This window comes from Phoenix dactylifera, chromosome 7 (assembly GCF_009389715.1).
Source record: "Phoenix dactylifera cultivar Barhee BC4 chromosome 7, palm_55x_up_171113_PBpolish2nd_filt_p, whole genome shotgun sequence".
NCBI lineage: Eukaryota > Viridiplantae > Streptophyta > Magnoliopsida > Arecales > Arecaceae > Phoenix > Phoenix dactylifera.
In genome coordinates, this window is record NC_052398.1 from 9,715,303 (window position 1) to 9,844,774 (window position 129,472).

General features: G+C 40.6%; 7 protein-coding genes and 1 long non-coding RNA gene across 29 annotated transcripts; 3 read left to right on the top strand and 5 right to left on the bottom strand.

The window, feature by feature from the left end:
• Nucleotides 1-8,605: 8,605 nt before the first annotated feature.
• LOC113460908 (RHOMBOID-like protein 13) lies at nucleotides 8,606-11,229 on the bottom strand. 2 transcript variants are annotated; one of them, XM_008792371.3, is made up of 3 exons: nucleotides 10,949-11,229; nucleotides 10,561-10,613; nucleotides 8,606-10,437 (listed from the first exon to the last, which is right to left on the bottom strand). In XM_008792371.3, exon 3 carries the CDS (start codon nucleotides 10,019-10,021, stop codon nucleotides 9,215-9,217), a length of 807 nt encoding a protein of 268 aa, XP_008790593.2. In that variant the 5' UTR covers nucleotides 10,022-10,437; nucleotides 10,561-10,613; nucleotides 10,949-11,229; the 3' UTR covers nucleotides 8,606-9,214. The 2 variants fall into 2 exon arrangements, with proteins under 2 accessions (XP_008790593.2, XP_026660690.2); XM_026804889.2 differs by lacking the exon at nucleotides 10,949-11,229 and adding an exon at nucleotides 10,722-10,918.
• A 13,227-nt stretch (nucleotides 11,230-24,456) lies between these two features.
• LOC120111349 lies at nucleotides 24,457-25,551 on the top strand. The gene is made up of 2 exons (XR_005512543.1): nucleotides 24,457-24,810; nucleotides 25,406-25,551. It is a non-coding gene; the product is annotated as an uncharacterized LOC120111349 (long non-coding RNA).
• Nucleotides 25,552-37,239: 11,688 nt separating this feature from the next.
• On the bottom strand, nucleotides 37,240-49,488 carry LOC103707756 (ribosomal RNA-processing protein 7 homolog A-like). Of its 4 annotated transcripts, none has more exons than XM_039128232.1 (6): nucleotides 49,336-49,488; nucleotides 43,820-43,982; nucleotides 40,750-40,837; nucleotides 38,994-39,091; nucleotides 38,521-38,728; nucleotides 37,240-37,716 (listed from the first exon to the last, which is right to left on the bottom strand). In XM_039128232.1, exons 3-6 carry the CDS (start codon nucleotides 40,754-40,756, stop codon nucleotides 37,631-37,633), a joined length of 399 nt encoding a protein of 132 aa, XP_038984160.1. In that variant the 5' UTR covers nucleotides 40,757-40,837; nucleotides 43,820-43,982; nucleotides 49,336-49,488; the 3' UTR covers nucleotides 37,240-37,630. The 4 variants fall into 4 exon arrangements, with proteins under 4 accessions (XP_038984160.1, XP_038984158.1, XP_038984157.1 ...); XM_039128230.1 differs by having other exon boundaries at nucleotides 40,759-40,842; XM_039128229.1 differs by having other exon boundaries at nucleotides 40,750-40,842.
• A 15,656-nt stretch (nucleotides 49,489-65,144) lies between these two features.
• LOC103707758 (signal recognition particle 14 kDa protein-like) lies at nucleotides 65,145-77,783 on the bottom strand. 3 transcript variants are annotated; one of them, XM_008792376.3, is made up of 5 exons: nucleotides 77,658-77,783; nucleotides 76,517-76,610; nucleotides 76,289-76,398; nucleotides 65,505-65,691; nucleotides 65,145-65,366 (listed from the first exon to the last, which is right to left on the bottom strand). In XM_008792376.3, the coding sequence occupies exons 1-4, from the start codon at nucleotides 77,658-77,660 to the stop codon at nucleotides 65,506-65,508; spliced, it is 393 nt and encodes a 130-aa protein (XP_008790598.1). In that variant the 5' UTR covers nucleotides 77,661-77,783; the 3' UTR covers nucleotides 65,145-65,366; nucleotide 65,505. The 3 variants fall into 3 exon arrangements, with proteins under 3 accessions (XP_008790598.1, XP_038984161.1, XP_038984162.1); XM_039128233.1 differs by having other exon boundaries at nucleotides 65,145-65,691; XM_039128234.1 differs by lacking the exon at nucleotides 77,658-77,783 and adding an exon at nucleotides 77,109-77,127 and having other exon boundaries at nucleotides 65,145-65,691.
• A 2,053-nt stretch (nucleotides 77,784-79,836) lies between these two features.
• On the bottom strand, nucleotides 79,837-84,886 carry LOC103707759. Of its 2 annotated transcripts, XM_008792380.3 has the most exons (8): nucleotides 84,750-84,886; nucleotides 83,516-83,622; nucleotides 82,840-82,883; nucleotides 82,664-82,746; nucleotides 82,350-82,458; nucleotides 81,838-81,851; nucleotides 80,697-80,798; nucleotides 79,928-80,237 (listed from the first exon to the last, which is right to left on the bottom strand). In XM_008792380.3, exons 1-8 carry the CDS (start codon nucleotides 84,840-84,842, stop codon nucleotides 80,103-80,105), a joined length of 687 nt encoding a protein of 228 aa, XP_008790602.1. In that variant the 5' UTR covers nucleotides 84,843-84,886; the 3' UTR covers nucleotides 79,928-80,102. The 2 variants fall into 2 exon arrangements, with proteins under 2 accessions (XP_008790603.1, XP_008790602.1); XM_008792381.2 differs by lacking the exon at nucleotides 80,697-80,798 and having other exon boundaries at nucleotides 79,837-80,237.
• Nucleotides 84,887-85,112: 226 nt separating this feature from the next.
• On the top strand, nucleotides 85,113-89,424 carry LOC113462762. Of its 14 annotated transcripts, none has more exons than XM_039128238.1 (4): nucleotides 85,113-85,292; nucleotides 87,087-87,209; nucleotides 87,870-87,945; nucleotides 88,025-89,424. In XM_039128238.1, exons 1-4 carry the CDS (start codon nucleotides 85,221-85,223, stop codon nucleotides 88,045-88,047), a joined length of 294 nt encoding a protein of 97 aa, XP_038984166.1. In that variant the 5' UTR covers nucleotides 85,113-85,220; the 3' UTR covers nucleotides 88,048-89,424. The 14 variants fall into 14 exon arrangements, 7 of the variants coding, with proteins under 7 accessions (XP_038984166.1, XP_038984167.1, XP_038984164.1 ...); XM_039128239.1 differs by lacking the exon at nucleotides 87,870-87,945 and having other exon boundaries at nucleotides 88,871-88,946; nucleotides 89,026-89,424; XR_005512548.1 differs by having other exon boundaries at nucleotides 85,113-85,416; nucleotides 87,087-88,146; nucleotides 88,847-89,424.
• A 19,835-nt stretch (nucleotides 89,425-109,259) lies between these two features.
• Nucleotides 109,260-120,143, top strand: LOC103707761. Its single transcript, XM_008792382.4, has 7 exons — nucleotides 109,260-109,719; nucleotides 112,170-112,241; nucleotides 113,012-113,079; nucleotides 116,954-117,101; nucleotides 117,189-117,272; nucleotides 118,039-118,125; nucleotides 119,561-120,143. Exons 1-7 carry the CDS (start codon nucleotides 109,465-109,467, stop codon nucleotides 119,564-119,566), a joined length of 720 nt encoding a protein of 239 aa, XP_008790604.2. The 5' UTR covers nucleotides 109,260-109,464; the 3' UTR covers nucleotides 119,567-120,143.
• Nucleotides 120,144-123,744: 3,601 nt separating this feature from the next.
• LOC103707762 (fructokinase-1-like) lies at nucleotides 123,745-126,080 on the bottom strand. Of its 2 annotated transcripts, none has more exons than XM_039128245.1 (4): nucleotides 125,492-126,080; nucleotides 124,754-125,086; nucleotides 124,286-124,438; nucleotides 123,745-124,202 (listed from the first exon to the last, which is right to left on the bottom strand). In XM_039128245.1, the coding sequence occupies exons 1-4, from the start codon at nucleotides 125,891-125,893 to the stop codon at nucleotides 124,074-124,076; spliced, it is 1,017 nt and encodes a 338-aa protein (XP_038984173.1). In that variant the 5' UTR covers nucleotides 125,894-126,080; the 3' UTR covers nucleotides 123,745-124,073. The 2 variants fall into 2 exon arrangements, with proteins under 2 accessions (XP_038984173.1, XP_008790605.2); XM_008792383.4 differs by having other exon boundaries at nucleotides 124,322-124,438; nucleotides 125,492-126,075.
• Between the last annotated feature and the right edge of the window lie 3,392 nt (nucleotides 126,081-129,472).

Here is a 129,472-nt window from a genome sequence, read left to right on the forward strand (position 1 = left end):
TTGATCTGCTTCCTGGATCATTTAGATGTTGATGATCTTCCAAGATAACATCTGCCAGTTTCTTCTCGTCGTAGCTCACCATTTTGGTAAATGTGATGTTTCACACGATAATTTGTTGGTTTATGAATTCAGAAGTCGATTAAGGATGTTTATGAATTCACTTTGCTAAGCACCTGAGTGACATTGGAAGTTGGTGATTCAATTTGGAGCTCGTCTTATAAATGATTGTGTTACTTCTTCTCTTGTTTGATATGCTGCAGTGATTTTTTTTTTCTTTTTTGAAAAGCCAGTTGTTTGTGCTCTATCTTAGAGGTGCTTGAGGCTGTTTCAATTTAATGGAGTAGATGCTGAAACAAGTCCCTTCTGACTAACAATTGCAGCCCTCATCATTGTTTCTGATAAAAATACAGGGGAGAGCTGGACATGTTCTAGGGCTTGTTCAGCGGCAGAGTTGACATAAATTTCAGTGGCACTTGCTGTGAATCAGATGCCCAACAACATATCCCCTCAAGCTTCCTTCTCTTCATGTCTCAACAAGGTTAGAACGCCCTGCGTGATATGCGGCGACTCCGCATACTGCTGAGTTAACAAGTATAGGTTGGATAGAAATGTTTCTAGCAATCTGTTTAACATCTTGTACTCTGAGATACTAGAAGGATGCATTGAACAAGACTTGAAACCAGTATCTCTGTTTAGGTGGAGTGTGCCTAGTGTTATCCACTTATTATTCCAAATCTTGAATATTTTGACATACTAGATACTTGATGCTTGGGACCATCCATAACACTCAACAGTACACATGGTTAATTTATTGCATCATTGTCATCATATGTCTACTGTTGATATTTCTAGAGGAATAAAATTATTAAACTAACAAATAAATTAGGAAACCTTTTATTGATTTTGTGAACTAAAAAAGCAATATATCCATTTCATTATTAATGGACACATAAATGGACTGTATTTAGACAAATATATGTAAGATATAAATGTGTCCCATGTCTGATTTTTGAAAGACTCTTGGATTCTTCTGAACATTCTGATACTTGACACTTGTGTTACTTATCTTAGTAATGTTGTGTATGGCAATTGTAGCAAAATCTAGTTTAAACCTTTCTATATTTTTCACTGCAGCCCTTTAGCCAATCCAGAAACACTTCCAACTTTCCAAGTCAGATTCGATTCAAATGCTTCGACATCCTTCTGTTTAAAGAGCTATGTAAGGACTTTAGGATAGCAAACAAACTGATTAGTGTGATCGATTGCGATCCACTTACCAACTGCCAATGGATGTATCTCACTACATCCCTAAAAAACATTGCAATCGGATCCTCACCTTTCTGCTTTTACACTTTAGATCCACTTATTTTGATCCTGATGAAACCAAAGGGACAGAAATATAGCCCATATTTCGTTAATCCATTTCCATGGAAGTCAAATTTTACGGGTGCGAACAAAGGTTTGTTCTTATAGTTCCATCTGTTTGATCGGCAGGCAACCGTAGGCTGCGGTCCTCGGAGGTTCATTCCAAGTATTTACACCCAAGTGATTATAGTACAAGTGGAACACCCTCTCATTTTCTTAAAACAAGAGGTGCAAACATATTGGAATTGGATTCTTATTAGATCCAAGCAACATCCAAATCCAAACCTAATAACATAATTGAGTTTGGATTTTTCTCATCATTCGAATTCAGATCCATAATTGAATAGCCAATAAATATGATAAATTTCAAAAAATCACTGTTTCGGTAGGACAAGAAGAGAGAAACAAGTAGAATCTCTATCCAGAATGGGAATAAAACGAGAAAAGAAAAGCAATGGACTCTTGATCCTTGATACAGTTAAAAAGGTGGATATATATATATATATATATATATATATATATATATATATATATATATATATATATATAATTGTTCTTTCTAAGTTTCCCCCTTATGAAAGAGGAGGAAAAGATTGGAGCCGAAAGAATGTCAAGCCCAATCGGAGTGGAACTAGAGGACAGAGGTGCATCATACCGTAGCTTAGATAAATATCCTTAACCAATGATCATAGACTTCATGAATTATAGATTCTAATTATCTTTAAATCTATAGTTTGTATATGAAGCCAAGATATGACTAAAAAGTTCACATGCAAATTGCAAATACGAGTTTTTCCTGAGAAATGAAGTGCATATGTTTGATATATATTAGATATTCGTTAATATGTAATACATATCTAGACATACAAGAATACATTGCCAGATAATTTATATGCTATCAGTTAGATGTAGGTCGCATCCAACCCAAGTACCTGATCCAATAAACTGTTAATTATTGGACTATCAGAAATATTTGATCCAATTTGGTGATCGAATTATTGGGTATTACCGCCCCCCTCAATTTTGAACTAATCCATAGAGATCACAAAGGTCGGAAGGGCAAAGATAGATGTCACAGATTGACATTGAGGAAGGAGATCATAATTAATTGTGCAATAAGTTTTTAAAGAGCTCTCTTTTCCGATTTTAAGAAATTCTGGAGGACAATATGATGGAAATAACCTCAGTTTTCCATCAACCTTCTTAGCCCATGAAATATTGTTGTAGCCCCACCTTATTGTGCCTCTAAACAGCTTTGAGACTGATGGTTTGGTGCTCAAATACCTTGCTTGGAAAAAACCTCATGCTACTCCATCTCAGGCTTCTCTGATAAAAATCCTTGCATAATTATCTAGCCTTTATAGAACAGGAGGTTCCAAATAGTGCAAAGGATGGGGGTTGAATAAAGAAATGGCAAACAGAAGCATGAGGAAACACACAATAAGCATCCAATTTCTGATACCCTGTAAGTCATCCCCCTTGCTGCTGCTTTCCATTAGATTGAGTTAGGTTTCTCACTGTGCGCCAAATTACGAGGATAAAAAGAAATTTATAGGATCCCCAGATACCTCTATTCAAAGAACTAATGCCACACACTCCAATGGGGAACTCCATATTGTTTGATTGGCTTGTGATCAACTAGGAAAGAATGAAAGTGACTCGTCGACGAGCAAAACTTCTGATCACCTAAACTATAGATTCACTGAATTTGCCAGAAAATAATTATAATTTTATGATTATAGATCATCTATTACAACCATGAGTATGTAATACTGAGTTAGACTAATAAATGACCAATAATTGGAAAATGTTTGCTTGTTCATAGCTACATATTTACCAAACCAGAAACCAGGGATACCATGGAGCCACTTAACTGTAAGTATGCATCTTATTATATTTAATAGTATCATCATGACAGCCACAGCAGTGTGTTGAATTGGTGCTATCTCATTGCTTGAGTCTAGATTGTCTTTTGGATCTATATATGTTGAAAATCATGTTTGCCTGTTCGTTTACAATATATCATGGAATTTCATACTCGAAAACAAGTGGTATAGTTGGTTGGAGAAAATTAGGGAGAAAAATGACAATAGGGAAAAATCATGAGACGAGAGAACGTTTAGTCTGGAGTAGAACTTTATAATTTCATAATTCTAGGACTACTTGAATTCTCAAAGCATCAAAAGAGTACGTATGTGGAATCAAAACTCTTTTCCAAAAACCTAAGGATCACAGTTCAATCTAAAGTTATAATAGCAACTTGGTAGTGGTGTATCCAAATGAAGAAATAATGTGACCCCGGCAATATTGATCTAGTGGCCAAAAAAGAAGTTTGCTCAAGCAATAAAAATGTAGACCCATACATCTGCTTAATAATGCCAATAAGATCATCAACAATATTCTTAATGAAGCAAAATTGAGGTCTTTCAGTTCCCCTATCCCATAAGCTTTCAGTAGAAAGAGGTTTACCTAAGACAGCAAATGGATGCAGCAGCGCTTACCACAAAAAGCAGAAGGCAACCTTGACAAAGTTTATGGGAATGTTAAAATGACACTGTTCTGTCATACCTTCAGAAGGATGGGACTAGGCTTAAATTAAATACACGGATGTCATATGGTGTCAGCATTTGGTAAATCATACCCCCATGGGTATCTTCAGTTATTATAAAGGTTTATACCCAAGATTCTTAGGTCACAGACTCATTCAAAAAATAATTATGAAGGCATTTATACAAAGTGTCTTAAGGCAGAGACGGACAGACTTAAATGCTTTTACTCAAATTTATTAGTAGCTACTTCAACATGCTAAGAATAATCTTTTCATTTTTCCCATTAGAATGATATGGGTAAGAAGTCCTATCTTAAGACTTAGTACTTAATATAAGTGAATATTTGGTTCCAGGTTAAACTATCATAATTTTTTTTAAGTAGAGATGCATCTCAATGGAGGAAAGCTAGGACATGGCTACAGATTTTCACCAGCGAAACTGATGCCCCTGTGAGTGAGGCAAACCAAGGAAGAATGACAAAAATGCTGTCCCTAAAAATATGGAGAAGACTAGTAAGCTACAACAAGGACAAGATCAATTAAACTAATGCTTTCAAAACTGTATTTTATCCGTCCTTCAAGTTTGTACTGCCATACAGCTTAAGTTGCCGCGCATTTAGATATTAAAATTGAGGAGTAGATGCAATAACAATAGAAGGATTTTATTTGATGGCCGCTAAAGGCTCTTTTGAGCAATTGGCTACGGAAAACAATGAGTAAAGATTCTAGGTAACTGCGAGTTATAAGCAACAATGAAGGTACTGATGGGTTGGTTAATGGAATGCAAATACCCCAACCTTTGGTGGGATATGCCTCGAGTGCATGCTGTTTTTTCTATACAGTTAGATTTAAGGTTGGTGTTTATGACCACAATGGATTTCAGAAGAATAAGTTAGCTGCAGAGGGTGAGCTATTCCTGATAAGGGATAGTCTCCTTCCTTTAAAGAACTACATGATGGGGAAATGAAAAGGATAATGGATTAATCTGAAGAAGCGCTCCAAAATCCCTTAATTATTCTAGCTACCTGCTTGCAAGGAGTGAGACTAAACACAATTGGATAAGAAAGTTCAATCTTCAAAAGCTGCTACTGGAGTTCAAAATTTTACCTGGCTATAAAATTGAATCTTATTTGAGAAAACCTTTTAACAGGGGAGAGGGGGTTGACTCAGTATGTATCGTGAGATGAAGGGAAACTATTGCGCAACTTCATTTTTTTCTTTTAAGATACATCTTCCAGTACATATTGTCCTATCCTGTGAAATATTTTGGGAGAATGCCCATTCAATGTTAGCCTTCCATAACTTTCATGCAGGGCCTTGAAGAGTTATTCATGGCTTAGCATAACAAGTATTTTGGTAGAAGATGAGTGAAGATTTTCAGAGGTTCTGTTTTATATAATATCATTGTTCAAGAGTCCTAGTCCCTTAGAAAAAGGCTATTTAAGCTTGTTTTAAGATGCAAGAGGAGCCTCAAGCCCTGAATTTTCACTCGCTGTATTTGATATTCCTTCAGCCAACAAGAGTGTAGGAGATGGCAGAACTTCAACGCATGATGAAAATTTCGGTTCATTCTATATAAGATAAGAAAGCTTTCTTCTTACTATGTTTTCATGCATTGAAGTTATGAACACTTCAAACTCGATATTTAAGTGGTAAACTCCGCCTTACTTTTATTTTTTTATTCCCTACTTCCGAACACTTCAAACCAAGGACTGTTGTGCTGATACCGGGCCTTGGATCGGTTGCCCGCGGCATGGGTCGGTACGTCCCAATGCCATGCCGGGCCTAACCTGTATCGACACGGTAGAGGAGACGAGAGAGAGGGAGAACGGGAGAGAGAAAAAGAGAGAGAAAAGGGAGGCCAAAGGAGGCCGGCGGAGAGTCGGAGAGCCACCGCACGAAGGAGGTGGAGACTGGGCAGCCGCTGTGCGAAGGAGGTGGAAGAGAGGTTCCGCCTCCGGTCCCCTGTTTCGTTCGAAACAGGGGCCCGAAGGAGGCCTCTTTTATTTTGAAAATCTTTTAGTGAAAGTCGACAAACCCATTGCCGACTTCATTAATTTTTTTTAAAATTCTAAAAATAAAAAAGGCCTCCTTCGGGCTCCTGTTTCGAACGAAATTGGGGACCAAAGGCGAAGCCTCTCTTCCGCCTCTTCTGCGCGGCAACTCTCTGGCCTTCGCCTCCTCCACATGGCGGCTCCCCAGCCAGTCTCCGCCAGCTGACCTCTCTTTTCCTTCCTCTCTCTCTCTCCCTCTCTCCCCCGCTCTTTCTTTCTCTCTCTCTCTTTTCCTCTTTTTTCTTCTCCTTCTCCTTCTCCTCCTCTGTCGCCGAGTCTCGTTTTCGTTGCCGGAACCGTTCCGGTCCGCCATTGGTACAGCTCGGGACGCTCCGAACTGAGCGATTCGAGACGATTCTGCCGACCATGCTTCAAACTCATTATTCGAAGTTTCAGACACTTCAAATATACGACATTAGTCCTTTCAAAATCTATAAAATCATAAGCCCATGCATTCCAGCCTCAAATGCACTTTCCTACATATTGCCTTCTTTTCAACCTCAATATGCCGTCCCCAAGCAACATTTAGGTTTGCCATGAAATTTCAGCCTACAAAACATCTGATTGCTCCTTCATAACAGCACAATTGCAATCTAAGTACACAATTCAAATCTACCACTTACACTTAGTTCTAATCATCAATCACTTAAGTTTCCATATGGCAACATTCTGTCTAGTTCACTTTTATTCCATATTCACATCTAGTTCTCAACACTAAGCAATATTTTGCAGCTGTTCTTATCCTATACCGGTCAATATTTGAAGATATTTACATCCATAAATTCCTAAACCAATCAAAGTAATGCTGCAATGACATCTTTCCGCAACAAGTTGCATACCATTTAAGTTGCTTCTCAAAGATCAGTAGAAGCTGGTGCTCGTAACTTGTTAAGTACCCTATTTGCACAGATTCTATAAACCTTATGTGCATGGTGATTACCAACCCTCAAATAAGCTAGAGTCAATAAGTACAAATTTTTGTTAAAGAGCTTATAGAGTACTCTGAGTATCATTTTGCTGGTGCTCAATGTCCTTAAACTAGTTTCTAGAATAGTAACTTGACTCTAAAACATTGCATGTAATTATGATTCAGCTTTTTCTTTTGGTACCCTATAAGCAAACCAGCAACATCCAGATGAGTCATCAAACAATGGCCTTTGATCTCTCACAACAGGTTGTCCAGCAAATCAAAACATTTGGTCGGTGAAGCTCACCCATTTTAATTGACATTCAGAAAGGAAAAGGAGCATCCTTCAGCATTTATTATATATCTGTCATGTTGATTACAACCTAGAGTTGGAATGTCATTGGAATTTGAAGCCCGTTAACAAAATTATCCATAAAAGGCTTTATCAGCATATTTCACAAAAGCAATTTGATCAAATAGTTGAACTTTAGATAACACCACCAGCGGATGTAGTCCACATAGGGACAAAATGAAGGCTCATTCTCTACGTCCTATTAGTTCTTTTGTTTCTTTCTTCTCTTTGTTTTTATGCTTGATTCAATATGAAAACTTTAGTTATCACAAGAATAGATGTCTTCATAACTCAGTTAGAAAGTAGCTGGCCAATATTAAGTGATATTTCTAGAAACTCTTAATTAGTTATCTCAATGCTCTTTCCACATCAAATTTTCAATCGCACCTGCATGATACACTTAGTCAAGAGAATTGATGATCCCGGATTCCAGCTATGGAGAAAGAGTCAGTATATATACTATTTGTGCAGATTCTAATATATATGTTGATTCAAGTGTACCATCCACATCAAATCTTCAATCTAGCCTACAATAAAGTGGTCAACACAATCTATTGGGCTAACCTGGGAACACTAATACCTAGCATTTCCCTCTTTTAGGAAATGTAATAAACACAATATCTTCAATCTAGCCTTAAATAAAGTGATCAACATAATCTAATGGGTTGACCTGGAAACTCCTATACCTAGAATTTCCCTCTTTTTGGAAATGAAATATAAGCAGCAGTAACAAGGTGCTCCAGTAACTTTACATACAACAATTAAGGCTCCAAGACTCAGCAGTTAATGTAATGATATATATCACCAAGTGGCAAACACTAAGTGAGATTTTTAGCAACTCTTAACTAGGTGTCATCTCAGTGCTATTTCCACATCAAATTTTCAATCCCACCTGCATGATTCGCTTTTGGCAATAGACCGCATGATTCCAGATTCCAACTATGGAGTATGCATAATATTTGTGCAGATTCTAAAGTATGTGTTGGTTAAGTGTACTATCTACATCAAATTTTGAATCTAGCCTGCAATAAAGTGATTGACACAATCTAATGAGCTGACCTGGAAACTCTTACGCCTCACATTGCCCTCTTTTAGGAAATGAAAAAAGCAGTGTCAAGATGCTCCAGGAACTCAAGATACAATAATTAAGGCTAATAGACTCAGCAGTTAAGGGGGAATAGTTACACCATAATTAGCTAAAGCTTATGTTAGTTCTTCTGAAACTCTTTAAGTATCAGCTAAAAGATGATAATGTGCATGCACAAGAAATATCATTTGAATGTTGGATGCAGCAAAAGAAACTCTATGATGTCGCTTTGACCATCCCATACATGATCAAATCATGGTATTTGGAAACAGATAAAAGTACTGAATAATCATGTCAACAAAGTATAGAATGGAAATTTTTATTGATGATGGCTGCTGAAGAAACTCTCTTTAACTAATTTTCCTCAAACTTTTACACAAGAATATTGCATAGGCATGGTTACTGGAGTTTAACAACATGCATGCATTCTACCTGAAGAAGTTGTCTATCGGATGGAGGGGGTAAATATAAAACAACTTCCAGCATGCAAGTATATGACCTATATGTAAATTATAAATCTATAAAAAAGGCATGTTTCATGATGAGTGCAACACCAAGAACAAGATATTTTAGTTCAATTAAAAATGTGACTCGATAAACTATACTCTACACTTCAGAGTAACCCTAGGCTCCAAAATAATTTTTCACCTGGAACACAAACCAACTGAAAGATGCAGAATGCCTGTCTTTTAGAGCCCATGTTCTGACCAAGCATGGTGCTTACAATCTTAAGGCCCTCGTGGAACTTCGACAGAGAACGAGCTTGTGTAATAATTTCGGATCCAGAAAAGAATTATATGGGGTGATTACCAATTCTAGCATATGCATGAGCAGACAATGTTGTATGACAGACCAATCACCTACGGAGCAACCACATGGTGTCATCTGTAGGCTACACAAGTTAAGCAACTCTGCCAGGAAGAATATCCATCTGCAGAGTTCTACCATTTCCAAAACCAAGAAAGCCAACAGTAGGTAGTGAAGAATCTGTAACCAGCTCAATCTCAATAAAATTCAAGTCAGAAGCTCCACTACGCTTAAGGCTCAAGAAAAACACAAGAATAATCCATCCAAGCATCGAAATGGCCCAGTAATTACTCATTCCATGGATCAGACCCCAAGCTATGGAATAACCGACAACAATTCCAGACAAGTGGCCAATAAAACTTGCTTGTGGAATAATTATGGACGTGAAAATTAATGATTCAAATGGTGCAAAGCTGATTGGCAGAGAAAGAAACCCAAATAGATTCAGCTTTGAAGATGGTTGTTTCGCGGCAAGGATTGTCATCCACCCGAACACAACACATGAGTAACCAACCGCTGTCACTCTCCTGAAATACTCCAGCTTAAACTTCTGAATCAGAATATGATACACCCCCAGGACCAGCAATCCTGATAAAACTACCAGAACTAGAGTATAATGGAGATAAAACTCGACACCAAGACCCATGTAGCCCAACTGCTCAACCACGCCAAGGCTCCAAAGAGCACTCATGTTAAAAACCAGATGAACCACACTGACATGGGAGAATGCAGACGTAATTATTCTCCAGTAATGCCCTTCAATTGCTGTTTCATAACTCAAGCCAACATTGGCATAGCCGATGTTTTTCTTCTGAATATAGAACCAAATCGCACTGCATATTCCTATGATACAGCTACTTGCAGGTTTTTGCCAAATCTCGTACAAGAGTGGCTTCCCCATCTCTTTCTATCAATAAAATAATTGCGCACAAGGGCTCCACAGATCTTCAGTCTTTTCAAAGCCACAATCTACACCTTACAGAAGGAGAAATGAAATCTTTGCACCCTTCCCAACCATTACAACAAAATAATACTTATGAAGTTGCTGACTTCTGCTCCATCCCACTAACCAATATAATTCGAACTTGGATCACTTGATATCTTGCCAATTAGTCAGTCTGGGTTACAGCTCCCAGTTTACCTCAATTAATGTAGCACCCCACAATTCTCAAAGATGTTATCGATAAGGAAATAAAAAATCTCCAAGGTTCAAATCTTCAACATGAACAGAACCAGACCGAAGGTTAACATCCAACGATTCAAATCGATAACCACACTCCAGATTAATAAACAAAGCTCCAAGGCAGGCTCAGAATCCTAGAATTTCAGAATTCAAAATTGTGATCAGCAGTCACAAAAACATGACATCCAACCCCAGCATAAAACATTAGTATTCATGCTCTATATTCTATGTTTCCATGGCTCAAAGAATCTCTTTACCTGAAAATTTTTAAAACCAAGGCAACGTAGAAGCAACAGAACAGGTTGCTGACCTGGCAAAAAAAAAAAAAAAAACAGCTTTCACATTCTTGTCTTCCAGATAACAAACTGAATTGTCTGATAAGGGAATTAAACAGTTCAATTTTGTGACATATTTATACAAGTAAGCTGCAGAGAGAGCGTAGCTTTCATTGGATGGATGGATCACAAGAACTGAAGGCAGATCGCATCGCCTACCGTAGGTTTCTAGTGATACAAGTCTACGGAGCGTGCAAAGAGAGAAATAGGGAACGGAGACAAGGCATCGGGGAAGGGGATTACAGAATCTAGGGTTTCTGGACTTGAGAGATGGATTAAAGGAAGAGGAGGGATTTGATCTTTGCCGTACCTTGGGTCGGACGTCCGCTGCTCGAGAACTGCGCTGCCCTAGATCTCTGGCTCCTTTTTCTCCTGTATTTTTTTTTCTTCTTCTCGAATTTTTCGATGGAGCACCTTTCCCGTTTGATCATGATCATTCGGTCCACCGCCGGTCCACCATCTAGCCAGTCAGGGTTCGAGCTAAAAAAACCTTCATTCAAACCTGTGAACTCATGCTACAGTAATTTCGAATCCATATTGGCTATGGGCTATATGCTATAGACCGAATCTATCTGGATACTATTTTATAACCATACAAATACTTAAGATCTATCTAGTGCATAAGTGTTGGGACTTAATAAGAGAAATATTGGATGCCTCGACTTTGGACCGGATCGACCTCCTTGACCTCGGTATAAACCAAGGTGAGTGACTTCGGCGAAAGCTGAGTAACCAATCAACCGAGGAGTCAACCGGCACATGTTGATAAAGACTGTTGTTCTAACAATCGACAGTTGTGGCAGTCCATATAACGCACGTCGCATCAACTCATGTAACGATAAAATAGACTACACTATATAAAGAGGCAGTTCGAGGGTCCTCAGGTATGTGATATTATGTTATGTTCATTAAAAAAGAACTCTGCTCTGCTAAAACTTTTTCCTTCCATATTATTGTCTCTCTACTTAACGTAGGCATTGGAAGGTCCCTGTTTATGACAAGCGGACTTCTTACAGGCCATCTCTAGAGGAGATCCACTCCCATGCACCTCGGACGCCTCGTGCAACTCGATTTCCGCCGACCACAAGATCAGCCGAGCTGCTCGGTCTGGAATTCTGTGGCAACAATTTGGTGCTAGAGAAAGGGCCCCAGCTACACCGGTATCAAGCGAAGGGAGAAATCGCCAATATGAGGTTGCGAGGAGCTTGCGGTGCATCTCATGCCTCGCAACACCGCATTCCAACCTCACGAGGGTCATTGCAAAGCCCAGAACAAGTTCTGCCAGGACAACCCACTGAGCCTATGGATAATAAACAGTTCAACCTGCTCATTCAATAGGTGTTGGCTTTGACCACGGCGGTCAAGGCTTGCAGCAAGCAGTAGTACGGACGGAACTAGTCTGGCTAGAATTTGTTCAGCCCATTTATCACTCTAAGCCTCCATTCTGACAAGGACTCTACTCCGAACCTCTTACCTCCTCGCCATGCAAAGCCCTCACCTCAGTGGGATGCTGACCTCAATAGAAAAATAGAGTAGATGAGCCAACAGATTTAGGCCCTTAGGGGACAGGCTCCAAAGAAAAACAATGAACTCAATTTTTCCTTAGAATCTCCCTTCTTTCGAGAGATCATGAAGGAACTCATCCCACTTTAGTTCAAAATGCCCCAAGTAGAGTCGTCTGACGGCACATCGGATCCTCTGAAGAGCTTCAAAGTTCTCATGATGCTGCATAGAGCTACCGACGTCGTGCTTTGTAAGGCCTTTCCTGCAACTCTTTGCAAAGTAGCTTGATTTTGGTTCTCAAGGCTTCGGCCCGAATTCGTCTACTCCTTCGAGCAGCTCGAACGTCTCTTCGCAGCACACTTCATCTCCAGTCGAAGATGGTGTCATGGTTCCGATGCATTGCTCGACATCAAATAGAGGAAAAAAGAGTCCTTCGGAGATTATGTCAACCTCTTCAATGCGACAATGCCGAGAATATGATCGATGCGTTCGCGAAGGGCTTTGAGGAATGTCAAACTTAGGCCCAGCGACTCTTTCTGGGGGTGGACTTCTCCAGCCTTCAACCCGACCTCGATAAGGGCGACGACGATGACGAAGACGGCGAAGGCGGTGACGACGAAGAATAGAGTTTTTTCTTTTTTCCTTTTGCTTTTTGCTCAAATAGACCGAGCTTGATGTCTTTGGCTTTTTGCTCGGCTTTTTTCTGATGTCATTGTACAAACTTGAAAGTATGAATTTTTCAAAGTACCTATCTTCAGTTCTTGCTTGCATCATTTTTTTTTGTATTTGAGTTCGACTCATTGCACCAAAACTTCCTTTGACGCCTCTTCTTAGGTTTAATTTCAACTAGAGGATCAGCAAGGATATCCAACCAATCTTGGGCTCCTTGGTTGATTTTCTGATGATTCTGACAAAGGATTAGCAAGGATATCCAACCAATCTTGAGCTCCTCGGTTAATTTTTTGATAAAATCGATCAGAGGATCGACGAGGATTTCCAGCCAATATTGGGCTCCTCGGTTGATTTTTTGAAGTTCGTCTCTAGATTTGCTTCAAATTCCGAGCTTAAGGAGGCCCTGGACGGGTCCAAGGTGTCTCCATGAGAATAGTCGATTTTGTTACCAAATAGTTGTTGACCTTGGAGGTCTTAGGTCGGGACCTAGGCAATTCTAGAGTGTCCCTTAGGTCGGGGCCTAGGCATTTCTAGGGTGTTTCTTATTTTGTCTGAGTCGAATATGCTTGTCATAATTGTCTGATCTGAAAGACAAAAACACGATGAGAAGAGTTTTATTAGAAATAAGTTCAAAATACAACGAACCCTATTGGTAATAGATACGATGGTTGTCAAAATTTCAAGTCCGTGGGATCAGAGCGTTGTTGAGATGCTCTAGCCTATACGTTTTTGGTCGTATTGCTTCGGCTATTTGGTATGGGCCTTCCTAATTTAGGTCAGCTTTCTGAGTTTTTCTCGTTGTGATGCTTCAGTCTTTCTCAAGATGAGGTCACCAGGTCGGAAGAGCTTACTCTTGACCCTTGAATTATAGTACTGAGCCGCTTTCTGTTGATATATCACCATACGGATTTTAGCTCGTTCTCTATTTTCTTCTAGTAGATCAAGGTTAGTTCGGAGCTAATCTGAGGATGTCCAGAAAATCAGGAAATTGGGCTTCCACCGCGTCGGGTAGAAAGCTTCGACAATCAAATAATCTCAGATCAGCTACGAACTAACCTTGATCTACTAGAAAAAACCAGAGAATGAGCTTAAATCTGCATGGTGATTATCAATAAAAAGCGGCTCGGTACTACAATTCAAGTGTCAAGGGAAAGCTCTTCCAACCTAGTGACCTCGTCTTGAGAAAGACCAAAGTATCACAACTAGGGAAACTCGAGAAGTTGAACAAAAATTGGGAAGGTCCATACTGAGTAGCCAAAGCAATACAACCAGGAATGTATAGGGTGGATGTGGAGTGATTGATTAAAACCCTATTTGATTTTGATGAGCTCAAACAATTGAGTATATCTTTTGTTTACTAATGAATTCAATTGAGTGTTTCAGTGAAAATCTTGTCTAAGTATTTCTAGACTTGGTTCAAGATATTTTGGATAAGCTAAGAAGTCAGTTTGAACCAAAGTCTGAGACTCGAGTCGACTCCGGGATATTACGAGTCGACTCCAAGCGTATCAGAATCACTGGCACGGGCTCGAGTCGACTCCGGATCATTACGAGTCGACTCCGACTGAGAACTGATAGACGAACAGAAAGACTCAACTCAAAATCTGTCAGCAAGTCGACTCCTGAAGTGCGCGAGTCGACTCCGATGATTACCGAGTCGACTCCGGAGTAGTATGAGTCGACTCCAAGGAGTTACAGACAGAAAAGTCAGAGAGCGATTTTCGACCCTGAGATTCGAGTCGACTCCTGTGGAACGCGAGTCGACTCCGATGGTTGGCAGGTCGACTCCAAAGAAAGCGAGAGTCGACTCTCAGTGGTACACAAGGCAAAAGTCAGAGAGCAGTTTTCGGACTCTGAGATCCGAGTCGACTCCCGCAATGCGCGAGTCGACTCCGAGACAGCGCGACCCCAAAAAGACAGAAGACCGAATTATTGTCTCTGAGAGCCGAGTCGACTCCCAGACAGCTCGAGTCGACTCCAAGGCAGCGCTACATCAAAAAGGCAGAAGGCTGTGTTTCGGAAACTGAGAGCCGAGTCGACTCCGGAACAGTTCGAGTCGACTCCAAGACTGGACGAGCCAAAAGACAGAAGATCGGGAGTTCGGGCTCTGAGCGCCGAGTCGACTCCCAGGATTGTCGAGTCGACTCGAGTGGGCCAAGTTGAAAAATTAGCTCCATGGACTTCATGGGATGAGCCGACTCCGAAAATGGCAAGTCAGCTCCAGAAGTTGGCGAGTCGACTCCGAGTTAAGTCGAGTCGACTCCCAGTCGCGGAGGTCACTTTAATTCAAATCCGGAACAGTTGCCGAGCCGACTCCAGAAAAGCATGAGTCAACTCCCGCTATAGCCGAGTCGACTCCAGATCGCACGAGTCGACTCCGACCCCAACGGACATATTGTCAGGATGTGCAGAGTGTGCAGAACGGGCAGAAAAAGGTGTCTAACGGCTAGTTTCCGTGGGGGATGGCTTAAATAGCCACAGAGGACTGTAGCAAGGCAGAGAAGCACTATTCCACTCAAAGAAATCAAGCATCCTATCTCTGCCAACTGGTTTTCAACAGAAAAGAAGGAAGAGCGCCATTAACTCCATCCAGCTACCTCTTCCCAGCATTTAAAGAAGTCTCCTCCTGCCTTCAAGTCGACCAGACATTCAAGAGGAGACTCACAGTTCAAGAAGCCCTACTCTACTCCAACTCAAACGTGTTTGAGGACTCTTAACTTCTCTCTAGTTTATATTGCTGTATATCTGTTTTTTAGAAACTCTGTTTTTCTGTTTGTCCTTGTTCTTTCCATCTTGTCTTTGCTTGATTCAATCAGGGGATTGAATCAAGAGTGTAGAGGTTGGTTGGTGAGCCGAGGGTAAAACCAACGTGTAAGGGTTCGATTGTGATCCCGGAAAAACAATCGGGGTGGTTCTAGTCGGTGAGCCTAGGAAAACCGACCGAGTTCGTTGTGAGCTCGTAAAACAACAAGTTGGGTTGTGAGCTTGTAAAACAACCGGCTATAATCCAAGGGGTTATAGTGAATTCCCAAGTGAGACTTAGGGAGTGGACGTAGGAGCAAGGGTTAGCTCCGAACCACTATAAACATTGTGTTTGTGATTGCTTGTGTCTCTCTCTCTCACTCTCATTTCACTCACAGCACATAGCAACTAATTAATCATCTTGCAAAAGTATTAATTAGTCATCCTCAAACGTTTTAATTGCAAAATTATTTTAAAACCCAATTCACCCCTCCTCTTGGGTTGTCTATCTGGGCAACAGTGGAGCATCTTGATAGTGCTCCAATCCTACAAACTTGAAATTCTGACAACCTTCGTATCCATTACCAATAAGGTTCATTGTATTTTGAGTTTATTTCTAATTAAAATCTTCTCATTGTGTTTCTATCTTTCAGATCGGATAATTATGACAAACATATTTGACTCGGACAAAATAACAAACACCCCAGAAATGCCTAGGCCGCGACCTAAGGGACACTCTAGAATTGCCTAGGTCTCGACCTAAGACCTCCGAGAGCAACAACTATTCGGTAACAAACCGACTATTCTTGTGGAGACACTTTGGACCCATTTGGGACCTCCTTAAGCTGAGTTCACTCAAAATTCGAAGCAAATCTAGAGATGAAGTACAGAAAATCAATCGAGGATCCCAAGATCGACTGGAAATCCTTGCCGATCCTCTAATCAAAATTATTAGAAAATTAACTGAGGAGCCCAAGATTGGCTGGACATCCTCGCCGATCCTTTGGTTGGAATCATCTAAAAATCAACTGAGGAGCCCAAGATTGCCTAGAAATCCTCGCCAATCCTCTAATTGAAATTAAACCTAAGAAGAGGCATCAAATGAAGATTTGGCGCAATGAGCCAATCTCAAACACAAAAGTAAATGATGCAAGCAAGAACTAAAGATGAGTATTTTGATAAATTCTTGCTTTCCTTGCTTTCAAGTTTGTACAATGACCTCAGAAAAAAGCCAAGCAAAAAGCAAAAGATATCAAGCTCAGTCTATCCTAGCAAAAAGCAGAAAGAAAAAAGGAAAAAACTCTATTTTTCGCCCCCACTCCCTTCGCCATCTTTATCATCGTCATCATCGCCCTTGCCGAAGTCAGGTTGAATGCTGGAGAAGTCCACCCCCGGAAAGAGTCATTGGGCCTAAACTCGGCATTCATCAAAGCTCTTCATAAATGATCGGTCGCGTTCTCGGCAAACTCGTCCTTGAACTAGTCCTAGGAGAGGTATTCCTTGACCGCTTTGGCGGCCTTCTCCTTGACACAGGTGACCTGCTCCTTGGCCCCAACAGCCTCCTCCTCCACCTTGGCAGCTAGCACCTTGGCCCTAGTGGTCTCTTGCTCGGCTTAAGCAAGATTTGCGAAAAGCTCCTGACCTTCTGCTCGGCAGCCAGGAAGGCCTCCCAGGCCGTAGATAGACAATTGTCCGAGATTGTCTTCTGGGTCCGCATGGTCGAGGCTTCAGCTTTCGCCAACTTGATTTTGTCTTGGGCCACCTTTGCCCTCTCCTTGGCAGCCTCCGGCTTCGCCTCAAGCTTCGAGCCATGCATCCTAAGCACCGAGATCGACTCGTAGATATAGATGACCTCGTAAGCATGCTGAAAAGAAGAAAAGGGATTAGTAACTAAAGTGAATGACTTGGCAAAAATTCGCAATGAAATAGAATCTTACTCGGATGACCGAAGAGAAGGCCCCATCGATCAGCTCGTGCACATTGAAGGAGCGCATGAGCTTCTTGTCAGCTTTGAGCTACATAGCTTGGACCACCTCCCTCGCCACCCCGAGGGTCGTTAAGGCCGAGTCAGACTCCTTGACCGACCATCTTGGAGGGTAGACCTTGGAGGCACGGGCCGAGGCTGAAAGGTTGTCCTCGGCAAGGATGGACGAACTCGAACCGATCCGGGCCGAGGCCGAAAGGTTGTCCTCAGCTGGGATGGACGAACTCGAACCAGTTCGGGCCGAGGTGTGAATCACCGACGATGATGGGTGCAAAGGCATAGCAGCAGATGGCTGAACCAAGTCTATCCCCTCTAGAAGGGCCGACTTGATTGGTGATATGATCTCGACCTCGGGGTCGAGATCCACATTCTCTACCTGATTTATCGACACCTTGGGGAGACCTCGAGAACCAAGGCATCGAAGGAAGCTTCAACAACAGGGGCCGAGGAGGACTCTCCCCTCGACTTCTTCTTCCTTTAGGGGGTTTCACTCCCGGACACCGCGGTTAACCTCTTCCGTATCTTCTTGCGTATTAGCGCTAGGTCGGTCTTCATTGTTGCAACAACTGCAAGGCCGAAGATAAGGTTAAAGAAGAATATGATGAAGTGAAAAGATAGAGAAAATTCAGAAGAAGGTTACCTTGAGGGTTGGCCAGGCTCATACCAATGTTGATCGGCATCTCCTCGGACAACAATTCTTGCAATACAAAAATTTTGGATCAATATTTAAGAAGTGTGTCTAAGGATCCTTGATCATCGCCAAACAACCTCGGGGAGATTCAAAGATCTTCGAGGTGTCCTCCACAAGATTTAAAACCACCATGGCTACTCAGAGGAATGAAGAAGAATCTCTCTTTCCATCCATAGATAGAAGTGAGAGTACCTAAGTCAACTGGTGGCCTTTTCAAGGAGAAAAGTACTGCCAGTTGTTGTCCCGAGAATGCCTCTTCAGAGTGAATCATCCCCGAAGAGAAAATTCGAGGCTTGGATGTTCCATAGAAGCTAAAGAGAAAGAAAATCGACGAGGACCTGCCAGGAGTTTAAGACCATCTAGGTTGGGACGAGGCTGTAAATCCTCCTCAGCTGAACAAAGAAGGGGTGAAGGGGGTTCCAAAGTACCAAGGAGCATTGCAAATGGGGCCAGCCTGGACGAGACCAGCTAGGTTGGGATGAGGCTATAAATCCTCATCAGCTGAACAAAGAAGAGGTGGAGGGGGTTCCAAAGTACCGAGGAGCATTGCAAATGGGGCCAGCCTGGACATGCATCCCGTGCGCACAGATCGTGTGTCCTGTACCGCGTGGAAGGCCGCCCAACGAGCTCAGGACTTGCATCCTGGCCTACACGGGTCGCGCATCTCGGGAGGGCGGATAGAGCCCACTGAAGTGTCGCGCACGGCCACCGCAAGGGTCCGACGATGCCTGAGCGGTGCAGCAGCATGGGGCACCGGCTGGCTTCGTCGAGGCAGAAGAGCGTGGCACGTCTGCCGCAAGCAAAGGGCGTCCTACATCCCATGTGCGGAGCCTGCAGTCCGGGCCGACGCGTAGGGCCAGCCTGCGCTCTTGGGACTCGTATCCCTATCCGCCATCCTCGCGTACCATGCCGGCGGGCCAAGGCCATCGACGCGTTGCCCCTGACCTCTGCTTGGGTCCGACGGGGCACTTGCTGATCCGAACGAGGGAGGTAACCTTATCCGAACAAGAGCCTTCATCGTGATCGTGAAACAAGAGAAAGGAGATTGAAGGACAGTGGGATTTAATGGGAAGAACCCTCTAAAAATCTGGTGGACTCTCTATTACAGAAACTATTTCTTTGCCATAGAAGCTAACATTCCCCTCTAAAACTCCAAAACTCCCCCCTCCCTTTATCCCTCCAGACTCCAGCCTTTATTTGTCTTCCCCTCTTACATGGGACTCTGGCACGGCGTTCTTCCTCTCACATGGGACTTGGGCACGGCGCCCTCTAACTATCCAAGACTCTCTCTTGAGTGTTGGAGATTGTCTCAGATCACTTGCGGAACAACAACACACGCCGAAGGCTCGCGCTGTAGCAACCCCCCTACCACCCCAGCGGGGCATCTGCACAAAACCCACCCCAAAGGTTTTGAAGTACTAAGGAGCATTGCAAATGTGGCTGGCGGAGCGCGCGCTCCGGGCGCACGGTCGCGCATCTTGCACTGCACGGAAGGTCATCCGGCGTGCCCAGGACTCACGTCCCTGCCCACATGGGATACGCGTCCCTGCTCGCACGGGATGCGTGTCCCAGGCGGGCGGATAGAGCAGGCCGAAGTGCCGGACATGGCCGCCGTGAGGGGCCGACGGCGGCACCCGAGCGCCATGCCTTTAAAGTCTCCTCGTACAAGTCGAGCCGAGAAGGAGGGGGATTAGTTACCCAATCATCGAGATCGGTGAGCTCAAAGGTGAACTCAAGACGTATAAAATGTTAGGCTCAGACGAGGTCCATTTTCTCTTGGGTGAGAACGGATACCTCGTACTCTGGCCCAATCAGACCTCGGGCTCAACCGAGCGCCACCTGGGAGCCTGAGCACTTGGGCAACTTTGCAAATAAAGCAAGAGTACAAATTGAGGGGGGTTACCCTTATATAGAGACACGGACAACCCTAATCAAAGTAATGGTCCGGCTACCCAAGCAGATTCAGCCATGTATCAGCTCGGAATATGATGGAAGTGATTTACTAGGATCGCTGCATTAATAGTACCTCAAAATAACCCCATAGTAATGATGCCTCGGGATAGCCCGGATATAGTGACGATTCAAGAAGATCAACCGACACATTTAATACTCCCTGACAACAGCCTTATTTTCGATCGTGATGACGACATAACTTCCGTCGCCTGAACTGGATGCAGCTTAGCCTCAAAAATGGGGGGTAAGTGATGGAGAAAATGTGGGACGCCTCGACCTCGGACCAGATAAACCTCCTTGACCTCGGTGTAAATCGAGGTGAGTGACTTCAGCAAAAGGCGAGTAGCCAATCAGCTGAGGAGCCAACTGGCATGTGTTGATAAAGACTATTATTTTGGCAATCGACAGTTGTGGCGGTACTATTGTTGGCATAGGATCAGCATCGTATGCCACCCATGCAGAATGATGCCCACACCGTAAATGTACGACTAGCGATTAACACATGTCGCATCAGCTCAGGTAACGACAAAATAGACTGTCCTTTATAAAGGGGCAGTCCAGGGGTCCTCATGTATGTGATATTATGTTATATTCATCCAGAGAGAACTCAATTTTACTCAAATTTCTCCCTTCTATACTATTGCCCCTCTCTCTCTCCTAACTTAGACATCGAAGAATCTCCCATCAGAAACTTTCCGGCAAGCAGACTTCTTGTAGGCCATCTCCGGAGGAGATCCACTTCCCCGCACCTCGGATGCCTCATGCAGCTCAGTTTCCACTGATCTCAGGGTCAACTGAGCTGCGCTTCGACCTCGATCCAAAATTCTGCGGCAATAGGACTAAATATAAACCAGCACGGATCCTCATAATTATGGATTCATATAATCAATTTATCGTTTAGATTCAAGGTTGTATCTTAAATTCCACATTAACTGTGCTGATTAACAACCGACCAGTTTTTCTCCTCAATTGAACTAAGACGAGGGTATTCCCCGTCTCCATTCGTCTTCACTTTCCATATTAATATCTTATCTAGATCCGTATATACAAGCTATAGTTATTGATGGAGCTTTGAACGATCTGCTCTTTGTGGTGAATTCTATATTACGTAACGCTAAAGCTGTAAAATATTATGATTGCTTATTGCCAACAATCTGGGCGAAGTATGATCTTGGAGAAGTCAATATGCTTCAGCCCAAAGACTCATGACAAGCTTGACAATCAAATTATTTATCTGCTAGGAATACAACAAAAGAGTAGCATTTGGAATTGTCTCTGATCTTCTCTATCTGGTTTACGACTCGATGTCTGATCTTAATCCCTCGTCTGATAAGCTTAATGCCCGGTTGGAAGGTTGGAAGTGGAAGTCTTTATCACGGGCCAGAAGGTTAACTTTGATTGAATCAGTACCATCACCCACTCTTATCTACTTAATGTCTAATTGTTCAATTCCTGTGGCTGCAGTTGTACTATAAATCCACTGTAGACTCCAAACTTGTTATACTGTGCGACCTGTGCGTCGACAAAGAGGATCAGGATGTGCAACACGTAACGGTAGATTGCAAATTAGCAGCAGACGTTTGGAATCTATTTGCTATTAAGCTTCCCATTCTACTTGACTTTAGTTCTCCAAAGGACCTTGGAATACAGGAATTTAAATCAGGAGACCAGGAGTCATATATTTTGCTAGATTGCTCCTCTGGAATGCAAGAAATGAAAGAGTGTTCCAACCAGCAATCTTAAATGAGAATTAATGACGACTTCAGCACACACAGTGGAAACTCTTCAACATGAAGTCTCCGGCGACTTCAAGGCAGCAGCACAAGATGTGTCCCTCCTGATTTGTTCTGCGGGTTCCATCTCATCCGCCAATCAGTGCATGACATGTCAGCCACTTCACCCGAGTATCCCAGTGACAGGTCTAAAACTAATTCATGCTAGGTTTGATATAAATAGTAGCCAGTAGTTGGAATATATATGTATATAGCAACGGATGGAGTTCTACTAGAGTGGGTGCAGCTTGGGTGCAACGGTGGGCACCAACCGCTTTATTTTTATCAAATATGGTTCAACCACTGACCCTATCTTTCTACAATGATCTCTCTTGTGGTTATATATGATGAATGCAGACACTCATCGTTCTCACCATGCTCTCTCTTTTCTCGCCATGCCGGCAACAAGAAGAAGAGTTCGTCCAATGATGGAGTTCAGTTTGGCAGACTCCACCTTCGACGCCATCCATCTACTTCCTCGATCACCAATTCTGGCTACGAATGCTGTCTACTTGCCCAGAGCACGCCAAGATTACACAATGAGGCAAGCTTTTCTTCGCAGCTACCAATTTACTGTCAGAGAGAGCTTCGGCGAAAGGCTCTGGCGGAGTCTGAAGGAGGTTGGTCGGACGGGGAAGACGGTTCTTTCGGAGGTTTTTGATGGGGTGTTCCACGGAAGGTTTGGAGTGAGGGTGTTTCGAGCTTTTCGTTTGAGACTGCCTCGCTCAGCAGTGGATCCACTAAGATGCTTCAAGCCAAGGAAGCATGGCTACTTGGAGGATCTTGTTTGATCTTAGGTATCTAATGTACAAATTTGATGTTTTAAGGGCAGTGCTTGCAATTTTTTTCGTAGTATGCATGTATTTTATATGTTGGTATGGAAATGGGCACCCTGTTTCACTTGTGTATAAAATATGTGTATACATATACATGCATTACATACATATGTATGTATGTATAAACAAATCAGGAGAAAACTAAACAAAGATTAGCAGAGAGGTGTTCTAGAGAGAGAGCTCTTAATGCGTGAGGGGATCTAATAGGTTATTTATAGCCCTCTCTAGGATCAAACGTTGCGGGTAGTTACACCCGTGAAGAGTCACCCTCCATTAAGATAACCTTTCACTACTACGAAATTACCTTAATGCCCTTAAGATCATGTGAACTTACGAAATTTAAGGGATACTTGTCAAATGTGGATTCTAATTAAATGAGATCAGGGTTTAATTAAAGGGGATCCAACACATAATAGGCTACATCCGGGGAAAACAAGTAGAAGACAACCTTCTGCTTGAACTTATTATCAAACATCTTAAAGCCAGCATTAGCTATTCGTGGCTCAATTATTGTTGATGAGAATTGGAGGCTTGGTTATGAGCAAGCTAAGGTGCCTCCTTTTTTTTTTGGGGGGGGGGGGGGGGGGGGGGGGGGGGGGGGGGTCGGGGTCTTATAGATGACAACTCAAAACCTCATCTAAAAAGACTGACTGAAAAATATTATTTAAATTTCTTAGTCCAATATAAGTACCTAATATCTATCTAATACATCATATTTAAGCTCTAGAAAATGTACCCATGCTATAATATCTTCCAATCTATATAGACCATGGAGTGGGCTTGCTCTAATATCATTTATAACAACCTAGAGCTAAAAGATATTATTTGAGTTTTTTAGTCCTATATAAATACCTAAGATCTATCTAGTACATCGCAAATGTGAAACTAAATACATGCCCACGAGTCCTCGCATATTGTAAGCCTGATTAACCAAATATAATATGATAGCTTCTGTTGGTGGTTGAGCCCAAACAGAATGAGTGCATTTTCTTGGGGTAACTAAATAATGGACTAGTTAAGCCGGTAGAAAAGGTGACGATAGTAACAGTTAAAACAAGTCTACCATTTCCCGTTCCCCCACTCTCAATGGAAGAAGTGTGGCATAGTTTTTCAGAAAAATGGATATAAATAAAAGAAGCGCGAGCTATTAGGCTTACAATTGTTTAAGGATACATTATGTACTCAAAAAAAAAAAAAGTATAAAGATAGACTGATTGACTGGCAGCTGAGGAATGAAAGTTGGAGATCGCACACCAGATTTCTTTTGACGTCGGATAAATGATGGACCCCGTGATTATGATTGCATTCCCCATTAACCCTCAATTTCTTGGACTTTGGAATTAGCTAATAAATAATACCTAAATGGAACTTAGAAATTGATACATGATTTATATGATCTTTAATTCACTCCAACAAAATGTTGCAAATAACTGGTAGCTTAGATGGATAGCTTACTACAACAAATAATACACCATAATGCTATACCTAAATTGCAATATCCTTTCTAGGTATAAGAGATCGAGTTCAAGGCTAGTCATGTTACTTTAAGATTTGAAAGTTGGTTGGGGCGCATGAGCCACCACTCACTACTGACCGTTTGGACTGACCGTTAGCTAAACCTAGAAATACGAAACTGGCGCGGGGAATTTTGAAGTAAAGAAATGAGCAACGAAAGGAAGAAAAACCATTCAGTCTTAGAAGGAGAAAACCCAACAAGATGAAGGTTGAGTGCCCTCTCCAACTAATGAACCCTGAATTGGCCTCCTCATCTTCCTCTTCTCCTCCAACGCCACCATCTCCTCTCCCTGTAAGTGTCGGACCAGGCAATCGCAAGTATCCATTCTCTCCTTCGTCGACGCCATCGCCGCCATTCTCACCACCCGATCGCTCATCACCGGAGACCTCACCTCTCTTGCACGAGCAATCAGCAGAGCAGCACCAAGAACCTTCCGCTTTCTCTTTGGACAAACTCCTTGAAGAATCTGGTCCTTCAAGAAGCTGGTGCCATTTTAGAAATTTGTAAGTTGGAGAAATTTTCGATTTTTTTTGAGCTTATAAATGAAAACCATGATCATGGAGTATGAATATTTTGGTGTCATACCAATGAAATGTAGATATGGTCTAATGTAGTTAGCTTGAGCAATTTGATCTTTAGCATTTGCATTAATATTTTATGCTATGTAACACAAGTCATAAATTTCAATTATCAAATAAAATCACAAAAGGCTGCTTAATTTGGTTTGTGCATTACCAACTAAATCATTGAATTGTCATAAAAGATTAGCATAACCACTGGCCCACTGCCACTAGATTAGCCTATAAAACTCGCGTTATGATTTTTGCTTCCTTTTATGACTTGCTGCCAAATGGTGCTAAGCCTTGGGACCCTTTTTTTTTTTAGGCTTATTTTGAGGTCGACATCAAACATTTGAGATGCAATTTTAGAATCTCTAATCTCTCTTTCTTTCATCTTCTGATTAATCTACTCAACCCAGAGCTCCGAGTTTGACCCAAAAACTTGAACAAGTTATTGCAATACCGCACTTTGGATCTCCGTTTAGTACTACGGAAATAGGAAATAAAGCCAGAGCTAATGGGACGTATCTACTTGCAGTTTGGAATGGCTGATGCTGAGATGTTGCTGCTGCTGCTGCTCCTCATTGTGATAGGCAGTAAATTCTTCAACTCCAATTCTAGAAAGATTTGGTGTCAAGCTGACCTGCAACTGTTGGGAGATTAATAAAAGGGAAGGTTCATGTTTGATCATGCTGTTATGGATGCTAGCCTACCAGAATTTTTTCTCTCCAGTTAATTGTTTATGACGATGGAAGCTTGATGAATGGCTGTGACCATGAAATTTCATTTTCCGTACGGATGATTGAGCTAACCGGAGCCATCAGTGGTTTAAGATGGTGGATGGTTTATAAATGGCTGTGACTATGATCATGTTCGTCCTGAAACATTCAGAAGTGGAGGGTTTTTGAGGTTCCAAGATTTCCATATAATTGCATTGTATAAAATAATTGATAGTTTACAATAACCTTAAGTAACATAATTTTCATAAAGATTGTTTTGCCACCTTGCTAAAATAATTGAGATCCGTGTAACAATTTTTTTTTAAGCTAAAATCAGATTTATTATAAATACGTTGATGAAAATCAGAAAATAAAATATACAAAAAAATCAAAAGAAATATCCGTTACAGCAGTAACAAATTCTTTTCTAATACTGAATGTTAATCTCGAGTTTTAAGAAGTGACCCAATTTCTACAAACAAAATGAATATCAAGCTTGCTTATGCAAAGAAATAGCAAAGTGTCCCCCGGTTTCAAAGCAATCTCCTTATATGTGTGAGACCCTGGAACTGGGCCCGGTCCATTTGACCGGCCCAGTCCCAAACCTTGGCCTCACGTGCAACGCACGTGAGGCAACGGGATGGAATTCTTTCCATCCCGAAGAAGAAGGAAGCCCTGTTTTTAGGGCATCCTCTCCTTCTCCTTGAGGCCACCGAGGAGAGCCGCCACACCAAGAAGAGGAAAAAGGGGGGGATCCTTCTTCCTTGGGCTGCCGGCCGAGAGAGAGGGAGAGAGAGAGAGAGAGAGAGAGTCGAGCAGCCACAGCACGGACGACCCTTTCCTCCTCCGTTTGCCGCCGGAGAAGAAGAAAGCCACCGGATCTTCGCCGGGGCTGAGGTAAGGTTCTTAACTTCATCTCTCTGTTAAACCATTTGAAAAGAAAGAAAGAAAGAAGAAGAGAGGGAAGAGGGGACTTACCCGTGTGCGGCCGCGAGCACCGCCGACGCTGCGGGTCCCCGCCGCGAGCTCTTCCTCTCTTGAGCTCTCTCTCTCCTCCATGGGAAGAAGAGAGGGTCAGTCGCCGCCCTTCCGAGCCCTCTCTTCTCCACGGGACGGAGAGAAGGCCGACCACCGCAAGTCGCGGGCACCGCCGACCAGCCGCAGGCGCCACCGGCGCCGCCGGCACCGCCGGCCTCTGGCCGCCACCCCTTTCGAGCCTCGGCATGGGGTCGCGTCTTCCCCTCCATGGTCGCGGGAGAAGAGGGGAAGAGAAAAAGAAGAAGAAGAAAAAAAAAAGGAAGGAGAGGAAGCTTCGGGAGGAGAAGGAAAAAGAAAAGGAAAGGAAAGAAAAGAAAAGAGAAGAAAAAAGAAAAGAAAGAAAGAAAGAAAATAATAATAATAAAATAAAAGGAGGAGGGTGGTTTACGGGTATGAACCCGAATTCGAACCCGAACCCAGGGTGCTAGACACTTCTGCAAGGTCGGCCCTGGAAGAATGTTAAAATTTAAGTTTTATATATATTGTGATTAATTTTAAAAGAAAATATAATCTTTGGATATTAGGTTCTGCGAGGAATTTGTGAGATTAATTGGATTTGTTGTAGATCGCGTACAATTTAAGTAATGAACTGCCTTCTCTAGACTCTTCATTTATATAATATTATTTTTGCATCGAATAAATTGTTAATGAATTTATATGTGATTTATGAATTTTACGAGATGATGCTTTGAATGAAAAATGGATATGTAAATTGGAATAATATTTTTCGGACTATTGTTATATTACTGTTTTTGCATCGTATATGCATATTTAGATCGGATTATGATATATCTATTATGTTACAAAAGAATTTTGATGTGCATCAGATTTAGAACTCTCAGCCTGGCTATGTTCTGGACCCTGCTAATAGGGGGTTATGCATTGGCAATTCTGGCCCCACCACAGGGTATAAGTGTGGTATTCTGGCCCACTCCGTAGGGTATAAGTGCGGTATTTTGGCTCACTCCGCAGGATATAAGTGCGGTTCTGTTTCTGGCCTAGCCACAGGGTATAAGTGTGGTCGTAGCTAAAGGCTGATGAGATGAATATGATTTGTTTCGAATCAGATTTATGATTATGTATATAGATATTTGAAAAATACGAATTTTAATGAATTTGTGCTTGAAAAGGAATTGATTATGTTATTATGTTGATTCATCGTAATTTGTATTTATATTTTATGTTATTATATGAATTAACTAGTTAAGGTGTTTATTACTTACTGGGCTGTTTAGCTCATTATACAATTTCTTGTTGTTTTACAGATTCTGAGAACTAACCTATCGGGGATTTAAAATGGGAGAGCGACTAGAAGAACTGAAGCACAAGTTATCCTAGATTAGGCTTATTTAAATTGATGTTTTATCTTTATTGTTCCGCTACGTATTTAGAACTGTGAGACTATATAATTTGGATCAGTCAATGGAGTAAGATTGCATTTATTTCAGTTGAATTATTTTAGATATATATATATATATATATATATAATTGAGATGTTTGGTTAAGATGCCTTGCATGCTCGTGGGGAGAGTTTCCTACGGGTGTGCGGCGGTTGGCGCGGACCCCCGGCTCGCGATCTCGGGCCGGGGGCGTGACAACTTTTATGGTATCATAGCATAATTGGATAAATTATGAGATAAGAAAATCTGACATGACATGAGTGTAGGTGGGTAGACACTAGGGACATTGGGATGTTAGTTTATGATGATTGTAGCAACCATTCTATGTACTTGTAATGAACTGGTAAGCTTATTATTGGCATGTTGCTATCTGATAGACATAGATCAGGATGCCTCCATGTCGGACGAGAAAGACTACTCGCAGAGCTACTAATAAGGCACCCAACCCGCAAAATGACAGCACGCCCCAACAAGTTGGTAACACCCCTCAACAGGAGAGAGTCGTCAATCCTGCTAGTGATACTCAGACAGGACAACAAGAATCGGGCCTAGGCCAGGTTATGCAGACCATAGTGGGCCTTATGCAGATGCAATAGCAGGTGCAACAGCAGTTGCTCCAACAACAAGCGCAGTTGCCCCAGACACAACCACAGCAAGGACGAGAGGAACAGTGTGAACAGCGTAGCAGTATAGCTGAATTTAAGAGGCTGGCTCCTCCAGCTTTCAAGGGGACTACAGAACTGTTGGAAGCAGACAATTAGCTTACAGAGATGGAAAAAGCATTTGCTGTCTTGAGATGCCAGGATGATGAAAAGATTTTGTTTGCATCATACATGATGCAAGGTGAGGCATTCAACTGGTGGCTGATGTTGGAACATAAATATGAGCAGGATAGGGAGCCACTCACTTGGAAAAGATTTTGAGGAGCATTTATGATAAATATTTTTCTCGGAGTGTAAGAACGCAGAAAGAGCAGGAGTTTATTCACCTAAAGCAAAGAAATATGACTGTTGCAAAATATGAAGCCAAATTTACCGAGCTAGCCAAATTTGTTCCAAAGTTAGTCGAAGATGAACTAGATCGAACGCATAAATTTGAGATGGGACTAAAGACTGAAATTAGAAAATAAGTGGTACCTTATGAATTGACTACCTATGCAGCTGTGGTAAATAAGGCTTTAATAATTGAAAGGGAAGTTATTGATGAACGGTTGGAAAGGGAAAGGAATCAAAAGAAGAGAAATAGGTCAAATGAATTTCAGGGGCAGAGCAATAAAAACGCCGAAAGTTCAAACAAGAAATCCACGAGTGACAACCTTAAGCAGATGAATATCAAATGTTCCAGATGTGGTAAGGCTCATGCTGACAAGGATTGCCATTGGAACACCGGTGCCTGTTTTAGATGTGGTAAGATAGGTCATAAAATTGCAGACTGCCCACAAAGAAACGAGAATAGATCTACTCAGGCAATGGAAGGAAGCCAGGGGCCAAAGACTCAAGGAAGAGTATTTGCACTTACACAGCAAGATGCATAGGCTTCTGATGTGTTGACGACAGGTATTAATCTAGTTCCAATATTTATTTCTATTTATTGTCTAACCATACCCACTGTTCTTTGTTAGACAACTCATTATGCTGCTAGAAAAGATTAAATAGTTACATAACATTTTTTTTGATTTATTGTCAAAAGAAGAATATAAACTTTTAAATTTCGAAAGTGTTCACACGGATTAAGACATAATAATGAATGTACCAATAAATAAGTAATTCAAAAAAAAAATCTAGACTTGACATGGGTATGTTGAGGTTTAAATCAGTGTGTGCAGAGGAAGTGTGGTGAATGGAATTATTTGACATTGGTCAGACAAGATGACTTTGATTTGAAAAGTGTTATGACTTGATTTGAAAGAAGTATTTCCTACTCTTGAATTGCATGTACAAAAATTTCGTGGACGAAATTTTTTTTAGGAGGGAAGAATGTGAGACCTTGGAACTGGGCCCGGTCCATTTGACCGGCCCAGTCCCAAACCTTGGCCTCACGTGCAACGCACGTGAGGCAATGGGATGGAATTCCTTCCATCCCGAAGAAGAAGGAAGCCCTGTTTTTAGGGCTTCCTCTCCTTCTCCTTGAGGCCACCGAGGAGAGCCGCCCCACCAAGAAGAGGGAGAAGGGGGGATCCTTCTTCCTTGGGCTGTCAATTGAGAGAGAGGGAGAGAGGGAGAGAGAGAGAGAGAGAGAGAGAGAGAGCCGAGCAGCCACAGCACGGACGACCCTTTCCTCCTCTGTTTGCCGCCGGAGAAGAAGAAAGCCGCCGGATCTTCGCCGGGGCTGAGGTAAGGTTCCTAACTTCATCTCTCTGTTAAACCATTTGAAAAAAAAGAAAGAAAGAAAGAAAGAAGAAGAGAGGAAAGAGGGGACTTACCCGTGTGCGGCCGCGAGCACCGCCGACGCTGCAGGTCCCCGCCGCGAGCTCTTCCTCTCTTGAGCTCTCTCTCTCCTCCATGGGAAGAAGAGAGGGTCAGTCGCCGCCCTTCCGAGCCCTCTCTTCTCCACGGGACGGAGAGAAGGCCGACCACCGCAAGTTGCGAGCACCGCCGACCGGCCGCAGGCGCGGCCGGCACCGCCGGCCTCTGGCCGCCACCCCTTCCGAGCCTCGGCATGGGGTCGCGTCTTCCCCTCCATGGTCGCGGGAGAAGAGGGGAAGAGAAAAAGAAGAAGAAGAAAAAAAAGGAAGGAGAGGAAGCTTCGGGAGGAGAAGGAAAAAGAAAAGGAAAGGAAAGAAAAGAAAAGAGAAGGAAAAAGAAAAGAAAGAAAGAAAGAAAATAATAATAATAAAATAAAAGGAGGAGGGTGGTTTACGGGTATGAACCCGAACCCGGGGTGCTAGACACTTCTGCAGGGTCGGCCCTGGAAGAATGTTAAAATTTAAGTTTTATATATATTGTGATTAATTTTAACAGAAAATATAATTTTTGCATATTAGGTTCTGCGAGAAATTTGTTAGATTAATTGGATTTGTTGTGGATCGCGTACAATGTAAGTAATGAACTGCCTTCTCTAGACTCTTCATTTATATAATATTATTTTTGCATCGAATAAATTGTTAATAAATTTATATATGATTTATGAATTTTACGAGATGATGCTTTGAATGAAAAATGGATATGTGAATTAGAATAATATTTTTCGGACTATTGTTATATTACTGTTTTTGCATCGTATATGCATATTTAGATCGGATTATGATATATCTATTATATTACAAAAGAATTTTGATGTACATCAGATTTAGAACTCTCAGCCTGGCTATGTTCTGGACCCTGCCAATAGGGGGTTATGCATTGGCAATTCTGGCCCCACCACTGGGTATAAGTGTGGTATTCTGGCCCACTCCGCAGGGTATAAGTGCGGTTCTGTTTCTGGCCTAGCCACAAGGTATAAGTGTGGTCGTAGCTAAAGGCTGATGAGATGAATATGATTTGTTTCGAATTAGATTTATGATTATGTATATAGATATTTGAAAAATACGAATTTTAATGAATTTGTGCTTGAAAAGGAATTGATTATGTTATTATGTTGATTCATTGTAATTTGTATTTATATTTTATGTTATTATATGAATTGACTAGTTAAGGTGTTTATTACTTACTGGGCTGTCTAGCTCATTATATAATTTCTTGTTGTTTTACAGATTCTGAGAACTAACCTATCAGAGATTTAAAATGGAAGAGCGACTAGAAGAACTGAAGCACAAGTTATCCTAGATTAGGCTTTATTTAAATTAATGTTTTATCTTTATTGTTCCGCTGCGTATTTAGAACTGTAAAACTATATAATTTGGGTCAGTCAATAGAGTAAGATTGCATTTATTTCAGTTGAATTATTTTAGATATATATATATATATATATAATTGAGATGTTTGGTTAAGATGCCTTGCATGCTCGTGGGGAGAGTTTTCTATGGGTGTGCGGCGGTTGGTGCGGACCCCCGGCTCGCGATCTCGGGCCGGGGGCGTGACAATATGTCTAATTTATGTAGAAGAGTCAGCCCTTCCGATATGTTTCACCTCACCAAAAACTCTCTCTCTCTCTCTCTCTCTCTCTCTCTCTCTCTAACCAAAAGGAATTCTCTCCAACTCTTCGTACATGTGTCTTTCCCCTTATTTATAAAGCCACATTCTCTCCTAAAAAGGCAAAAACATCAACATCTTATACTAAAAGGCAAAAACATCTTATACTGATGTATTCCGCTCTAACTAAAAAATAAACTTAAATATATTAAGCCTAAGGGTCAACCTGACACTAGAATAAGCTAGCACAAAAAGAACAAACTATTCTAACTATGTTAGACCCTAGGTTACTAATATCCAACATCCAATGACTTGTTTTCATCTACTTCTTGACATCAGTCTTGACCATTAGATATCCTCAGTCCGGCTGAAATAGACCTCCAAGAGAAGATGCTGGAGAAGCATATGCTGAGCCGGGCCCACGGGTGGGGAGGGTATGAGTAAAACCGGTCGGGGTGCCCAACACACGGCCATTTCTGCCCGCATCGAACATTCTCCTGGCGGGGCGGGGGCCCAGTTGGGGGCTGCTACGCGGGGGTGGGCTTGTCCCTTCCTCCCCCCTATCCCTTTTTCTTTAGCGAAAAAAAAAAAAAAAAAAAAAAGCATATGAGAGTTGGGGGAGGCAATGGTTGTCCATGGTTCTTGCAATTCCAATGTTTTCAGGGTCTGAAAAGTTTGGGGTCGGGGTACCGACTGGCATTCATAGTCCTAGTCTCCCAATAAACATCTTTGCTCTGCAACTGGCAAATTAATGGAGAACGAAATGGAATAGCCAATGGCTTCAGAAATCCAAAAACCCTTAGAACATAATTAAGCAGCAGATTTGCCCTTCATGTTTGTGTTTAATTCATGTTGGCATCGCACATAGGCATTACATTAACTTGGGTACAGGTGTAGAATGATTTCACCTTGGTATGCCTTGGCTGGATAATTGCATGCTATCTTCACTGCAGAAAATATTCAAGAAAATAAGGTTAAGAAAGCACAAGAAAACATCCTTCAGACGGCAACCACATGCTCAACATCCTTCAGACGGCAACCACATGCTCAACACCTTTGATAGCTCGGGACATCTGGGGATCCCATAGTGCTTCGGCAGCTCCACACAGGGTATTCTTTACCTGGGAGCCCCCACCCCCGAGTTTCCTTAAGGTCAATTTTGATGGTTCAGTCTTGGACGGTGGTAGGAGGGGAGGGGCCGGTTTTGTTGTTAGGGGCCCGAGGTCGGATGTGGTGGCAGCAGGGGGCCGTCAGATTTTTGATATCTCTGTCCCAGGGGCAGAGTTGCGAGCGGCTTGGATGGGCTTGTCCTATGTGCGGCGAGTTCTTCGGGCGAGTTCGGTCCTTCTGGAGGGCGACTCGGCTACGGTGATTAGCTGGATTCGTAGGGGCCCGGTCGGTCACGGAGATGCTCATCCTTTGCTTCGTGACATTTGGATGATGGTGAGGGAGGGTGTTACGCTACAGGCTATGCATGTATATCGTGAGGCCAATGGGGCGGCCGATTGGGTGGCCGCGTTTGTTGCGAGCCACTCTGGAGGCACCCTATGGGCTGGGGAGAGAGAGATGCCCGGAGTTCTTCGGGACATTTTGTATTCTGACTCTTTAGGGTGTATTCGTACCCGTGATGTATGAAAAGCCCGCTTAAGCAAAAAAAAAAAAAAAAAACATCTTCCATCTAATGCACAGACACCAGTGTGTCCTTTAGGAATTCAAACTTGATTCATAACTGGTAACATCAAACTGAAACCCAGTTATAACATGTCAGAAGCTCTGCAGATCTTTTTCCATTATATTTAAAATGTCTATGAAGATAGGATGAAGCTAAAAAAGTTAAAACGGCTTTTTCAGAGGATCATCAACTTCTCAAGAATCCACACTACTATGGTAATTGGACTGTTTTGCTATGAGGCAGTTTTCTTTCTTTTTTGCCCTTTTTTTAGAAGAATACTATGATGCAGTCTTTTAAGTGCTTTTCTATGCCTGAATGATTGTTGAATACAGAACAGCTTTAAAGCCCTCATATACTATGATGGAAATAATATGGTAAACAAGGTGGCACCCCTCATGAATCGTAGTGTTTTCGCATGAACAACAATGTCTAGCACATGGTTTTTATATATAATTTGCTAAAATCTGACCTGACAAAGCACCAAAATCTGACTTAAAGAGCTGGATGAATTGGTTGAAATGATGAGCGGCGGTTGGTAGATTTTTGGTTTGCTCGAACTGAATGGTCGGCTCAGGGTAGAAAATTCGATTTGCGAACTGAAGGTTGCTGAACTTGATCCAATGAGGGATTCTCCGATGACTAAGTCAAACTAAGCTCTAATAGAACAATGCAGATCTCAGAGTACGAATTGTACAATGTGGAGCGGAGTGTAGAATAAGTATACTCGGAGATTCTCCAGGTTATGTATATATAGAAGCGAGGGCAAGGAGCCATTGCCCGAAAAGAGCGGAGGAGTTGAAACGGATGGATGTGTTGTAACTATCCAAATATGCGAGACGAGCTATAACCATCCTGCAACGTGCCTCTTAAGTGTGCGCAGCTATAATCGCCCTCCTTAAGGGAGCTTTAACTGCTTTTAACATCCTTTGATTTAGGGATATATGTCAAGGTCGGCTGGCAACGGATATAAGCGACAAATCCAGACGACATTAGTGATCCAAGCTAACACAGACACCTTCCACGTAGGGATGCCAACTTTAATTTCTAGCCCTTAAAAGGAGTAGATTTCTATGTTGAGAACAGTACCCATGAATCGTAATATGTTGCGAAAAAGCAACAAATCTTTGCCCTCCGGAAAACCATTTTCAGACAGAAGCAGGGATCGGCAACAAAGACACAACCAAACACAAAGCACTATCGAGTAGTAATTGATCCCTGGCCAAGAATTGATGACAAGGAAAAGCGCCCATAAGCTTTACAATGAGGAGCACGCAACAAGAAATATGGCATGTCAGACAAGGAAAGACATGCAAGAGTATGGCTCACTGTCAGCCATTTGTGGATAGATTTTGTTGTGAAACAAAAGCACGATAGATATTAGAAAAATGCCAGTTTATCAGATTATTAAAGTTTATTTTTGGGTGATTATATAAGAGATCGAGGTTCAAGTTCTACCTTTATTACAAGTAACCAGGGAAAGCCTCTATTAATGGTCTATCTCCTTTTGTCTAGTCTATTATTTATGAACCTCTCTTTGAGCAACCCCAAAAAAAACTGTAACTTAAAATAAAAATAATAAAATCAGAGTTATATCGCTCTAAAATATGGTATTTGATTTTAATATACTGATATTTTTTGGGGAATTATGCAAACTGAATATTGGGATGATCAGAAAGCATGTTTGTATGTCATATCCTGTTATAGAAGCTAAAAACCATTATTATCATATGAAGCAGAAATTATTTTATTTCTACCAAGTGAAAGAGTTGATCAGACTAATAAATAATCAAAAATGGAGTAATCAAGGTCATTGAAGAAGTTCACTTTGCCTTCTTCATCTTTTAAATATCCTAGGTTGAAAATAACAGGAGAAGAAAATAGTGATTCACTTAATTTCTGAAACACCCTTGCACCCAATACCAGAGCTAAAGATGATGTGGTTCTCATATGCAAGGTTCAGTAATATTGGTCTTCTGGCCATCTTGACAGGCAACAAAAACCAACGCGAACTAAGATACTAGTTCATCTAAATCGAGATGGAAGGCTGATTAACGTGTTTTTGACGCATTGATTTAGTATTTAATTTTCAAAAGTTAATAACGTAATAACACAGTCTCACCTGTTTGAAAATATAAGAGCTTGAAGTGGATCAGGCAGCAGACTCACCCAGAAAGCCTAATTATAAAATTCGTGTGCAGAACATTAAGATGCTAGGAAGTTGAAAAAGGATAATATATAATCTTAGGCAATGTTTACTAGAGGGAATAAGTTTTTGGAGTGATATCCCTTGTACTGTAGAAGGAATAGGCTATTCTGTAGGGTAAGTATTCTTTTAGAGTTTGGTTGGAAGTATAAGCGCAGGAGATTAACAATGGCATCGACTTTTGTTATGATTTAGAATTATCTAATGACAAAATTGCTCTCTCACCTTCTGGTGCGCTTAAAGAATGGATAGGAACAAAAAATAGTAATTGGAGGGGATAAGTTCTCCTATTTCGTGGGATATGGTGGAATAAAATTATCCCTTCTCTGTCTTACTCTTTGCACCTATCCTGATGGACCTTTATTCTGAGACATTTTTAAGGTGCTTGGCAGGATATCCCTCCATTAAGGAGATATTCTCCCGTTTATCCTCTCTCTCACACAGCCTTAGATAGCAATAGAGTCGAAGTCAAGAGGGAGCTTATCTTAAAAGTCACATGTTGCTTCTAAATTCTGAATAAAAGTGTCATGAGAATCAAAGATTGGACTTCAGGCATTTTAATATTTATTTATTTATTATTGACAATTGTAAAAGGCTTGACCCAGACCTAGCCCATTGCCAACCCTATTTATGCCTCTGTCATTTGGCTGTGTGCCAACCACCAAGATCATTTTACTTTTAAGTGAGAGCACCTACAGCTGCCATCCAAATGTTTCATCCATGTCATTCAAATTTGGCCTGCTTGAATCTTTGTAATACTCCGTATTAAATAAGCTAAATCTTTGCAGCATCTGCTAGTCATCTAGATAATCTCACCGGTCTCAATAGAACCATGCATCTGATTCTTCAATCCTAATCAGCTCTCTGATACTACCTAGAGCCAAGTGGATTCACATGTACCCCGTTGTGTTAAAAGGTATACAACATCTCTACAAAGAGAATGCTGCAAAAATAAATTCAATAGATGCCCTCTGTTGGAGTTTTTTATGCGTTAGGGCAAGCTAGATAACCCGAAATAAGGGGTCTTGGATTTAACCTGAAGGCTGAAATAAATAAAAATATCTAAAGAATATTTGTATAAAAAAAGTGAGAAGAACATCTGAGAATTGATTTCGAAGGAGCTGGTCCTGAAACGAACATTTTAGGGAACTAAATATGCACAAGGATGATAACAAACATTGATGGGAAAAAGCTTGCTTCATGTTCTTAAGTTTTCAGGACAACAAATCATCCCAGATCAATATAATTAAATTGCGGTAAGGTGCATTGATAAAAACGAACAAAGCTAGGTCAAACTCAAGGTGTGTAACAATGCTGTCCACCGTAATATCCGTCAATGCCATGTTAACAATGTATTGTAACTACAACCAGAGGAGAAGGAAAACTATAAAGTTACAAGCTGCCGATTTAAATTACACCATGTCCATTCTCATAGATTTCACAAAGTCTTCCAACTCGAGCAGTAGAATTATAGAAATAATGGGCTTTACAGAATTCACAAGCGAGCACTTTGAGGAATCAGCTGTTGACTGAAGGTTTATCACACTTTCTTTTCAGGCATGGCATTAGCTTTTTCTTACTGGCACCGTCTGTGATGTTGACTAGTTGATAGAAATGCTACTGCTCATTCAATGGTAGAGCTACTAGAACCAAATGCAGCTTCAGTAAGGCCGAAACTTCCTAGTAGCCCTCAACTGCTGTATCCTTTTCTTGTCCTGCTCGAACTTGCTCTGCAGCATCATGACCTCTGCGGTACAAGTTATAGATTGAAAATGAACGAATGAATGAAAGAGCAAAACCACAGTACAGGCTTCCAGAGAGTAGTACAAGCAACTTAATCTGTGAAGGCCGAAATCACTAAAGGAACCATGAGCAGGACACTTTTATTATTGGACAAATGTCAAAACATATTTGCAGATTTCTGCTCCAGATCCACTCACTCAATTCAGAAATTATGTTTAGACCATAGGCAACTGATCGAGCAAAAGAGTAGATAGTGAGTATGGATAACATTTATATAAATTATGTATCTTCCCACTCCCCTTGACCTACTAAGAGATCACAATCACATCATGAATTAAGTCTATATATCTGTAAGGCTAACAAATACCTAAAGATACAACAGCAGGTCAAAGGAGAGAAGAAAAAAATTAAAATAAATTTTCTTCATTTGATACTTGTGCAACTATGAAATTAAAATAATATATAACTAGGAAAAGAGACAAGCCTCATCCAAGTTTCTAACTACACTTCCTATCAGAACTTTGCAGCTCTAACACCTGTCATTTGAGCTCTCTTGTCCACCTTTTTCTTCCTCCTCTCGTTTGAGATAGAATTAAGCACTCGAGCACATCTATTAACCCTTGGAATTCATTGAAACCTCCTTTCCGTATGGAATTAACAAGACAATAAACATTTAAATGTCTGGTTGCAAATATACTATGACATTTATAAGTGCATGTGCATATATTATGACAAATAGTAATATCACTTAAACAGTTTTAAGCAAATAAAATTGCAAAATGCAGATGTTTCAGTGAAATTGACGTACCATTCCTCTGGGCTTCCCGTCTTTGGAATCTGTAAAAATCCAGAGCAACTTCTTTTTTCTTTTTGGCCATTTTATCCATCACAGCAGCTTGGGCAACAGAACCCACAGTTATTCCAGTTTCAGAATCAGTTGTTTTCTTTCTACCTTTATGATGCACCACAACTGTCCATCCTCCTCCTGCAGCACATGCTCCTCTTTCTTTCCTTTGCTGTAGACACCAGTTCAGGAATTATAAGATGTAACAATTCTTAAAAGGCAAGCTATGGAAGACATAGAAAACTTCACTTATTTGATCATTGACATGACATTTATGAATCAGAAAGCATAGAATTTCTTTCTTTAAGACTGAAATTGAAGAAACTGATGACAATGTGTATATTATTATTCAAAGAACACGTTTCCATTACGATTGTTTCAGTTCAAAGATGTCTAAAAGAATCATGTATAGAATAAAAAAAATGCAAAATATGTACCTGTTCTTGTTGCACCTCATAAGCAGTTATAAACTCATCTATTCTTTGTTGCAGTACCTTCAAGCCCGGTCTGCTCTCCTTGTAACTAATAAGCCATTCTGTTAAGAGGATCCATGTCAGTCTTACTCCATAAAAGTGAATGAATTGTTTTCAGGATAAAATGTACTGTATTTGATAAATGAATAAAATGGATTGGAACACATAAGTATGAATATTTTGAATCAAATGGATGTCATAACCCTTACCAACAAGCTATATCGACAAATTGGCTAGCATTTATTGTTTAGAAATAAATGAACAGATGGTCCATCAAACACTGCACTCTACTTTTCAGAAACCCAACAAAAAATTATCAAGAGATAGTAACAGATTTGCAAAATTGAAATCAGAACCTCTAAGTCATTGGAGGAATTGAGCTATCTTATCCTTCAAATAGCAAAAAAAATAGGTTTATTCAACCACATAAGTCAGCAAGGAGCACCAATTCTAAAGTAAAGACTACAGAGAACTTGATACACCAAATGCCAAAAACTGTTTATAAAACTGGCAGAACCAATGCGTATCAAGACAAAACAGCTTGTCAATAATCAATAAATGACTAATGATTTTGTACTAAAAAAACAGAAAGAAGAAGAAGAAGAAGATCGATGTGGTTACCTTACATGGTTATTAATCATGGATATTAACTTATTATCATGTCTTAATCGGTCAGGAAAGCTGAAAGAGTAGTCACAAGAATTTCAAGGATAGAAGTACCTAAAATCATGAAAGCATGGAAAAATGAGAAAAAGGAATACAATTGGTAGACAGCACATGATAAGTACAACAGTACAGATTGATCAATAGGATATGCCTGGAAAATAATTATATATATATAGATATTTATATTATCTGTGTGTGTGAGTGCGTGTGCATGTGTGCACGCAAGTGAACTTTTGTGCACACGTGTGTGCATGTTTTGGGGAGGTGGACTACACAAATTTCATTAACTCCTAAGGTAGAGTAACAATATTTGGCCAAAACATGCATCCATATAAGTGCCTACGTTACTTTTTGTAAATTGCTGCAAAAGTTACTGGTGGTTCAAGAATTGGCCTAATCATTATGGTTGTTGATATTAAAATTAGGGAGCAGTAGTTTAAATAAATCATTGCTTAATTGATCTGATAATTTGATATATCAATACAAGCTTTTTGCATTCTTAAACAGCATAGTAGATGAAAGTTTTTATCCACCTATACAGAAATAACAATATAGGTATTCAGACATATTTATGTATGGCAGTTAAGCCTTAATGCCTTGCCATTCCACAATTCTCAGAAGGAGATCATCTAGGAAGTTTGACAATCTTGGGCTCAAAGCTTATATATTAGATAGAGGGATATCATTAAGCTTTTCTATTGTCTGCTAAAATGGATGACAAAAACTATTGCATATTAGATTGGTATAATTGCACTGTTACTTGGTTTGAGAATTTGATTGGCACATGGATCACCATGCATATTGGCATATTAGAAACCTGCTAAACAATGAAAAAGTTTTCAAATCTTTTTGTAATTCCCTTCAAACAAATAGCTTAACATTTGGGAGTCCACATATCTTAAGGGCATTTCTTTATATAAAATATGTTATGTTGTTACTAATGTATATGTCTTAACCTGATATCCATGTTTAAATGGGACCATAAAGCACAACTAGCATAGATATGGCAGAGTATGGTTCAATTGTAATGATAAAAAGAATAGCAGTCTTATACTTTTCATGCCTCTTGAACAATCTTCCAATTTGCTCTCGTCTAAAAGTACACGGAGATCTTTCTTTTTACTCTCCCCAGCTTTTTTCACCTTCTCTGCAAGGAGTCAGAGATCAAAAGTACATTCTTGTGGCACAATCAAGTTATCAATATTCAAGAATCAAGATTGTACAGGACAATAACGAAGATTGACTACTAAAGTAAAAGGTCAATTTACAACTTTGTTACCTACTATTTAAGCTTATTTCCATATGATGTCTTATTTTATTAATGGAATATTTACATATGATGTCAAACTCCAAAAGTCGCCTGTCTTAGTTTATCCACAACTCAGGCAGGCAAAAAAATAAATTAGATACAAAGTAGCTTTCACACATAACAGCAATGAACAAAAGCTCAAGGGAGAACTTCAGATGAAATGTAATCTACCATAATAAGCATATCCTCCTTCAGCCCAGATGAATAAAGCACAACACTAGATGCATCGAATTTACCAAGTTGAAATTAACAAGCCAAGTAGCACGGCAGGCTATTGCCCCAAAGGTTGTATCTTTCATTCATTTCTAGGCAGTTCCAGGTTTGAACCTTGGGAGCTGTTTTCCCAGGTGTTTGACCTGAGAAATCCTAACTTTATTTCTTTGAAATATGGGTGGTGCCCCATATAAACACTTGTGGATGCTTAAGCACCTGGCAACCATGCAGCGTCCGGGTAATATTGATATAGTCTCTTGTCACTAAGAGGTTTGGTTCCCAAATAGAAGAGTCCTTGACCAAGAAATCTCTTGAAAGTTATAACCAATTCAGATTTTCTAATTTTGCTCCCATAGAGTCAAGGAATAGTAGCACTTCTTATTGTAAATATTTTGATCAAGGAACAGAGTCATCATGGAGATTGCCAAGGGCACGTGGACAAGTTTTCTACTAGTGGAGATATGCGGATCATTACACTTGTCAAAGTCCTTCAGTAAGAAGCCCCTGTGTCAAGATTAAAAAGGATGATTTGAACAAAGATTTGATGGGGAAGAGTTAGTTCACGAACGTGAGAAAGGAAAATGTGATAAAATGCTCCTAAATTGAGTGCATGGCCCTCTAAAATGAATATGCTTAGGCAAATGATTTCGTAGCCTAAGCCTGAGGGGGATTGAAGGAGAAACACTATCTTCCAAGCACACAATGAGTGCATGGAATAACGAGGAGAAACTAGAAAGTAATCACTTATAGTAGAAGTTGCATGAAACATCATCTTTCAAGCCATCTTCACAATATTGAACCTTGAGATGCAATCTAATGCTATTAGGTGGCATGTATCAATCAACCACCACTAAGATCAATTAGAGATCTTTGGATTGCTTGTAGTTTTCAAACTTTAAGAAACTCATTTGGTGCAACATTCTTCTTGTGATGCTCACAGATGGCTATGGAGCCTTTAGGCTGTATGAACTCCATGCGATCCATTTTGGGCAATCAAACATCTAAGCTCAATAACTCCCAACCCCAAGAAGTATATAAGAGTTAGGAGAAGGCATCCATATCTTCAACTATATGGCCAGCCATGAATGAGAGGGCTGGCCACATAATTTTAGTTTACCTCTCTATAACTCCCATGAGAACTCTGTTGACTTTCCTAGAGTTGAAGGGTTGCTAAGAAATGAAATGCTTAATATCTTTCCAAATATTGCTTGACTTCTCCAAGTAGTAATAATTGTAAACTAAAAGACAACCTTTACTCATAGTCATAAATTCAGTGTTCGGGAATATTCCTGCAGGATGCAGGATTCAGAAAAAAATCCAGAAAATCCGTCAAACGGTCAGATAACAAAGAATTAAAAAATAATAAAATAAAATAAATATAGTCTTTCTAAAGTAGTTTATTTTTACTTAAGTAAAAAATGAGTATGTGATAGACAAAAATAACAAATGATAGCAAAAAATATCCCCACCAGCAATGATATATGGTATCATTAATTTGCAACTCAAAAAATTCTTAAATCAGTCATGAATAATACATGAATTAAACATTCAACTTGTGTATAATTTGAGAATAATTCAATAGCTCTGGATCAATTCATTTTTGGAGAATAATTTAAAGAATCATTCATTCAAGAGAAAACCATAAATAATTCAAGAATTTTCAATAAATTGGAGAATATTGTAACTATGCTCAGCATAAGATAAATAACAAAGCATAAATTTTGTTGATACAAAAACCATAGTCATAGAACCTGTAAAAAACCCAAAAGGAGTGAACAAAAATCATTGAAGCACTTAAATCCACAAATAACCACTCATAACTAAGAAAAAGCAATACTTCAACCCTAGAACAAATTCCAGAAATTCCTAATCTTTAGGTGTGTTCGTGTAGCATTTGTGCTATTTAAAGCTCCTAGAAATTAACAACTATTTTTCCTTTCCAGATTCTCAAGTTGTGTTTCAGGAAAAACACTTCAGTTGTTTCACCGGAATATCCTCTCTCTTTTAACTTGCTCTTTTTCAAATTAACGGTGTCCTTTTGCAACAGTTTGCTGCACTTGCATCTTTTTTGTCTAGAGCAGGAAGGAAAGGCAATGGTCATTATTCAGAATACTTCATAATATTTCAGAAGCACTATCTATTGACTATGATATCGTATGATGATAAGAAAAGAAGATAGAAAGAGAATCTATATCTGTAAACAAATGGAAAAGGTGGAAAAAGGTGCACCATCAAGTTCAATTTTGAGATGGCATAAGTCAAGTTACTCCCATCTACCAAATTGACCAAGACCAACCATGAGAAGGCATAGGCCCTAATCTAAAAGTTATTTCCAAAGAAAAAAAATGAAATATTAATCACCGAAGAAATATATGACAACACTTATAACAAAAAGGCAATCTGTATTCAGAACCACAAGATATGTACAAAATGCTAACCACAGAAGAAGCATATGAAACATTTGTCAAAGAAAAAATCAATAGGACAACCTAACTCCACATATATAGATGGAAAGTAAGGTGGCAGGAACAGAGATTGCAAACTAAGCAGCTGCATAAGGAAAAAAAGGAAGCAAATACTCGATTCAAACACTTATACAAACCTTTAGCCATCAGACAATACTTAAGCTTGTTATAAGAAAAACTCAATCCAGCAAGCCAGCAAGCCAGCAATAGCTATCAAGATTCTTCTAAGTGCCAAGATTCTTCCTCTCGCAGGCAATTCAAAATATACTCGAATATGCTATCTTTCTTTTAGTTAATCACCTGCACAACACATACAAAAGTTTAAGAGATTTTTGGTTCAGAAAACATATGTTACCTATTTCTAATGGGGATTAATCTAGCAAGCAATTGCTTGGCTCCCACTATATTGTCCTTCTATTAACAAAGATGGAAGATCAATAGACATCACACGAATAGCGGAAATTTACAGTTGAGCAACAAAAACAGCTCACGAAAAACACTTGTTTATGCCTTTATACTTCATACCATCAAACTAATTATCTCGCAGACTCGCACTATCACATTATTTATTAAACTCAGAAAACTAATATCTGCATCAGAAACCGCCAAAGAAATTCATAAGTAGTATCCTAAAATCTTAAAGCCCACGGTCATGTGGAACCAAAGCAAAAGAAAAAGACATGCATAGATTAACAAGTTGGTAAAAAGAAATTGTGATAACTAACAAAATTAAATAAAATAAAAAATAGATAATAAATCTTCCAATAGATGGATTCTACACAATTCCTTTTGGCTGAATAAAGGGCTGCGTTATTAGAATTCTTCTGCATCAAAAACAGCTTCAAGAAGTGACAAATCATGGTTTCAAGATTAACTCGAAATTGATGCAAGTTAATTTCAAGATATTCTAGTCAAAATAATGATCGAAAATCCCAATTATAAAAAAAAAAATCCAGAATTCGGGAATTTATATGCATAGTCCGAAGGAGAAAGAAGAAAAGAAAGGAGGAGAGTTTTCATTAAGTCTATAAGATTTAAGACAACACCATTGCCATCTAGCTATAAATGCGTTCTCAATATCTTAACATTTAAGTTTTTGGCAAATTTTGATAATAATCTAAATTTTAGATGTTTGGAAAACACAGTATAGATCACCGAGAAGAGAATTTTGTTGTTAACTTATAATATATAAAGCATTTTGAAATTATAAAATCATAGAGAATGTGATGTTTATTTCATACAAAGTTGATGATTCTTTTTCCAAAGATTCCATCTTATATATCATTGTAAATCAAACAATTGCTTGGCACATACATTCATCAAATTAGTGCCTATTGTGCCGGTACCGGGCCCTAGACCAATTGCCCGGCGGCACAGGTCAGTACAGGCTCGCGTTGTGCCGTGTCGGGCCTGTATCGACATAGTAGAAGAGGCGGGAGAGAGGGCAAACGGGAGAGAAAAAGAGAAAAAAGGGGGAGAGAGGAAGGTAGCGAAGGCTGGCACCCCAGGCCGGACTTCACATAAATATCATGAAATTAAAAAAACGGTCGGAGCCCTGTTTCGAATGAAATAGCTGCGGAGCCTAGAGGAGCCTCCTCTGTGCGGCTCGCCAGCCTCCGTCGGCAGGCCTCCATCTCCCTCTCCCTTCCTTCCTCTCCCTCTCCCTCTCCCTCTCCCTCCATCCCCCGCTCGCTCTTTCTTTTCCTCTCTTTTCTTCTCATTCTTCCCCTTCAGCAAAGGGTTTCGTTTTCGTTGCTGAAACCGTCCAGGTCTGCTAGCAGGACAGCTCGATATGACCGGAACCATCCGATTCGGGACAGTTCCACCGAACTTGCATCTAATCTATTATTTATAGTATTTTTTTCTATTTCAATATGGAAACCAAACACTTAGTCCTTTGCCTAAAACCCCATTCTATATCTTCAATGAGTTCACTAATGTCGCAATAGAAACGCTCACCTCTGTCCCCTCTTGCTCGCACCTTCCTCTCGCCGCAAAGAGGCGCGCAAGTCCTTTCTATTCTAGGGCATCGAATACTGATCCGAGCTTTTACAGATCCAATGAGTAGGGATGGATGGCAATAGGAGTGAGTACCCTGCTAACCCGATGCAAAATTATAAATTAGGCCATTTGGGTCCCGACTCCCGAGCACCTATTCAATCGGGTCGGTGCCCTCGCTTCGAATACCCATTAGGGATTGTTCTTTGATGGGTCAGCTTTCTTATTGACCAACTTATCTATATTCTTATGCTTCTTTAGATGAATAAGTTATTTTCTCATAGATAGCATTTATTTATGAAATAGAGAAAAAATATTACTCACCTAAAAGATGGGTAATCATTTTCTTATCGGCAGAAAAAATAACTTTTATTTTGTTCCTAAAATACCCCTTAAACTATAATAATACAATAACATAATAATATACTATATCATATTATTACTATATTATAGAATAAAATATAATATGATATAATATAATATATAATAATATTATATATTATATAATATATTCTATATATTATATTATGTTATGTATTATACTGTACATAAATATATTTTAAAATAATATAATATAATATAATATATTGAATTTTGCATGTATATCCTCGTAAAATACTTGTTTTACTATTCTACCTTTTTTATCCTTGTTTTTGTATATGTATCCACGCCATCTAACGACGTTAAAAAATTAACAAGTTCAAATTAAAATGACTAATATACTCTTACTGAGCATATGTGCAAAAAGAAACAAGGCGATCGCGATGGTGGAAAAAAAATAATTTCAAAATTTTATTTTATATTAAATTAAAATAAATATGATTTTTATTAACGGTGTTAGAGGAACCGTTATATTAGGGGCATTTATACAAAAACAATGTTTTATGAGGGTACAAAAATAAATATAAATTTTAAGCAAGTATTCGCGCAAATTTGAATTTTTAGAAGGGTATTCATTAATATCTTTATTATATAATATTTAATAAAATATATGATTATTATTATAATATCATATATTCTAATATATTATATTATATTGTATTATACATTATAATATAATAATATAATATATTATCGATATTATATTACATATAATATAATGTAATATAATATTATTATATATAATAAAATTTTATGATAAAGGGTATTACAGGAAATATGGATAGATCTTAGCAACTCACTCGAAAAAGTAGTAATGCAAAAGAATATGGATAATAGATTTTAGAGCCAATTTCCAATACATAAAAGAATATGGGTATATTATTTTCATGTCTAAATGTTGCTTGGAAAATACTTACTTAGAAAAATACAAATTTCCGAGGTCACGCCCCGAACCCAACACCCAGGTCCAGGCACATAACACGGCCGTATACTCCCTAAGGCCGAGCCTTAGAGAACATGCTAGGCCTGAGATGAACAAAATTCATACAATGCCAACAATTATAATTAAATATATCCACTAACATTAAATCATCAACTAGTTCAATTACAAATTTTCCGATGTCCATTGGTATTAGCAAAATAAGAAAAATAATTAACTACCTAATGACTATTTGCACGAACTCTAACGAACTCTACATCCCTCCATTCGAAACTATGCCTTCTGTGACTCTAAAAGAAATAGAAAAATATGAGTTTTTACAACTCAGTAAGAATCCCAAACTGCTACACCATAAGTAATAAAAATAATCGATGAGTAATACTAGATAACATGAATATCGCATCAATACTTAGAAAGCTCATACAATAATAGGCACATTATCATTTTATCATAAGGCATATATATATATATCAATGTATCCAATTGTTCAACAACAATTTTTTATGTCATTTTATCTATTTCTCATTAAACTTGATTTCCATATTTCTTTTTAATTACCCTCCAGCTATGGACTAACCAAGATCATGACTCAATTCAGAACTGATACAAACCGACGCGTCAGCCCATGGTCGTTAGCCCACGCATAAGCTCGTGGAGGCCCCATGCATTAGCTCATGGTCGCTATACCATGCTTAAGTCTGTGGAGGCTATCCTACGCATAAGCTGGTGGAGGTCATCCTCATGCGTCAACCCATGGTCGCTATACCACGCTTAAGCCCATGGAGGTTGTCCCATGCATAAGCTCGTGGAAGCTATCCCCATGCATCAGCCTATGGGCGCTATGACAAAATTAGTCCACACCATATCTTATTAGTCTAATTTACATGCTACTTTTGTCAAATCAGTTTTCACTTATATAATGAATTTCTCTCAAACTCAGGGTATCTTCGTTCGCATAATCATATTTTCAATATCTAATATGTATAATAACCATCCGAATATATTTGTATGAGAAATCATTTAAAACATACCATCACATGCCAAACCAAATTTATCAATGTAAATCTCACGATGCAAATCCAGTGGTCCAAACCAATAAGAGAAAGAAGAAGAAGAGGAAGAAGAATTAATAAACAAATTGCTAACAAACGCAATAAATTAACCACCTCAGCTTTAGAACCTTTGTTGAAATTGAACATCCGCTAAAACTCCATGAACATGCAATGGCACTGATAGGAATAATGTTTTGGTTATCACTAATCTTTGTATACCCATAGAAGACTAATGTTTTTGCTAAGGACTCGTTCGGCTTGCGGGAAGAGGAAGTGAGAAAGTGTGGCCAACGATAAAATAAACAAATATCTCATGTTTGATTGAAATTTTCAAAGGAAGAGAGATGAAAAGGTAGCTTTTTCATAGGAATAAAATTTTCGCATTTTATAGGAAAGAAAACCCCATGGAGGATATGGAAAAGTCTAATTCCCATCGGCTAGAAATTGGAATAACTTTTTTAAAAAAAATATATATCCTTAAGCTTTTAGATAGGATGGGGTATAATCTTTTCGTTTATTAAGGACAACGAAAATTTTACATAACTTTTTTAGAAAAGTAGATGCTTAACCAACTATAATCCATTCTAGAATATGTCTTAACCAAATATGCAGAAACTACCTTTCCAAGCATCATATATCCAGACTAGAGCCGATCAAAACCCGGGCCGGGCCGGGCTCGAGCTGGGCTCTATAGCAGAAGTTAGGCCCGATGGCTATGCCCAAGCCTGGCCCAGCCCGACCATCGGGCTTAAATTTTTGTCTAGACCTAACCCGATTTTGTAGAGCTAGTCCTAGGCCCACCCACCAGGCCTGATTTTTTCTTTGCTTGGAACTTGGAAGTGGAACCAGCAATGGCCCAACAGCTTATTCAAGAAACGAACATCAAGCTCCTGAGCCCTGAACCATGCATCCTAAGAATAAAACTTAGGATCCCGTGTTACTGGTTCTCTCGTTTTCATCCTATTTGGAGCAAAAGCCTAATGTCTCCAACCATTAAAATGGGAACAACGGACTGCCTCAAAATAGAGGTTAAAAAAAAAAAAAGATATCCAAGAGAAAAGAAAATCAAGCTGAAACATATCTCAAAACGGGCCAAGAAAACAAACTTTTTTATGAAAAAATGACAGAGAAATAAGCTCGGGGTTTAAATAGCAAGCTCAGGAAAACAAGTGAAATCACATACGATTAAGCCAAAAAAAATAGATTTTCTTACAAATGTATCTAATCTCAAATTCCCAATAATCTGAAAAAAAATCAAAACCAAGAAGCAATAGTCCCTTACCAGTTACCAAGCACAAGAACTCAAAGAACGAGCGGAGACGAGTGAAATAAGCAAGGAAGAAAGAAAGATGGCTGCGGAGAGGCACCGGTGGTTGAACGATCGATAGAGTAGACCAAGGAGAGGAGGCAGCGGCTACCAAGAGGAGAGATTAGTCATTAGGGTTAGATTTCTTTCTCTGGTCTTATATATAGTATATAAACGTGCCGGGCCGGGCCGGGCCGAGCCGGGTAGGGTTGTTTTAAAAGTGTTCAGATCTGGCCCAATTGTTTGGTCGAGCCTTTATTTTGCCCAGGCCCGTCCCATGGTCCTATTTTTAGTACCCAAGCCCGTGATCAGCTCTAATTCAGGCCAAACCAAAGCAAGGAGAATAAATTTATGAACCAAACCAATCCTAAGCACCACCACAAGGGGCGTTTGGTATGGGGTGATCGTCCCAGAATTAAGGGTGATGTGGTTGGAAGTGATGAGATCACCGCATTTGATTGTACCACGATGTGGCGGTGATCCTAAATCACCTTCACTCCTCAAATCACCGCCCAACCCAGTGATGGGATACCCATCCTTGAGGTCGGAAGTCCAAGATCACCTGAAGGCAGTGATCCTGAGTTGAAAGTTAAAGACAAAAATATCTCTCAATTTAGCAGAAAAATTGATATATCAATATATTATCAATATATTATGTCGGTGTTATATATATATATATATATATATATATTGTATATTATATTAATGATATATATTATATTATAATATATTACTAATCATATTATTATCATATTATTATTGAAGGATAATTTTAAATTATAGTAGAAATATATTATTATATTTTATATTTATATAATGAAAATATTTAATATATTACTCCTATTTACCTTATTTTTCTAATCAAAATAATTATTAGTATTAAAAAATCTATTATAAGTATAAATAAAAATATTAATTCTATAATGAAAAATAACATATTTTTATAAGATTAATAATTTATAGAAGTAATAAATATATTTTTTAAGAATATATTAATAATTAATATATTGATAAATATATTAATATTTTATTATAATATATTTTATATGATTAATAAATATATGATAAGGGCTACTAAAAGTAGAATATGTGACAAAATTATGGAGCTATTATAAGAATTATCATATTGACTTACATTTTTGATTCATGAGAATTAAAAACACATAAAAAATCTATCTAAGATATATCAGGTATATTTGTGGTATTATGTAGTCGGTAATTTTGGATCCCCGTACATACTAAACAAGTTACTCATGGATATCTGAGGATCAAATCATCTCAGCATTCGGATCACCGGAGATCTTAGATCACTGTGGTGATCCTGTTGGGGTTATGCCAAACGCCCCCTAAGATAATACAGGCCAAAAAATAGCCGGGCAACTTTTTTGGTTGCTATTGCATGCAACTTCCGCAAGGCCAGAACTGCCAAAAAAAAAAAAAACAGGACAAGAAGAATGGTGGATGGCGACTATCGATTTCAAAACAATCTAAAGCTAAGAACCAAACTTTCAATAGCATTCTAGCTTGCAACGATGCACTCTGTGACTAAAGACAATGAAGATGACCTTAAAGGAAGGAAAAATGCCATTTCGCCAACTTCTATATACAGTGAGCAATGGTCAGACAGATGGCTACTTTCATCATTTCATTATTCCTGCCACGTTTTGGTAATACCCAGTGGGGGTTCATGCCTTGTCCAGGGCTCCATCGCAACTCCAAAATAAACCACTCTTCTTAGTCAGGCTTGATTCTGTTTTGGTATCTTTTTTCTTATCAAATAAACCAGTAGTACAATAAAGTAATTAAATTGAATATACATATCATACAACAAATAGATTTAAAGTACAAAATGCACACTGATAACCAAAATTTTCCTAAGTATCTATATTCCTCATAGGCGTCATGATCATAGCCCGAGCCTCATCTATTACTCTAAGTTTCTATATAATCTACCACATATTTCTTTATTCTATAACTTATGCTCACAAGGAAAGTCGTCTCAATACTTCATTGGTTATTTGAAGATTATTATAGCAAAATCCGACTCATAAGCTGCTTAAGGTTGTGGATGATGGTACTCATTCGATACAACATCTCAAATGAAGGATATCCATACAATCTTTTTTTGGTTGCATCAAACAGGATCAAATATATGACTCGGACCAAATACGTCTAAGAATTCTACTCTATGTATGAGATCATTTGTGGCATCAGCACCATGTCTCGAATGCCGATCTCGAGCGATCCATCTTCTGTATGCAATGGCATCCTCATAGCTCTACCAAGTCATGTACCGTGGTCTCTATTTTGTGGAGCATGATTAAATGAGAACTTACTAGTAAATCGAAGACCTTAGGGCTCTAAGTTATATATAGCCATGCCATGTCTACCATTACCTCCCTGGTTACCAAATACATCGTCGCTTGAACCACCATTATCATCATTGCTGGTATCGTAAGACGATCTAGGCAGGTCATGTGTAAATAATTTTTCTTGGTGCATCATGCAAAACATGATAACGTTTTAAGGACTTTAAATAACTTTTAGCTAAGCTATTTTGTGAAGTGGGCAAACGATTTTATGTTAAGTCGGTACCTTATTTACCAACCTACATTTTATGTTGGAAAAAGAAAAGCCTACTGATGAATCATAGTTGTCAATGTACACAGGAGGAGTAAAATACCAGCTTGGTATTCGAGATCTCTCTATGGGATTCAAGCTAGCCCGCTTCAAAGATATTTTTGGATATTTATGAATATAAATTTAGTCCAACCTATAATTCTGTAATCTTGTTGGTTGTACCGGCGCTATTCACAAAATTTTATAGAATTTTTAGCCCAATCACGCCTTCATGGGGATTTTTTTCTCTTCTCACAAGATTTGGGCTGAGCACGTTTGGTTGATAGAGCCATGCTAAAATCAACAACCCAATCCACGAATCTGATGGAAATTTCAGTTCAACTCTGCTGGATTACCCAAACAAGCTCTTAGGATTTTGCTTTTTTTTTCTGAAATTTTCCTATCAAAAGGGGCTTGGTCCGGGACATATTGGGATTTTTTAGAAAGTCAAATAATAGGGGGAATTCTCTTGTCCAAGGCCCAGAAACGAATGGGTGGTTCTATATACACCCCCCCTATTGCTAAGGACACCCCCCAAAAACCAAAAAAAAAATACCCAAACTAACCTTTAGTGTAATTACCATATTGCCCTTGAAATTTTCTCAGTACACCCCCCCTTCCTCCTCCTCCGTTTCGTTTTGAAAAGAAAAAAAAAACACCCCTCAAACCCCCCTTAAACTCCTCGATCCATTTACATCGTTTAGGCGATCTTTGAAGGAGATTTAAGCTCCATTCGAAGCATGGACAAGCAACTAGTGATTTGGGATGAAGAATCGGCCGCAAAGGTACGTGTTCCACCTTGTTCGAAATTTTTTTTTTTTCACGGTTCGTGCTCCGTTCGGCACTGGATCGCCGAACAAAAGGCTTCTGTTCGGCTGAACAGTGCCAAACAGAAGCCTTCTGTTCGGCTGCACAGTGCCGAACAGAAGGCTTCTGTCCGGCACTCGCAGCCGAACAGAAGGGTTCTGTCCGGCTCTGTGCAGCCGAACAGAAGCCTTCTGTTCGGCACTGTGCAGCCGAACAGAAGGCTTCTGGTGCCAAATCGCGTGCCGTGCTGAATTTTGTGCCGAACAGATCCTCTGATTCATTAATTCTTGGTGATAAATTATTTTATATGTAGGGCTATGCTACAACCGAATCGAGTATAATTGGATCAGAATTTGTACTGGATTACACAAGCGAATTTACAACTTACGAGGTATTATAATGTATTGTGCAATTTTGTATTAGTTTAGCGAGCTATTTTTACAACTGTGTACTTACATAAATTGTTTAATGTATAGATCTTCAAGAGTAGAGAGGACTTGTGTAATTGGTGTCGTGAAGCTGGGAGGCGAAATGGTTTTGTTGTTGTAATCAAATCATCCGATGCAGGTACCATTTCTAAGAAACCCAGAATTACGTTAGGTTGTGAGAGGGGTGGGACGTACCGAACCAAAAAAGAAAAGCGAATAAAGACTGCCTGTGGGACAAAGAAGTGTGGATGCCCTTTTGCATTAAGAGGAAAGAAATTGGATACTGCGGATGATTGGATATTACTGGTCGTATGTGGAGTGCACAATCATCCCGCTGCAGAGAATCTGGAGGGGCACTCATATGCAGGGAGATTATCTGAGCAGGAGACGGAATTGTTAGTGGATATGTCGAAGAGTTTGGTTCGTCCAAAGGACATATTATCCACATTGAAGGAAAGAGATGCCCTCAATGTTACGAGTATCAAGACTATCTACAATGTACGTCAACGGTTTAAGATTGTAGAGAAAGCCGGGAGGTCTGAAATGCAACATCTATTAGGTAAATTATCAGAGGCTAAATATATTGAGTGGCATAGGAATTGTACTAATACGGATGTTGTGCATGACTTATTTTGGGCACACCCTGGCAGCATTGATTTGTTCTGTGCATTTCCCCGTGTGTTGATAATGGATTGCACGTACAAGACGAATAGGTATCGTCTTCCGCTCTTAGAGATTGTGGGGGTGACATCTACTGACATGACATTTTCAATTGCTTTTGTATACTTAAATTCTGAGCGGAAAGAAAGCTATACTTGGGCATTAGAGAGATTGCGCAGTGTCATAGCTGATGATGTTTTGCCTGAGTTGATTGTTACAGATAGAGACTTGGCTTTGATGAATGCAATTCATAGAGTATTTCCTACTGCTAGACATTTATTATGTAGATGGCATATTAGTAGGAATGTTTTGGCCAAGTGCAAAAAAATTTTCGAATTGAAGGAGAAATGGGATAAATTTATTATGAGTTGGAATGTACTAGTGCTGTCCTCCACGGAAGACGAGTATAATGATCGCTGGAGTGCACTGCAGAGAGAGTTCGGTACCTATCCAGATGCACTACAGTATGTGTCAGATACTTGGCTGAGCAAATACAAGGAAAGATTTGTTGCGGCGTGGACGGATACATGCAGGCACTACGGAAATGTGACGACAAATAGGTATCACAAATAAAGACTCATTTAATTTTAATTTGCCTCAATTGTTATATCTAACTTTCATTTGTTTACTAGGGTCGAGAGTGCACATGCAAAGCTCAAAAAGCAGCTTGGATCAAGCCAAGGAAGTTTCGAGTCATCTTGGACTAGAATACATGGATTGATTGAGTTGCAGCACAGCTCCGTTAAAGCCTCATTGGAGAAGAGTTTATTGGTAGTGCAGCACAACTTCAAGCCAGCTGAATTCAAAGAGTTGCGAGGTTTCATATCTATAAGTGCGTTAAATCATGTCCTCGCCCAATCGAAACGAGCCAATTCAGTTGGGTTTGATGATTCAAATTGTGGGTGCGCTATTCGACGCACACATGGTATATCATGTGCTCACCAGATTGCGCGGTACAGGGTGGAAGGTCGGCCCATTCCTCTCGACTGCATAGATCCTCATTGGAGGAAACTTGATATTGTGCCTACCCCCCCCCCCCCCCCCCCCCCCCCCCGTGCAGCCAATTCAGTTGAGTTGTGATGCAGAGTTAGATTTGATTGCGCTACGATTCAAGAAGTTAGATGGGGCTTCTCAATTGCAGATGATCAAGAAGTTACGAGAGATTGCAAGTCCAGATAGTACACCTCTTTTAGAGCCTGCAAAACGGAAGACCGGTTCACGTGGGCGCGCTTCAATGAAGGTTGATACGTCTACTCGACGTGACCCGTCTGCGTTTGAGTTGGTTCTATCTGGACAGGATAGTTATTCACCTGGTGTTGAGAAAGTTACCATCCGCAATCCATCTACTCAGATTCAAAAGAAGCGGCCCAAGCAAAAGGTAAGTACCAAATATTTATTTCCTTACAATAGGTATCACAACGTCTACGGGACGGTCCGTGCCGTGCCGGTATGTGATGTGCCGATACGGGACATGTCGGGACGTGCCGTGCCGAGATGTGCCGATACGGGACATGTCGGGACGTGCCGTGCCGAGATGTGCCGATACGGGACATGTCGGGACGTGCCGTGCCGAGATGTGCCGATACGGGATGTGCCGTGCCGAGATGTGCCGATACGAGATGTGCCGTGCCGAGATGTGCCGATACGGGACATGTCGGTACGTGCCGTGCTGAGATGTGCCGATACGGGACATGTCGGGACGTGCCGTGCCGTGCCGGTACGGGATGTGCTGAGACGGATAACTATTTGGATATTTCTGCCATTGTTACATATTTTCTATCATTTGATATTATTTGCAGGTTTTTCGTACTAGAGCCCAGTCACATACGCCCATTATCTATATTGATGCTATTCCTTCTGCCTTGAGACCATACATCCAGCATATCAAGGATGTAAAAGCTGATGGGAATTGCGGATTTAGGGCAATAGCTGACTTACTGGGATTTGGAGAAGATGACTGGGTGCGTGTTAGGAAGGATTTATTGCAAGAGTTGCAATGTCATTCGGACCACTATCGCACATTATATGGTGTGGAAGGGACGATTGCTGAGATCACTCATGCATTATCATATTATGATGATTGTCCACCATATGACAGATGGATGACTATGCCGGACATGGGTCATCTTATAGCATCCTGCTATAATGTTGTCCTATACCATCTCTCGTTGCAACAATGTCTGACCTTCCTACCTCTCCGTTCTGTGCCAGTACCTCTTCTATCCCGCAAAGATATCGCTATCGGATTCGTAAATGGAAATCATTTTGTTGAGGTACTACGTTCACAACACTTGCGAATATTTAATTTTGCTTATTTAATTTTGCTTATTTATAATTTTGTAGCTATTAATATTTTCTTATTTCTAATTTTGAAGGTGTTCTTGTTGCCGGGACATCCCGTTCCGCCAGTAGCGACCAACTGGCGAAAATATCATCTTCCTTGTGCTACCGGATGGGAAAATTCATATGAAGCCCGGATTCAACAGTTCAAAGAGAGCATCTCACCTAATGTTATAATTAGCGAGACAGTAGAGTTAGATTGATTGTTTATATATGTACAATTTTTGAAAGTTGTAAATTTTTTTGGGCTCTTAGAATCATGTACTGTGAAACTCCATCATCAATATAAATCAAAAAATATCTGTCTTCGCATTGTTAGATTGATTGTTATGTGCACTGTTATATTTGTGTAAAATAGAACGGGCCAGGCTTTACAAAGATTACACGTAAATATACCAAAAATATATATTTTTATTAATATCAACAGTTTCAAATTACACAAAAAAAAAGTCGAAGCTACATAATCAAAATAAAGGCTCCATCATCAATCCCTATGACGCCGTCGTCGACGCGTGTACTGCTGTACGTCCGAATGAGAGGGTGCTGTACTCGGGCCAGGCTCATCACCCAGAAGTAACTGATGCATCTGACAAATAGCATGAAATAGGTGCCCGGCACCTAGTGACGTAGCCTCTGAGGGACCCATCCGTACAATGTCGGTACTGATACCGAGTGCATCTGCAATACGCCGCCGGTGCATGTCAGCATCATCATGACCTCCCCTAGCTCCAGAATGAGTACTCGAGCGCAGATGAGGAGGCTGAACTGCAACGTGCGTGATACGGAGATACCACTCCATGTATCCCGGTACGCTGTCTGATGGCCGGGTAACTGGGTGGCTCCTGCTCGCCTGGCTCAGCACGTGGTCCTCCCACCGCTCCCAAAGCTGATCCATATAGGAGTAATGTATCCGGTACGAGCCTGCTGTGGAACCTCTGTTGGCTCGCGTAGGGGCTAGTGGCGCTCGAGGGATGGTCTGAATACGACCAAACTGTCTAAGAACCCTTTCTGGATGATAGGGTTCTACGATATCAAGGCACTTGATGGAGCCACTAAAAAATGCGATATCAACATATGGGCGATCTCCCCGAAGCCGATGATGGGGATCCCAAATAACCTGCAAAACAAAAGGTCCATTTCAGTTTTATACTATATCGCATATTAAAAGTACTGACAAACACAAGCAAATGGTAATATGATACGTACCTCATCGATGCTCAAAAGGTCCAATGACTCACGTAGAACCACTAAATGGTCCATCGTGGTACGGGATGGAGTACCGGGCATCCAGCGGTGCACGCGGGGACTGGCATCAGTATACTCAAGCGACGGGTGAGGACTGAGTGCTGGAAAATGCTCATAAATCCATGCATGCAGAAGCGTCATATAACCACTGATCTGTCTCACTGATGACCTCGACGCAATCCCCAACTGCCGATACAAATATGCTAAGGCAGCTGTACCCCAGGCATATGTGCTCACCCTATCCAGATCCCGCAGTAAACACAGATACGCTATAGGCACCCTGGTCCCACTCTTATCAGCAAAGAGTGTGCAGCCTAACAAAAATAACAAATAGGCTCGTACTGCACACTCTATCCTCTGCTGGCTGTCTCTATCAGATACAGAGTGAAACTGAGTCCTCAGCCACTCCATCCTCACAGACTGACCGCGCGATGACAGTACCTCCTGACGCGCGTCTCCAGCTGACACCCCCAACAACTCCACAAGTAGCTCCTCAGCATCCCGATCACTCATCCTCTCAGGAGAAACTGCTACTGAGGCACCTGCGACAGGAATCCCTAAAATGGCGGATACATCATCCAACGTGATAGTGATCTCGCCAAATGGTATATGGAAGGTGTTCGTCTCGGGCTGCCATCTCTCTACGAAGCCCGAAATCAGAATCTTATCGGTGAATCGATAAGAGCACTGTACTAACTCTATGAGGCCCGACTGCCTCAATAGTGCTTTGAACCTGGTATTTGGTTGGTTTGAAGACCACCACTTCCATTCACCAACCTTGGCAGTATGGTTCATGCACTTTAGTGGAGCCCGTTCCTGTAATATAAATGTATAATTACTTCTACTTTATAAAACATCAATAAATAAAATATAATGCTATAACAAATAAACAATACCTGTTGCCTCCAGATGGAAGCTGCTATATGCGTCCTGAAACTGATCAGGACGGACTCATCCTCTGGACCTCCTGGACATGGTCCAACGGACTCATCGTCTTCGCCCCTAGCGGGCATATCATCATGCTCTGACTCAGGAGAGGGCGATGGCATATGAGCAGGCTCGGGAGAAGCAATCCTAGCACGACGTCTCCTAGCTGACGCCGTAGGTCTAACTCTGGAGGGACCGGGATCCATGTCTGAAAATATAGAAATTCAATGTTAGGCTATATCAAAGAAAATAATTCAATTGCATACATAAATGATAAATGATAAAACAAGCCAAAAACGAAACAAGTTACTTCTTGGAATCTACATGATTGGGTTTTGTGATAAATAATTCAATGTTACTTCAATTGCATACATAAATGATAATTCAAAAGTATACGACTCGTAAACTCAAGACATAACTCAATAATAGACTTTACCTAAAACTATGCCGCAGTTCTTAGTTTTTGTTTTTAGTTTTTGTTCGTTAACTAATGTTGTGGTTTTATTATTTGATAGAGCATTTGATATGAGATAATCATTCCAAGATCAAGAATGACATCGATGAAGGTAACAAGATCATCATATTTGGATGCACCATGTTAATGCTATATGATAATGATTCTAAATTATCCCTACTTCTCAAATTACTATCTAATCTAGTAATGAAAAACTTGTCCTTGATGTTGGGTATCCAATTCACCCTAAGGACGTGATCTAGGCTAAAATTTGGGAATAAAAATAATCCTTAGTCTAGCAACAGAAAAAAAAAAAAAAATGGATTCGGCCCCATGGGGACCAAGATACATTGGGTCGGCCCCATGGGGCCGAACCAATGTATTTTGGTCGGCCCCATGGGGCCGACCCAATTGCAGCGGGTCGGCCCCATGGGGCCGACCCAAGGCCGAACCGAAGGCACTGGTTCAAAGAACCAGTGCCGAACGATTTGGGGAGGCGGGGGGGGGAGCTACCTCGAGGTGGTCGTGGAGGCGCCGGCGAGGTGCTCGTTGCTCGGGAGATGGCCGGGGAGGTGGTTCCGGGAGAAGCCGGCGAGGTGGTCGGAGATCGGGAGAATGCCGGCGACGAGAGGGAGAAGGGGGAACGGGGGGTTTTGGGCGTTGGCGAGATGCTTTGGGCGGAACAGTTCAAAGGGAGACAGAGGGGGTTTGGCCGCCGGCGAGGTGCTTGAGGCGAGGTTTTTTGGGCGGAAGGGAGAAGCCGGCGGGTGTTTTGGAGGGGAAGAGCGGGGTAGGGGGGGTTTGGGGGGTGTAGAGAGCAATTTAGGTGAGGGGGTGGGGAGGGTGGGGGGTAATTTAGGAATTTTTAATTTTTTAGGGGTGTCCTTAGCAAATGGGGGGGGTGTAGAGAGTATTTAATTTTTTTTTAATTTTTGGGGGGTGTCCTGAGCAATAAGGGGGGGTGTATATAGAACCACCCGAAACGAATCAGCTACCGGTTTGGATTTCGTATACGTAGGCTGCCTTTGTACGAAGCTCTCATAGTCTTTCTTTTCTTTTTTCTTTTTTTAGTTCACTGTACGTCTGTACTTGAACGGGCCTACGATGGATTACAAGGGGCAACTTTTTGCGGGTTATTACGTAAAGACTCAGCTATTAACTCTTCGGCCATTCGTAGCCAGAGAACCGAGTCCTCGTCTGAATTCTTCCTCTTCCCGTCTGTGGATTGTTTTATGTCATGGCCCTTGACTTATCTTGGAGAAAACAAGCAATAAGCAATCCCAAAAGTCTCATTCCCGAGCACATGAACAGGAAAATTAACACTTTATTCCCAAGCATATGGGTTGGAATGAGAACTAAACATACCGTGTGGGTCGTACAAGAGCGGTGGCAGCTGCCTCCTAGGTTGGCTGGTCAAAATAAATCACAAAGATAGACTTAGCCATGGCTGCAGACCAAAGTGAAGACTACATGTGTTCCTGTCAGACCCTGGAACTGGCCCGGTCCACTTGACTAGCCCAGCCCCAAGTTTCCAGCCTCACGTGCGCCTCACGTGAGGGCGCACGATGGGGAGGAAGGCATATTTAGAATTGTGGATTTTATAATTTAAGTTAGTTAATGAAATAAGATTGCATTTTAATGATTGAATGATTTTTGTTATATATTTGAGATATTTTGTTAAGATGCCTTGCATGCTTGTAGAAAGAATTTTCTACAGGTGTGCAGCAGTTGGTGCGACCTCCGGCTTACGATTTTGAGTCGGGAACGTGACACTTACCATACGTACGCAAAATGTCACCCAAGGTTTGCTCATTCCTCAAGCTTTATGACACGTACCTTTCTATAATTCAAAACAACCTCTTTATCCATTTGTAAACAGCAAAATACTGACTATGCCATCTAGCGAGTATTATACTTTACTTTGCACTACTGCTTTATCATTTTATGTAGATATGCGTCTACGGTAGTGTTGAAACAATCTTTGGTCTGTATTCAATTAGGGAGGAAAGAGATTTTTCCATGGTTGTAAATTTTTTTAATTTCATTATTCAAACTTCATTACATCGAGTGATAGGATGTTCAGCTTCCACCTCTTGATATATGGGTGGTTGATGCGAATATTACATGCAATACTTTGAAATAGAAAGCCGAAAAGTCATGCAGTATTGAACTTTATACAACCTTGTAATAAAGTACGTGTTGCATTTTTCAAATTAGTCCAGATCAGATTGTGAATTTGATCCAGTTTGCGTCAATACTTCTTATTCAAAATTCAAGAGGCTTCCACCTCTTGACACATAAGGTAGTTGATGTGAATCTTACATGCAATATTTTGAATGAGAAAGCTGAAAAGTCATTCGTCATCGAACTTTATACACCCTAGTAAGAAAGTGTGTTACATTTTTTAAATTAGACCAAATCGTATTCTAAATTTGATCTAGTTTGCGTCAACACATACTTTTCACAGTAGTTTATTGTGGAAGGTAACATATTCGTGCCATCATGCTATTGAAAATCTTCTGATTGGGACCATGAGTAACAATCAAGGCTTCTCACACCCTATACATTGAAGTCCAAATCCGCTCATCGACACATCAAGGCCACATAGAAGGTATTATAATAATAATATGCATGTGAGTGAGAAAGCACACATTTAGTTCTTGTTAGAAAGCAAGCGTATCAAGTATTGCTTTTTGTAGCCAAAGATTGTCCAAGAACTTGTCAAGCTTTGCAAACTTCTTCAAGTCTATATACTCTCCAAGGTTGCTGCCGGGAAAGCACCCAAAGTCCATCCTTTCAATATTTCAAATCAAATGCCTTGACCTCAGAGGTCGATTTAGTCATGATGCAATCTCTTTTCTTTGTGAAAGTAGTCATCAAGTAATATTTTCAGGTGGCACTCTCAACTAAACATTCTAAACTTGGGCTCCCTCTCTCCTACAATTCAAACACCAGTGGCCACGGTCAATTCAAAGTTAAACAAAATGTCCAAAAAACCCACATTCTCTCAAGCCCTCTCCCCTCTTTCTTTCCCTTCACTCCGCTATATAAGACCAGGGGTATCTTTGTCATATGGGCATCAAGTACACGTAGGCTCCCGTGACTCCAAGCGCCGGGTCACCCCCTCGTTTTCCTAATGTCTGACCGTTTCAAAAACCCTGGTCAACACGAAAACCTGAATGCCTCTTCCCATACAAAGCATTGAACGAGGCCTCACCGAAGACCAAGTAAAAAAAAACCCACCCACCACCCCTTATAAATACTCATCCATGCAGCCAAATCCACAAGAAGCATTCCTACCTGAAGTTCTCAAAAGGAAGTTCATAGTGTTTGCGAACAACCTCTCGCGACCTTCATCTCTCCTCCTGAAACCTCTATTAATTGCTTCTCTTCTTTCCGACTTCCAAAATAAGCTGAACGGAGCGATGTATTTCCGAAGGAGCTGCGCTCTCTTGTTCGTCGTTTTCGTTGTGATGGTTGCGGTGACGAGCGTGCCAGGGGCCGAAGCGGCGAGGCCGGCACCGGACTGCTTCGACGGGGCAGATGGCTACTTGCCATACCAGAGCATGCTCGAGAAGGCGCAAGCAGCCATGGCGACGTGGATGGAGATGCTTCCGTCCGGACCTAGCCCCAAAGGCCCTGGCCATTAGATAGCCCGGACCAGCGAATAAGGCAATTGTATTCACAGCAATCATATATGTGAACATATACATATCGGCATATACACAACCATGTAAAAGGATACGTGATTGATACATACAAGTTTATACATTTTTTCTGTTGAGAATTCAATTCATACTTCATAGGTGATTCCTTATTACCAGGATTTTTCCATATAGATATGGATATTTTTATTTTCTTTTTTTTTTTTAGAGGGAGGGAGGGAGGGAGGGAGAAGGAGAGTAATGTTTATTTTCTTTTTGTATTTTCTTTGAACACTTGATGTTTTTAATTGGAAATATCAGAATATAAGCGAACAGGCCATTGATCAGAGAAAGCACTGTGTGATTCTTTTTCTTCTTGCATTCGGTAGTTGGTGGATAGAAGGATCACCTCATGAGTTCACACGGTTTATTTGTCATCATGCCTTGCAACCACCGTGCTCCGCCACGTGCATGGGAACGGCTTAATACACGGTGCCGGAGTTAAAGTTGCTTGGATTTTGCATGAACCTTTGCTTAGGTTGCTTCGACTTACTCTTTAATGCGGGGACTAGATATGGTTTAAAGTATTTACTCTAATACAAAGCTTTCCCTGTGAAGAACATCGTTTAGCGGATCGATCGCAGCTTTTGGCTACAGAATTTTTCATCTAATATTTCAAGATTCAATTATTAAAATAAAAAAAAAGAAACGCCAGAACCACAACAGAAGAAAAAATGTTTTATTTATTCAAACCATAATAAATAAATCAACTTTTAATATGAACAAGCCAACCGGCACAGAAAACTTTATCAGCTAAAGGTTAGGCTGCCGCTGCGAGTTCCTGAACGTTTTGGTTTTTTATCATACAAAACGAGTTTTAGACATGATACATGTGGTTGAAAAAATTTATGGCCGGGATTTCCACCAAAGGGCCGGCGGACCACAGATTTTTCTGTTTTCCGGGGCCTGCAAAAATTTTATTATTAAAATGCCTAGGAAAGAAAGATGTTGTTGAAGCTGGCCTAGGTTAAGAAAGATGCTGAGAGCTTCTTTTCTTTTTCTTTTTCTTTTTTTTGTGTGGTAAAAACGACTACTCATTCGTATAAGTCTAACATGAGTACAACCAGCCACATGACGGGAAAAGAAAGACAACAAAGCAAAAGGAGCATCTGAAGCAGACGTCCACAAAAAATCCCTAGAATGCCGGATCACGAAAGAGGCGACCCAGTCAGCGCCCTGTTCACCTCCCTGAACACGTGATTTGCCTGAAAGCCTGTCATCAGCTAAGCCATCCTACGAGTCTCCCGTATAAGAAGGTGACCATCACCATACCTGTCCGCCTCCTAGATCCAGTCGATCACCACCGCAGAATCTCCCTCAAAGTATGTGGCGAATATACTAGTATTTGTCATGTACAGTGCACGTGATCATTTAATAAAGAGAAATAAGCATTTGATCCTTTTCATCGTAGAGTTCACGTAATCGGAGGGGAGACAAGAAATATAGGTGGAAAATTCGTGCTTTGAGTTATCGTGCTTAGAATGATCATGGACCTGCCATCAGATGTACCTGCTGGACATGAATCCAAAAGTCTGCCATGCATTACATCCTGCCCCAGTAGGAACCTTTTTGTTTCTATTTCACTGCCTAAACCGCACAACCTAATCTTAATTTTAAGGTCTTGATAATGATATACCATACCGATCTGAAGGAATATTGATACTCAATATAGGTAGTATACCAACACTCGATATATCAAAAAAATTTCGTACTGTATTGTATCATAATATACTAGTATGGCACCAATACGGAATACAGTATCGAGACGATGAATCATGATCCCGGTAAATTAAGTAAGATAAAATTTAAGTGGTCTTGTTTTCTCCAAAGAACGAGCCCAATCTCATCATCATCTGTTTTTATACCAAACGACCCCGGGCAACTCTCGGCCGGATCTTTTTCTTTCGTCGTGATAGACGTTGGGTTCAAACGGAGGATGTCGTTTGGTTTTGCATGGTATTAGTTTGAAGTATGCAGGATTTATACTCTGCCCAGATTGGTGATTGGATTATTTTTGGTATGTATACCTAACCCATAGGTCTTATCTTCTAGGTTGATTACATCCACGACAAATCGCGTAGGGGCAAGATGAACGCTAAAACGACTCTTTAACTAGGGCACCCAAATTTGGGACTGCTTGATATAATGGAGCCATAAAAGGGTGCCTGGCAGAATGCTGGTTTTAAATAAGATTTAGATACGCATGCATCGTAAAGGTTGGCTATGGAACACATTTTATGCTCCCAGGTCTGACTTCTGGTCCTTTATCTTAAGCTTTAGATTTGGAAAGATCGCACTGCCTATTTGAATATGACACAAATTTAATTTGCGGCTTGTTTTATCATTCATCAAGCATTTATAAAAACTAAAAACACCCTTTTTCGTTGATGCACTAGCAGCTATATAATGGAAAATATCGAGCTCTGATCAGGTCAGACAACTAGAGCATAGCCTCATTCAAATTCCATCACCACAGCACAGAAGGCAGCACCCAACTTGCCAAGTGAGTCCTGCTAATATTAACTTCCAGCGTTGGAATTAGCTTCAGTCCAAAGACCAAATTGCAGAGATTGGCGGCATCCACTCAACCGAGGATTCATGTGCAAGAAACCAAACAGTAATAACATTGTAGTCAACCAAGAGCAGTATTACAAATTGTATCCACCTAGAAACTGGGGATGAAGACAAAGGTATTGGAAGCTATTTGCTGAAAATCCTGTCGGCATTTCGGATTTTAGTCGAACTATAATTGAACAAGGGAACATGCAAATTCCTCACAAATGAAGGTCTAAATCTCACCTCTATCCAATATTCACAGTTTACCTTATGCCCATGCAAAACAGCAACCAAGAAAAATCAAATGAATGGGCATTTCTCAGATTCTCATCCAGTGAAACATGAGGATTTCAAGCAGGTAAGATCTGCTGTCAATCAAAACTAACATAAGAATATGAAATGTACCTCAAAGTGGGGGCTTCGTAGGCAGTGGCTTCTTCGACGACCCGGGATTCTTTGATGACGCTGGCTTCTGTTCAACCTCAGCAGTCCTTTTCTTGTCCTTTCTTTCCCTCTTCTTCAATGCATTCATGTGAGCTTTAAGGACTGTTGCATAAGAAGCTTGGAATTTCTGGTGATCCTTTGCAGAGAGCTAGATCATGTATTCCAATGACGAGGAAACATAAGTGAACAAGCATTACTTGAATAATATTTTAAGATAACATAAGTGAACAAGCATTACTTGCATAATTTTCTAAGATATATTTTCCCCTGTGCATTCTAATTTTTCAGTAACGAAAAAGAAAACTACTAATAATAAGCGTATCCAAATGTTCACAAGTGAAACATTTAAAACTAAAATTAAAAGATAGTTTTGGCAGAAAAATTTATAAAGCAACGTCAAATAAACCATGAAAGAATTTTGGGTTGGGTTGTTGTTGGGGTGGAAGCGGAAATTCTGAACCTGCTCCCTCTAACCCAAAGTTAAGGAGGTTAACAAAGTTATGTCCTAAAATATGTGGCGAATGAAATTATCCTCCAAGCTCACTATAATATATCACCCTGATTACAAAACCAGACTGCAATTAAAGATATTATGCACCCGATGATGCAATTGCCAGAACGTCAGCATGATGAAGACAGACTACACAAAATGACAATTAAGCTGTAAAAAACAATCGGCAAGCAATAAAATTGAGAAATTTTCAAGAAAAAAAAAACTTAGATGGGATTTTTTTTCTTTTAACTACAACTAATACATTTCCACAATCTAACCAGTAAGAACTACCAAACTATCGTCGTTCACTTTGTTTCAATTTTTCTGTCTCCTATATTTCTCAACCTTGCTGACATCTCAAAATTCCTGATATGCCTTGCAAAAGCAACCAGACAACCCATGCTCATACACTGTTCATTGCACGAGCAAAGCTTTCACCAAATATCCATCATTGTAGCAGAAGGTTCATTGAGCTTCACAGAAGCTCGTGAAACAACTCAAGGCTGAGAAACTGTGACCCACAACTTTAGCAGATGCATATATGGTGATAGTGCATCTCTTCAACATCTCCGGTTCTGAGGCATGTGAAAGTGATGCTTCCGCTAGGTTTCTACGAAGGTAACTAAATGTACTTTTCCAACTCTCTGTTAGAGAGTCTAATCAACAGTTTTAACCAGATCCCACGCTCAATCATATGAGCAGCATTTTTCCACACCGACCAAAGTGAACCAGTAAATTTGTTTTTTCTTGGACAAAAGCATATGGTATCTTGCAGGTTAGAGCAGGAAATTTCAAAATCAATTTCCATAATCTGTATCCATCTTTTCAAACAGAAGAGTAGACTCCATTAGAGAAAATCCTGGCTGTGACAAAACATGTTTTAGTTGATTGGCCTACCAAAACGAAACAAAGAAAACAGTGGGGGTCCTGTTTCAGTTTAGTATACAACTTTGATTCGGTTTCAGATGTATGCACCTAGATTCCATCCATTTATATCAGGATAGTAACTATAAAATATAACAATTATAATAAGACAGGCACCCATTGTGACTAGCCACAGTTCCAAGTCTTTAAAGATGGCTATTAAGCTTATATTTTATATATAATAACATATGCATTTCAACAGATACAACATTAATTGAAAACACAGATTGCAAACTCGGATGACAATATTTTTTGTGCAATTAGTGCACTTTATACTCGAAAACTACATTAACTTGGCTACAATTATATATCCACGTAATATATGTAAGCATATGTATATTGTATGTTACATTTTAATAATTTCCTAAATTTCTTCGTTTCTTGAAACTTGAGTTAGGTCACTTTTCAGGTCTCCATCTGTATCCACATGAAATGAAAAGTTAGAAGTTTTGACTCGAAGGATTGATAGAAAACTGCTCTCTTCTGCTCCTTGACCAACAAGCCTTATCTACTGAAAGAGCTTGCATATGATCTATCAGAACTTGACAAGGTTAAGTCAATTTCTCAACCAGAAGCCACGCCCTAAAATCTAAATTGGTGCTCAAATTGTGCTCAAGGCAACTTTAGGCAAGAGAGGACCTACCACTAAACAAAATAAGCCAGCTGGAGCATTGGAAACCTGCACTTTAAGCTCATGCAATCTCTTTTCAATACTAATTTTCCACGTCATCATTGTATTTGCAGTGCTACTTTTTCCATATTTTTGTACCAGCCTCAGCATATTTTGGTCAACCTGTTCAAAACAATTGGCACCTATGCCAATTGCCAAAGTGTCAAAGGTCCTGAAAAGTCCAGCATTCCAATCTATAAATAGCCTAACGATGGGCCACTTTGATACAATAAAGTTATATAGCCATAACCATAACCATCAAGTTTTGTCCCAATTATAGGATCAGTTTTATGAATGCCTATCTGCAAGATTAGTATTTAGGGCTGCCTCGGATGTTACTTCAAGTTTTTCATATCCTTTCTCGTATACTTAATCCATGGTATCTAGGCCTTGACCTCCCCTTCCTATATTCTTCAGTGAAAACTTCCCCCTCTTATTAGAGCTCCCTCTGATGAATCCTTATTCACAAGCTTTGTCCAATTATATAGGGTCAATTTTATGAACCCTTATCGCAAAATTAGTAGTTAGGGCTGCCCCTGATATTAATTCAAGCTTTTTCATATCCTTTCTCATATACTTCATCCATCGCATCTAGGCCTTGACCTCCTCTTCCTACATTCTTCAACAAAAACTTGCCCCTTCTTATTAGAGCTCCCTCAAATCTCCATTGCATGTCCATATGCTCTCAAATGATTTCCATCACCTTGTCCTTAATTTATACAATTCCTATGACTCATCTAGTATAATTTCTTTCTTACTTGATGCATCTTAGTTTTACCACACATCCATCTCAACATTCTCATTTCTGCTACATTCAACTTGTTCTATTGAACCCTCCTTATTGTCCAACCTTTTGAACCATGCAACATTGCAAGCACTGTTGCAGTTCTATAAAATCTTCCTTTAAGTCGCCAAGGTATACATCAATCACATAACACCCTAGAAGAACCTCTTAACTTCACCCAACCAACCTAAGTTCTATTACTTATCTTTATCTATCTCTTCACAATTTTGTATAATAGATCCCAAAAGTAAAAACTGATCATTTCGGTATCTCTTGACCCTGAATCTTGATTAAGGGCTCATCATTTCTATATTTACTAAAATTGCATTCTATATACTCAATCTTTATTCTATTGAATTTTAAACTCGTATCCTCAAAAGCCCTTTTACCCAAATCCAATTTATCACAACAAAAGTATATACAAATGTAAACGTATAAAATTACCAGAATAAATTGATCATAAAAATGGTTTAACTATTAATTGATCCTTTACTTTAGAAAATTTTTGCCCATGGCATCACATAAATGAAAACAAACAAAGAGATATAGCACTTCACCCCAAGTGGCAATGCACTTTTAGGGTAATTATTTTAGCACTCAAATTAGTCACACATTGGAACACCCCAAAAGATCATGCCCAGTTTGAAACTTTAGCTGATGTAAGTAAGACACTGTTTTTGGTGTCAAGAAATGTCATATTGTATCAAGAATCCACAACCAACAACCCATAAACAGGTCAAGTAACCACCAAGCTTGGTGTGGAATCGTTTGAAGGAAGCATGGTTATAACCCTCCGAAGAAACACTGGAAAAATAAAAATATAAACATTGTGGTAGTACCATGTATTAGTTTCATAGAATTATTACAAATTGTTTATCTGTTACCTTTACAATAGGCACAAATATGATTACAAGCTGATACATCATGTAGTATACATACTAGCTATGTAAAACAAGTATATATTAATTAGAGTATATCCCTAACACAAAGTTGCTCAATAACTACCAGGAACATCAATACAAAAAATGCTTACCAACTCAAAATGTAAATGATAAGGGAAGAATGAATCTTTAATAACCACAGAATAACTCCTAAATAACATGTAGCTATTCAGTGGCATGAAAAATTAAATACATATCAAATGGTTGTCCATTTATACCATGTTCAATCGACCACTTATTCAGAACACACAACTTGTAGACCCCATGTAACTCCATGTCAAACAGAACCACAGCTTAATTTGTAACACATGGTGTAGACTATTACTTGTGTGACAATTTCTAGGCAAGTTTACTAGGATAGGCAAAAAAACAGACCTTCATAACTCCAAAAATAACAGGAAACAGTTTTATCAGTGATCTTATCTGGATCAACATAATCAAGTGCTGTAAATTAGCAAGTAGTCCTTTTTGTCAAGTTATAAATAGTGTTCTATCTTCTTTTGTAGCTTGGTTGTGGCTTTAAGTCTAGTATTCTCTGTGATGGTGGTTTAAGATGGTTTCTCTAGATGTCTTAGGTGTGGTTCGGTCTAAGCTCTAAACTGTTTAGAGTTGATGGGTTTTGTGCGAAGTTGGAGGGTTTGTTAGGTTTCAACTTTTTTCCTCGAGCTTGGACAGGTATTAATTGCACATTAAGATTTTCTTAGTATGAATACATAGAGGTATATTAAGCCTTTCTGCCAACATGGACGGATCTCTAAAAAAGATAGAACATATAGTATCTTAAATTCCTATATTTAATAATCTATTATGCTTCTTGGAACATGTGAAAGGTAAAAATACAAACTTTCATAAGATAACACTACCACCAAATAGAGGCCCCTCCAAAAGACCCACCATGTTTTCCTCTTCAAAGTTAATTCCCTATCCACCAAGAAGTTGCACAATTGTTAAGTACCTAATATTTGTCCTGGAAAAGGTCACACATAAAAAGAGCTCTGAATAGATTATTAGCGTTCAATCATCCTTCCATGCATTCCATATATAAACATGATATTCAAGAATTCATGTCCTAAATGGTACTGGTGTATCCCATGGGTACCATATGTTGAGGAAGAAAATGGTACCTAGCACGAGTTTAGGACACCAGTTCTCCTAATTGTCTTAACCATTCTGGTTGCATCCCAACAATTAGGATGCATCGAGCCACTCAAGATAAATCAGAATTTTTTTTTATCTTTTCCTTTTATTCTTATTATTAATGATTTTTTCAGTCCATCTTGACCATACCATCCCATCCCAATTCTTGAACTGTCCTAGAAGTAAATTAAGATAGGGCCCGATACTGAGAAGTAAACCTCTGATATCACCTTTTTCCTTTGTTTTGCAAGTACAACTTTTCATTAAAAAAAATGCCTTCGGAATTTCTCACTTAGAGAAAAAAAACTATCACCTTGATAACTTGTACATACTAGCTATACCGCCTGAGAATAGTCTCATATATAAGTAAATTAACACAAAAATGTCTTCCAATATATTATAGTAGTTTCCACTGGATGAAAACTTAGTGTCCTTAGATTAAAGAAAAATAACCCATAGTTGCATAACAAAAAAAAAGCACCAATAGTCACAATCGATGATGTAGTCTATACTCATAAGCTGATTCCTATAGTAATTGTGAAGGGGTACAGAGTAGAGTTGTATAACTATAGCCAGCATACCACATAAGTTGATCAATTAAAATGTTTGTGGTCTAAGTAATATATTTTGTTCTATTGTTATAAAATAAATCAAAGGTTTTAATATTTCAAAACACAAGTTTTAAGCAAATCTGTTTTTATTTGGTGAGTAGTTAGTTTTAAAATTTTTGTACTAAGAAGGTCAGGGAGTTACGTTGGAGTTTTGGTTTAAATAGCATACAGATAACATATGATTCAAAAAACACAAAAAAAAAAAACAAATCCAAAATTTTATTTGAAACTCCTTTGCAACTTTTTGATTTCTCTCCTAAAATCTATAGGAAGTGATAATAACATTAACTAAGGTTGCTTGATGCCTATAAAAGATCCGCCTACAAGCTTACTTGCCATAAGTGACTTAAGGACAGTCTATTTGTAGTGGTTGGCTGCTCGTAAGTCACAAACATGCAAGCAAGTAGAGATGTAGCATGACACTTTGTTGCAGCATCTAGACTTGCACCAAAATCAGATGTGCATCAAGTCATGGGCACAACAAGTTGGAAGGAAGTTCGGTTGCACCATGCATCCCCCAGTATGTTGCATCACCACAGGCTTAAGGTCCCAAACAACCCCATCCCCCAACTTCTTATAGAACATATTTGACAATCACCTTTGTTCAATCCTCCAGTGAGAATGCTCCATTCCAGCAATCTAACTCCACTTGCAACATTTGATCACTTTTTTCAGTCTCAAGGTGCCCCTTCATTCCCTCAAACGTGAACAAAAGATAATATGAGAAAAATAAGGAGGGAAGAACAGAAGAATAAAAAGGAAGTAGCAGCATGCGACAACACATCTTCCAGGCTTTCTACATCTAAAAAAGTGCACCCTCCACTCCCACTCAGAAAGTACATAATCATTCCACTTTGGACTAGCATAGGATGGATGCATGGCTGTTGATATGGAAGTCCATTTAAAACAGAAAGGATGAAGGATGTTTGATGGAGTTGGGATTTGCAGAATCTTGTACCCATATGGAGATAACTAGTCAATGTGCCACATTGTTGACATTCTTGTCCAAGAGATATGAGAACGCCAATTAAACTTATTAAAATTATCACATGCTTGTTCAGAATTTGGGACAGAAGACCTCATTTTCGATTCTTCAATGACCATGCTCCTTTTTTCAATGTTCCCCCCCTTAACTACCTAAGTTTGCTCCTTTTCTCCAACAATCTTAAGGTGTTCCTTTACCATCTGCCCATCTGCCTCTCCCTTTCTCCCCCCTTCAGCAACTCCAGCAAGTAAAGTGGGTGTTCAGTGAGATCCTAGGAAACTAAACGACATCTCCCCTGGTTTCAGGTGCTGATTATAAGGCTTAGCTCATAACCAATGAAACCCTAAGCAGCCCCCTCTCTCCTTCTTTCACTATCTCTTTCTCCCTCTTTCATTACTCTTGTGGTCATATTTGCAGGGTATTCCAAGCAGCAGGCCAGACCCTACCCCCAAGTGCTAATTCAACACCCTAAGCCTAGCACAAATCCAAACCCGCCCCTCTCTCTTTGTGGTTCTTCAGCAGCCATAGATCTAATCCATGTCAACCTTCTTTATGGGAAAAATTGACCAAATGATCTCTGAATATGATCATTCAATCTCTCAGCGGTGATCTTGTGCTATGATCTATGAGCATGACCTTATGATCTCATTCAAAGACAAACATTGTTTAGGAATCCCAAATTTTTCTGATTGATCTGTTAATATATGATTTTTCTGTAAAAAACTATATTATTTTTTATGGTAATGATCCATACATGTTGATCTCTTTAATCTGAAAATGATATCAATATAGTTTTCTGTTCTCATCTGTACAGGTTTGCGTGTTGGGTGCTGGTGTGTATCTAAGTGTCAGATCATTTCAATAACTACAATTGCTTCTTTTAGAGTTGTGTCTAAAGAGTCATACCAATGTCCATGTTTAAATGTCAGGTGTACATACTTTCGGCTAAATTAAAGGATCCAGGTAACATAGGTTCTCTCTGAAATTGTTATGATCTTTTAACATCATTTATGTGACATGCAATTGTTATGACCTCTGTTCATTCTTGTCCATGCTTTGTCAATGTATGGGAGCTATGTATTGTTCTCATGATTTTGTTGTTCTCATAATCCGATCTATTGATATGCTTCTTTTTTTTTTTAACTTTCTTACAAATTTTTCATGCTTGGGTTTTTCTAGGCTAATTTAAGATTCATACTTGTATAATGTATAATCTTGTGATATGGTTTTGTTGTTCATATCAGTTTGTGTTTTTAGGTTTATCTTGCTCGTTCATTTTATTTCCGTTGCACATATAAGCCTTAGAACATGCTTCCTAGAAACTATTTTGCTGGTGGCTATGATAATTTAATTTAAATCTTGAAGGACCACAACTAAGATAGCCTTCCTAATAAGGTATGCAAACATTTTGTCTCATACATGAGCTTATCCAATCCATTATTATGGAATGGCAGAATGTAGCAGCAGTGCATTTTGAATCATGCACCCTGCGCCACATTGATACTATGGTTTACATGCAATTGAAGGTTTGACTGGCTATTACTAATATGGGTTATCCATTATAGCTAATGAAGGTTACCTCATAATCAAAGTTAAGAATGATTTGACTTTTAGCAAATAATTTAGGAAATGAAAAGCTATGACAATTCTAAAATAGAAATATTACAAAGATCTCTTCATGTTGCAGACAAGGACTAGGAAAGGATATAAATCTAACTTGTGGGCAGAGAAAGATCTGATATTTTGATTACAATTGTCTACGGATCTGATTTGTATGTTCATATTATCCTATTGATGTTTGGAATCAAACATACTTGGAGGGCATCTAATTTTGGTCAAGGTATGTAATGCATGGACTCCTACTCCTTGCATACACGATCGTATTTACATCAGGTTTAAATTAAACTTTATACAAGACTTCCCTCCATAAATCACAGCTCATATCTTGATTTAAACTGTAGCTTGGAAATCCTTCCAAAACTCTTCCTCCAAGTCCAATTAAATCAATCTCAAAATGACATCCAACCACGCACTTCCTAAAGATCATTGATTTGAGACAAAGAATTACTGTCAAAATCTAGAAAAGGTGATGAGGGTGGTTGTTGATGCAATTTATTTATACTTTTACAGCACTGATATTACACTGATATGTCCGTACGGTGTGGTATGAAATTTTTCAGTATATCAAGTGTCGGTATGCCATCTATACCAGGTACCAGTACCAAACCGGTACGTTGCGGTACATCCCAAATGGCCCGGTTCAAGCTAGGGCGAACCATGAAAAAGATTCAAATGAAACAAGAGCAAGTAGAGCAATACAACTAGATAAGAGAGAAGAACATACACATGAAAGAGTTTTCTGCATCCTCTCTTTAAATCATATAAAATCCTTACCCAAGGAAAATCATACCCTAGTTAAAAAAAATTAAATAAGATCCATAATCATTCCTTAGAATACAAAAGACAAGAAAGTACATGAAGAATGAGACAACTAAACAATAAATGCATGCATGTATGTGTATAAAAGTTTAGTTGTATCCAGTATCCACCGAGCCGACTAAACCGGTGTACCGGTGGGCTCCGGTACCGGTTGAAACCGGTGCCGAACCAGAACCAAAAAAAAAAAGTCGACGCGCGCGCGTCCATGTTTTAGCCACTCTATGGCATTAATTGCCCCACGCGGCCCCGCGTGGGTTCGCGCTCACGCGCGGTGCCGCGTGGGCTCGCTGCCTTGTGCGAGTCCCAGCACGCGGGCGTGGGAAAACCATGCGAGCGCAGGGAACCACGCAAGATCGAGATTCCTGCACGTGGAATCGCGCTCGGGACGAGCGATTCCCTGCTCGCGGGCGTGCAAAATATTTTTTTTTTCTTTTTTTTCTTCTCTTCTTCTTCCTCCTTCCCGAACCCTCTCCTCCTCTTCTTTCTTCCCCTCTCTCCTCCTTCTCCTCTCTTCCCCCTTCTCCCGCAAGCAAGGAACCGTTGGGAGGGGCGCGCGCGTCTGGATGCTCAGGAGGGGGTCGGCCCGAGGTACGTCAAACCGTCCTCTTCTTCCTCCTCCTCTTCCTCTTCTTCTTCCTCCTCTTCCTCTTCTTCTTCCTCTTCTTTCTTCTTCCCTGCTCGATTCCAGCCCTGAACCGTTTTATGTGGTTGTACCGTACCGGTGGGGGTCGGTACCGGTACAGTACGTACTGAGCTGACCGGTACGGGCCGATTCAGCAGACCTTGGTTGCATCCTTGTATACATAAGAATATATTTGTCTGTGATCCGAGCTAGTATCTTAAAGATTGCAAGGCCATCTGCAATTTCGAAGTTAATTCTATCCTAATACATACAAGCATATGTTTGTGTCTGATCCAAGCCGGTTTTTTAACTGGCTTAGAAGGCCATTTGCAATTTTGAGGCCCTCGATTCAAATTTAAGTTACCCTTGTTAACAAAATATTTTTCGTACATCTATATCTAATCATTTTCCTTAGAAGAAAGTGATAGCAGCATTTAGCAGTGTATTATAAGTAATCCTTTAAAATCTCTCCCTAAAAGAAGTAATAAAAAACTGTAAAATCCATAGGAAAAACATAGGGCTTTGTAATGTCATCTACATGTAACATTCAATTGTACGATGCATGACAATGCATTTTGTGCATTTTTAGAACCCAATGCATGCATACAAAAACAAAATTTTGCAAGATTTCAATAATTCAACTATACATACATCATAACAGTTAAAAGCTAATTTGCCCAACGAGATTGTCCTAATTTAAGTGACATCAATTTGTGTGATTATAAAATTCAAACTAGCACAAATTTACAGACAAGCTTATGAAGCCCACTATTGGTACTCTTCAGAGGGCTAAACAATAATTAGCACTATACAAGCTCTAAAAAATTATCCAAATTCCTGACATGACATAATCATATTCTCTCAGGAGGAATATTAATTTTTCACAAAACCAATCCATAGAAAAGAAAAGGTGTAAGTTATTGTCAAGTATGAAAAATAAAACAACATAAAAAAATGGTGTGATCATAGAGAGCCAACATAAGTTATTTTGTACAATAGCATGACCATATAGAAGCATACAAACAAAAGAAACTAATATTAAAGCACAGGCATCTCACATCTAGCATTATAAATTGTATTGAACAAGTAAAAAAAATGAGGTGAAAAGTTGAAAAGAAAAATGATTAGCTGCGACCTACCGAAGTGGCGATGGTCTTTTTGCCATCAGTAGCACGAACAAGGCATCTGTATTCAATTGCTTCTCCTTCAGTCTCCATTTTCTTACGCTTTGCCTTGCTTTTCATAGATGCTAATAAACCAAACAAGCAAAAAACTAATAAGGTCCAAAATAGGAGATAACATTCATTACCAAGATTATATATATGAACAGAAGGAGAAGAAAGAAAGAAAGAAAGAAAGAAACTTACAGTGCTTGAGGGTGACCCACACAGAACCCTTCTCTTGGTTCCGCTCATACATACTTGTAAGCTCATTGAGAAATGGGTCTGGCTGTAGATAAACCTGAAACAGGAGAAGTTGTAAACAGAAAAGTCAAAAAAAGAAAAGAAATTAGAATAGCAGTGCATGCCTTGCAATCAACAAGAAACGGCTAGGAAGCATGACCATCTAACAATGATAAGCTTAATAGAGTTGACCTATTAGCACCATAGGATGATTAAACTAATAGAGAACTTAGGAAGTGGTTTCACAAAGTTTGTAACATCACAGAAAGACAGACCAAAGTATATAGGTATATAAGCAATTTGAAGAGATCCATTTAGAGCCCCAAAAGAGGGGGAAAGAGAACGAAGGTCACAAGGTTTCTATTGCTTAACAAAACTAGGACCTTAAGAGTGATGAAATTGAAGAAGGTACCAAGTGAAAAAGTTATGTAATACTGTTGAACAGAAAATTGGGAGAAAAGAAAAACAAAGACTCCTTGACGCATCGTACATTCACAAATAAACAAATAACTGCAAAAAAATTCTTGCTAAGTTTATGAAGAAAAATACAACTCACAAAATATACATGCTTCTTGTCAATTAGAATTGGAAAAAAAAAACACAAGGACAAGAAAAAGAAAAGAACACGCAGAAAAGGATTTCTAAAACTAACAAGACTATGACGTAGAAAGAACAAGCACCAAAACCACAACGCGGTTTTTGATTCATAGAGAAACTTAAAAGAATCTACAAGAAAAGCAAGACCTAAAATCACTTTTGCATTCGAGTAATTAACTTCGAAACTCATCGAAAGATAGCATTATCTCGAATCGAAGATCGTATGGCGCAAGGAAAACAGAAACCCCCAAAAAATAAGGCGAAGAAAGAACAGGTCGATAGATTTACAAAGAAATCCGAATCCCACATGGATCCATGCTATCAAACGCGAGTAGCATCCAATAACAAAGATTAACGAAACTGGGAAAGAAGTCCAAAATCCCCCACGGATCCTTGCGATCAAACGCAGATTGGATCAACACGAGGACAACACGAAATCGAGGATTCGTTGAACGAATTTGATAAGAATGGAGAGCAAATGGATCGTAGGAGAAGATCGGAATGGTACCATATCGAAGGAATTCGATCTGTCTCTCGAACGGAAGCGGAGAAGGACCCAATCGCGCTTCGCCTCTTGTCTCTATTACTCTTCTAAGACCTCGCAGGACTTAGCTTTCAAGTGGTCTCGGGATATGTTGTCCTGCGGAACGCGCGGATTTATGGGGTTACGATCATCTGAGCTTTCACAGATGGCTTATTTTAACCAAACAATACTCGCAGCTATTTCCAAATTTTTACAAGCATTGGCCACCACATGCAACATTTTTTTTTTATATATAGTTGTAAGGTAAGTTCATCTCATTTGCGAGGTAAGTTCATCTTTTGCATGATATTTTGACACATTACCCATTTATTGTTTAAAAAATCGCTTATATATAAAAATAGATCTTGACACTATATAATTAAACTGGTTTTCATAGAAAATATTTCATAACTGCTTTTTTTTATTCTCCTTTCTAGTTTTGTAATGTGATTCAGACTTGGTGACAAACAACTCATTTAATTTTGTACCATTCATTTGTCTTTTGGAGGAAATTAATGATTGATCGTATCTATTGATTGATCCCTGATTTTTGTAATAGATCAGGTTTATGATAATGGGTTTATTCTTCACCAGTGATTATCAAGAAAACTATAATTTATATGCTTAGAAAAGGTAAATAGCAATCATAATGCCTTAAAGTGTGGTATTTTTTATTAAACTAGATGATAAGTTTGATCTGAAGTATTTGAATTAAACTATATGATAGTTTGATCTCTAAAAATATATGATTGCAAGAGGATTTGGAAATCACAAGGCCTACATAGAGCCATGCATTTAAAGATGCAACAAGCATCAGTTTGTATGTATCAAGAATTATGTGTAATTGAGTTGTCTTGGCTATATTCTATTTGAAAGGCTGCAAGTAGAAATGCTGTGAGTTTATTAGCATTGTTTAGTTGAATGCAGCTATAAAAGATAAAATTATCTTACGAATAAAATAATTAAACTACCTCCAAATTTTATTTATCATCATTTAGTGATATTTCTGTATTTACTAATAGTTGCTCAAAATTTATTAACTATTTTGTCACTAATATATATTAAAGCTTAAAAATCAACATTAGAGTTATGGAAATACTAAATTTGCATGGGAACAAAGTTAGAGAAAGGGACAAAATAGCCCTATGCTAAAGAGAGAGTTGGGTGAGATATGGGGACAAAAAAGAGGAAGGTAGAGCAGATGATGGGGATGGGAGAGAGAGGGAGAATTTAAGCAAACAGAAGAAACAGAGGAAGAGCAGAAGAAGGGAAAGCACCCTTGTGAGATGCAAGGTGAGAAAGTAATAAAAGAGAGAGGGGAAAATGAATTAGAGAAACAGAAGTAGGAAAGGTAGTATGGAGAGAGAAAAGAAACGTAGGGTTCGTTGTAACAAAACAAGGCAGAGAGGTTCAATGGACTATTATTCCACTAAAATGTGCACCTCAAATCTTATTGATCGACTATACTCCTCTCAAAAGAAGAAAATATCTAAATTTCTTAATTCCAAATTCATTAATGAAATATCTCAATTGAAGATCTACATCTCTGTCTATATCAATAAAAATCCTAAAAAGCCAAAACCACACATTTTAATGGTCTTCAATTTATGCATCAAGCAGATGAAAAAATAAATAATTAAAATCATATAAGATCATATTCTATTATAATGTATGCACTATAATTTATTGATTTTCAATTGTACATGTTTTAACATATGTAAATCATAATTAATAAGATAGATTTTCAGTTTGAATACCATTTTTTATGTTTTAACACACTAGTACAATAAAAACCATCCATGTCCATATCCATATAATGCATAAATTAGAGAACATAAAATATAATGTTTAATTTTTAGTAATGTAGATCATGATTTATATATCTCAATATTGACTTTGGTAACGAGAGAAATAAGATACCGATAGATACCCTCTTCTCTAGAAAAGCATAATATCTCTCTATATATATCATTTTAAATAAATAATACTTTATTTGTATCTTAAGTAAGTAAAGCTTACAATAAGATAACTGCATACTTTAGAAATAATGATAGCTTTTAGTTCCCAACTCAGTCAATCTTTCACCAAATGCAAATTTGTGAGATTTGGAGATTTATATTGGCTGTACAATTTGGGCTTGCATGCAATACAACAAACTGGTTGATTTTAAGTGGGAACAGAATCACAACTAGACTTCTGATCCAGTCCTATTAAAATCTGCCACATACACGTTGTAGGAATTACCTATTTACTTGAGTTGTAAAGGATCTGCTGCCATTCTTCACTCAAAAGGCGCCTTTACAGAGCTGGAAGCATAAGTCTACTAACAGCACCACATTGCCAGCAGAAAAAATTATCAAAGGAGCAGGTGAGATTCATTCAAAAAATAAGACTGGTCTCTCTTTAATACACTGAATATGCAAAAACAAATCAAAATTTGGTTGAGTTGATTTCTTGAAGTTGCAAAATTGCATCAAAGCTGAAATCTATCCCGGGTTGGAACGTTGCTTCAAGCTCTTCAAAACTCTGTTCAACTTTCAGATCTTTGGTGACCTTCAAGCCTTCCTGGATCATTAATGAAAAAGGGAAAGCAGATACATAAGATCATATATGAGAACAATATATTGACATAAGGCAGGGTTAACATGATCAAGAAAATAAAAACAAAAATCAAACCATCCAGCAGTTCAAAAAATGAGATAACAAAAGTAATATCAGGCACCTTCTAACGGATAAGTCACGTTTGCATAACAAAACTTGGACAAACCACCAGCTTCAAGGAAGTTAGTGATCTTAATTTTGTGATTACAATTTCTAAATTTTATCAGGCTATCACTAGTACAGAATTAGTAGTCCACATATTCTATCTAAGATGAGCCCATGTTCATTATTTTATAGTTCTATATATGATCATCTAACAATGAAAATATAGACTGACATTAATTAAATTAATGTTAGAAATACTTTGACATTTTTAGTAGTTCTGCACAATGAAATTTGCAAGATCAGGAGGGTCATTGCCACCTTCTCGACATATTCAGCAACAGCGGAGTTGATGATTTTTTTAATCGACTCCTTGTTAACTTTGGAGGGTCCAATGATGTGCAAGAGAATATCTTTGGGTATCTGCCATGAATATAGAGCAAAGGATAAGTTAAAAGACATATCCTCATCATACACAACTATGAAGTATGAAGAAAGCCTTCGTACATCAATGCCAATTCATGGATCCATCCAGAGAGAATTACCACCAGATTCAAAGACATATATCATTTTGTGGAAAGAGAAGCACAGAAAACTCCAGGGAATATGGTTTCCACTTTTTAGCCAAGGCCCTCCTTACCAAGAGATGTCATCCCCTGATATGAGTGCAATTTACGTATAGAACGGGAAAATGGTGACAATGGGTGGGTTCCTTATTGTATTGCGTCAATTGAACACAACAAATTCTTATGAAAAACATTTTCCAAGACATTATAGAGAGTATCAAAATATGCCATCTAACTAAATATTAAATATCAGTCCACATTTTGTAATTAAAACCAAGGTGTAAATCAGGCAGAGTATAAGATGATGGCCTGCTTTTTGTCTTTCAATTCCCTCTTCTTTTGTATTGTTTTTTGAGACAGGTGATGAAGAAAGAAGAACCTGACATTCCATTGCCAGAGCATATGCCACAAATATGGCCAATATCAGATGAGGGTAATAAAATTTCTAGTGATCTTGTTCTGCAGTATCACTCAATTTGAAAGTTAACTAAGCAGCAGTCATCCATTTTTATACAAAATAAAGTCAATAATATTGAGCACTATTCTCAGAAATGGATGGGTGCAGAGTTTACATATCATTCACTCTTTAGGGAAATTATCTCCTTCACAACCTCTTGTTTACAGATTATTTACCTAGGCTCTTAGCAATATATTTTAATAAGTAGAGAGATTTTTTTTCTGTTTTACAGATATAACAACTCAATTCTTTGATGTCAACTAATAAATCCAAGATAAATTGCCTTCATATTAGGGATATCCAAGGACATCATGATCCACTATGTTTCAAAGCCAAAAGAAAAAGGGAGGAGGGGAAATCATTTTTCTTTCATAGAGATGGGACTGTCGGCTAGTACAATTGTTTGCATGCAATAAAATGATTCATAATGAGAACTTACATCTGGAGTTTTCCCTGCATCGACCGAGTTGTCCACCGAGCAATAAAAAATGTAAACCAATAGGAATAAATGTCAGTTCTTTCTTCTATGTAAAACATTCTAATCAATGATAAAAACAACGTAAATGAAGCAGTGAAAGCGGAAACGCAAAATATGCATAGAAAATAATGTTTTTTTAGATATAACTTAACACAAGTGCCATGAGTTATAAATGGTGCCATAAGGTACCAAAAGAGCAGCTAAAATTGATGCATATTAGAAATTCTTGCAACATGTTTGGTTTCTAGCAAATCTATATTTTTTTTAAAAAAAAGAAAGAAACAACTATATCATTTCTTAGTTTTCATAAATGGTGTGAGCAACTTGCATGCAAATCTGTCAAACTTATCACTTATAACTATTCCTACCATTGGTTCACCAAATCATGAAGTTAGAGCATCCTATGACTAATTGATTGTTTAAGATTTGGCATAGGGAAGTATGAAAATAAATTCTAAACAGAATTGATGTACCTCCTTTCACTCTCCGAAATCCGGGAATTGGTTGTGCAGCAGCAACTAACTTTGAGAAAACATCATCAAAGATGGCCTGTGTCTCTGCACCAGACACCTCAACTCTCATCTGCATGGTAAGTACATAATATCAGATCCTAGTTAAAATATTAAAACCTCTTTCTGAGGTCCCAAACAGATAAATCAACCAGGTAAATAACTCGAACAATTTGTACAAATCAATAAGCTCAATAAGCTATCTACCTTCATATATATAAAGAAAATTTATTCACAGAAAATAAAAATGTTTCAAAGAAAGAACCACCATTTTTTACCTTTATCTCTCCATCCCCAGTGGTATTAGCAGCAATTGTGAAGTCTTCAAAATCAGTCACAGAATCACCAAGATTTTCCAAACCTAAATCCAATAAATGGTATCTAGGCCAGTGATGCTGAATTTATACAAAATTGAGAGAGAAGGGTAAGAGAAGAGAGCATAATGGAATTTGACCTGGAGATACTGCATGAATTGCACAGAAAATTTTGTGGCTGAATCTGCACAGCGAATGTTTAAGTCCAAATAATCAAAAAAGGATCTATCATAGTAAATCTGGAAGGCTAATTTGAAAATGAGAATTAAAGAAAGATAATAGATTTGATTGTTCTTTACTGATTTACAAAGAGAGTGCATGTAAACAACTGCTTATTGGATGCTCTTTACTAACGTACAAGAAAAAGATGAAATAGGCATAAAGATGACATGTATATGGGGTAAAATTTTTGAGAGATCTTAATAATTGTCCCCCATCAACTCCCTGATTGATTGATATCTTTGACCGCTAGAATTGATTAAGCTTCTCCTTGACGGGGGCTATTTTCATGATTCTCAATGGACAAAATCTATGTCCAATATTATGGTGTGAATGTGAATAATTTAATTAGATAGATGGCCTATATGACTCTTCTTCTATAACATGAATGAGAGAATGTCGTGGAGACCACAGACAATCATTAAAATGAGCTACAATTAGCAAAAACTAAGCATACAGTTCTGCTAAGGAAAAGTAAAATATATAAATGCATTCTTCAAAAAGGAAATGTGGAAGTGTTCCATTATACATGAAATTACAAGAATCCTATTTCTATATTGAATAGCATGAAGGAACTAGTTCACAAACAATTCTCACCTTTTAGAGTTTTTTTGAGCAACATTTGACATATGAAAAGACGTGCGCATTCTGCGAGGGAATCGAACTCGAGTATGAAAGTCTATTCTTTCCTTTTGACTCATTACCTGCACAGGGATCCAATCATACTCATAGCTAAAAGAATAAATTATGTCATTTATTTGTTAAACACAAAAAGAATTGATAAATTAAATGTTCATACCACTTTAATATCATCAATAGAAAATTTCATAGGGAGATGAAACAACCAACTTGTGTTATTAAGTACTGAAACCTTTTCTTACCTGATATGTCCTCCATACTTGTTCCTAGAAAACATTACTTTCTATAAGTCTATAACCATTCGGTCATCTCAGATACTGCATAAAACCATCTCATGTACTTCATAAAACTATCTGTGCAGTGTGGATTAAAGCATGCTCCCTGAACATAAAGAGTATTGCAGAAATCGTTTATTTCTCCTCTCCTGATGTATCTATCTTATTTTAGAGGCGCTTCTTTCTTAATGCACCATACTGACGGCACACCAGTCCTAAAATGTTATTAAATGAAGTCCTTATCAGCTGAAGGCTTACGGTACTTTTAACTGTGCAATCTTTTTTCCCTTTTAAAATGGAGGTTTAATCATGTAGATTAAGAGCCATAGATTTATGATAAACAGTGTCTTGAGAAATAAGTGTCACATCATTATTTTCCCCATGCCCATGCTCTAATATCTAGAAGTACTCTAACTTGGATTGCAGTACAGGAATTAACTTGCAAGCTGCAACCAAAATTAGCAGCGAAAAAAGTCTAAAAATAAGTGTAGAAGAAATTAATGATTTACAATTTGTCTTACACATGGAAACTTCCCACCTCTATATTACAACCAGAGTAAGTAGACTGGCCAGTTGACAATAAACAAGACTCTCCTGCCAATATAACATCATCGAAAAACTTAACTTCAAAAAGCATCACAGTGGCTTGCAATCCCCCATACAAATTGCCAAACCTACTACATACCGTGACCATAGATTCCTTTATAATGACCCAATTATAATATTTGAAACCTCGGAGCACTATAAGAATCAGTAAAATGATCATAAGACGAAAAAGGTATAACATCAAAAGGGTTTTAGTTCTTAACCCATGATTATAAGTGTCTGAAGTTGGGGCCAACGAAAGGGTTGAAAAGATGCAATTGAATCATCAACGATTCGAAAGAAAAACTGGGATTTTGAGACCATTTTCTCACCTCTGGATTCAAACGCATGACCAGGGTTTTAACGGCTACATCCATTCCGCTCGCTCGTCTCCCCTCCCCAAAGGCCCACGCCTCCGCTCCCATCAGCAGCTTATAGCCTTTGTTCCAGCGTTCCACCGGATCTATTTAGTAGGATCGCGTCTCCGCCCATGATTGATAAATATACACCCTCTGTTAGCTAAAGTACTCCCCGTGTTTCTCTCCTTCTGGCTGGCCACCTGCGGTGCACGTGGACGCATCAAACTATTCGCTTGATAAATGTCCTCCAAATTTTCGCAAGTGCACTCTTGTTATTTCTCTTTCTTAAAAGAAAAATGAAGCAATTGGGGCATTTATTAAAAATGGGATGCCAGTTAGAACGATCAAGCCGTCGAGCAGGATGGCTGGATGGGTGATGTTCTTCATCCAATTGGGGAAACTTAGGGTTCTTGGGGTACGCTGCTAATCTTTGAAAGAAAAATTATGGCGTTAATGGCGACGACTACAATCGGCCCAACAATTACATCTCAACGAATTCGGCCACATTTTTCTCGAGTAATTTTTCCCTTTTGCGGGGGGGGGGTTCCGGGAATTTTTATTAGAACGAGAAGCTGTGTATTAAGAAAGCTGTTCTTTTTAGAATGGTGGCTTACAAGAAGTAATTTTAAATGATACAGAGGTCAGTCAGTCTTGATTCTACTCCTACTTCAATTTCTAGTAGATTCATAATAGACTATCGTAGATATGATGAGTTCTTCTGTTCTGCTATATCATAATAATTTATTAAGATGGTTTTCTTGGTTTTAAAATCTTTAATGGTGTTGTGGAAAAGGTGCTCATATATGGATGTGCAATTATGAATATCAGGTGATGATTGCACTTGAAAACAAGTGTTTCTGTCAGTAGAACTCTCAACAGTGTTTCCCATTGGTAATGCGTGGGAAGGTCCATGCCAAAGGTTAATTCCAGATTCGTTCAAGATTAGTTCCTGGGTTTTTTTTTATTTTTCTTTTTATTCCTTCTTTTTTACTTAAAAACGCCAATGAACCACTGGATTCCCTTGTTAATGGAGATGAGAAGGCACTGCATCACTGGATTTTTTTTTGAATGGTATTCCTTGTTGTGAAGTTGAAGGAAATGAAATAGAAAGGAGAAGAGAGCAGCTACTTCTACCAGAATATGATTGGGCCGCCCATTCCCTGGCTTCCATTATGATTTCCTTTCTTGCACTTTCCTAACAACCAAACAGAGCCCTCATATCAACTCTTGTAACTTCTGTATCATCTCTCTCTCTCTCTCTCTCTCTCTCTCTCTCTCTCTCTCTCTCTGTGTGTGTGTGTGTGTGTGTGTGTCTGCTTTTTTCATTCAATGCTACTGGCAAATTGTGAGAAGAAAATGTTGTTTAGTGGCTACATTATATGCTTATGTTTGAGGTTATGCATCTTTATAATATCAGTAGGGATATGTTGTTTATGTATTCTATGAGCTTGTGAGCAAGGTGGGACTGAGAACAAATATTTTCCTAGGATGGATTGTGGAGATTCATAAACTTGTATAGGCATTTGTTAGGCCTTGAACTCCTTATCCCAGCACTTCTACTTTCTTGCGTGCATTATGAATGTTGCTCTCCTGTCCCTCTTCCTTTTGTAGGAACTTAAGATATGCTGTATCTTTCTTTCCTTTTCTATTATAGGAATAGACAGAGCTGTGAAAATGTCATCTGGATAAGCTTGGTAATAAAAAAAATAATGGTGGAATTTTGTAACAAATCGAAATTGATTGTGGTAAAAGCATTTACTTCACCTTTCCTTCTTTAATTGAGGTCTGTGTCTATAGAAGATGGAAGAATATCATGATATAGCAGTCACATTGCATCGTTCTATTAGTAAGTTCATTGATGATAGAAAATGAATGTGCAATACCTGTGTGATAGAAAGCAATCTTTAGATTATCGGCAGTCAAATATTGTAACACAAAGGAGATTAATGGATATCGCTTACCCTGGCTTAGGTGTCTCTGTCTATTCCTGTGTAAGTTAGCATGATTGTTTTAAAAGAGTGAAGTGCGTAAGTCATCTACAAAGAGAGATGCAATTCAAACTGCTTGTCATATCTAACTATACAGGATTGAGTTAGAAATCTTAGTGAAGCCTCTATTCATAAAACTCCAGTTTAGTATAGATTGAAGATAGCCTCAAGTGGTGGATATCAAGTGTGTTGCAAGTATAGCTAAAAAAAGCCTGTCTGGTTGTCTCTTATAGAAATCAGATACCATTTTTGTTGTCATTGACTTTAAGCTCTTTTTTGTTCTTTCTGTCTGCTTTAACATTGTTCATTATCCGGCTATCAGGTAAGAGTGAACTTGAATGGAGAGGAGACAGAAAAGGCATTTGATGATGTTGTGTCAAATTTGGCCCATGCTGCACCACCTATTCCAGGGTTTTGTAGAATGAAAGGAGGTAAGCTTTTGCAGGTAAAAGGCAATCTGTTGGTAGCTGTGCTGTGCAACCTTTTATTTGCTATAAGGTCATAATGTTTACTTCTTTGTTCAACATCTTTGGTCATCTCTTCCTCCTAGCAACTAGAGATAGCATAATTCCTGCATATCCAAATTTGTCGAAATTTGGCTCGAGACTTTTCCCCTCTGTGTTCTCTGGATGACTCAAGGAACTTCCAGAACATGTAACATCCTTTCTATTTGTTGATTATGCCCATAATTTTTTCAACAATTGGAACTGAGAGAAATAAGGGAACAATGCTGTTTATGAATTGATTATGAGTTTTCATTTTGTGAGTTGAGGTTGGATAAAAATTACGCACTAGATTAAACTCAATGTTTGATAGGTGGAAAGGAAGAATACTGCTTGTAGTTTGTTGCTCACCAATGTGTTATGATTTTGGGGTGGCTGATAATACTTCAGCATGTGCTAAAACTCCCATCTCAGCGAGAGTTTCGTTCATTTCTGCCTTCTCCATATTTTTCACTTTAACAATTCATATTAATACACAATGCCCCTTTTTCTTAAGTTGCTTTCTTTCTGCATATATTGGCCTAAACATATATCTTCGTGCGATATGACTGTCAAGCTTGGCTGCAAATTCTTTGTAGGTCTGAAAAAGTTTTCTATTACAGGTCTTTAGGAGAGACCATGTTGCCAAATTCCTTATCGATGAACTTGTGGGTGTAACCATTGGAGACTCTGAAAAAGGCACGCCACTCTTAAACATTATTATGTCTTAGTTTTCTCATAAATGGGTTGGGTGAGAACTGTCTTGACTTGCTATCAGATCAGGAAAAACTGAAGGTATAGAGCCAGTTTAAGATAACACAACAACTGAAGAGCTTGAATCAGCTTTTACACCAGGGGGTGAAGTTGGATTCAATGTTGCTATTGATTTTGAGAAATCAGGTCTTGAAGCTACCAGCTCAGGCTCATAATGTTTACTTCTTTCTTCAACATCTTTGGTCATCTCTTCCTCCTAGCAACTAGAGATAGCATAATTCCTGCATATCCAAATTTGTCGAAATCTGGCTCAAGACTTTTCCCCTCTGTGTTCTCTGGATGACTCAAGGAAAAAAATCCAATATAAGTGACTTCTGAATATCATCTGCAGTTATATATGAACCTATTTGTGCTTTCGGCTTTTAAATGCTCTTGTACTTGAACTTCTAGAACATGTAACATCCTTTATTCCTATATGTTGATTATGCCCATAATTTTTTCAAAAATTTGAACTGGGAGAAATAAGGGAACAATGCTGTTTATAAATTGATTATGAGTTTTCATTTTGTGAGTTGAGGTTGGATAAAAAATATGCACTCGATTAAACTCAATGTTTGATGGGTGGAAAGGAAGAATACTGCTTGTAGTTCGTTGCTCACCAACATGTTATGATTTTGGGGTGGCTGATAATACTTCAGCATGTGCTAAAACTCCCATCCTAGCGAGAGTTTCATGCATTTCTACCTTCTCTATGTTTTTCACATTAACAATTCATATTAATACAAAATGCCCTTTTTTCTTAAGTTGCTTTCTTTCTGCATATATTAGCCTAAACATATATCTTCGTGTGAAATGACTGTCAAGCTTGGCTGCAAATTCTTTGCAGGTCTGAAAAAGTTTTCTATTACAGGTCTTTGGGAGAGACCATGTTGCCAAATTCCTTATCGATGAAAATGTGGGTATAACCATTGGAGACTCTGAAAAAGGCACGCCACTCTTAAACATTATTATGTCTTAGTTTTCTCATAAATGGGTGGGGTGAGAACTGTCTTGACTTGCTATCAGATCAGGAAAAACTGAAGGTATAGAGCCAGTTTAAGATAACACAACAACTGAAGAGCTTGAATCAGCTTTTACACCAGGGGGTGAAGTTGGATTCAATGTTACTATTGATTTTGAGAAATCAGGTCTTGAAGCTACCAGCTCAGGCTCCTCATTGGCACTGCACCAGTGTATTCATTTTATTATGCTCGCTTAGTTAACAAAAAATTAGAAAATCATTCTTCAAGGGTGTGAATTTGGTTACTTCCCTGAAGAACAAAACATATCTTGTTCAAATGCCATATGTTTGGTGGAAAACCAATGATTTGTTATAGCCATGCCGCCTAGATGCTTATGGAGATTTTCTTATTCATGAATTCGATCTTGTAGCGCATGTAGTAAAAGAAAGTGCTACATTTTCCACTGATGTGTTGCTGTAGATCCTAAATTTGAGAAGATTTTGGAGCTGCCAACTTACTTGCTAATGAATTAATTTTATAAGTTGTTTAGTTTTGCCTCCAATTAAACAATGAAAGTGTGTTTTTGCAGATTTAAAAGAAAAATAAAAAGAATAAATTGCGTAACTTCACATAAACTTAACAAAACTAATCATTAATAACTTACGTGAAGAGTTATATATTATGGTACTCCCTCTGCCTTTCATTGAAAACTAGTTTGGATTTCATGATAGCCATCAAAGATCGCTTAAAAATCTCCAAAATAATGTTTCCCAAATATTTTCTAAATTTCAATTATCATGCATGCTGTATATATGTTAATTTAATGAAAGAAGACACTCTTTTGGATAGTTGAACTACGGTAGGGCTATTTGTTTTTGTGCGCTTTTTTTTCTTTCTACTATTTTAATGCGAGAATGCTTTTGTAACCAAAATTTTTTGGATGATTATGCTGCCCTTTTACTGCTCTGCTTGTGTTCCTTCTACTTATTCGGCTTTTTTAACTCTCTTTTCGGATCTGGGTTTTTTTTTTCATTAAGATAGCTGAGTCAAACTACATGAGTACGAACACACTCAATAAAATCAGAAAATACAATATCACGTAACGTCCTAAGCAAATCCTCTTTTTGGTTCCACAAGGCGCCAACGGAGTGATTGGCTGTATAAGTAGCCACCCAATCCACAACACTGTTGGCTTCCCTAAAGACGTGCTTAGCCTGAAAAATCATTCCATCCCCACCCATAGACTAAATATTCCGAAGCAGAAAGTGGTCTCCACCTAGACCACTCGGCTCTCCCCACTGTGACTGAGTCATTCTCCATGATGATAGAGTTGGCCTACTATGGTTCTTGGTGTAACTATAGATTTCGACCCCTATTCCGATCAAGGTCATGACAGTCATAAGTTAGACTATTGGGCCCAACTAAAAAGTACAAGCCAAGGATGCATTTTCTTATCGATGTCAACCGAAGCACTAAAGGCAAATGTTATGGTTCTATAGTTTCTTTTATTTCTATAGAAGCACCCATCGAGTATAGCGAACATCCGCCCAAGTTGCTCATAGCTCCGCTCCGGGCACAGTACCTCATCATCATCTCCTTCTTCATTTGGTTTTTCTAATAAGCTCTCCCATGCTCAAGCATTCCCCTTTTTCATATTTGTTTCGCTCTCTCGCATATGCTTTTAACCACATGCATGGCATGTGCAAGATGCTACTCATTTTAGCTACACAAATGCAAGCTTCAAAATGTGGTGCAAACCCATCATTTGGTCCCCCTTTTCTTTTCAGAACTTTTGCGTTGACTTAGCTATCCAATGGGATCCATATCTAAACCTTCTCTCTCCTACCTTTCTCTTTATCTAGAAGTACAGTCCAGCGAATAGGAGACTAAGAGACAGGGAAGAAAGGGTACGGCCAACTTAGATAATTTTGGTTGAACTTCTAAATTCATTTGATTCACATCAATAATGAACAAGAAATAGGTATTGTATATATATATTTATGCAAAGGCAAGCAATCTCTTAAACATATATTTTGGTTTGTATGCGATATATTGCGATCTTGTAATCATAGCCGGCGTTAGGGGAAAAACCCTAAGTCATACATCCACGGAGGCGCTCGGCCGAAAGAGCGCCGACCAGAAAGCTGCTCGGCCAAGGAGTGCCGACCGGAAAGCTGCTCGGCCAAAGGATGCCGACCAGGAATAGTGTTAGGGGAAAAACCCTAAGTCATACATCCACGGAGGCGCTCGGCCGAAGAGCGCCGACCAGAAAGCTGCTCGGCCAAGGAGTGCCGACCGGAAAGCTGCTCGGCCAAAGGATGCCGACCAGGAATAGTGTTAGGGGAAAAACCCTAAGTCATACATCCACGGAGGCGCTCGGCCGAAGAGCGCCGACCAGAAAGCTGCTCGGCCAAGGAGTGCCGACCGGAAAGCTGCTCGGCCAAAGGATGCCGACCAGGAAGGCGCTCGACTAGAGGGCGTCGACCAGAGCGCGCGCCAAGAGGTGCCCCACCCAAAGTAAGCTGCTCGGTTAGAGAGTGCCGACCAAAGACAGCGCCAAGGCGCTCTGCTAGAAGGTGCTCGCCTAAAGGGCGCCGACCAGGAGTACTCAAAGCAGCCCCGCCACAGGGCGCCCCATTGGGCGACCAGCTCGGCTCGGCACCCTTGCCGAGCCGATGCCTTAACCAAATGTTCCACCTCCGCCTAAAGTCCAAGGGACTTGACAACTCCTACGGCTTGCGACCTGCCACTATCTCCAAGCCATCAAGGCATAAGATCTCTGCAGGCATTCGGCACGACCTGCCATTAATGCACGAGACTCCCTCAAGTCTCCGATGCACTCAGGCATTTAATGAACACGGCCCAAGACGATCTCCGGATCACTGAACCATCAGAGCGCATGGCTCTACCTGACCGCCGGTTCATTCGGTAATAAATGCACTTACCATCCACAAACCCCAGGCCCGCCACGGCCGGCGGTTCAACCACTCCAACAGGTCCGATCGACCGTGACAACTCCCTGGTTCCGGTCTGATTCGGCCCCGTTCTCCACTACGCCATAAATGGGCCAAATCGTGCCCAATTATTACGGACAGGGACAAATCCCCCGGTCACCTCCCAGGTAACGTAATCCCCTCCTATAAAAGGGAACCTGGGGAGAACCAAGGGGGGAGGACAACAAAAAACGGAAACAGATCCCCGGGACTGAACCCGCCGGGAAGCACAGACATAATTGAGGACATCATCCTCTTCGTCTTCTTTATCTTATCCAAATGTTCTTGCTGTCTTCTCCATATACTCTCTCCCCTGCTCTCTCCACATACTTGCCCCCTCTGACTTAGGCATCGGAGGGCCGGCGCCGGGGAGCCCGGCCACCGGTTTTTCTTGCAGGGCACGCACCCACGCCCCACGGTGGAGGACGCAGCCGGCCGGCGCACCGCCGTCCGCCCCCTGTAGCAGCGGAGCTCCTCCTTCCCCGGCTTCGCGGCGGCCCCCGGGTCCAATTTCCAGCAACAGTTGGCGCTAGAGGAAGGGTCCCGAGTTCGCTGCCATGAAGCTAAGAAGCAAAGGGGCTTCCAACGCCTCTCGACGTCCACCACCCAGTCCTGAGCATTCCGTCCGAAACTCACCACCTCCGGCCGAGTCAACCCCTCAAGTCCGGCCGGAGCAGTTTGATGCCCTGGTGCAACAAGTGCAAGCCTTGGCTACCGCCGTCCAAAGCTTGCAACCCAGGGGCATTCCAGCAGCACCGCCTCCCCCGGCTCCAGTTCAACCGGAGCCCCCTACAAGCGGGCTTCCTCTTCGAGGTCAGGACTCTCAAGTCCAGGCCTCCCTCTGGAGAGAGCACCCAGTCAGAGATCACGGAGGCTGGCCACAGCCTTCGGAAGCTGAGTCGGTTCCAGGGCAACCTGCACCCGGAGGAACCGCTGTAGCGATCCTCCAGAATGATGAACTCGACAAGAAGGTCGAAAAGCTGGAGCGCCAAATCCAGGCACTCCACCGGAGAAAATCGGGACGTAACGGCGACTTCGAGTTCAATACAAAGTCGCCCTTCTCCCAGGAGATTGAAGATGAACCGGTTCCCCTCCGGTTCAAGATGCCCTAGGTGGAGCCTTACAACGGCAAGGCTGATCCCTTTGACCACCTGGAGAGTTACCGAGTCTTAATGGCCCTACAAGGAGCCTCGGAAGCCATGATGTGCAAGGCTTTCCCGGCGACACTCCGAGGACCAGCCCGGCTTTGGTTCACCGGGCTGAAGCCAAGTACTGTCTCCTCCTTTGAGCAGCTCGGCAGACAGTTTGCCGGCAACTTCGCCGCTAGCCAGCCCCAGCGGCGGACATCTGACTCCCTCCTTGACATCAAACAAAAGGAGGGAGAATCCTTCAAGGAGTACTTGGACCGGTTCACCGCCGCAACATGGGAAGTCCGGGAGCTTGACCAGTCAATCGCCATGTCGGCGCTGAAGACTGGAGCCCGGTCCTACAGATTCCTCTTCTCGATTGAGAAGAATTTCCCAGCGGACCTTACAGAAATGTTCGCTCGGGCCCGGAAATATGCCAAGGCTGAGGAAGCCGTGGCCGTCAGGCGGGGCGGGACCGAGCAAAACCCCAAGAAGAGGCGCCGCGAGGAACGCGGCCAGCCCAGAAGCCCATCTCCGCGACAAGCCAAGAATCCGCCCCGCCCGAGGAGTCCACCCCGACTGAGGGGACCGCCACAGCAGAGGTCACCACTCCGCCCGAGGTTCCCACTGCAGGCCCGTGCACCTGAAGGGAGGTATGAAAAATACACCCCCCTCAATACCCCTCGGGCCGAAATTCTCATGGAGATCGAGAGTCGAGATCGCATCCGGCTCTCACCTCCAAAGCCAGACACCAGAATCCGGCGTGATCTCCGGAAGTATTGCCGTTTTCACCGGGATCACGGCCATGATACCGAGGATTGTTATCAGCTCCGAAATGAGATCGAAGCACTCATTCGCCGAGGGGTGCTCGATCGGTTTGTGCAAGGCCGGCGTGAAGGGAAGAAGCCAGCCGAAGGAGCAGCACAGCCTGAAGGTTCCAATGCCAACAGGCCCATCGCCGGCGTCATCAACACTATCCGAGGAGGGACCTCGGCTGGGGAAGCCTCAGGGGAAGGAGCCTCCTCGAAGCGCCCGCGCACCTCTGAAGCCATCTCCTTCTCAGATGACGATCTAGAAGGAGTCGAAACTCCCCATGATGATGCCATGGTCATCTCCATGATCATAAATAAATTTGATGTAAAACGCATCCTGGTTGATAATGGAAGCTCGGCGAATGTTTTGTATTTTGATGCTTATTGTAAAATGGGGATGACAAAAGAACAGCTACGGAGGATGAATGCTCCGCTAGTTGGATTCACTGGGGATTCAGTCCCAGTAGAGGGCGAGATCGACCTTCTGGTCACAGCCGGGCTCGCCCCTCGTGAAAGTACCGTGGGTATGAGCTTCCTTGTGATACGCCTGCCCTCGGTTTACAACGCCATCCTTGGAAGGCCAGGACTCAACGCCCTCCGAGCAGCAGTCTCAACTCACCACCTGCTGATGCGATTCCCCACCAGCCAGGGAGTCGGTGAAGTCCGAGGGGACCAAATGGTGGCAAGGCGATGCTACCTAGCGACCCACGAGGCAAAACGACCAGCCGAGGTGCCCGCCCCCAACGACTGACCAGCCCTCAACTGAAGTTATGGAGGCACGGGTCAACCCCCAGAAAGAGCGGGTAGAGCCTGGTGAGTTGTTAATTCAAGTTTCCTTACGAGAGAACTTTCCCGAGCTAACCGTGCAGATCGGCTCTGGCCTTGGCGAAAACGAGAGGAGTCGCCTCGTCGACTTCCTACGGGACAATATGGATGTCTTCGCCTGGTCGCCTGTAGACATGCCGGGGATAGACCCGGAGGTCATGGTCCACCGGCTTCAGGTGAAGCCGACCTGCAAGCCCGTGCGACAAAAGAAGCGAGGCGCCGCCCCTGAACGACAACGAGCAGCAGCCGAGGAGGTCGGCAAGCTCCTTGAAGCCGGCTTCATCCGGGAGATATCCTACCCGGAATGGCTCGCCAATGTGGTCCTCGTCAAAAAAGCTAGCGGAAAGTGGCGTATGTGCGTGGACTACACCGACCTGAATAAAGCCTGCCCGAAGGACAGCTTTCCACTTCCCAGCATCGACCAGCTCGTGGACTCCACCTCGGGTCACGAGCTGCTGGCATTCATGGACGCCTTTTCCGGATATAACCAGATCCGCATGGCGCCAGAAGACGAGGAAAAGACAGCCTTCATCACCGACGGGGGAACCTACTGCTACAAAGTGATGCCATTCGGTCTAAAAAATGCCGGGGCGACTTATCAAAGGCTGGTCAGCCGGATCTTCAAAGACCAAATAGGCCGAAACATGGAGGTCTACGTGGATGACATGCTGGTGAAAAGCAAGGCGGCGCAAGACCACATAGCCGACCTCAACGAAGCATTCTCCACACTCCGAAAGTACCAGATGAAGCTCAACCCAGCTAAATGTGCATTCGGGGTCACCTCCGGCAAATTCCTCGGCTTCATCATTACACAACGAGGAATCGAGGCCAATCCAGAGAAGATCCGAGCCCTCCAAAGGATGACGCCTCCCAGGACGGTCAAGGAGGTACAGCGGCTCACGGGCCGAGTGGCAGCCCTCGGGAGGTTTATCTCTCGCTCAGCCGAGCGCTGCCTTCCATTCTTTGCAGCCCTCAAGAAGCCGAAGAACTTTTTGTGGTCGGACGAGTGCCAGCAATCTTTTGAAGAGCTCAAGCACCTGCTGGCTTCCCCTCCCCTACTCACGAAGCCTCAACAGGGTGAGCTCCTCTACTTGTATTTAGCTGTCTCCCCTGTTGCGGTAAGCTCGGTCTTGGTCCGAGAGGAGGGCAAACTTCAGAAACCGGTGTATTACACCAGCCGGGTCTTAAGGGATGCTGAGACCCGATACTCCAAGCTTGAGAAGACCGCCTATGCTTTGGTCATCTCAGCTCGGAGGCTCCGACCCTACTTCCAAGCTCACACAGTGGCTGTGCTGACTGACCAGCCAATCAAGCAGATCCTGCAGAGATCAGATCGTGCGGGTCGTATCACTAAATGGGCCATTGAGCTCGGGGAATTCGACATTGAGTACCGGCCCAGACAGGCGATCAAAGCACAAGCACTCGCAGACTTTATAGCCGAGTGCACCATACCAGATGAGGTCGACCCTGAACCCGAGCCACCGCTGGAGCGGACCCCGAGTTTTACATGGGCTCTACATGTCGATGGCTCTTCAAACTCGGGGGGTAGTGGAGCAGGATTTATTCTCACCAGCCCGGAGGGGGTGGTCGCCGAGCAGGCCCTGCGCCTCGAGTTTCCTGCTTCCAATAACATGGCGGAGTATGAAGCGCTCGTCGCCCGGCTTAAGCTAGCCAAAGAGCTAGGAGTGAAGGACTTGAAGGCCTTCAGTGATTCTCAGCTCGTCGTCAACCAAATTGTGGGCGACTTCGAAGCCAGAGACCCGACCATGCAGAAGTATCTCCAGAAGGTACGGGATCTCGCCTCGACCTTGGACTCTTTCCACATTCAACATATTGCCAGATCGGAGAATCTCAGGGCCGACCAGCTATCAAAGCTGGCGTCCTCTCGCATGAGCGAGCTTCCCAAAGAGGCAGTCCTGGAATATCTCCAAAAGCCCAGCACAGACGAGCCCGAGCAGACCCTCTGCACCGAGCTCGAGCCAAGCTGGATGGATGGACTCATCAGCTATCTGCAAGACGAAACCCTCCCTGCTGATGTACGAGAGGCTCGCCGAATCAAGCGCCTCGCCACCCGATACATACTATACGAGGGAAAGCTCTATCGGAAATCCTTCACCTCTCCCCTTCTCAGATGCCTTCGCCCAACGGAAGCTAATTATGCCCTGCGCGAAGTCCACGAAGGAATTTGTGGAAACCATCTGGGAGGACGAGCCTTGGCCCATAAAATTCTGCGCCAAGGATATTATTGGCCGACACTCCAGAAGGATGCTATGGATTTCGTCCAAAGATGCGACCGGTGCCAAAGGAACGCCAATGTTCAGCGCCGGCCCTCGGCTCCTTTGACTTCTATCAGCTCCCCTTGGCCTTTCGCCCAGTGGGGAATTGACGTCCTCGGGCCATTTCCTCTGGCCACCGGGCAAAGGAAGTTCCTGGTCGTCTCCATCGACTACTTCACTAAGTGGGTGGAAGCTGAGCCCCTCGCCCGGATCACCGAGCAGAAGATGCGGGATTTTGTTTGGAAGTCCATCATTTGCAGATTTGGGCTCCCCCGCATCCTTATCTCTGACAACGGTCGCCAGTTCGACAACATCCATTTCAGAGAGTTCTGCTCCGAGCTTGGCATTGACCACCGCTTCACCTCGGTCACGCATCCTCAGACAAACGGAGAAACCGAGGTAACAAATCGTACTATTTTGCAGGGTCTCAAACCAGGCTCGACAAATCCAAAGGACAATGGGTCGAAGACCTATACAATGTCCTGTGGGCTTACTGGACTACGTTCCGTGTCCCCACCGGCGAGACTCCCTTCAACCTGACATATGGGACGGAGGCCGTCATTCCACTAGAGATTGGGCTCCCCTCTCCAAGAGTCGAGCACCACGATGCTAGCTCCAACTCTTCGCAGCTCAGAGGCAACCTCGACCTGATCGAGGAAACAAGGGAGGTCGCCCGAGTGCGTATGGCGAGGTACCAACAAAAGACAGCTCAGTACTACAACGCCAGGGTCAAAGTCAAATCTTTCAGACCAGGGGACCTTGTCCTAAGAAGAGCTGAAACCTCCCGACCAACTGAGCGAGGGAAGCTGGCCCCGAATTGGGAAGGACCATACCGAGTCACGCGCATTCGCCGACCCGGAGCTTATCAATTGGAGTCTCTAGATGGGACTCCCATTCTGCGGAGCTGGAGCTCTGAAAATCTCCGCGTGTACCACCCGTAGAACCCTAAGGGGTCCCTCATTTTTCAACCATTAAATTTCATTCTATGAATTTCACTCTATGAATTTCATTTCACGATAAACTGATGGTTTGTGAACTTATTCCGAGCTCACCAATTTTCTTGATTAACTCATGGCATCAGGTTTATTCTTCTTCCCTAACCACGGTTGGGATGCCCTGATACCTCGGGATGATGGAGTACCTGCGTGAACTCCCTAAAGATGTCCATGAGTTTATGGTGCACTCTCCATCAACGAGCTCGGCTCATTCTCCTACCCTGGCCATGGTCAGGATGCCCCGAGACGTCGGGATGCCCCGGTTACCGGGAAGCTCGAGGCGTCGAGACATGAGTAGCACCACCAACTATTGAGTAGCGGTCCTCTCTGACCGGACGAGCTCGGCTCGTGCTCCATCGACTATTGAGTAGCGGTCCTCTCTGACCGGACGAGCTCGGCTCGTGCTCCATCGACTATTGAGTAGCGGTCCTCTCTGACCGGACGAGCTCGGCTCGTGCTCCATCGACTATTGAGTAGCGGTCCTCCCTGACCGGACGAGCTCGGCTCGTGCTCCATCGACTATTGAGTAGCGGTCCTCTCTGACCGGACGAGCTCGGCTCGTGCTCCATCGACTATTGAGTAGCGGTCCTTCCTGACCGGACGAGCTCGGCTCGTGCTCCATCGACTATTGAGTAGCGGTCCTCCCTGACCGGACGAGCTCGGCTCGTGCTCCATCGACTATTGAGTAGCGGTCCTCTCTGACCGGACGAGCTCGGCTCGTGCTCCATCGACTATTGAGTAGCGGTCCTCTCTGACCGGACGAGCTCGGCTCGTGCTCCATCGATTGTTGAGTAGCGGTCCTCTGACCGGACGAGCTCGGCTCGTGCTCCTACCCCGACCTCGGCCGGGATGCCTCGAGACGTCGAGATGCCCCGGTTCATCGGGATGCCCCGATACGTTGGGATGTTGTCTTTATTGGCCAAACGAGCTCGGCTCATTCTTTACCAGCTTCAACCAACGAGCTCGGCTCGTTCCTCGCTGGATTTCTCTGTCGACGCCCTCCAAAAACGGAGTCCGAGCAGAGAAGCATCTTCAGTCGCCTCGGCGCCAGGACGCACACGGTACAAGGTACCTATTTATTTAATGTCTTTACATTACCTATTATTGGATTTCTCTGTCGACGCCCTCCAAAAACGGAGTCCGAGCAGAGAAGCGTCTTCAGTCGCCTCGGCGCCAGGACGCACACGGTACAAGGTACCTATTTATTTAATGTCTTTACATTACCTATTATTGGATTTCTCTGTCGACGCCCTCCAAAAACGGAGTCCGAGCAGAGAAGCGTCTTCAGTCGCCTCGGCGCCAGGACGCACACGGTACAAGGTACCTATTTATTTAATGTCTTTACATTACCTATTATTGGATTTCTCTGTCGACGCCCTCCAAAAATGGAGTCCGAGCAGAGAAGCGTCTTCAGTCGCCTCGGCGCCAGGACGCACACGGTACAAGGTACCTATTTATTTAATGTCTTTACATTACCTATTATTGGATTTCTCTGTCGACGCCCTCCAAAAACGGAGTCCGAGCAGAGAAGCGTCTTCAGTCGCCTCGGCGCCAGGACGCACACGGTACAAGGTACCTATTTATTTAATGTCTTTACATTACCTATTATTGGATTTCTCTGTCAACGCCCTTCAAAAACGGAGTCCGAGCAGAGAAGCGTCTTCAGTCGCCTCGGCGCCAGGACGCACACGGTACAAGGTACCCATGTATTTAATGTTTCTGCATCATTTCATCTATTTCTCTGCCGATGTCCTCAAAAAACGGACACCGAGCAGAGGAGCGTCTTCAATCGCCTCGGCGAAGGAGTGCTCATGACACCGACACATTATTGTACTAAATCCGGTGAATCTCCGTCACGAGCTGACGAGTATCCAATCCATTTGCAAGAGAAGAATTCGGTTCGCCCCGGCAACTCGAGGCCCGAATTCGAAATTCGCCGCATTAAGAAGTCTTAAGTCCTAACGACCGCCCTAGGGCTTGGTCGAATTCTGGACTAGGCTCGGAAAAACTTTCCGAGCCCAAATCCTTGGTATAAGCAGAAGCGTTGTTATACCACTAGTCGAAGAACCGAGCGATGGAGCTCGGCAAGCCAAACTCAAACTCAAACCCTGTGGCGGGAAAAGCTGAGGCCCTAGAGCCCATATCCTCAGAACCTAAAACGGATCCGAACAGAAAAACTTAAGGCTACGACAGACGAGTTTTCAAAAAAGAAATGTATATTCATTTCAAAAAGGGCCGTAGGCTAAGTACAAAATCCGGGTTTGGCCCTTACAAGTATGGGAAGCCATCCCGACTTTACAAGAAATGACAAAATTACATCGGAGGCTCGAGCTCGACCACCTCGGCCTCGGCAGTACCAGGAGTGGTTGGCTCGGCTGCCGGTACCTCTTCGATGGCCTCGACAGCAATAGGAGTAGCCTCGGGGGCGACCTCGGTCACTTCGGGGACAGCTATGGCCGCCTCGGCCCCCGGAGTTTCTGCCTCCGCCTCCGGAGTTTCTGCCTTTGTTTCCGCCCTCCCTGCTCCCGGCTGGAGCAGGTTAACATCAAAATCCGGGAGAAGCCGCCGCAGCTGATTGCGGAAATCCCGGAAGCCTTGGATCAGCCCGTTCACGCCCTCCTCAGCCATGAGTTCGTGAAACTCTTCCGACTCACGGAAGAGCTTCACTGCGTTTTGGGCATTCTCCCGGGCCTCTATCTCCCGGGCCTCGTGGTAAGCGGCTCTCCGCTCGAGGCCCCTCAGCTCCTGCTCGAGCTCCGAATATCGGAGGCGGGCATTTCCCACCTCCTGCTCGCGGGAGGCCAACGCCTGCTCGGCCTTAGCCAATCGAGCCTCCGCGGCGCGCAGCTCGGACCTTGCCAATGCGTGCGCGCCCTTCTCTTCATCGAGCTCGGCGGTCAGAGCTCGAATCCTTTCATCGGATGCTCCGACCTTCTCTTGGAGCACCCGTTGTTCGGCCTCAGAGGCCTGGTACTTCTCTTCGGAGGCTTGGTACTTCGCCTCGGCGGCCATGTACCTTCTCTGGGCCTCCTCATAGCCGCGCTGGCACCTCCGGGCTTTCTCCCGGTATTCTTGAACTAGGTGCATCAGCATCTCCGTCTCGTGCAAATACTGTAAAGAAGATGAAAAGGAAAACATAAGACGCCGCTAGTAGAAAAACAATACAGATTACTCAGGCGAAAAATTTTGCTTACCCGGACGGAGTTGCAGCGCGTAGCGTCCATAAAAGCGTTGTAGCTCATGGACTGCATTATGGCCCGGTCGGCCGGGAGCAGCGCGAGCCGAAAAACTTCGCGCGCCACTCGCGGGTTTTCGAGGGCCGAATCACCCTCGAACACCGACCAGGTGGGTGCGAAGGGCACCCGTTCTTCCGAGCTCAAAGGGCCCGGGAGGCCAGCGCCATCTGGCCTAGGTGGAGCCGACCCCGAGGCTCCTTGACCGCTCCCCGGCTGGGAGCTAAGGGGCTGGGGTCGGGCGAGCGGCTGGTCTAACCGCCGCACAACTACAGCGGGGCGTGCAAGCACGGGACCCGCTGAACTCCTCCCCTGGTCGGCAACTGGAGCGTCCTGCCGACCAGGGACTTGCACCAAGGGCGCCGGGCATGGGGGCGCCATCGGGGTTCTGGAGCCCGAGCCCCCGGAGCCCGCGCCCTCTCTCCGATCAGCCTCAGGGCGCGCGGGCTGAGAAGGCCCCGCCTCGGAGATAGCGGGGCGAGAAGGCCCCGCCTCGGGATGCGTAGGGCGGGAAGAGCCCGCCTCGGCCACTACCGCCGCCGAGGGAGTCGAGGTTACCGAGACCTTCTGCTTCTTTCTCGGCTCCGCGGGCTCCCCCGAGAGCTCGGCTGCCCTCTTTTGGAAGCGGGCGTAAAGGACTTCACTCTTGGTCACCATTTTTGCGATGTCTGCAAAGATAAGCAAAATTAGAACATTAGAACAATAAGGAAATAAAAAGTTGCTGTAACTATCCTTACCCTGAGGACGTGCCGAGCTCAAGCCCATGTTCACCAGGGCGTCCTCGCTAATGAGGCCATTCAGCAAAATCCCGTCCCCAAGGCTGCGGATGGTATCAAAGATCTCCTGCTCACGCGGAGAAAGCTGGGGGAGCCTGTTGATGGATTTAAGCTGGGCCGGCCTCCACCTGGGGTCAAACCCCCAGGACCGTTCAGAGCCCAGGAAGAAGAATTTCTCCTTCCAACCATGAATGGACGAGGGGGCACCATGAAAAAGTGGCCGACCCGCCCGGAGGGCGATGTAGAGCCACTCCCCGTCTCCCGGGTTCGACTTGAAAATAAAAAGTCGCCGGAAGACGTTGACAGAGGTAGGAATCCCCTGCAGTAAACACAGTGACAGGAAACCCATCACTGTCCTCCAAGCGTTTGGAGTGAGTTGCGCCGGAACCAACTGGCATACCGCCAGCAACTCATTCACAAAGCTATGAAGAGGAAATCGGAGGCCGGCCCAGAGTGACTCCGAGTGCACTCCGATCCGGCCTACCGGAGGATCGGTTACCCGATCCCTTCGCCTGGCGGGTTCCAAACGGAACCCGTGAAGAGGGAAAAACCACTCTTCGGTCATCTCGACCTCCAGGACACTCATGGTGGACACTACTTCGCTAGGCAAAGAACCCATTACAAGAGAGGAAAATCAAAAAGAAGGGGGACCTGAGAAGGAAGCCGGAGAGAAGGGACTTCGGTTTGAGGAAGACTGGGAGAATAGGAAGCTGGAAGCAGAAAGCAATGGAAAGAGAACAGGGGGCCGGGGGAGAGTTTATATAGGCCTCCCCAACGGCCCGGATCAGCGAAGAAAGCGCTGCGTCCTGGTTAGATGATAATACGTGTCGGTCTAAAAGACAAAGCGACGCATTTAATTAGGGCTAGCGCTTCGAACATCGAAGCGCCCCATCGGATCGCGCAGAGAGGCGTCCGCAATCGAAGATCGTGCGGCCCCATCATGAGCCCACAACGCGAGGACGCTTCGCAAAAGGTGTCCCAACAATGAGGCTCTTCGGGAAAGAAGAGACGCCGCCTATTAAAGGCACCTTGAAGCGTTCGATAGCTCAAAACGCGCAGTAAATCGAAATTTTCGGAAGTCGTAATAACCCAATTAAAGCTACTTCCCGCGCTCCAGCTGATAGCCAACTGGAGCTCGGAAGTCGGGGGGTAGTGTTAGGGGAAAAACCCTAAGTCATACATCCACGGAGGCGCTCGGCCGAAGAGCGCCGACCAGAAAGCTGCTCGGCCAAAGAGTGCCGACCGGAAAGCTGCTCGGCCAAAGGATGCCGACCAGGAATAGTGTTAGGGGAAAAACCCTAAGTCATACATCCACGGAGGCGCTCGGCCGAAGAGCGCCGACCAGAAAGCTGCTCGGCCAAGGAGTGCCGACCGGAAAGCTGCTCGGCCAAAGGATGCCGACCAGGAATAGTGTTAGGGGAAAAACCCTAAGTTATACATCCACGGAGGCGCTCGGCCGAAGAGCGCCGACCAGAAAGCTGCTCGGCCAAGGAGTGCCGACCGGAAAGCTGCTCGGCCAAAGGATGCCGACCAGGAAGGCACTCGACTAGAGGGCGTCGACCAGAGCGCGCGCCAAGAGGTGCCCCACCCAAAGTAAGCTGCTCGGTTAGAGAGTGCCGACCAAAGACAGCGCCAAGGCGCTCTGCTAGAAGGTGCTCGCCTAAAGGGCGCCGACCAGGAGTACTCAAAGCAGCCCCGCCACAGGGCGCCCCATTGGGCGACCAGCTCGGCTCGGCACCCTTGCCGAGCCGATGCCTTAACCAAATGTTCCACCTCCGCCTAAAGTCCAAGGGACTTGACAACTCCTACGGCTTGCGACCTGCCACTATCTCCAAGCCATCAAGGCATAAGATCTCTGCAGGCATTCGGCACGACCTGTCATTAATGCACGAGACTCCCTCAAGTCTCCGATGCACTCAGGCATTTAATGAACACGGCCCAAGACGATCTCCGGATCACTGAACTATCAGAGCGCATGGCTCTACCTAACCGCCGGTTCATTCGGTAATAAATGCACTTACCATCCACAAACCCCAGGCCCGCCACGGCCGGCGGTTCAACGACTCCAACAGGTCCGATCGACCGTGACAACTCCCTGGTTCCGGTCTGATTCAGCCCCGTTCTCCACTACGCCATAAATGGGCCAAATCGTGCCCAATTATTACGGACAGGGACAAATCCCCCGGTCACCTCCCAGGTAACGTAATCCCCTCCTATAAAAGGGAACCTGGGGAGAACCAAGGGGGGAGGACAACAAAAAACGGAAACAGATCCCCGGAACTGAACCCGCCGGGAAGCACAGACATAATTGAGGACATCATCCTCTTCGTCTTCTTTATCTTATCCAAATGTTCTTGCTGTCTTCTCCATATACTCTCTCCCCTGCTCTCTCCACATACTTGCCCCCTCTGACTTAGGCATCGGAGGGCCGGCGCCGGGGAGCCCGGCCACCGGTTTTTCTTGCAGGGCACGCACCCACGCCCCACGGTGGAGGACGCAGCCGGCCGGCGCACCGCCGTCCGCCCCCTGTAGCAGCGGAGCTCCTCCTTCTCCGGCTTCGCGGCGGCCCCCGGGTCCAATTTCCAGCAACAGCCGGCAATTTGGTTTTTTTACTTTACATGCCTCGTTTTTGAGTTTGTGTGTGTGAAGGTTCCTGTTTTTGCCCACGGTGTATTATGACTCTTATCTCTACCTTTTTTTTCGAGTTCTAGAGCAGGCCGAAGCCTCTAAGATGTGATGCCAACATTGTTTGTCCATGCCATGGACTTGAGCCAAGTCCAGGCTAGAAGCCTGTTTCTAGTTTGGTAGGGACCAATTAGCACTCCAACAGTAGACGACAAGAGTAGATTCTTTGAATTTGAGAACTAGTCCACGCTGGCTCGTGTGGTTCGCATGAAAACATGGAGAAAAAGTATGATCTCTTATTTGGTTGAAGTTTTTAAAAAATAAAAAATAAAAAAATAGTATTTTTATAAAAATAAAATTGTTATATTCTATAAAAAAAACTCATAAAAGACATGAAAAAGCTATTTTCTCATTGGTTAGGAATTGGAGTTTTTTTTTTCAAAAGTACTCTTAAGCCATTAAAATCTACAAGTAAGATATTTTCTTTTATAAAGGGTATGATAGATATTTCATACAATATTTTCAGATAAGTAGATAAGGAACCATGGAATGCCGTACCGGTCCGGTCCTAGACCGGTACCGGAACCACAAGAAAACTGGTATCTCCGGTTTTCTTGTACGAACCGGCCGGTACGAAGCCCGTGCCGGTACCGCTTGGTACCGGCCGGTTCGCACCAGTACGAATTTTTTTTTTTTTTTATGAACCACAGCGCGAGGCGCTGTGGTTTTTGGCTCGCGGTACCGACCGGTACTGTACCGATACCGGCCGGTACGTACCGGACCGGACCGGTACCGTACCGATCCGGCCCGCCACCGGTACGCCGACCGGTACCGGTACGGCGGACCTTGTGAGGAACCAAACATAAGCCACATTAGGATATGCCTCTTTCTAATGATCAACCAATATACCAAAACTATTTTTTATGTATTATATTCTCAGAAATTATCTTTTTACGAAAAATATTTTAGCAATCCAAACAAGTTCGTAATTTGGATCCGGAACAAGCAGCGGCTATTCCCCCATGTATGCGGGAATATCCTCGCCAAATAGAGACTTATACAATGAGGGCATAAGGGGACCCACACGGTACTTCTATTGTGCCACTTTGGTGGAATGGAGTAAAACCATGGGATTGGATTGTCGTTGTTCTCTCTAATTTATCCTTTTACCCTTATCCACTCTACGAGCACATCAAATGGCAAGAATGTTGTCTTTGTAATGAAATACAAATATCTCAAATTCAAAACACATTAAACACACTTTATTCTTTATACTTATCCTTCTAATCAAATGTCAAATTCCTCCTATTCCATAGAATGGTTGTGTCCCTTCAATAGTATAAGGATATTCCTTCCAAAATTTATTCCCACCCAAATGGTACCTATATGTCTACGTGACAAAAGAAAAATCCTAATCTTAAAGTACGTCCATTAGTCCATCAGTCCATCAAACAAATACTCATAGCGACCAACTTTATGGGTGAGATGTCCATCTTATGGACGCTAAACTTGTTATTTTCAAGCCGCCATCTTATGGTCAAGTTTTGGTGTCACGTTATCACCTTTCTCTCCAACAAACTAGTTAGTAAGGGGCATTCTAGCTTGATACTGATGGTAGGCTTTATAGTTTACAAACAAGCATATTCCAACATCCTAAATGGATATCCATGTTAATGATGAACAACTTGAATCACTTATATTCTTTCGATTTCAGTGTGCAAATCATGTATCAAGTAATCTTGAGCATTTTCTTCAACTATATATACTTCCATGTCTCTTTATCATCCCTAGGATCCTATGAAGTTCAATTAAATGATAACAATAGTTATTAAGGAAGTGAATGTTAAAGTTTCCAATGACTAAATCATCAAGTGATGATGATTGAGTTTATTTTTTTCATAAGAAAGTGATGCATTATGACACGGGTCACAGTATGTTGGTGGGTCTCTAGCAAGCTAGTTAGCCAACAATGATTAGTTTGACATAAGGTAGCCTAATAATAATGGCATATGGAATTTCTAGAGTGCTTGTGATTCAGCTCTCTAGTTTGATTTGATTTGTATTTGAAGGAATAACGAGCCCTACTAAAAAAAAATAATAAGCATTGATCTGAAAGTTGGCACTATATATTTTTCGAAAAAACTTGATGCCGAGATTCGCATTGTAATATAAGAATATTATGACATGTACTGAAAATAACACCTTCACTATGTTCAAGTTCTTTTAGCAAATCATTTTTCTCTTCTTTTTGCTCATTTTCTTTTCTTGTTTCATATGAAATAAATTCTTAATCTCAAGTCTCATAGGTGGCATCGGCCAAGATGAGGTTTATAGCTGGCTCACTCTTTGGACAATGTCAATTCCCTGACAAGTATATATATGAGGAGGACCTTTTTGTCCATGGGCTATCCCAAGCTCACATAACAGGATAATGCATGCGAAGCAACCCCTATAATATCTTAATCTTAATCTCATCATCTTCTATCGTATCCACCTTGTCCCCCCTCTCCCTTGAGTGTTGACAAATCTCCTCATCATCATCATCTCTGTCTCTCCATGTTCCACCAACTCCAATATTTTTCCTTTCCCACCTTCCTGCAACCAACTTTTTTCAACTTGTTTATTGGCCATCCAACCTCTCAATTTGACTTTCTTCCATTACTCAATACGAACTTAAATACTTCGATTTTAAAGAAACAATGGCCAGCTTATATTTTTCCTTGTTTTGCATGTTCATGCGGTGACCTTTGATATCAAGATTCGAAGGCCTGGTCTCATAATTTACTAATGTATTCTTATTCGTTAAAGATCAAGCTTGATTGAAAGAATTCTACCTCGCTTTACCTACATGAAGATCGTAGTAGAAGCAACCAAGGATTTGAAGTCAAATTGAGAGAGAGAGAGAGAGAGAGGATTGGCCATGCTCTTGGTTCATTGGTAATAGAACATTGAAACCCATGAGGTAGTATAGACATTTGTAGACCCAATCTTGGTCCAAAGATTAGCTTGATGCGGTCCTGAATTCTGACCAAAAACCAAATCAAACCTCTAGGCACAAGTAAGTTGGAAAAAAATCGAATAAATCAGACCTTTTAGAACTCACCTAAACTCAACCAAGTCATGACAAAGGGAACCGCATGACCGCGTCAACAGAAAATCGTCTCTGGATAACAGAATGGGATATGAAGTACTCGACTACGGTAATAGAGTGGATACAGGGCTGGGCCTCAATGCGAGTTCAAGCGTACTGCTACGCTATGTTCGCAAACTTTTAGATGAGAATAATCTCTCATGGGCCATACATGTCTATAGAGAGATAAACAACCCTGCTAATTGAATGGCCTCATTTGCGATCCACCACTTTAGAGGCTTCACCAAAGGCGACCATATATCAATGCCTCATTTCCTATATCACTTTTTTTTCTTGTTTTGTTGGTTGTATCCGTGCCTAGCGTGTGTGAGCTGTTGCTGTTGTACAAATAAAAAAAAAATAACTATGATATTTGACCCCTCTATTTTGCCATTACTACTCACATACTCACATTAAAGACCACAACATCTTAAAGAAAAAGATGGGTGGGAATATTAAAATTCTAGGTGTAAATATCATGTCCCTGGATAGCAACCCATCCTTCCGATGGACGAGGCGACAAGCATATCCCGCCCAACCCCTCCAAAACTGGAGAACGAGCAAAGCTTTTCAGCTCCCACTATCGCAACCACTTTATCTCTCTCTACACCACTTGCTTTCTAAATTTAAGCAAATTGATCCAATAATGCGGAGAATCTCACCACCTCGCCCCACTCAACCTAGCTGGCTTCCAATTACTCCCCAGTGCGCCGCTATAGATATCACAAATTTACGTAACCACCCTTCCAAACTCAACTCCCCAGTGCGCCGCTATAGATATCACAAATTTACGTAACCACCCTTCCAAACTCATACTACTTTTCATAATCTTTTAATTTATTTATCAAATAATTTGCCACCTAATCTTGGCATATTAAACAAAATTTTAAGAAAAATTAGAGCTCTCCAGATATGGTTCCTAACCTGAATCTAGATATTAGTGGCAAGTCTTTTTTTGGCTAGATAAATCTAAAATTTATCCTGATATATCTTTTATTATTGCATGATAGATTTCTATTTAAAAATACTTTATTACGTGGCATATTTTAGTATAATTTTATATCACATCATGACAACATAAATTTCGTGCTGTGATTGAGATTTTCTATTTTTTAATTTTTACATTTCAGAAATTGAGGACCCCAACTTTTCTCATGACACTTCTACTGTAAATCTTGGAAATATAATCAGGTTATATTTTTCGGCTGAGATTTTATTTGCTTTACAAATGGTGAAGGAAGTATTTACTATTTCAAAATAAAAATCTAAGTTGTGGAAATTTATGCGGTTGTGTATTTAATTTTATATTGATTATTTTTTAAAAAAAATTAAATAGTTATATAGGACTCAAAAAATAGCTGAATTTTAAATAAAGTTTAAATTGTTAGAAATGATGTTGAAGCGAACTCGTCATAATTCTTAAAACAACCATGCAAATCGTTTGATTAGGATATCCATAACTAAAAACAGGTTATTGTGGGCAATGTCGTCTCGACGGCGGATTAAAACCAGGGTGTTGTGAGGGCATTTAGGTGGTTTCGTTTGCTTCTTGCCCAGGCCGGTGCTCTTCTCTTCTCCTCGTTCCCTCTCTCTTCCCCCCCTCTCCCTTCCTCCCTTCTAAACCCCCAACCCCTCCAACTCCCCTGCGATTTCCTCTGTTCCTCCGTCCGAAACAGAGCACAACAACAGAGAGAGAGAGAGAGAGAGAGAGATGGTGGGAGATTTCATGGTATGTGTCGATAGGATTATCGCCCCGGCGTCCCTGGAGGCTGGCAATGGGGGCGGTGGCGGGTACGGTGCTCCGGCGGTGGATGTTGGAGTGGGAGAAGAGGGGTCTTCGGAGAAGAAGAAGGGTAGCTCCAAGAAGAAGAAGGGAGAAGCAGAGGTAACAGAGTGCAGGATATGCCAGGAAGAAGGGGAGGAGAGCGAGATGGAAGCCCCTTGCGCTTGTAATGGCACCCTCAAGGTGTCTCTCTCTCCTTCCCTCCTTACTTCCTTCGATTGCTCTCTTGTTCTTGTCATGGAAGACACCATTTTTTCCAATATTATTTTTCCGTTAAAAATTCCTTTTTTTTCCCCAAAAAATTGAGGTAGATGTAGGGGAAGGTCGCACTTGTTTTTGAATGGAGATCTTTTTTGTGAATTCTCTGAAAAAGTCCTTTTCTAAAAAAATTATGAGAGAGGTGCATTTCTGTTCTTGGGATATAGACCATCTCTCTTAATAGTTTGTTTGACGTTGAAACATGAAATTCTGTTCTTCTTTGGATATTTCTGTGTATTCTGTTTTTTTTTTATTGTGGACGCTCTATTGGTTTCGTGTAAAATTTGATTTTTTCTTCCTGATTCTAAATATCTTCTTATGTTTTTGGGTGCATTGTCACAACAGAATGTATCATGTTTCGGGTGACTGGATATCATGTCAATGTTTCGGTTTTTTTTTCTGTCGTATTGGATGCTTTCTGTCGGTTTTTGTACGACACCTTCATAAAAACTCCGTTGATTGTGATTTATTTGGTGTCTTGTTTTATTGTTTGGAATGTTCTCGTTGTTTGAAATGTGTCTCATATTCGCGTTCAGTTGCGCTTAGTTCTTTCTCCAAGATAATAATAGAGTTGTGCATAATTTTTTGCGTTATGGTTTTATGTTTTTGGGATTCTTGGAAAGATGATAATAGTAACCGTTTTTTTTTTTGTTGGGTGGTCGTTACCTCCCTTTTCATAAAAAAAAAAAAAAAAAAAAAAACCTTTTTATTTTTTTGGTTCATTCGTCCTCCTCTGATTCATTAGTTATTGCTGTTATGTTAGTCTTCTAACGGTCTTTTCTTATTCGTTGGAAACTTCGTTTTATACCTAAAATTTCTTTGTTTTGATGTCGGCTATCGTGGTGCTGTAACTGATTCTTTTGGTTCTGCATATCTTGGTCTGGAATTTTGAAGCACATGTCAAGTTGTTCTGATTTTCTTGACCAACAAGTATAACTATATATTCCTTTCTTTACCATTTTAGTTATAGAGGAGAGAGGAGAGGTAGAACACACACAAAAGGACTTGAAGATGCTTAGTGAGGGCTCAAATATATATATATATATATATATTCAAGTATTGGCAAAGGATAAGCGAAAAATCTATGAAAACCAAAAGTGGTATTTATGAAATAATTTGAAAATAATTTTGCATGGTATAGAAAGTAACCCACTATAGGCAAAAATAACGAAAGTTTTTATGAACCAAAACCTAAAAGGATGCTAGAATGCTGGTTTCAATGATTGGTTTTTGAAATTGATAATAAATTTGGTTTTCAGCTGGATTTTGTATTAGAGATGTTATGATTTTGTATTAAAGCCTGTTAGCATAACTGACTCATCTCTATGCTGTATGTTGGTAGGGATTATTGATTGGTTGAAGCAAGAAACATTAGGCTTTTTGTTGAGTTTTAGATAAGGAATATGCGAAATGGTTAAAGTAAAAAACTATAATTCTGCCATATTATTTGTAGAATACTCAGGACCATTGGTCCAACACTATTAACCAAGAATAATGATAATGATCTTTTAATATTAATGTACCAATTTTACATGGGCTTGGATTGAAGTTTTGAGCTTGGGTGCATTTTAAGTGTCAGATCTTTCTATTATGTAAGGATATCTTCTTACACACTCATACCCACATTTTGTACTGTCATTCATGTTGTATCATGTCAATACGAGTACACTAGGGTGAACAAAAGGGTTTGAGTAACCTAACAATCTTATGTAAGTAGTTGCTTAGGCAATTGCTGAAAAAATTAGGCAGGATATAAATGATGTTTCTTTATTGATTTGAGATGATATGTAATTGGTTAGGATTATAGAAGTATGACAAACTAAGTGATATTCAGTTTGGGTATTAAGTTGGGGCAAAGCCTAGTGATTACAATTATGGTTATGCATACCTTTTTAATGAAGATGCAGCAAACTTTACGGGGGTTATAATTTTTTAAATTGTCTTATCACCTTTTTTGGACCTTCTCTGAAAATTATATGTTGTGATATAGTGTGCATTAGTGCTGAATTTGCCATTATTTTTCTGCATCTGTAGATCTTTGTATATGGCGAGCCACTGCTGTTGCATTTGGGGTTTATAGTTCTGGTGTTATATTTTCAAATTATTTCTCACTTGAGACTAGTAAAAATCCTCTATATGTGTGTGTGCTTGTCCATATGCGCCATGGCCATTTTTTTCGGAAACTTTTTCTGTACATGCTTGTTGCATATGTATGACTACTGTTGTGGGATCATCCATGATGAGTTTTAATGGTTATTCTTTTAGGATATAGGCACCATATGCTTGTTTAATTTCTTCTTTTTTTTTTTTGTTTATGTTCAAAGATTGGAATCTGTAACCTGCTGATTAAATGATGTTGCTTCTTTGGATTGCAGTTTGCCCATAGGAAATGTATTCAGAGATGGTGCAATAAAAAGGGGGACATAACTTGTGAAATCTGTAACCAGGTTGGGCTATAAGCTGCTCCATCTCTCTCTGCCTCTCGGTCTACCTCTGTGTGTTTATGTGTGACATGCGATTATATCTTGTACATCTTTTATTAGGCTTTCTACTAGTAGTATTTATTACCTTCTTAAAAAGGTTACTATTCATTGCTAGCTTCCAAGGCCAGATGTTAGCAAGTAATTGTAATTTTAATGATATAAGTATTTATTACAACTGACAAGGCCTATGAAACTTGATCCTTTGACATTCAATTTTTTCTTCTTTTCTTGTAACTAGTAAACTCTATGGAATCAATTTGGGAGGCAAAATTTAAAATTTGGTTAAGATGCTGGATTTAATTGTTATTTAAAAAGAACTACTATAAACAGAGCATTAGCTGTTGATATAGCCATGCTGCTTCAAATTTTTTTGGAACTTTCTTTGTGAAATTGTTCTCATAGGGAGTGCTATGGTTTTCCTTTTTAATATTGCTGTCTCTTTTTTAACATCATATCTATTGTAGTACTTTGTGCAGCAGTTTATATGCAATTTAGTACCTCCAACAAAAGTAAGATGGGACTGACAAAGTTAATAGTTGCTTATTGGACTAATTTACTATAATTATTTTTTTAAGTTCTCGAGTTTTGCTTTTAAAGGTTGATTAAATAAATGTAAACTCATTATAAACCTAGAAAAATATGTTACAGTTTTTAAAATCATCATAGAGTTTTCATTAATTCTCATATTAACAAGATTCTTACTATTTTTTTTTTTCATTTCTTCAATTTAACAGGTTTATTCACCCGATTATTCCCTGCCCCAGAAAAGAGCTAGTTCTGATGCCATGACCATCGATATCAGGTATTACTCTAAACACTTGCTTGTGTTTTCTATTTCCCCTAATCTGCACGTCATTTCACTATAAAAGCTGTCTTATGTATCATTCAGCTATTACAAATGTAATATTCAGACTTCTGTGTTTTTTTTTCTCTCTCTTATTATTTTCCGTTCTGTATATGCTGGTTTGTGGTTGCAACTTTTGTCCGCCAAGCCTGTAGGAATTGCTTCCTTTTTTCCTTTCTGCCATGAGTGTGGATTCTCTATGACTTGAAGACTTATTGATTATGCTTTTGTTTTTATTTTTATTTTCATTATCTTTAAAGTTCAAATTGTTTCATGAGGTTTTTTGTTTTCAGATACGTGATGCGTCCTCTTGTTATTTTATCTCATAGGTTCTAGGAAGCTCCTTATGGGGATAAATAAGCAATTTTCAGGAATCTGATCTTGTAACCATTCCAGACCTACTCTCAGAAAAATCTACTACTTCTAAAAGGAACTTGTAGATATTGTCTTCACAATTGTACATTAATGAACTTCATATTACATTAAGGAAACAAGAAAATAAATCCTAAACCATGTTTTACTTATTAAATTTTGAACATTATTTTTGAGCTTTTACTTTCTAACGTAGAGATGGCAGTTGTTCTCTATGAATATTTGGACTAAAACTTGTTTTAAGATGTTTTTGTCTATCTATTTGATATTTGTTTCTTTATTTATTTTTTTCCTGAGTAGAGTTTCTTTATGTTTGTTATGTATTTGTAGAGACTATATATCATGATTCTTAACATGTCTTAGTTCCTTTTTGGTTAAGTTACCATTTAATGTTTTATCTTGAAAACTATGGCTTTAGTTGAATTAGTTTGCCATATAGCTGTGAAGTAAGATGTAGTGAAACTTGGTTTAGAGATATTGGTTTTTTGGTGTCTGTAATCAATGGATTCTGATCCACAATATGTAGGGGTTTAGAATATTTTAGATCTCCAAACAGGACTACTGCATCTGCTGCATTCTGTTACCTTCACTTTTTTTCTCCTCAAGCCTTTAAGTTATTTAAGCATTTGATTATTGCCCCAAGAATCACCATTGTCTATTTGTCTTTTAACTACTGTAATGCACTATTTCAACTTTTGTCACTTTCGCATTTGTTTTGATACTTAATTTTGCACTCTCTTCAAACCCCTCTAATAGACTTTGGTTGAATAAACTCTGTTCCTCTTTCCTGGCCTTATTTTCTTGCTGTTTTCCAGGTGAATCGATTTGTCCCTTCTGGTGCTAGCTAATAAAGTACAGAGGTGTCTTGTTTGTAGCTCCTTGACTAGGGATTACAAGAATTAAAGAAGTCATGTAGTTTTAAGTGTGCTTCTCTGTAAATCTTGAGGCTCTGCACAAAGTTTCTTTGTGCTCTAGATTTTCTGGTGGTTGATGAATGAAACCAGCAGTCCAGATCAATGATTTTGCTTTTGGTTTGGATTCCTTGAGATAAATTTTTAAAAGATGGGTTGGTTGAGGTGGATCTTTTTTATCAATGTTATCCATCAAATAGCTCAGTTTCAGAAAGCCAGTGATGCTTGGAAGCTGCAGCTAAGTCTTGTTGTTCCTGCCATTAAGCATGACGAATGAAAAATATTGAATTCAAGATTCATTAGTTTAAATGCATGACTTCAGACATGATCCTTAAGTTTGTATATTTTCATTTACATTATGCTTCTCACATAGGAGAATCATGCACGTAGATTTCGTAAGCCTGCTTTTGTGATCTGTTTAACTTCTGCTTGGGATGTGATGGGGATCAACCGGTCCTCATAATGTTTACGTTGGTTGGTAATTTAGGTATTGATATCTTTGATTTCATTTTTTAGGGTACTTAAGGATTTTACAGTGCAGAACTAGGGAATTGGATCAATACATTGGTTAGATTTTAATGACTAAATACATGTTAACAACCTTAGACTTGTTTATTGTGTGCCAATTTGAGTTTAGGCCTTTAACATTTTCATCCATTATGGTGCATCAATCTCTTAAAACCTCAAGCCTCATTTTAATGTTGGATTTTGAGGATTAAGTTTCCCTCTTATGTTCGTGGGGAAAAAGGGTTCAGCTCCAATCAAATTTAGAAATTAGTTACTACTGAAGCTCACAGTATGTTGATTTGCTCACAGTATATTGATTTGCTCCTATCCATGAGGAGGCAAACAAGGGTTGAAGCTTTGCTGCTATGTTGGGCCTTTGCCAAATAATCTTGAACTATCAGAATCAGCCTAACATGGTGAGTGCTAATGCAGGGGAATGCTGTCTTGGTCATGTGGGCTAGGTCCTCTAGCTTCAGAGCATCAAATTTAGAAGGTGATGCCTAGTCTCAGATGTCACATGTATGGGGCTAAATGGTCACAATTCCATGTGGGGGTTATGTGTGTGGCCCTGATTGGGTGTCATTTGGGTTTGATCTGCATGTAGTTTGTCAATGTCCAGGACAACCCTCTGAACGCATCTGGTGCCTCTGTGGGTGTGAACAACTGTTTAGAATATATTCCCTATCAAAGAAAAAGTTAAGAATCTACTAGGCAATGGTAGACAACTTCTAGATAGTTATTTAGAGACAACAACTCTGACCCAACTTATGCATTTTTGCTGGGTTTCATGCAACTTGGTTAGGCTCAAGATAGACATGTTGACTTGAATTCTGGACCTAAATTGATAACGCTAATAGATGCTTGTTTTCAGGTCATATCTATAAGCAGTTTCAGATTATTGATACTTGTGATATTGTTTGATGCTTGTAAGTTCACCCTAAAAATTCCTAATTGTTTTCTGTTCAAATTGTTGTGACTCTACAAATACAGAAACTTATCCTAGGCCTTTGATATTATTCAATAACCCAAATATTGTCTTAAAATGAGTATTATAGCTTATATACATGTAAACCCTATTCCCCAAAGTCCAATTTGAGTCTCCTCCTTTTATCCTCTTCCTAGCAGATATGCTGTTAATTCTGATCTCTCTCTCTCTTTCTCTCTCTCTTTTGTGCGCGCGCGCGCATTTTTGGCGATGTTGATGTCCTATAATGAGCTAGACATGAAGGATGGTATAGTTCAGATTAAATTTAGGGTTTGAATAAACTTTTACTAATGTTAATTTCTTTTCTTTGGAAAGAGGTCTTTTGTTTAATCAATGATTTTCTTCTTAAAATATTTTTGTGATCAATTTTATTTTCTGAACTATGATTCTACATTCTTGTTTTTGTGTCTTTTTTTTTGTTTAATATGAATTTTTTTCGGTCAGCTTAGATGTATCCAATAGATTGTGGCAGTATGATGGGAAGAGGGGAAGAAGGTCTTCATTTCAGGTTAAATCCTACATGGACCTGACCCATTCCATTCCATATTTTGGAGGCATAAGGTCATCTCTCTACATCTGTATTGAACTAGGCATATGCTACTTTTTCATTCAAAAAGGAAAACTCCAGCCTTGCTGAGCCAAGGATTTCCTCCTTGAGCTTCCATAACTTAAAACTTTAGAAACCTTCCATGCTTCAATTTTGCATCACATGCCAGTGTTAAGTTTCACCTAGATTATCAAATTTAGACTACGTTTTAAATGCTTAATTTTTGCTTGGTTATAGCTTGGAAGTTATATTTTTAACTTATCTGGATATATTTTTAATTTTTGAATGTCTTCATGTTTCGTAGTGGAAGAATTTATTCAAATCATGTTCTTGGAAACTGTTAAATTATTCTATTACAATTGAAAATAAGCATGTTTATTCCCATTTGGATGTAAGCTTCTAACTATTATGGCCTCAATATTTTTATTTACTCTTCTACGCAGAAATTGTTTGTCATCATTTTGTTTCATATGCGATCCTAATCTTATTGTCTTTCCATTGTCTTGCTAGACGAAGTTGGGGCACACAGATTGATCTTCATGATTCCGATTTGCTGGCCATTGCTGCTGCAGAGCAGGAGTTGATACGTGCAGAGTATGAAGATTATGAAGCTGCAAATACCAGTAGCATTGCCTGTTGCCGCTCTGTTGCGCTCATTGTACATTAAATTGATGTTACTAATTTTCTTTTGTTTCTTATTCACTTAGCACAATGGAGGCCTGAAATGGTCTATGATTTTGTACAGCTGATACTACTTTTGGTTGTTCGTCATGTTAACATGGTCGCAAGAGACGTGGGGATGGTGCAGGATGTATCAGCATTCTTCAATGTAATCTACACCTGTTGGTGCTTTGAAATTTTCGACTATGCAAATATTTTGATATATTCCATAAAACTGTTTGTTTAGAGTACATAATTGGATTCTTATGGGATAATGTAGTAGTGATTTATAATGGTGAATACTATATGTTTTGAATTATGAGATGATAGCCACAGTTGTAGGAGTCCTTATAATTATATAATGCAAATATTATGTACAGGCTCTTACTAGATTATGTTTAATAACCTAATCAAAAAATGCATGAATTTCATGGGCAGCATGTAGTTTTTCTTCCCTTTCCCTAAAAAATCTCATTCCCAATCGTTTTCCCCATTTTTTGCTCTATTCTGAAAAAAACTATCCTCATGCTTTCCTCTCCCACTTCTACTGCTATCACCTTAATCTTATCAGGAATACTTCCTCCTCTCCCCAAATGTAAGAAGTAATATGAGAAATGATAATGTAAGTTTGCTTAATTTCTGTGTATCATAAAAAGTAAATTGATTACCATCAACATACCTGTTACGTTCGTCCACATGAGAGGTGCCATATTAAAAGCTGGATTGTACTTGATTGTGGTATTTATAGTGGAAAATATATGCATTCCTGGATGAGTCCCTCTGAACTAGTTAACTTTGCTGCCATGGTTTCAGATGATGATTCTATTTGTAGGTCATGTCTGACACTCACATGGTTCAATCATTGCTTCGATTGGATGTATTTTAAATGTCATGCTGAAAAGTAAGAAGCTTACTTTCTATTTACCAATTTTCAGGCATCTCTTCAGTTTGCTGGTCTTTTTCTTCCATGCTATGTGATAGCACATTCATGCTACCTTATACAGAGACGCAGGAGGCGACAGGTATGCTTTTAAGGCTGGGTGGTCTACTTTTTTTTTGGCCCTGTGCCTTGAGGTATTCCATAGAGCCTCGAGATGTGCCTTAGGATTTTATTTTTTTTAATGAGCTACTGCTTTTGTAATACTGAAGAATGCAAAGGCACAAATTGCAAAGATTGTTTATGATTTAGATAATTTTACATCTATCCGTGCCGGGAGAAACTCTTGTTATTTGTTTTTAGTAATCACCACTTTCCTCTAATTCGAACACTTGTGCAAACTTACACTGGTTTCACAGAAAATATGGCTGTTGGCACCAGAAAAAACATGAACTTTATCTGCATATCTCTACTTTTACAAAACTAACTCTTGTCTGGATAACCAATTCCGCATCTCCACTTTCCTATGTATTCATTTCTGACCCATCTTCACTCTCTACATCTCTATACCTACTGCAACTTTGATAAATTCATTCACTTTATAAATGGACAAACTAGTTCACCAGACCAGAGTGTGTTTATCAGTTTACTTAAGCAATTAAAAAATTATCAAATCAAATAGTATCAAGTCTGTTGATAGTTTCTCTTGTGGGCTATGCATGACCAACACTAGTTCTAGTATATTAATTGTGACAGATTCATGGAAGGTGACCATACATCATTGGCTAAAGGGTAGTTTGGCGATGGCTCCAATAACTTCCCACCAGCCTTACACCATACAACTAGTTTTAGGCACCTGTGTTGCATATGTAGTTATTAATCTGTACATAAATGGTTGGGTTCTATACACAGACAGGCATGCGGAGACGTCGGTTGCTACTATAGAGAACTTTATTTTCTAGTAATCAGAAGTAGATACTAGTAGCTATATTCAGTTATATTTTTCCTGCATAATACATAAAACTAATCTCATGCCGTAACAATTGTTGAACTCTGTAATGATGTGATGATGATTTAGTACAAATGTGAAACATTTTGTGTAATAATTGATTTATATGTTGAACAAATTGATTGTATATATAACACTGCTATATGGATAGTCTTTAAATTTGGTTTTTTGTCATCAAGATGAATCCAATGGCACTTTGTTTTAGTCAACAATGCATCTCCCTGTTCAGTTGCTTTTGGACAGCCAGATATGTTGAGACAGTTTTAAGAAAGGTTTTCTATTCAATGTTTATTTCTGCAAATAACTTTCTCCCAAAAAAAAATCTACCAAGAAAACCTTCTGCCACTAACCTAGATCCATGGCCAGCTTGTGAGATCATTGAGTGGCTCAATTTAGAGCTGCTCAAAATGAGTTAGACTATAGTTTATGCAGCACAGTTAACTGCATTATCATATCGCATGCATTTGTACTCCACATTTTCAAATAGCTGATCATATCTTTTTTACTTCATAAATACTTCAAATTTATTGTAAACTGTTTTTAAATTCCCATTTTATAATTTCCATTGCAGGTCTAAGAGGCCATGGAAACCTTTGGATTTTACTCGAGAGCTTGTCGTTTCCCAACTTGAAAACTTTTGGGGTAGTAATGCTTTCCCAGGTTTAATGCTGAGTCCCCACCAAGACTGGTCGCTTTTCCTTTTCTACGAAATGAATCGGAACTGAGTTCCTGAGAAATGGTGGTTGTTACCCAAAAATTCCTGCCTCAAGAAAATGTATATATGGAATAGTTTCTCAGTGGTTTGTGGTTTATGTGATTCTCCTCAAATCAATATAGGCAGAAAGATTTGCTTGTCTTCAAGTTACTACTATCTCAAAGATTGTCACTCTTTCCAAAGATGTGCAAAATTGTGTGGGTGGTGCTTGATTGTTAGCAGTGATCAGGGCAACAATCTACATCTCGACTTCTTTTTACCTCAATCAATTTCTCAATTCCATGGGAACCCTTTTTTGTTTGTTATTTAAGTTCATGATATGGATTCTCAAGAGGCCCAAATCAATGGCCCATGTTTTTGTTTTTCTGTTTTCAAGAAGACAAACAACCATGCATTGAATCAAGATGCATGGTATAATTGAAAGGGTATCAATTTGTTAGTCTAATGTATACATCTAACCAATGGTTTATGTTGGCAAACACCGTAGGCTGATAAAATTGTCATTGGTCTTGATCAAGAGATTTCTCAGTTTTGAATTTAATTAGGTTTCCCTCGTGTAACCTTCAAGTTAAATATAAACTCAACTCGATGCCAAGGTTAGTCGAACCAGTTTGGTAGACCATAAATTCAAGTCTTTTAGGAGGGGGCGAACTGGTTTGATTCACAGTGGTTCACAGTATTTTTTGAAAATATTGGATAAATTATGCTGGTTCAGTGCCGATTCGGTTTGGTAGGAATGAATTCAGTAGATTTATAGATCATGCTCAATATTGTATCCTTATTGCTCCTAACCAAAATTAAGAACACGATTTTGTTCTGTTTATAGTTTTTATAGTTGCTTCGAGTCTGGTGACACTAAACATTTGTTTTCTTTTTCCACTTAATTTTTATTGCAGGAAAACAAGATTTAAGTTGTTATGGAAATCCCGTAGCTCCATGTTGAAACAAACAATTACCATTATTTCCAATTTTTATGCTTTTATTTACTGCAAGCTATTGGATGCCCAGGGCAGTGGGTATGAGCCTTTCCAGCTGTATCCATACACAAACTAAAAAGAATAGCCCCAGGGTACCAGAATTGGATGTGCTGATTTGATAAACAGAACTTGAGATCATCGAAGATACTCTTTTTCATTGTATAGTGTGCAATTATTTGCCTTTGCTTGCCTCTATAACCCTCTTGAAATCTTTCCTCCTCTCCCACCTTTCTTCTAACCTACTGGGGTTTAGTGCTTTTTTTTAAAAAAAAAAGTACTGAAATTTAGATTTGATGGAGGTCTCACGAAATAATCAAAACTGCTAATACTACTATTTCCGAAATCAATCCATGGAGAGTAAAATATTTCTGACCGAACTCAAAAAATGAGACTATGTATTCAAAATCTGGTCATCATAATCTGGGGTAGTGTCCTCTGCCGCAACCTAGGTGGCTTTCTTTCTCAAGATGGGCAAGCACAAGTGAATATTGTGAGATTAGTCTACATAGCAAGAATTAAATAAAAAAATTACAACTTTTTTCTCCAAGCATGTCTACTTTGCAAACATCATGCAACAACGATCCATAATCCTATCAAAAAAGAATATTGAAAGATATTATTTGGATTTTTTAGCTTTATACAACTGTACAGAATTTATTCTGTGTTTAATTGATGTGGAACTAAATACACACTCACGTAAATTCTTACAAAGTGTTTCATAGTATCAGAATCTCCGAGAAAAATCTTAGAAACCCGACGTGCTTGAGGAATTGAGGCCTCTATCTGATTTGGAAAGTCTGGAGGGGTATTCTGCTAAGAACATTTTATCTGAAGAAGTTCTATGGAGACAGAGTTCAAGACCGTTGTGGCTTAAAGAAGGTGATTTGGATACGGCTTTCTTTTAGAACACGGCTAATGGTAGGAGGAGGTTTAATTTCATTAGTTAACTGTTTGTGGATGGAAGAGCTACTTCTGATGAACAGGAGATTGTTGGTTCTTTCTGTCAACAATTTTATTCTCTCCATGGTATATCTAGTGAACCTTCAGGGACAGCTGACTGGAGTTCTCTTTTTCCTGAGGGTGTGTTGACTTTGAAAGAATTGGATAGATATTTCAAAGAAATGATGGCTATTTTTAAGCTTGGGGCGGAGAAATCTCCAGGACCTGATGGTTTTCCATTACCCTTTTACCAGAGGTATTGGAATATTTTGAAAGACACTATGAAAGTCTTTGTCGAGTTTGAAAATGGTTCACAATTTGAGTAATATAGATTTCACCCATGTTCTTCTTATTCCAACTAAAGGAGCTAATTTGGACTCATCAATCCATTGAATGGTATTTGTAAGGTTATAACTAAAGTATTCGCAAATAGATCGAAATCTGCACTGAATAGTTTAGTGCTTGATACTCAAGCTGCTTTTGTTCAAGGTACATCTATTCTTGATTGCTCTGCAGCAGCTCAGGAGATAGTTTCTTGGTGCTCAAAAGAAAAGAACAATGGTGTTTTATTAAAAGCAACTTCTTAGGCGGTCTTTGATAATTGGGGTTGTTTAATTGAGTTGCTTCTTGTTGTGAGAATAAAGGATCTCGGACTTACTCCCACATCGATTAGATAGCAGAGAGGTTTGTTCCTTAAATGGATGGGGGCAACCCCTTTCTCTTCAGAGGCGCCTTTTAAAGGGCAAAACCGTGAGGAGGGTTTCGACCTGCTCCAAAGCAGACAATACCTCTGAGGAGAAGCAGTCGCCTCCACTGTCTGAGACCGGTGGGAACGAGGTCGGAAGGCGGCAGATCCCTCCATAGCGCTGAACGCGCGGGCTGGAGGCCGACCTCACCTTGACCTCAACAATGGTGCTTTCATTGAGAACCCTTGACCCTGGCACAGACCCCTTCGCTGGGGGGCTATGTTGTGGGAATAAAGGGTCTCGAACTTAGTCCCACATCGACTAGATAGCGGAGAGGTCAATTCCTTAAATGGAGGGAGGTAACCCCTTTCTCTTCAAAGGCATCTTTTAAAGGGCAAAACCGTGAGGAAGGCTTTGACCTGCTCCAAAGCGAACAATACTCTGAGGAGAAGCAGTCGCCTCCGCTGTCTAAGACTGGTGGGGACGAGGTCGGAAGGCGGCAGATCCTTTCGTAGCGTTGGATGCGCGGGCCGGAGGCCGACCTCACCTTGACCTCAACACTTCTTTATAGAGTGTTTTCTCAAATGTGGATAAATTTGATTCAAATTTCTCTCATGCCTGGATTTCCAGCATTTTTATTAAAGGGGTCCCAAACAATGTTTGGGATCCTTTGTCACCCTTGTTTGTTTGTTTTGGTGGCGATGTTTAGGGGAGAATGTTGCCGCTTGCCAAGAACGATGATGGTCTTTCAAGAAATGTGGTTGAGAGTAAAAAGATTCTAGCCTATACTGATGGAGATAATTTTGAGCAGATTGGTAATGTTATTCTTTTTCTTTTTAGAAGAATTGTCAAGACTTCAGTCATTTTAATGGATGATGATCAGTGGAATCTTAGTGTCTCTCTCCGTTGTATTAGTACTAGAGTTTATATTTTTTTCCAATCAAGTGCCTTGGCCTGCCTTTAAGACCGGATAAACTTCATAGGACCGGCTTTAAGTTAATCTAAAAGATGATCCATTTTGCTTTGTATTCTTACGAATACTGTGTAAGATTTAATTTGTTTGTGTATAATATATTTTTTTTCATTCTTGATGCGTATTGTATAAGATTTGATTCTGTAAAATATGTATTTTTTATTTTTGAGGCATATTGTGTGAGATTTAATTCTCTCGTACTATGTGAATTTGATTCTGTACAATATATATTTTTCATTCTTGATGAATATTATATGAAATTTGATTTTCTTTTCTTTGATATGTGGCTATTGATGCCATATGAATAAAATACAGAAAACTTCTCTCCTTCGGTGCCTCTCATTACCACTCTTATCAAGTATGCAAAAATATGCAAGCTTTCCGCCCAATGGAGTTTGCATGCTTGCTTGCTCTAATGGCGTTATGTTTGAGCCAGTTTTACAGTGCCCTGCAATGTGATTAAGAGAAGGTTAATAGAGCCACGCACTCAAGCATAATTTCTCACAAGTGCAAATCAAATTACAGTGGCTTGCACTTCAGAAAAAAGGGAAAAAAAATTTACAGTGCCTAGTGACGAGAAGGGAAGAAGGGCCACATAAGATGACGCATTTCTTTTTTTTTGGTACAATGGCGGCTCATACTTTACGGATGTGGATATGGCTAATAAAATCTGAAAATAACAAAGCAGAAAGAGACTCCGGCACTGTATTCTTGCTCGCACGCATTTGCAAATCAAATTCCAGCACATTTGTATAAAAGGGGACATAAGGAACCAGTAGCAACCTTGGTATCCCTCACACTCTTTCCAGCAATTGCATGACTTCTGATTCATTTGGGAAAGAAGGAATTGCTCCTTTCTTGGTAGCAGTGATTGCCCCACATGCATTCGCAAATCTCAGTATTTCCCTCAATTTATTCTCATCCTGCAAACCACCACAACATTCCATGTTAGTAGACCAAAATGCTTCCAATAAGTTTGGCACCTCGAAAATATTTCAAGTTATACTTGATACAAAATTATGATGGTTGCCATATTGCTCACTTGCAAAGCTGATTTGTCCTCGACGATCTTTCGGAGCAGGGAACCAATGAATGCATCACCTGCCCCTGTTGTGTCCACTTGCTGGACGGCGAAGGATTCGACTGCTCCATGGAAATCCTACAATTCAAGAGACAACAAATCTCATCATAAAGTCTCTAGTTGAAGAATTCATATCATTTGGGCCAAGAATGTCTATAGAAAGGCTAATGAAGCTGCAGATTGGATGGCTTCTTTTGTGGTTAATCATTTCAGGTTCTCTAGACCGGTGAGAAGAGATGTTGTCTAGAGCGCTCCAAAACTTAGTTACTTTTTTTTTTAATATATATATTCATGCTAGAATTGTATGAATTTATCTGTTATAGCACAAAAAAAAACCAACTCTTGTGAATTACTTGTAATGCATGGACCTCAGGGGCACATAGGAAATTACACCTTTGTGTAGTATTTGCATCCCTTCTTGCCAATGGTGACCAAGAGAAGCTTCAGATTTGGCTGCCAGAGCTTCATGGCTACCTCATCTTCGACCGACGCCTCGTCGGTAAGGAATTCCAGCTCGACATCGCTGACCTTGATGATGTCGGCCTGGTCCCATATGCTCATGATCTGCTCTCGGGCCTCCGCCGGCGACGGCCATAGCAGCAATCGGAGATTCACGTCGTAGGAGAGTAGTGCACCAGCTTCCTTCGCCACCTCCATTGCTCTCAAATGCGCGGATCTGCAGGGCTCCGCAATCAAGCTTATCGATCCAAAGTGGAAAACTGCAGCCTGAAGATTCATCCATAAAATTCAACAACCATAAAACTCAAAAAATTTTATGTGAGATTCATAAAATTCAACAAACTTACTAATCACAGGAACAAACAACATAACGTTACAACTTAGATCTGGACATCTGGTTATGACATGGTGAGGAGGCTGAGAAATGACACAAAAGTAATCAAATATAATATACCAAAACGACCAAGTAATAACTAAAACATAAGAATCCATTGATAACAAAAAAAGATGGTAAAGAAATCAAAAGTGCATTCAGATTCAACAAAACAGAAACTATAAACAAGTAAACAACTAATAGTAAACTTTAAAAACCAAAAGACACTTGATTACGAAAAAGGAAAAAAAAGAAACAGAGTCGTAGAAAAGAAGAGAGAGAAAGGGATGGGGAGTTACGCTTCTGATGAGATCAAGATTGAGCTCGGACTCGGTGAGAAGCATGTCGGCGCTCGGGTTGCGGTAGAACATGAACTCGCGCTCGCCGTCTTTGCGGAGGGTGACGAAGGCGAGCGCGGTGCGTGCGCCGGAGTCGAACGTGATGCCGGCGTCGACGACGCCGTTGTCGCGGAGGATCGCCGCCAGCATGCGGCCGAACACGTCGTCGCCGAGCTTTCCGACGAATGCGGAGCGGCCGCCGAGCCGGGTGACGGCGACGGCGACGTTGGCCGGAGCGCCGCCGGGGGCCTTCAGGAACCCGGGGGCCTCGGCCAGCGACACGCCGGCGACCGTCGGCACGAAGTCGATGAGCATCTCGCCGAAGCTCACAACCAGGCACCGGTCGGCCTGGCGGTTCTCCATGGCCGTATGTAGAGAGTTTGGGAGGAAGAAAAGGAGAAGAGAGAAGAGAAGAACGCTAAAGAATTTGGAGGAAGAAGAGAAGGGAAGAAGACTAAAGAGGATGGTGACGGCAAATTAGAAGACAGAGGAGAGCAATGGGAGGGAGAGGGGGTTTAATATGGAGAGGGGTAGGTGGAAATGGAGTGCTTTATCTGGCTGGTGTTTTTGGATAAAAAAATTTCGCTGGTGTTTATTTGTTGAATTTTAATGATAAAAATTACCTGTGCAAATATATGATCCTCTTTTATTTCTCCTCTTTCTTTCTTTTTTTTCCTTCTCTCCTTTCTTTTTTATTTTTCTTATTATTTCTTTTTTTTCTTTTTTCATGTTCCATCTCTTTCTAGTGTTAATTTTGGGAGTCCCACACTCCTCTCAATCACACTTTTTCACAGAAATAGAACAGAATGATGAAGATACCCTGCAAAGATTTAAAACCTTGCTAATAATAATTTTCAATTAGTTGTAGCTTTGTTTGCTTTATGGGTAGGTAGCATTCCATCTCCCTCTGTCTCTCTCTCTCCCCCCCTTTTTTAGCATTCTTTCTTTCCTTCTTTTCTCTTTTTTTTCATCTTTCTTCATTTCTTTTTTTTTTTGTAATTTCTTTCCTTTTTTTCTTATTAAACCCTTGCTGATAATGAGTTTCAATATAGTGTTGTAATAACTTTGTTTGCTTTTATGGGTATTATTATGATAAAGGGGAATAATTCTTTACCTGATAAATATATATTTTTAAAAAAATTATTACCTCATCATCTATCTTAAAAGTTGATAGTAGATGGTTAGAATGATTTAAGATTTTGTTACTTTGCATAAGTTAGAGATTCTAGTAACTTTTTTTTGTTCCACTTTTTTTTTTTTTGGTACATCAGCGCCTCACACACAGCTGGTGTGGTGGTGCCCAAAGAGTCAAAAAGTAAAAGAGACTGCAGGAGAGACGGGACAGAGGTCTGATCCACTGATGCAAACTCACATGAATGATGAGCTGCATAGGAGGCCACTCAATCTGCTGCACTGTTGGCCTCCCTATAACATGAGAAGCTCTATGGGAAGTACATTCACCTAACAGGCGACTGATGTCGTGTAGTAGTCGCATCCTCCCACCAGCACTCTTGAACCCCTGGATCCTCTCGATTACCATAGTGGAGTCCCCATCCAGGATGATACAATTTGCTCTCAGCATCCGGTCTCGCATAGCACACATCCTCCTATGCTACTCCGATTTCAACGTTGTTGACAGACTGATCGAATATACGCCGACCCCCAACTACCACTAATCTAGCCTGTTGATCTCTGATGACAAAGCTGATGCCGAAGCAGCCCCCCTTTCTGAATGCTGCCATCGAAGTTCATCGTGACAAACTAGAGTGTGGGGGCTCCCAGAAGATGAAAACACACCTACGCACTACGCGAGCAAAATTAGAGCCCTAGATTTTCTTGATTAGCCTAAGAGATGACAACGCAGTGATGTCAAAAACCTCCAACGCGTGAAGTAAGGCCTATCGGCTACAACTCTCGGGAGCGCACCACTGTTCTCGAAGAATCGGACATTTCTATCCAGCCAATAGTGATAGGCCAGATAGCTTGCCCTGATCCTCAAAGAGAGGATGGTTGGCTTCCGAAAGGATTTAGCCAAGAAGTTCAGAAAGCCCTTAATCGACGTCCATCTTTGTTGTAGCTCAAAGGAGGCCAAGGCACACTCCCATACTGCAATTGCCCTCTGATATCTCAAAAGAGCATGGAAAATAGTCTCTTCCGCCTCCTGGCAGATGCAGCAATTTGGGACGATGTGCATCCCTAATCTAGGAATACCTCTCCAATTTTTCTTGTATTTGGGACGATGTGCATTTTGTTTGAGACGAGAATGGAGAATACTCTCAAGCATCTTAAGCGCTAGCTGGGAGGCAAGGGGAGAGAGAAGATGCACACAATAAGATGGTTTCGATGGGAAACACCGCCATGTTTAGTTTCAATCCATGGCTCGGTTCTTCATGTGATAATATAAAAAGCGCGGACATCAGCGAGTCGCCGTTGGGAAACACTGATATGTTTGGAAACCACGAGAGGCTCGCCGGAAATCCGCGTCAAAAGCAGCGAATGAGGGCTGCGGTGATAAGTCTCGGATGCCATGGGAGGACGAGCTATGTCACGTGTCTATGAGGGTTCAGCACGTGAGTTGCAGAAAGATCTGGGTATATCCCTGATTCTTTCCCGAGGTATCTGCCACGTAGGAAATGGCGCCGGTCAGTAGCTGGCTTTCATTTTTGACCATGACCGTGGCGGTCGCCCCAACGTATCCTTTCGCAATTTTTATATTTTTATAGAAAAAAAATTAATCAATAAAAAATAAAAAATATTTAAAATTTAATTATTTTTTAGAAATAATTTTTTATAAAAATAATTTTTTTATATTTATGGAAAAGAAAGTTACATGGGATATGAAAAAAATCTGATTTTTACTAAAAAATTAGAATATTTTTTTGCAAACATATCTTTAAATTTTTAGATAAATTAGGATAATTTTTTATTATTATTAAAGACGTCATAGATATTATATATATATATTTAAAAAATAGATACAAAATTAAATTTAAGCTATTCTGAAATATATTAATTTTTAAATCAACTAAACATGTAAAAATTATTTTTAAAATTATTATATATTTTAATAAAAAAATTCTAAGGTTTTTAAGATTAGATTTTAAAAAAATGAAAGAAAAAAAAAGGTACAGCTACTTTATGTAGAGTGTGACCTTGGTAGCCCATAAGATAAAGACCCCTCCGACCAAGAAAGAAAAAAAGAGAGAGTTACAGATGTTGCTCATTGGATCATTTAACAGGTTGATATAGCACAAACAAACATATAATAGCAATGTTTTAAAAATATTGCTCGCATGTATCTTAATGTATGATCGAAAGATCCATGTTATTTTTGATCATCAAATGATTTGAGGAGAGTTGGATCCTGATTGCATTGATGTACCATACCAGCGATGCTGCATGTTGGCTAATGCAATTGTACATGCTGTGCAGCAGTTTAGGGCATCCAATGCATGGACCAGGCAAATGACCTCTACCAGAGAGAGTGAACTCAAGGTTGATAACTTGATAATATATGGGAGGAGAAAGACATGGAAATTGTTTAGATTGTCACTAATGATGACCATAATCTAGGCATACCATGCATTACTGCACTAAAGGATAATGGAGGAATTAGATCTAATATCATGACTCGCTCTCGATGCAATTCGTGTCGCTTGAAGTGAAACATACACATTAGATATATGAAATGTAGCCGCCATTAGCGGTCGCCTAATCCGTTTCTAGATCATGACATCTTAGTATGGCCTTGAATCAAGCACATTTTGTTGCAATCTCATTTAAGGCAGCTAGCATGCTTCCCAATCTATTTCTCAAGGATCTCCCTTTGCTTTGGCTACTAGTTAAAACAAATTTCAATTTCATCAAACACTTCTTCGGTGTTTTCCTTCACTAGTTACATAGATTTCGATATCATCACATACCCCCTTTCAGTTATTTTTT

Bases quoted from the DNA above. Each gene is read 5' to 3' on its own strand.
- LOC103707761 (XM_008792382.4), top strand. From the start codon at position 109,465: ATGGTGGGAGATTTCATGGTATGTGTCGATAGGATTATCGCCCCGGCG. The intron at 112,242-113,011 runs GTTGGGCTATAA...TCAATTTAACAG, and splicing joins CTTGTGAAATCTGTAACCAG to GTTTATTCACCCGATTATTC. The intron at 113,080-116,953 runs GTATTACTCTAA...TTGTCTTGCTAG, and splicing joins GCCATGACCATCGATATCAG to ACGAAGTTGGGGCACACAGA.
- LOC113460908 (XM_008792371.3), bottom strand. From the start codon at position 10,021: ATGGGGAAGCCACTCTTGTACGAGATTTGGCAAAAACCTGCAAGTAGC.
- LOC103707759 (XM_008792380.3), bottom strand. From the start codon at position 84,842: ATGGGAGCGGAGGCGTGGGCCTTTGGGGAGGGGAGACGAGCGAGCGGA. The intron at 83,623-84,749 runs GTGAGAAAATGG...ATCCCTGTGCAG, and splicing joins TCATGCGTTTGAATCCAGAG to GTAATGAGTCAAAAGGAAAG. The intron at 82,884-83,515 runs GTGAGAATTGTT...TTCGCTGTGCAG, and splicing joins GCTCAAAAAAACTCTAAAAG to ATTCAGCCACAAAATTTTCT.
- LOC103707762 (XM_039128245.1), bottom strand. From the start codon at position 125,893: ATGGAGAACCGCCAGGCCGACCGGTGCCTGGTTGTGAGCTTCGGCGAG. The intron at 125,087-125,491 runs GTAACTCCCCAT...ATGAATCTTCAG, and splicing joins ATCTTGATCTCATCAGAAGC to GCTGCAGTTTTCCACTTTGG. The intron at 124,439-124,753 runs GTGTAATTTCCT...CTTGAATTGTAG, and splicing joins GATGCAAATACTACACAAAG to GATTTCCATGGAGCAGTCGA.
- LOC103707758 (XM_008792376.3), bottom strand. The intron at 76,399-76,516 runs GTAAGTTTCTTT...TTGGTTTATTAG, and splicing joins GTGGGTCACCCTCAAGCACT to CATCTATGAAAAGCAAGGCA. The intron at 65,692-76,288 runs GTAGGTCGCAGC...TACATGATCTAG, and splicing joins AAAAGACCATCGCCACTTCG to CTCTCTGCAAAGGATCACCA.
- LOC103707756 (XM_039128229.1), bottom strand. The intron at 39,092-40,749 runs GTATAAGACTGC...TCCTCTTAACAG, and splicing joins TTGTTCAAGAGGCATGAAAA to AATGGCTTATTAGTTACAAG. The intron at 38,729-38,993 runs GTACATATTTTG...TGGTGTCTACAG, and splicing joins ATGAGGTGCAACAAGAACAG to CAAAGGAAAGAAAGAGGAGC.
- LOC113462762 (XM_039128236.1), top strand. From the start codon at position 85,221: ATGGCGTTAATGGCGACGACTACAATCGGCCCAACAATTACATCTCAA. The intron at 85,293-87,086 runs GTAATTTTTCCC...TCCGGCTATCAG, and splicing joins TTCGGCCACATTTTTCTCGA to GTAAGAGTGAACTTGAATGG. The intron at 87,210-87,869 runs GTAAAAGGCAAT...TTTCTATTACAG, and splicing joins AAGGAGGTAAGCTTTTGCAG to GTCTTTAGGAGAGACCATGT.